Raw genomic sequence first — 122537 nt, 5'->3', positions numbered from 1 at the left:
GAGCAAGTGAGTAATAGGACAAGAAACTAGAACTGCCGGTCCAGCGATGCCAACCCTAGCATAATGGTGCTAAACCTAGCATAATTTAACCGTCATTGGCACCTAGCACCCTGTGTTTGGCGTAACAGCCAAATCTAGCATAATCAACAACCGCTCTGAGTCTGAGCGTTGGAAGTTTAAATCAAAGGAAAGAACTCGGAAGAAGTAAAAAAAAAAAAAAAAAAAAAAAAAAAAAAAGTACCTCCACATCTCTTTTTCAGGAGTGGACGTGTTTCCAACAAAATAGAATAAACCTGTCCAGATCCCACCACTCACCAATGTCTTTCATCTCTTCCGCATCTTCCTGTTGTAAAATCGTAGAAGAGGGTCAAGGTGGAGGAGGCCCACCCTCTGGTTTGTCCTTTCTCAGCACCGACGGAAGGGGTCAGCCATTCGGTGCCTTATTTTCCAGAGGAATATTTATGAGAGGAAATCTTAGAAAGTTGGATTCACAAATAAAGCTAATGTTCCGCCTTCCCTTGTCGGCGAATTTTGTGACAATGTTTCAAGTCGAATGTATAAAATCAATTTGTCTTCTGCTGGTGTTCGGTTCGGTCCGCATCTTGCCATTTTGGAAACCGTTGTAGCTAATATTGTTTGTGTGTGTGTGATTTTAATTTTTCATGTGTATTTTTTTAGCATGAGTTTAAGTGTATCTGTGCTTCTTTTTTTTCTGATTATTTTTATTTGTGTTTGTAAATATATTTGGAAGAATTTCTAAACATGGGTACTAACACTCTTTGGTGCGCATCTCTGCCTGTAAACAAAACAATTTTGAACCAGTGTGAACAAGATTTCGTTTACAGTGAGAGTGGCAGTTTCTTATTTGTTCTTTAACATTATTAATAATAATAATAATAATAATAATAAATGTTCTAGCACCATTGAGTACCATTTTGGCATAATTTCACTGTTCAATCAGCACTTTTCGCAGCTGAGAGGTTGGCAACGCTGTGCCAGACCATGTGGCCGAGTGGACAGTTCCGCGGAAGTGCCCGTGCGAGCAACATCGCCGTGCCTCGGCTCGCGAACCGGTGAGTCATCAGGAATCTGGCGTGCTTGACGACGCGAAACGCGTAAATTTTCAAGTTACGTAAAGTTGTTAAATTGAAGGAAAAATGGAAATCCGTCGTGTAAATACGCTTAAGTTATGGTTTTCAAGTGTGAAGAAGTCCCCTTCGTCGTTGGATACGGGATAGTCTTGCATTGACTGAAGATGGAGACTTTCATGTACGAAGCAGGAGTATCCCATACACTGGAAGATCAACAAAGCAAGGTTCCGCTTAGTGAAACTACAACAAGAACTAAGTACAATGCCAAAAGAAAATCAAATGTGAAGAGACTCCTGGAACAGAAGCAGTTGAAGAAGTAAAAAGTACAAGAAAATGTGGCACCTAACCCCCACCACAACAAGAATGGGAAGCAGCAGGCAATATTCTCCTCCCCAGTGCGTATAACCAGATCCCAAAGTGTGACAAATTTGGCCCCGAGTGTTGATGTGATCGGATCCAAATGCAGTGTTTCCCCTAATGTGTCTAGTGAATGTGTGGGTGCAAGTAAATATGAAAGTCAGAAATAGAATGTGTAAAATGAGTAAAGGTATATGATGCTTTGCCATGTGATTGGTGTGAAATATTTCATACATAGCCAGAGTATAAAATGTAGCTATTTTTTTTTCTTTTAAGAATCCTTGTGTGTAAGGTAGACCAAAAAATAGTAAAACAATGTATATATTTAACAGTATTGTAAAAGTAAGTGTTTACATATCCATAGTGATGCTTACCACCATTAGGCTTGCTAGTATAAACATAAACAAACTACAAAACAAAACAAAACAAAGTGCATTGGGGGACTTTCTAATTCAGTCAGCTATAGATATTGCTCTCATTCAAGAAGTAGCAATATCTAATTATGAGTTACCCTCTAGTTATATTGTCTATAATAATTCCACATATTCAGCGCAAGGAACAGCTGTATTAGTTCGAGACAATATACCTGTATCAAATGCAGAATACCACCAGAGTGGTAGAATTACAACTGTACAAGTGGAAAACCTGTAAATATGTAATCTGTATGCGCCTTCTGGTAGTAATGAGAGGCAGCAACGTAATGAATTTTTCGCAACTGAAGTAGCGACGGAACTTCAAGGTAATAAGCAACATATTATTTGTTGAGGCGATTTTAATTGTGTTTTGTTGCCAAAAGACCAGCGTCCTGGATTTAATACACCCAATGCGCTGCAACAGTTGGTAAATGGGTTTCAATGGAAAGATATATGGGACACTTTGCACCCAACAAGTGCAGGCTTCACATACGTAAAGGATGGAGGTGCTTCACGGTTAGATCGATTGTATGTTTCACAATCAATTATCCCTAATATCACTAATGTTAATATGGTGCCAACTTGCTTCTCAGATCATAGTGTATTTATAATGGCGGTAAAAATGCAAATGACAAATATGCAATATGGGTATGGATATTGGAAAATGAATATATCTTTATTTGATGATCCACTTTTTGCTGACACATTACAAGAGAATTGGAAGTATTGGGAACGATTAAGGGTGAAACAAATAAACATAATTAAGTGGTGGGATGAATATCTAAAGCCAGCTACCACACGATTTTGTAGACAATATAGTAGGGAACGGAACCAGGATTGGAATAATAAATACAATTTTTACTATAAAGTGTTGCGAAATCTAACTGATGAAGGGGTAAGAGGGGGGAAAAAGTGCAACAGAACATTAAACAAGTACAGGCAATATGTTTCAATTACTCGCGCAAAAAAGATGTGGGTGCAAAATACGTAGTAAACTTCTACCTTTTGATTCTCTTGAAATGGCCAACATTAGTCATGTTCTACATGAACGTAATCGTGGAAAACGTCAAACGATTCAAAAGATAATAGACGAAGATAATTCTGAACATAGTAATGTGACTGAAATAAAGGAAATCTTTTACCGCCCTTATTATTCTAGATTTCAAGGAACAAGTTATGATCCAGCTCAGGAACAAATATTTTTACAAGAGCCGGAAATATTTTCTGATAATGATAACTTGCGTATTGAAAAAACCTTAACAGCTGCTGAGGTGTACGAAGCGATTCTAGGAATGAAGAATAACTCATCGCCAGGAATAGATGGTATTCCCAAAGAATTTTATAAAAGATTTTGGTCACTTGTAGGTAACATTGTGACAGACTTGATAAATGCAGTGTAATCAACACTGCTTTGGAAGGACAAGCAATACAGGTGTAATCGTCCTGGTTCCCAAAGCTCCTAACCCTACGGTAGTAAAATACTATAGACCTATATCTTTGTTGTGCACGGATTATAAAATTTTTGCACGATGTTTACTTAGTCGTCTTTTGCCTTATATGGAAAGAATGATAGGTGTCCATCAATACTGTTATGGTAATAATAGATCTATCTTTACTGTTTTTCAAACAATTCGTGATGTCATAACTAGTTATAGAAATACGACCATTCAAGGTCACCATGGTATAGTGACATTGGATTTTCAAAATGCTTTTGATACTATACAACACGAATGTTTATATGCTGTATTCTTACGGATGGGTTGTAGTCCAAAATTTGTAAATGCGATTAAGAGTTTATATACTGATGCCAAATCTTGTGTAAAAATCAATGGTTTTTTAAGTAAGACATTTCCTATACAAAGGGGTATGGGACAAGATGATCCCATGTCTATGATAAGTTTTTGTGTAGAGTTAATGCAATTTTTAAAGGTACTTGAAATGCAATTGCAGGGGTTAAATATTCACTCGACAACGATAAAATTATTAGGTTATGCTGATGATGTCATTGTGTTTGTGAAATTGCCGACAGATATGGAAATACTTGAAGACGTGACAGAAAAATACAGCGCTGTGGCTGGCCTAAAGCTTAACTATAATAAAACTCATTGGATGCACTTAGATGCTACAAACCACTCGTATCAAAACGATAAAGTTCAAAAAGTAAATGCACTGAAAATACTTGGAAAATTTTTTACCCACTCTTTACAAGAAATTATTGCTCAAAATTATTCAACATGTATTGCTGGCCTGAAAAGTGTGCTTAAACAAAACAAACTTCGTGCCCTTAGCTTGGTTGCCAGGGTAGCCTTTGTAAATATTTATGCGAGTTCAAAGCTCTGGTTTGTGGCACGAGTGCTTCCGATGAGGAAATTGGATTTTGTACAGATAAGGAGTGCGATAAACTGGTTTGTCTGGGCACACCAAATGCTGCGGGTGAGTCACGAGAATGTATGTCTACCGGTACGGTGCGGGGGACTTGACCTGACTCACGTGGAGTTAAAGAGCCAAGCTCTCCGCGTACAAGCAGATGTGTCAATGTTAGTAAACTTTCCAGACAATTTAACGGGTGTGATACTTAAGCAGATTTTGGACACCATAACATTGCACTATTCGATAGCAATAGCATTATAAATATTTATATAAGAATATAAGAATCAGTGCTAGAAATGTATTATATACTACTTTCAGCGAAAACTCTGGAAATACCGGAAGTATTATAAAAGTTTACAGGTCACGTTGTTTGGCAACACTGCCGAGCTGCAAGATAATGATTAAACAACCTACCCATCCCTGGCACAAGATATGGAACAATGTACAAGCAGCACATTTATCGCGCTTGGTAATATCTGCATGGTACTGTGTGGTACAGGATATAGTGGTGACGGAAGAGAAATTACATAAATTAAAACTTTTACAAGACCCACTATGTTGTAGGTGTAAACAAAATGGTTCGATTTCACACCGGATAAGTGAATGCATACGGACACGTGAAACATGGAAATATCTATGTGTGTTATTGGGAAAAATTTGTCGCACCCATCCCAATGCGTTTACTGTGCGTGTGCATAACATAATGTTACCTACGTTTTCGTATTTTCCATGTACCAAATTGCATAGTGTGCAATGGCTGGTTGGACATTATATATTGTTTGTCTGCATATATAAAGGTATAGATTTTCATGGACAATTTTTAATACATGTTAAACAGGAATATTATAAAGTGTCTCAAGATAAAAGAAAAATATTATTCACACATTTTTTAAAGGTGCTTATTGAATGTTAAAGTAGAGAGAACTATTGTTAACCAAAAACTGTAAAATACTGTATGAAAGAAAAATTGTAAAATGAAAGAAAATAATAATAATAAAAAAGTGGTCAGCACATCGCGCTGCGACGCCAAGGGTCCCAGGTTCGAATCTTACTCGGGCATGGTTTTTTGTGAATGTCTATTCATCAATTTCATCACTCATCCCCATCTTCGCAAATTATCAAAGAGGCACAAGACGCGAGGTAAAACAAAATAAATAAATAAATAAATAAATAAAACAGCCTAGAAGTGTGTTAGTGCTTTTATTTAATGAAAAGTAAAAGGAGAGATATGATTCTAGGAAATACCAAACTGATAAGCTTTGCGTCTGGCTCGCAAACCCCAGTGCAGTGGACGTTCATGAATTTATATATGAACAGTTTAACCTTAACGTCTACGAAATCTCGGCAATACAGATTCCGACAAATGGAAGATGTGTTTATTTGAAACTAGTGCAACTGCGAACGATGACGAAATTGCTTGAACAATACCACGGTGAAATAAAATTCAACTACGAATAATTGGACGGTAGTGAAAGTAACATTTAGCGACGCAGGTAGGGTAGGGAAATTCATTAACGTATTCTATTTACCAGTGGAAGTGCATAATATGCAAGTGCGTAAAAAATTCGGTGACTACGGCACTGTAGATGTTACCGATGGAACGTGGAGACCAAAATTAAGATATCTAGTGCACAGTGGCGTACGCTTGGCAAAAAAGTCCCTGAAGAAAACTATTCCATCCATTGTGACTGTCTGTAATTATAAACCTTACGTGATATATTCTGGTCAGAATTCTACGTGTGAGGTTTGTGGTTCGAATGAACATTTGAGATCTATCCGCCAACGGCGAAAACCGACTGTTCTGCATGTACCAACACGGCCAAATAGAACATATTGATGCCGTTTTGAACAAATTAACCAATGAAGGGAATGCAGAGGAAACAGTAGGCAACAGAACAACCAGAAAGGGCAGCTACCTATCTACCAGAGTCACAACGACATGGAACAAAAACAGCAAGAGAAGACACCAGAGATAGAAGCCAAAATCACGACAAACAAAATTCAAGAAGAGAACCAACAACAGGTTGTTAGCGAACATCCCCCACCTTCACGCCCTCCCGCAGTAAGCCGATCCACCCACCAATCCCCAAAATGAGAAAAGGGAATCTGAAGAAAACAGTGACTTGTTCTCAAACTACGAAAGCGACACCAGCAACAAAGTAAAGGTAAGTCAAAGTACGCTTAAAAGAAAACTGAAACACAAATTAGAGGAAAAGCAAATTCAGTAGCTAAATAACGTTCCACCAGAAAAATGAGAAACTACTATCAGAACAGTGCTTCAAAGTTCAGTCTAACTCCTCAGGAAGTCGTCAGAGTGTTAACCAACACCGGTGCTGGAAGTGAGGAAAGTGGTACAGTGTAACAAATAATTATGGGGAATATAAACAACATAAAGTGTATACTAGTTCGAATTTGATTAGTTGTAGTGTTAAATAGGATAATGGAAACGCAAGTAATACGGGTGGCAAACAAATATATATAAAAAAATGCAAAGTGAAACTAGGTTTCTTCAAAACTCAAGTAATGATGTATAACTATTGCAGGAAGTCGGTAGAAAGTGCTTAGATTGCCATCACATATATATCGAGTATAATAATTACACTCCCAGTAGCACAGGAAACACAGCAATTTTAGTACGTAAAGGATTAGTTAAAAATGATCTAACGTAAGAATTTTGTCCTTGTCTATAGTTAACGTCTATCCTCTGTCAGGATCATGATGCTGAAAAGAGAGGCGCAATTTTTATATGCAAGACGTACTGCAATGCACATTAGTCCATGAAATAAAGGTTAAGGATGTGTGCAACGAGAAACAACGAAATGCACCAGCGTATACGTACATACGTGATCGCAAGTAATGTTTCACGACAAGACAGGGCAGAGGTGCCCAAGTGGGGGAGGCGGAATATGGCGCAGGATGCACCATCAAGATTTTTGGGAGGATTTGTTCCCTTCAAATAATATAAAACTCAAGATTTATATATTTTTGCAAAATATATGTAAACATTTTACACCTTAAATGTACCAAATTTAATCCATTAGATGAAGAAAAGAAAGTGTTTAAGGGTATTATCGAAGAGGGCGGGAGAAATATCCAACTCTAACATATTAAGCCTTAATTGACACGTGTGTTCTGGGGGTATTCTGAATTAAACTTTGGGGATGACAGTATCCAACTCTAGGTCTTAGATTATGGCGGATATTTTAGTTAGAGGGAGATTGAGCACTAAATTGAGGGTGTATCCACTTCTTGTGTATTACTATTGTCTTAGACTATTGCGAGATTCTGGTGTGGAGACTGAGAATGAACTTTTTGGAGGAGGCAATATCCACTCTTCAATATCAACAGTAAGTCTAAAATTGGCATGGACATTTTTGTGGTAGGATTGAGTATTCAATGTAAAGGGCGAGATAGGAAGCACTTGATAAAGTGCTAAATATTAGGTTGTCAAGGGATTTCTGTAGTGGATAGAGTTCGAACTTGAAATTTTGGAGACTGTATTTAGCGATATGATATCCACACGCTTTCGACCCGAGCGTATTAAAAGAGAAGCTGGGAAAGATTAAATATCTCGGGATCCTAAGAAAGTATTGACATCCCATTAAAATAGTATTCTTGAAAGCCTGAAAAGAAATGAATGTAAACATTTTCTTGCTCTCATCGCTCGCAATATTCTCTTACGAGAATGCGTGTTTGGAGCTTTACTCAGGTAAATTTGAAATTTTATACTATAGCTGCAATACAAGACAAACGATATTCTCGATATTCATTAATAACATCACTTCTTAAAATATAGTGTTTAGTGTTGGTATATTGCTTAATTTAAACCAGGTGCATCGTATTATATTATCGCTCTGAGTGTAAGAATTTCTAGCTAGGGTTCTGTAATGTCTCGTGAAACAATAATTCAATCGTTCATACATCTGGAACATGTTATTTGGTTTGAATTTTCTATCTTTATTTTAAGTTTTGTAAAAAAAAAATTGTGTTAAATACTCAAATTATAAAATAAACCCTATTTAAATGCATATTTACATAATTGAATTTACTACATTGAACCAATCAATATGCTAGCTTTACGTTTTTCGAAAATCGATCAATTTATTTATTTATTTGAGAAGTCCTGAATACTGTAAAATCCACTTTACATCAGGATATCAACCGGAAAATAAATTAAATTAAATTTAAAAATATGGACAGTTTAACTTGGTATTTCAATCAAATAGACGTCAATTATTACGTATTCATCCGAACTATTTTCGGGGGATTACGATGAACTATTTTAGGGGCGGCCTTGAGTGATGGGCAACCCGGTTTAGGGAGGAGGAGCAGATCAAATATAGTGCTCAGTAAAGCTAAGGAAAAAGTTACTTTTGGTAGACACGCCGTCGTAATTAACTACTTTGTGAGGATTACAATATGATTCGGGGGGACGCATGACATGATTTTGGAAGGGATGGGCACCCCTGAGACAGGGGGTACATTTCCCACGCGTTGAATCAACAATTACATCAGTTAGACTATTACCTGCAGCCTTCAGTGATCATTAGGCTTTGATTACCACTATGAAATCACCAATACCGATAATAGGAATTAGGAGGGGCTACTGAAAGATGATTGATTGATTGATTGAGTTGGTGTTTTAAGTTCACTTTATGCACAGTAAGGCTAATCGGGACTGGACCTGCAGTTTAAAGTGGAATCCGAACCACTGTGCCATGTGCCTCCATCGGGTATCGAACCCGGGACCCCTTGATTACAAGGCGACGACGCAGCCACTGCGGGTAGGCCTATTGGAAGATGAACTCATCGCAATTAACAGATGAAGCAGTTCGAATAGCATTGGGCAAAATAGATCAAACTGCCGTTATATGAGGGAAACATCCACCGGTGGTGGCACGAAATTTTCAAAACAATTATCAAACGTTTTGTCAACAATATTCTTGGGACAAACTACGAGATTGGTATAACAAGTGCAATTTCTACTATGCAGTATTACATGAAATGTATGACTAACAGCAATGAGATCGTGAAACGCAAGAAATTAAAAAGTAAAAGCACAACCACTTCGGATATAGGCAACCAAAGTGGACGAAATACTATCCCAAACCTAGATACAGAACATATTAATTTAACTCACGTCACCAATATCTATGAGGAGCGGCAAAAACAAAATTATATAATGGAAATAATAAAGAGAAGAATATTCAACAGATAGCATACAACTATTTAGAAACTAAATACTTCCACGAGTATGTATCAAGACACATAATGCATACACATAGACGACCACACCGGCCTTACGACAGACGAAAGACCCGACTTCGAAAAACCACATACCAAAGAGGAACTGGATAAAGCGGTAATGCAGGGAGCACACGTATCATCAGCCGGAGAAGATGGCATCGCAACAAGTGCATACAAAATATTATGGGGCGACACACTAACTACATGGGTTAACACAGGATAAAAAGAATGGGAAAGAACCTTACAGAACAAAAGACACAGTTATTTTAATGCCAAGGAGTCACCATTACCGACACATGGAAGATTACAGACCGATAACGTTATTTAATACAGATCATAGCATACTAACCAAATATATTATAACTACTTCTGAACAAGCTAGCAACGCCCTACCAATATGGGGTAGTAGAAACTAAACAAATACATAATTGACTGAATTTATTGCAAGAAACAGTAATAACAAACCAGAACGAGCAACTCGGCAAATTCTTCATTTCAGTAAACTGTTCCCAGGCATTCGACAGAGTGAGATACGACTATTTACTAAAACTCTTAAAACATATAGGGTCCCATTGAAACAGTACGAAAACATCATAAATTTAGTAACAGGTATAGATTTAAAAGTAAAAATCAATCGTTTCGTGTCACCCAAATGACCAATAAAAAGAGAACTTCCTTAAGGCATCCCCTTAAGACTACCATTTTTCGTAATGGCATTGGACACATTTCTACAGCAGTGTCACAAGGACGTTAACTGTTATAACCCAGAGGGACAGTTTACGGTCAGTTCATACATAGACGATGTTACAGTACAATGCCAGAACAAAACAGGAGTAAAAACTTTAGCATTCATCAATGTGAAATCGAATATGGTACTTTATAAATACCACTAAGACATGCTGCTTACCTCTAGGAAAACGCCTAGAACCAACCATGAATGTGCAATTTACAATAGTAGATCAAATTAAAATACTAGGAGTGTATTTTACAAACGAAAGAAGGTATACGACTTAGTTGAGACACATTATGCCAAAATATAAACTATGCCATAAATAAATTTATACTACGACCCTTCACCCTGTGCACGAGAGTTAAAATCGCAAACGTTTTTATATCTTTTCCAAATTATGGTATGCCGCTCAAATACGCTCATGCGATGCCCGCAACATAGCACGAATAACTAAAAGTTAAACCGTTTCTTATGGACAGGAGAAGTTTTCAGAGTGAACCAAAAGACAGTCTACATCCCCTGCAAAGGGGGATGGAAGTAGTCGATATACGAATAAAAACTATAACACTGTTTAACCACCTCATATTTACCTGATTTAAACAACAGAAAACGCAGCAAATCTGACATTTTACGAACATATCAGACACATTCTTTTGAGGCATCCGTGAAGCAAGTGAAATTGCCAACCTCTTCAAAAAGTGTATACAGAAGCTCTACTATAATACATACATGGACTCGTACGACAGACTGATTTTTCCCACCTAACAGTGTACAAATTATGCAACAAATACAGCAAACAAAATTTGCTGGAGTCGCGCATAGTACAGAAATATCCCCAATACAACTGGTAAAAAGTTTTGCGAGAACTTTTGGCAAGAAGTAGCCGATAGTGTTCGTCAGCTGTCGTGACTAAGATAGCATCAGCAACAGGAGAGCATGCAATTGACACTTCCTGTTTTCACCACGATACCTCTTTTGTCATTCTATTCCGATGCAATGGAGCACATGAAAAAAAAAAAAAATATTTTTAACAGAGGCAGGGGATATCAATATAAAAGCAATTGAAAGCACTATAACAATTCACGAACTTTTGTGTGGTTATTTCGCAATGAGACAATGATGAGACTGCAAGGGGTGTTATGTATGGTAGGAATAGTTAAAGATTGGTTTATAAAAAGGCCTCTGCTACGTAGTAATCCTGCAGTCTGGTTGATCTGGATCGGACTATCAACATTGATCTCAAAGAGGGACAGTCTAGGAAAGATACAGGTAAGTTGAACACGACTTTTCTTGATCAGATCTTAATTCTCAATGCTGAAACTTAGGTCGCAAATTTAAATAAATTTCCATTTTGCAATAAGCACTTAACTTGTGTGGATCCTTTTGCGTACGATTAATTTATGTTATATAATTATGTAAAGGCTATGTTCAACCAGCAGTCTGGCTCCTGACGTAAGGACTAACAAACACACATACAACTATTTATAACTAAATTATTTACAAGAACCGACAAAACTTGATAGATCCTCAATGAACATAAATAATAAATATATGTTAGCATTTATAGCATGGGAAACCATGTCGCATTACAGGTATTTCAATACAATAGAATGACTTTATAATTTAATTAGAAATAAAATGTCGTTATTTGGGAACCAACACACTGTAATTTCCTGCACATTCTCGCCATATTCGTGACTCGGAGTAATATACTTATTTTAACAAGCCACAAATTTGTTCCAGCTCGTACACCTGTGTACACTGACATAATGTACTTTTATTCAACCTGCTACGGTTTGGTGAATGCATAATTTATGAATATTTCTCACGGAATGCGTTTAGTTCGAGTTGAAATGTTTTATACCTTAAATCTGTCAACAACGTCATAAGGCACGTTTGAACACATCAGTATAATTTATGCCGCAACACGACAATATTTATTTTCTGTATTTCAAATTTCCGGTTTTGTAGTATGGCTCTTGCAAACAGACGAACTAATCGCTAAAATTCATTTTGTGATACGATCGTAATTTACGTATTTCAGTCATTAGTTTCTCTGATACAATGTTTGATTTTATTTGATTTTGCAATATTAAATATTTTATTTGTGAGTGTCCCTTCATCATGGTCATCATATTATAGGAATATAGGAAATATTCTGTAAGGGTTGCATTACAAAATATTAACAAAAAAGAACTGTGATTGAGAGGGTAGACACTAAACGTCATGTAAAAAAATCCATAAAATGTATATAACAATGTAAAAATTCAGTAAAAAGTAAAAAGGGTAAAAACAGGAAGGAGTGGGAGAGGAAAGATCCCCAAAGAACATAAAATTAATAAGGAATTGCAAACCATAAGGTGTGGCGAGACTGTAGGGTTTAGCCCCACTAGGCTGTATGGCTACGTCCTTGGTAGCGAGACGCGCTAAATACGTCGGGTGGCCTGAACGACGAAAAACTAACGAAAACGTGTGAGAAAAAGTTGGAGGGTGGAAAAACATTCAAATGAATGTAGCGGGAAGGGTCCAAAAGAACCGGCCATCAATTATATCCTAATCGGAGGAGGGGGTACGAGCTAACGGAGCCAAAAGACAAGAATAAAAGTGTTCATGTATTTTGCGGGGGAAAATGGATGAAAGAAAAGCAAAGCAAACTCCACCACGTACAAAATCTAAGGTAGGCAACGCCAAGGGTCCCGGGTTCGAATCCCGCTCGGGCTTGGTTGTTTGTGAATGTCCGTTCATCAATTTCATCATTTCATCACTCATCCCCATCTTTGCAAATTAGCCAAGAGGCACAAACCGCGAAGTAAAATAAACTAGATCGTAATTTACGTATTTCAGTCAATAGTTTTTCTGATACAACGTTTGATTTTATTCGATTTTGCAATATTAAATATTTTATTTGTGAATGTCCCTTCATCATGGTCATCATATTATCCCTCATCCTCATTTTCGAGAATAGAAGGTGGCAGAATAACAGATTAAAATTAACAAAATCTATCAATCAATTAATGAATTAAAGTGAAATTTGGAACAAGTTTTATTCCTTCAAACTCACTCATTTTATGTCTCATCGTTATGGCCAACGCAATTTTTCTAAATTTCGAAAATTGTGCACATTTTTCAAAATTTATTTATGTTCCCCAACTTCGATGTTTGGTGATATTTCTCAGGAGGTACAGAGAGGTTCCAGAGAATATATTAAAACAAAATTAGTTTTTCCAAAAATTTCTCCGTCTCGATTCGTATGAAGGCGTAACTCTAGTATAATGAAAGTCATTTGTTAACTCAGTCAGCTTTTCTACATAAACACATCTTAAAGGACCTTCTCATATTTGTGCATACAATGAGTAACGACGTTCTATTGTTCATTGACAATTTAGTGTATATTCACATTCCCTCACTTTAACTCTTATTTTGCTATCGTGAATAACAGCTTTTCACCCCTTAATAAACACTCAGGTTGTAGAAAGTGCAATCAGTTTTCATACAGGGAATGCCATAGCAACGATGAAAGTCGCTTCGGTATGTAAAAGGAGAACTTATGTGTTATATGACCGGATATAATTCATGTTGCCAAGGACATCTTCCATATTGCTTTTCTGAACAGTTCGCAAATGCATATTGTCATTATACTTCCTTTGCTTGACCGGAACTGTAGGCGATGATGACGCAATCGTTATGAAAGAAAGGAAGGTGACATGCATCACGGTGTGCATGTAAATATTCGATTTACTTGAAAATTGGATTCTTTTTTCAAAAAAAATCTGAAGGACACCTGGGTAAATTAGGCCAAAAAGTTTGATTTTCGTCCACTGTATGCTCAGCTGGGATAAACGAAATTGGACCAACAGTTTAAAGACCACAAGTCATACAGTCGTACAACGTTGCCGTGAACACCCCCTCTCCCCTTCCCAACGCACACACATTGTACACAAGATAAAACATATTCACACTATAGAATTTAGGGATACATTGAATTTATAGGCCAAAATCTAAGGTATTTATTTGTTTTAGTTTGTTTTCAAGTCCAATTTATACACAGAAAGGGTAATCGAGACTGGACCTAAGGTTTAAAGTGGATGCCTAACAACTTTGTGCCACCACCGTGTATGTTACACCGACGATGTTACCACTACGCCATCGGGGTGGCTATATAGCATAGAATTACCAACGTTGACTATGTGAACACTTTTCATCAGTTTTTAGTTGGAAGGGTCATTTGACATGGGGCAATCACATAAATTTTCACCTTAGCTAAATATTAGCACAATAAATATCTACCAACGATCGAAATGAACCAAAATGCACCTCATGGTTTCATAACAGATGTACTCTATGTATCCAAGGAAATGCGCACACACGTCACGAAAGCCACACAGGTGAACGAGAGAGTTGAGTGGCCGACTCACGTAATCGTCACAGAAGATCCTGTGTTTCAGTCTCGGCTTTAGCACGGGTAAATGTTGCTTCATCAGTGCCACTTATTCACCATTCATCCTCATCAACGTTGTTAGCCAATAGGAATCGGAATGCGACGCTAAATATGAAAAATTCAAATAAAAGAAATCGATATCTTATATTGTGTAACGTTGTCACCTTTTAATCAAAGGGATCAGGCAGTCACATCGTACAGAATTTCGGATACCCTTTAAACTAACCAACCTTGAATTGTTTGTGGTCTTGCAGATCATCAACCAACGCTTCACACCGAAGTCTTTTGCCAGTGAAAGAAGGTGAAGACTGGACACATGGCGTGGACCAGCAGGGCTTTGTTGCCATTATTGTTTCTTGCAATTGGATATTTTCAATAATCCCAGGAAACCATTGTTGAGGAGGCGGAACGTCTGCACAGAATGAGAAGAGTCAGCAACTATAGAATCGAGGACACTGATTGGAAAAAGTCTCTTCTGGATGGATCCACAGCTGACCAATGGATAGACGGCCTGACCACGGAGGAATGGTCGGATCATATCAAGCTCCACGAAAAATCAAGTAGTGTGCGCTCTGCTGCAATGCGGGAGGTAAGCAGATGTGGTCAATAAGTTTATTTATTGTCACAATAGTAATGTGCAGTGGCGAAAGGAGTATTACGTATACTGTTATAAGTAGTCAGTACTCGTTTTTGCTTCTATTCCTGCTTTTAAAGTTCGTTTCTTTTATAGTCCTGCCGTTGTATTTCCGGTGTCCAATCACAGCGCGGAACGGTTATTTTGACAAAATCCTGGTTCCCTGACGGCTGCTTTAGGGAGGAGAGTTTTAAAGTTGCCACTTCTTGCCCAAATAAGAATCGTTATTTTCACCAATTCAATACACATCGAAAATTTTTGCGAGCGTCTCTACAGCTGTCTTTTATCCATATTTGTTTTCATTTCGTGCAAGAACTTTTTACATCTTAGTCAATTATCCCCCTTACTGAACGTTCACGCACAGCGTTATTTTCTAGTTCAATCTTTAAAAATTATCCACACAGACAAATATAAGATTCATGTATCTCTCCCTCTTTTTGTACAAAAGTTACGTAAGTCAAAATGTAATTTGTTTTACCGTATGTGAGTTTCTGATTGTGCTTTCCCAATTGCATTGTTGTCTTGTAATCAATGAGTACCAGATTTGATCCTCAGGAGAGAGATATTGCATAAACATTCAGATTTCATTTTAAAACTGTATGTCCAATCCTGATTAAACTATCGGAGCATAAAATGAACTTAAAACAAACTTTCGAATGTGATGTCCCAAAGAATTACGCATATTTTAATATTAAACTATTATAATTTTCAGGACAATTAGAAACATTACTATTCATAATATGTGTGGAGATCTACTTGGGTATATACCCCATTTAATACTTAAGATCAGTATGCTACTTCAAGGGAGATTTAGATCCAAAAGTAGATTTTCTATTTTAGATATAGTTAGAAAATAAACAGTATTATAGAGGGTGCATTTGATAAGTGTGTTAAAAGATGTAACACTATTTTCCTTCTTTCTTTTTTTTTCTTTTGCTTCATTTGCATGTTAGTTAGTCAAATTCAAACAATGAATATCACATCATATACTATTAAATTTTATTCACAAAATACAAGAAGGTCAAGGCCGAAAAATCACGCATCAAGACGATGCTTTCACTTTCTCTGACAGTGGTGGCATGATCCACAAGGAATTTTTAACTACTAACTAACTAACTAACTAACTAACTCTCTAGCCTTCTTAAGACTGTTCATGACTGCAGCAACACAGGCCTTCCATCTTTCCCTATCTTGAGCAAGATCTATATACTCTTTTCCATCCCTACCGATTTCCCTTACGTCCATCTCAACGTTGTTCCTCCATCTTCGTCTTGGCCTTCCTACAGGTCTCTTACCATCAGGTTTCCCAACAAGAATCCTATAAACTCCTCTTTCGTCTCCCATTCGTGCCACATGGCCTGCCCACCTAAGTCTTCTTGATTTAATTATTCTAATAATATCTGGACATGAATACAAATTATGTAGTTCTAAATTATGTAACCTTCTCCACTCACCTGTCTCCTCATCCCTTTTAGGTCCAAATATTTTCCTAAGGATCTCATTTTCAAATACTCTCAATTTATGTTCCTCTTTCAATGTAAGGGACCAACTTTCACATCCATATAATACTACAGGCAAAATTACTGTTTTGTATATTTTAACTTTTAGTTTCTTAGATATATGAAACGAGAAAACAAAAGTTTATGAAGAGAGAGGTAACATGCATTTCCTGAATTAAGCCTACTTTTTATTTCCTCTTTAATATAATTTTCATTTGTTAATATTACTCCTAAGTATTTGAATTTTGGAAACTGGTTCAAACGAGTTGTTATCAATAATTAGATTTTGATTATTACCTAACACTTGGTTTCGGTGTAAGCATATATTTAGTTTTCTCTTTGTTAACTTCCAAACCTATCTCTTTAGCAGTTTTGAAAAATATTTTAGCATTATTCTTAATTGTATTTACATCATCCCCCAGTAAGTCTACATCATCTGCATATGCTAACAACTGAGTCACACCATTTAATTTTAGCCTTTCGTTAGTTTCTTTTACCTTCCTAACAGCATATTCTAAGGCAAAATTAAAGAACACTGGATATAATGCATCTCCTTGTTTTAACCCATCATGAATTGTAAATTTGTCAGACATATTAATACCCACACGAATTTTACTTTCTGTTTCACTGGTTCATATTTTTATCATACTAACAAGCTTCTTAGGTATTCCAAACTCTACTAATATATTATATAATTTCTCTCTTTTGACCGAATCATATGCTTTTTTGAAATCAATGAATAGCTGATGGACATTTTGATTATATTCCCACTTTTTTTCAAGTGTGTGTCTGATGTGAAAAAATTGATCTGTAGTTGATCTGTTACGTTTAAATCCACATTGATAATCACCTATAATTTCATTAGCATATGGGGTTAGTCTTGTTAAAAGAATGTTAGACAGTATTTTGTATGTTGTTGAGAGTAGAGAAATTCCACGGTAATTATTGCAGTTCATTTTATCACCTTTTTTAAACACAGGAACAATTATGGATTCTTTCCACTGTTGAGGGATTTCTTCTTTATTCCATATTAAACAAATTAATTTATGAATTTGACATATTAATGAATTTCCACCATATTTAATTAACTCAGCTTGTATTAAATCAATGCCAGGTGCTTTGTTATTCTTTAGCCTTTTAATAGCATCTTTAACTTCAGTCAAGTTAGGTTCTGGAACTAAAGGTTCTGCTGTGTGTACTTCATTTACTTCTGATTTATCTCCTACATGGACATTTAAAAGGTCATTAAGCAGTTCTTCCATCTATTTAGAATATCGCTTGGGTCAGCTAGAAAATCACCGTCTTTATCTTTTATCAAGTTTACTTTAGGTTGCCACCGCTTTCTAAACTCATTTACACCTTTATATAAATCTCTGATATTTTTATTTTTGCTGTTTGTTTCATTTCTAACAATATCATACTGAGAAAATTTATCAAGACCTGTTCTAACTGTGTATAAAAATCAACTTTAGTATTATCATCTTTATCTTCCGTTGGTGCATGTATGTTTTTTAAAATAATTTTACACCACCTACCCTGTAAAACTGCATATGGTATCCTATCATTAATACATTCTACTGTTTTAAGAGCCGAGATGAAGAAGCAGTGGAAGAACCGCAAGTGCCGTCAACTCCTGAACAGCAGTTCAGTGACAATGAATGGGAGGGGAAGGGTGATGAGGCAACTCCAATTGTACCATCAACGGCCCTGAATAGTGCACTGTCTTTGCTGGGAACTTATGATTCTGATAATAATTCAGGATCCGAAGGTAAATGAAAATTTTATTGAAAATAATCTTTCTAATTTCTTTACATTTTTCTGTTACCTGTGGTAACACCATGTTCCACTGTGCCTCTGTGTTCCAGTATTTGCTGATGAATAGGAAATTATATTTTGCATACTGGAAAATTAATACACAGAGCAATGAATTTGCATGTGCTTCATAACTGTTCAATTGACACATTTATTTTGACTCCAAGACAAAATTATCATTATTATTTATGATTTAAAAAGAATCGATGAATGGTGTTTAGAACATTTCTGCCTACACCATACTAAAATTTCATTACGTTGAAGGAATTTTTACGGAGGGAAAAACAATTTTTCGGCCTTGACCTTCTTCCGACGGGGTGATGCAGGAAAACGCCATTCCATGCTTTGGCGTTTCGTTTTAGGGTCGTACCTCACACACCAGCTCTCATCCTCTGTAACAATGCATTGCAAGAAATTTGGATCTGAATTCTCCAGATTTCTTTCTCCTCCCACGCCTCAAAATCGCTTTGAAAGTTCAGAGATTTGAGGATATTCCGGACATCCAACAGAACGTGACGAGGGTCTTGAACACCATCCCGAAAGAAGACTTTTCTGAAAGTTTCCAGGACATGTACAACCGTTCTCAACGGTGCATAGCCATGGGAGGAGACTATTTTGAAGGACAGTAAGGTAGGTTTCATTAAGAATTCGTCTACGTTCGATATTCAGGATCATTCATCGAACTTTATTGTCAGAGGTTGTATTTTGCTTAAATATAGTGGATAAATTAGCTACAACACTATTACAGATTTGTAATCCTTAGATTATCATAATTATTTCAAATGAGTAAAAAAGTTTAATACAAGAAGGTGAACAGGGAAATCTGCAAAAGTATTGCGTTTCATTTAAACGGTTTGATCCAGAATTCTCGACCTAGAGGGAATCTATTTGAGGTGGCTTAAGGGCAGGGTAACTCTGGTGACAGCCCTGGGCGCAACCTTCGGGGCACCAAAAGGGACGTCCCGCTTGAGTAGCGCCAAAACTTTATGTATGATTACGTAAGCGTAGCTATGTATTTTTTAAGAAATTGGATTTGTGTAGACAAGAATTAATTGAAGTTACTGCTGCATAACACAATAATTATACTGCAAAATCATGTAGCAATTTAAGCTAAGAGATTCCTCTCCTTTTGATGTCATTATGTACGAAATAAACAAGTAACTAAAATGAACCTCTTTTGAATGGTAACACGTGAGATATTATAAAAAAACGGTATTTTTACTCATTAAAACCATAAATTTATAAGTGGTCATTTTTATCCATTTTAGGAAATAGGGAGCCAGGATTGAAAGTTCGGGATGGAAGGGTGGAAAGGAAGGGGCGCGAAGAAAACCACCTCACACGGGTGAAAATTCAATCTTGAGCCACCCCTCAATCTAGATGTAAAGTTAATACCAAAATGGCCATAAACTTCGGGGTGGTTAAATAACTGAAAATCGTCTCTTCTTTTTCAGAACTTGTGATTATGTCAATGTTCAATGAAACAGTTTCTCCGGCTAACTACCAGAAGACTTTGAGTAAAGTGGTCAGTGAGGGGTAAGTATTCAGACAGTTTCTTATATATATATATATATATATATATATATATATATATATGTGAATGTGTGTGTGTGTGTGTGTGTGTGTGTGTGTGTGTGTGTGTGTGTGTGTGTGTCTAGTGACGCTGCCAGACAGAAAGAAGCTAGTAGAGATGCAAAGGTGGAAGTAGGAATATTTGCTTTTGAGGGAGAAGGAGTCACATTTAGTGTACAAATACACGAAAAAAGCACATTCTTACTGGTTTACTGTATTTTCGTCCCTCCTGCCCCCTCCTGGTGCTGTCTCTCTCTCTCTCTCTCTCTCTCTCTCTCTCTCTCTCTCATCGTTGTTGGATGACCCTCTTCCTAAATTCACATGTTCTCTCTTTCTTTTTTTCTTTATCTGCTTCCCTTTCTCACTTTCCTCTATTTCTCTTCCTCGCTCTCTTTCTATATGTCGCTATTTCTGTTTTTCCCTCATTCCTTCTACCATGGGCGTAACTTGGGACCTAACGGGGAACGAGGGAGCCACAACCTCTTGCTTACTGTGCGCTCTTCTGTAACCAGTTCATGAACCAACGCCAGGGATTCGTTCGAAGTGTGGCATGTGGCCCCATCTTGTTGGAAGTAGGAGTATAGTCTATCTTCTGGTGTCAGTTCGTCGTAAAACGTTTGCAAGAAGCCACGATAAACTGCACTATTCACTGTTGATTCAAAGAACACTGGACCCACTATACGTGTTGTTGGAAATGCACAACAAACACCAATTTTTAGTCATGGAGGGGTGTCATAATGCTCAGCGTGCAGAATATGTGGTACATCATACGCAACTAAGACTTTAATTATAGAAATAGAGATCACTGTGTACGACATTATACACATTTGTAGGCAGGAAGCATTATTTCGCAGGTGGTTTTGTTCCTGGGTACCGTCCGCAGATATTCTTCCACTATCACAATTTGCTGATGCACGGAAAACACCATCTTCTCAACGCGACTTGTTTACCAGAACTGCTAGGCATTTGACAGATCCATGAACAACTAACAATATTTATGAACAATTAAATTAAAGCATGAATGAGTATGTGTATTGCTCTTGCACAGATTTCTATGTCTACTTACATAGCAGAGATTTACACATACAATTAGTAGCTCGTCTGGTATTACCCGGCCGGGCTACTTTCATGTGGGCCACCTGGTATAATACATACATGAACTCCTACACTGTCCTCAACAAGTACTGCGGCAGTTTGTATCCTTATTTGCACAAGATACAATTCAGTCTACACGTGTATCAATATACGCTCTATAAAACGCACCTTATTACTAACTTCGTTGACCCTGTACAACAGACTGACTTTACCCACCTGACAGTGCGCAAATTATGCAACAAATACAGCAAACAAAAGTTGCATGAGTCGCACATAGTACAGAAATATCCCCAATACAACAGGAAAAGTTTTCGTAAACTACTTTTGACCCACTCACTAAGGTCTCTCCTAATGTTAAAGCCTTGTCTACCAATACAAAGTAAACTGTCCTAGCCCCATCTCCAATTTTGGCCTCTGATCACCAGCTATCGTGACTAAGATGACCAAGATAGCATCAGCAACAGAAAACATACATTGTAACTTAATGTTTGCTTGACGATACCTCCATGGTCATTCTAGTACGATGCAAAGGAGCACATTAAAAAATAATATCATTATCAACAGAGGCAGGGGATATGAATATAGAAGCTACGTCGTAAGAACATGATAGAAAGAAATTGACAGTCAACACTATATCAATTGACGACCTTTGTGTCGGTATTTCACAATGAAGCAATGATGAGACTGGAAAGCGAGGTGGGGGTGGGGGTGGGGGTGTTAAGTATGGTAGGAATAGTTAAAGATGGGTTTATAAAAGGGCCCCTCTTCTACTAAATAATCCTGCAATCTGATTGACTTGGTTCGGCCTATCAACATTGATTACATAGCAGGATAGTTGAGGGAAGATATAAGTAAGTTGGACACGATTTTTCTTGATCAGATCTAAATCCTCAATGCTGAAACTTAAGTCGCAATTGCAGATTTATAAAAATCTTTAATCTGAACGCGATGTTCAATATGCTGCAATACTTGCTATTTTGCTATAAGCACTTAACTTCTGTAGATCCTCTTTGTGTACGATTAATCTCTATTATATACCTAGGTAATTATGTAAAGGCTATGTTCGACCAGCATTCGGGCTCGTCAGGGTCTAACACACACAAACAATTATTTATAACTAAATTATTTTCAAGAGCCGAGGAAACTTGGTAGGCCTTCAATAAATATTGTAACATAATAAACATTTATAGCGTGGGAAATCCTTTCGCATTACAGGTATTTCAATGTAATAGAGGGGCTTTATAATTTGATTAGAGATAAGAGGACGGTATTTCGAAACCAACACAAAGCAATTTCCTGCTCATTCTCGTAACCTACTCCATATTCGTGACTCGGAGTCATAAACTTATTTTAGCAAGCCACAAATTTGTTCCGATGCAAACACTGACATAACGTACTTTTATTCATCCTACTACGGTTTCGTGAATGCATAATTTGTGGATATTTGTCACGAAATGCGTTTAGTTAGAATTGAAATGTTACAAAACTTAAATAAGTAAACCAACCAACAACGTCATAATGCAAGTTTGAACTGCATTTGCAGATGCGTTATTGGACTGCTGACTCACATTCGAAGTTCAGATGAAAAAATCAGAATAATTTACGCTGGAACAAGATAATATATATTTTTTCCTTTTTGGATTTCATCAGATTTGAGGCTTTGTGGTTTCTAACACTGCATAAAGACATTTTGTATTGATTGCTGGCTCCTCTAAACAGGTGAACTATTTGTTATGATTTATATTTCAGTTCAATAGTAATTTTGGTGTTTTTTCCATATTTTTTTCTGGAACATTACAAAATGTATCTTCAAGTAAAAGCACTTACAAGATGTACTGATAAAAGGAACGTTTTGTAAGACCACCTACAAAAAGATAAGGAAACTATATTCCGTGTCGCAGGCCTTTCCAGGGCCAGTGCAACGAGTTCATTGCCCTTGTAGAAACTGAGATTTCTGGTTTCGAGTCCCGGTATTATTATTATTATTATTTTGACAGTGTACTCCGCGTTCATGTAGCTCCTAAATTGTCCTCATGATGATAACACTAAAATTTACATTTCCACATGGATTCAAAAACACGTAACCACTCGTTCCTAAGGACAGAGCTACATAAATAGGAATTCTTCAAACAAAACGTATACTGTTAAGTCTTGTTTCCATGTTAATAAGACCTTAAAATGCTGACCAAGGCAAACTTTTATAGTATAAAATATATATATATAAAAACGTAACGTAAATTCTTATTGTGAATATTGTCTGAAGAAGACCCTGTTCGAGGGTGGAAACGTTACGTTCTTATGTATATTTTACATACAATTAAAGTTTGCCTTGGTCATCATTTTAAGGTTTTATTTACAAAACGTATAGTTTCTAATGTACAAAAAATAGTTTAAATAGGCAATAAACATATTATTGTTAACCAGGACTAATTTGAATTAGTAATCGTGATATTTGTTCATAGACACCAAAATAAGCAGGTCATATTTACTAGATTTAGCAAAAAGGCTACCAAATTCTAGTTTAGGATTACCAAGAAGTTTAATTCTTGAGAGAAAACGTTTGTTTGGAATAACCAAACAATAGTTTCCAATGATCAAATATTTGTTTAAATGTTCAACAATCACATTATTGTTCACCAGAACTAATTTATTTTCGTAATCGTGTATATTTGTTCACAGTTGATTAATAATATGGTCAAATCTACTAGATTTAGCAATAAGGCTGTTATTTTTTTGTTTGTTTATACTTATTAAGAAGCCTAACCGAACAGGAATAGGCAAATTAGGGCCGGAGACGGAAAAATACTGTTGGAGAGCTTATCTTTCTTTTAACGTATATTCCTTGGAACCAGTAGCGGCTTCTGCCTATTCGATCATTAGCACGTGCACACTCAAAAAATTCTGTAATAAAAAACATTATTATTATACTTATTTATTGAACTCTATGTCCTTTGAAACATCAAGTGTCCCCACGCCGCTTCACCAAGAGGGATGGTGAAGAAGCCTGCATTCAGTGATATCAACCCGCGTCGACCGAGTCGCGCTTGTTGCAAACCCATTATATTAGAGATTGTGCGACAGAGTCGAGACAACCCATACATCATTGCATTTTATTTTTTTTGTGAGTTAAATTTCGATGGTATATTGTCCCTCCGAATTGTGTCCCGTGCATGATAGGGGAAGAAAAAGGGGAAGGTGAGGAGGGCAACAGAAAGCGAGACGTGTGTTTTAAACATGCCTAATATTGCGTTTACTTAGTGCATCTTAGCCAAGATAAACTGTCTCTGTGGCGCAGTAGCCGAATTATCAACCCACGCGAAGGGAGCGTACATCAATCAGCCAGCTATTTTGCATTGTGTGTTTCTGTTACTGAGTTGCAAAATTCTTTAGCGCTGTCAAAAGCTCGTAACGGTTTCAGTGCAAACTTTTTGATTTGATGATGAATAGGGAAACTGTACATAGAGAGAGCAGAGACTTAATATTTAACGTTGTTGAATTTTTGGATGGAAGTTAGCTACAAAGTCTGTAGCAACTGCAGAAATATATTTATACGCGGATGGGAAGGAAACGTTCTGAAGTAAGAAGCAGGGCAGTGTGAACTGAGTGAGTTCTGTAATTTTCTTTAAGATTTATTATGCTCTTGATTTCCTTGATTTGCTTGGTTCGATCAGTCTGTCATTAGAAATAAACAACAGCTAGATAGATTACAATTGATTTGCTCCATGTGGTAGTTGGATCGTTTTCTTTGGTGAACGCCAATGTTATTATTCTCCTTGTTCATTAATATCAGCGGAGCGGAGGAGGAAATTTTTATGACATATATTTTGCAAATCGACAATAGTATGGATATTGTAGATCGGTATTTCTATGTATCGAGTGATTTTGCCAGCTTATCGAATGCTGAGTTACATACTATTGCACAATAACATCGCTCTTCTCGTGATTTCCTGGATAATTTTCGAAATATTTGAAATTTGTAAAAAATCTGTTTTAAAAAATCATGAAATATAACTCTATCATAGCCTCATTTCCAGTGAAAGTTGATCAAAACTTGGGTTGCCAATATATTAAGCATCAATATGTGCTCAAGAAGGGGTGCGACTTTTTGACAGGGGTAGTTACAACACTTCTGGACGCGTGACTAAAGTGCACACCAATAGAGGCAGGCCACGAGCCGCCATTGCCTGACACCAATTCAACGAAGTAGGTTGTAGGTGAGTCCACATTGCACCGTGAAACCAACTACACGCACGAGTGCAGAGAGAGTCACAAAGTGAAGCGAAATAGACGGAGTTACTGATCATCAGTTGTCGTGACTAAGATAACATCAGCAACAGGGGAAAACATGCCATTCTAACTTCCTGTTTGCTTCACGATACATCCTTGGTCATTCCACGGTGACGCACAAACACAAATAATAATAATAATAATAAAAAAATAATGTTCATTATCAACAGCGGCAGGGGATATGAATATTATAAAAGTTACGTGGTAAGAACATGATAGAAAAAATGTTGGCACTCAACACTATTGACGACCATTGTGAGGATCTCTCACAATGTGATGATGATGACATTGGAAAGGGGGAGGGGTGTTTACGAACGATAGGAAAAGCTAAGGATAGGATTATAAAAGGCCTTCTGCTACTAGGCAATCCTGCAGTCTGGTTGATCTGGTTCAGACCATTCAGGTAAATTCAACACGAGTTTTTCTTGATCATGTCTAAATCTTCATTGCTGAAACTTAGTATATAAATCCTGAATCTTGAATGCATGTTCAATATGCTGCAGTGCTTGCCATTTTACAATGAGCACTTAACGTCTGTAAGTCCTTTTTGACTACGATTAATCTTTAATTTATAGTTTTGTTTAGCTTCTGTTTGACCAGCGTTAAGGGCTTAATGTTGAAGGAATCAAGCTCAAGAGGGGCTAACACACGCACACATATTATTATTTACAACTAAATTATTTACCATCAATGAACAATTTAACTTAAATGATGCAACTACTTCTCTTGTAGTCTACGGTTGTTACAAGCATAAAAACATATGTGTTTTTTGTTGTGACGTTTAAATAACATCTTTATTCATCTTAAATAACAATAAAACAGACTGCTTGCTTGACAGTTAAGTTGCTACAATCCAACAATGTAACATTGACAAGATTCGTTGTATAACTGATCCTTTTTTAAAGACGTTCTTTTTATTTAATCAAATATGTAATGTTCTAGTATCTGACACGTCGCAAGAGACATTCGATGTTGATTACTGGCTCTTATGAACAGACGAGCAAATATCTATAATTTACATTGTAATAGATCGCAATTTAAGTATTTCTGTCCATAGTTTTTCTGATACATTACGAGAGTACATGAAATAGTACTTAGAAGATGTACCTAGAAAAGAAAAATGTGGCCTGAGACCACCTGCAAGAAGAGAAGAAAACTATATTCAGTTTCACAGGCCTTTTGAGAGCCGAGGGCCAGTTCACGTGCGGTCAGCGCATCGAGTTCATTGCCGTTTTAGCAACTGAGGTTTCTGATTTCGAGTTCCGTGATGTTGTTTTCATCAATGTCATCTCATCTTCGCATTAGCAAATTCAGACAGAGTAGCAACGCTAAATAACGAAAACTACACCAAAAATATCAATTTTTGCTCTTTTTCTGACATTTTCACAGTGTACTCCGTGCCACCATTGCATTCAAGTACCTTCTCAATTGTTCTCATGACGGTAACGCTGACATTCCACATGGAATCAAAAACGTAACCATTCCTTCCAAAGGGCAGAGCTACATAAATAGGAATTTTTCAAACAAAACGTATACTGTTAAGTCTTGTTTCCATGTTAATAAGACCTTAAAATGCTGATCAAGGCAAACTTTTATAGTATAAAATATATATATAAAAACGTAACGTAAATTCTTATTGTGAATATTTGTCTGAAGAAGACCCTGTTCGAGGGTGGAAACGTTACGTTCTTATGTATATTTTACATACAATTAAAGTTTGCCTTGGTCATCATTTTAAGGTTTTATTTACAAAACGTATAGTTTCTAATGTACAAAAAATAGTTTAAATAGGCAATAAACATATTATTGTTAACCAGGACTAATTTGAATTAGTAATCGTGATATTTGTTCATAGACACCAAAATAAGCAGGTCATATTAACTAGATTTAGCAAAAAGGCTACCAAATTCTAGTTTAGGATTACCAAGAAGTTTAACCGAACTTGTTTTGCAAACTCAGTCAGGTTTTCTGCGTAAGCCTACACTGTAAAGAAAAATACACTTTCTGCACACTTTTGGAATACTTCCTCAAAACTACTTTTGATCAATTCTTGTACACATTAAATGTGTACAAGAAGTGTTTGGAAGTGTTTCAAAAATGTATAGGAAGTGCTTCAAACGTGTACAGGACGTGCTTCAAAAGTGTACAGGAAGTGTACAAAAGTGCTGCAAAAGAAGTGTTGTAGAAGTGTGCAAGAAGTGCTTTTAATATAAAGGTGTCCCAAAAGTGTGTAAGAAGTGTACTCGAGATACTACATTTGATCACTTCTGGTACACTTCATACATTTGGAACACTTTTGAAAATACATGAGTGACACTTTCAGAACACATTAAAAACACTTCTTGCACAACATGAGATATATCGCAATTCAGTACTTATACTTAGTTTCTAGCATAAAAATACAGTTGACTCACATTTAACTTGACAATTGAAGGAAAAAAAGAGCAACAACTTTCAACTTTGAACCAAAATTTTGTGTGATGCTACAGAATTGAAAAGACACTGTCAAAGAGGAGGTAATAGAAACACATTCTTTAACTATATACACCAGCAGTGAAAAATTAGTGGAAGCTTTTGACAATGGACAAAGTATGAGTAATTATATGGAATTAATAGAGACAACGATACAAAAAGCTCTTTTACAAGACAAAGGTTATATTTTCCATTTATATGTGTATACACAACACACATACAAACACACCCTCCCCCCCCACACACACATATATACATACATTGCTACTAACTACACGTTCACTCTTTGCCAATCTGCAAACTTTTGGCAGAAAATTGTAGCCTTCGGAGACATTTTGTATTTATGTCCCAACAAAATAAACCCCAACACTGCCATGAAAGGGGTGCACGCTTTGGGGTAATCTACTTCAAGAACGTAGTATGCCCCAACAAGTGCAAGTAAAAATGTCAGCAGGCTGGAGTGATTTTCTTCGTCCCTCACTTTGAAGAAACCTGCAACGAGGACCACACCTTTCACTTCCTTTTCCTCCATGAGCAGCGCAAGGTAGGGCGCTTCCTTTTCGAAACCCTTTGTAACACCTTGAAAAGTTGATACATCCTGGAAATATATGTACATATAACATTCATAAATGCTAGGTTTCTTAAATAATAGAAAACATTACTTGAATATTAAGTTATATTTAAATCAACCAAAAAATGCATATAGTAGTCCAAAATATAAATAACATTACACTTAACTGTAATTCTTTTAAGAGCTTATGTGTGAATCAAATGGACAACAAATTAATTTTAAAGAAACTTCATTATAATGTTACAATAGTATAAACACAACACTGGGAGTAATAAACACTAACTCAATGAAAAGATAATGCTGTAGTATAATTGAAAAAGAACCAATAAGAATGTACAAATTGCAACTATAAATATATAAATATATACGTTCACAAAGTGTTTGCATATAATAAAATGACACCATGTTTAAAAAAGCAGTTCCTGTCCATGAAAACTTCTTCTAAGGTTCATTTCTTTCCAGATTCATACATTACTCTCTATATTTTTATGTGATCATGCTTATACAATATGGATGAAACAAAAAACCAGAAGCCCAATTAATGGTTAGTAATTTGATTCAATTAAGGACTCTTGGGGAAAAGACAGTGAATTAAACATCACGTGCTCAGCCACCAGGGAGGCATTTTTCTTAGTTCAATGGCAAATTTAGTAACGTTTTGGGCAGTGACGTGCGGTGACGTCGACACTTGGGGTAGCAGTCAGTGGCGTGCTCAAGGGGGGGTTGGTGTGGGTCACACCCCTCCCTCCCCCCTTTAGGGCCCAGTATTCCTAAAAAAAAGAATGTCAATAACAGGAAAAGATTACAAAATGATGAATGATTACTAAAAAAAATGTACACGTAAACCCCACCCACATTCGAAAATAAAAAACGATTTGATTTGACTACTAAGCCAGAGATCCTGGGTTAGAATCTCAGCTTGGCCATGGGTATTCTTTGTGTGTGTCCCTTCATCAATTTTATCGTATCATCTTCGTGATTAGCCAAAAGTGGCGGAAAAACGAAGTAAAATAAACCAAATCGAGCAATCAATCAATGATTTGATTTCATTTTTGTTACTTAGAGTCGCTTTTTTGTCACATTTGGTTAATTGCGAAGATGATACGATAAAATTAATGAAGGTACAAACACAAAGAACACCCATACCCAGACGGGGTTCGAACCCGGAACTCCTGGTGTCGTAGCGCGCTGTGAATAACCACTCCCGCACAGTTGGTTGATCTGGTGTTTTAAGTCCACTTAAACATAAAAATCTCAAATTTTGGGTCAACATACACAGTTATTACACAAGATAATGAATGTGCTGTTAGAATGGAAATTCTTATCTTCACCTTTGTGAAACGCACAATACATTACGTTTTTTCTGGTTTTAAAAAAACAAATAATGTTAAATAGAGCACCTCAAATAGCTTTCATGGCATCGAAGAAACGTTCTGGATTATTCTCAGAAAGTTCAGTGAAAAAGAAGATTTTCTTTTTTTTTTTACGATTCCTGCCAACATCCATACATGCATACTTGGATTTTTGTAGACTTTTTAATCACACATTTTGGTTCGAAATCTATTCTACATTGCTTTATAGAATACTTAGGAAAATGCAGGCTCCAGAAACTGTTGGGCCTGTAAATAAATTTAAAACTTCTCGTTTAGGAATTTATTCCAGTTTTTGCCCTTAATGTCATATCATTGCTTATCTCTCACTTTTCAAAAATCCAAAAATTAATAATGTATAATGTCAAATACTGTGTTCCCCAGTAGTGGGAAAGTACCTATAACCAGGACAAGAAAGGAAGAGCCCCCCTCAAGCAGAATTGTCTACACTTAAACCTAGCTCAACATGCCCATATGAGCTTTTTGCTCAACTGTGGAAGCCCCTCTAATCCAAGATTTTTGTAAAAAAGCCCTCATGGATTCCATGAGAAAGGAAGAGCCCCTCGGATTGATGAGGCTACACTTATAAAAGGCACTTCTGTGAGATTGTTGTCCATAAACTTGTCAAAAATATGCCTTTCTTGATATTTTTTTTGCCCACACTTAAAACTAAGCCAAGATGCTCATAAGAGCCACCTACACACCCACCCATAATTTTTATAATTTTCTCTGGGAAAGACCTCATTTCTGCCATTTTTAAGATATATGTTCTTGATGTTGCAGTTATCAAATTTACTTGAATTTTTTTCCTGATTGTTGTGTCTTCCAGTCTGAAACAGTACCACCACAAAATCAGGCATGTCATATTGAATACTGGAGAATGAATTTGTAGCATCAAACTCATAATATGTACCAGATGCGGGCTTCTGTACACATTGATATGTATAAAATTGTAGAGGAACCTGTGGATTTTTTATTATATCAGCTTTGTATTTAAGAGCATAACTGGCCTCATACTCAACAACAGGGATTCTTAACTCCATAGTCTGAATAATGCATTTGCCTGCATCTGGTAGGGTATTAGGCAGAGCTTCTCCTGTAGGGTTTATTGCACTGTACCTCATCAAGGCATTGTTATCATTGGCAGCACTTCTAAATGTAATTCTTAACCCACCCTTCCACATAATTTCTTTGTAATCTGAGAAGAATCCTGGCAACAGGCGCATAGGGAACAGCACTGTGTGGTTCTTAGATAATATCTTATCACCAGCCTCAAATCCACCTATTTTGTAGTATGAAGCCTCGGTTTTTTATAATTTTAATGTGGCCAAAGCTGTGGAGGTAATGCCGGGATAATCCACTCTGTTTATAACAACGCCATGCTTTCTGATCTCAATTTCAGAGAATAGATGCGGCACAAAATTATCTACCAATCTTATATTTGAATTTGCCGGATAATCGGTACCATCGAGCTTTACAACATCAAATTTGATGTATAGATCTGCTCTGTGAGGGTGTATAAATCCATCCCCTACATCACGATCAACCTCAATCTCTGTGTTGGGTTGATTTAAATTTGCAAATGTCCTCCTGTTTGGGGGGAATGATTGTAGCTCATAACTCTCAATATTTTCCATTTTTTTCTTGTATGTATTTTTATTTAAATGTTAATCTCTATGATTGCAGTTGTTGTGGCTCCAGCAAAATCAACTAATTCTTCTTTTTCATTAGTGACCATCAATTCAATATAATCTATTCTATTATGACACACAGGAAAATATAATGTTGGGGATGGATTGTAGATGATGGGCTCCATAAATTCAGAATTAGGTTTGAATGTTGCAATGATGCCTGTTTGTTTGTGAGTGCCTATGCCATTTGATTTGGTGATCATACCCTCAGCCACATTACAGTGAATATTCAGAGTTTCTATGGCTAAGAATTTAGGTATATTCATAGCAGTGTGTTTGATTGCTGCTTCAAGTTTTGTGTTGTTCTCAAAGCCTAACAGCTCTCCTATAGTACCCAGATCCACTGTTTCTGTAGCAGATACAATTTCTACTCTGTGAGTGACAGAATTTTGACTTAACACTATACCTCTGGGTAATTGAGCATTTAGAGTGGACAGATTATATTGCCCTGGAGTAATAACAATTTTTTGATCCCCTACTGCAATTGTGTTGTTGTGGTGTGTAATATTAGGGATCAAGTACATGCCATAAAATGCCCTGAGAGCTATTGTTTTGGGATACACAATATCATCATGTAATTTGAGTTTCAATATTGAATTTTGGCTGGTGAGGTGAAATACCCCCATGATGTTTCAGATACCACAAGGCTTTTTGAAAATCTTCAATTGATGGTTTATTTATTTGAGACATGTATCTAGGAACAGATAAACACAAATGTCCACAATTAACATCTTTGAAGTTTTGAACACGGGCATTATTGTAATAAAGATTAGCTGAATTTAGATATTTTATTAAATTTTCAGGTGGAACACCCCCAAATGAATCAAACACAAATGCCTCATTTTTTAAATATTTAAGATAACAGATCCAGTGAGTGCCCTGATTTTTGTACTTATCCAAATTAACAATGCCACACTCTTTGTTGAGTGGTTGTTCTGGTAAAGAATCAGACATGTACACACCTCTAAAATGTTTGATGCCCAGTGGCTTGATTAAAGCTTCAATATCTTGGTTTGTAAGCGGCTCTTGTTTTTTTTAAACTTATTCATGGCTCTCTTAACACCTTTGCCCTGTTTCTCCATTGCCAGGTTATGGCGCCTCTGCTCATCTAATTCTGCCCTATTCTTCTTGGCATCTATTACTGTCTTTCCTATTGCGGCTGATCCCCCGGCCAAGCTCCCCACAGCCCCGAGAGCAGCTAAGATGGCAGGGATGGTAAATATAAATCCCCCCACATGTGATTTTTTTCTTGATTGCTGTAATTTTTTTAATTGGGGGGTACTAAGCAACAATTTCATACCATGACCCTTGGCAATACAAGAATTTTTTTTCTTGCGCTGCTTTTTGGTCAAAAGACTGTCAATAGTTTTAAGAGATTTGAGACCTGCATAAGGTATTTGATACATAACACCCTTGGCCTTCATTGTAGGTTTATTATATACATATTCACAACCCCCACCCCAGTTTTTGTTTGGTGCTCATAGCTATGGTGGTTCCCAATGCTGCTATTTTTTCACTTAAAGAAGCATCTTTGCTTACAAATCTACCAAATGCAGCCTCTTCTAATTTCTTGTCTGCAACATGTCTCTTGTCAAGATCAGAATGTGTGTTGTATGCAATATCATGGTCTCTACAAGCAGCATCTAGGGGTTAACACCAGGATCACCTCTGTGTAATCTATGATCTAATTTTGTGCCTGGACCACAATACTGATAGCCTGGAATATGCAGTTCAAATGGCAGCTTGTTTATAATGTCATTAACAAGGCCCCGACCCTCAGAAATATTCCAAAATTTGGGGGGGTAGAGTATTAATAATTTTTATGAGATATCCAATGCCCTTAGTGTCATTCACTATAAAATTAGACAATTTGGTGCTTATCATGTCCATAATTCCAACCTTTTCATTGTAAAAATTGTTGTTGCCAGCATTTTCCTCCCCAGCTATCACCAATAGCCTATCTACAAGTTTCCTGACATCATCAACCCACACAAATTCTTTGGGCAGGGTGTTGTATTGTTTGATTCCACTGCCAGTCTTGATTTGTGACCATATGGGCTTGATTAAATTGTTGTATTTTGCCCCACTGCTCGACTTAACCCTTTTTTGTGTGGGATCATTGTTCTGGTATAGAGCATCTGATTTTATTAATATTTCTTTGTAATCCTCATAATCTTGATCTGTATAGCTGCCAGGCCTTTTCCTAGTCATCAATTCCCACAATCCAGGTGTGCCGGAGTACTTAACAAAAGCACCTTTTTCTCCAAGTCGAGATTCTGAATATACAATTATATCATCTCCCATAAATGTTACTCTGAAATTGCCAATTCTATGTATGATGCTGCCATCAAGCTCTGTGTCAGCATATAAGCCAAACACCTCATCTTTATTGTCTTTAGGTGTGGTTAAATATTTTTGAGCAAGAAGACCCAATTCAATAGGATCCTGACTAGCCTCAATTCTTCTAGGAGCAATAGGACTAGGTGTATGAATACTGGAACTCTGGCATTAAGAGGTGCTTCATGCTTTCTTTTCAGACCAGATGTAGATGCTTGTGGGGGCAATGTTGATGACTGTGCAGAACAAGTATCTTTATGTGTATATGCGAAGTATTGCATGTTATATTTTCTATGGCATTTGGGGCATATTTTTGTGGGAGTTTTGCATTTGTCTGGATTACAAATCTTTTGGTGTCTGGCCCAATTAGAGCTAAATATATTTTTATTGCATTGGTCACAATATTTTTGTTTTGGCATTTTTCTTGTTGTTTATTATATACAATTTCCTGGGCTTCAATTCAAAATTCTATGCTGGATCAGTTGGGTTCAGCACTGTGCTTTGTGTGTGTGTGTATGTGTGTATGTATATATGTGTGCTAATATTTTTGGCTTTGGTATTTATATACAATTTCTTGGGGTTCAAATCAAATCTCTATGCTGGATAAAAATATCAGTTGGGTTCAGCAGTGTGATTTGTAATTCAATTTATACAAATCTACAATTAAAAAATATAAGCAGCACTGGAACAATACAACCTTACTCTTCAACAGCTCTTACAATACTGGCTGATATGCAATGCAAAATCTCTTTATATACACTAAGCACGGACCGCATTGAAAATATCTGAAACAATAGGCCAATCAGAATATAACACATAATCACATTATGTCATAAGCACCCAATCAGAAAACAACACATCTGAAACAATAGGCCAATCAGAATATAACACATAATTACATTATGTCATAAGCACCCAATCAGAAAACAACACGTATCTAATAATTTATTGGATAATAATTTGTTGCACAGCATGATGCAATATAAATATATCAGAAATAGGCCACAACTTGACCACAAGTGGACCGGAAGTAGTCAAACCGGAAGTGGACCGGAAGTGGACCGGAAGTGGACCGGAAGTAAACCGGAAGTAAACCGGAAGTGGACCGGAAGTGGACCGGAAGTAAACCGGAAGTGGACCGGAAGTGGACCGGAAGTGGGCAGAAATAGGTAGAAATAGCCAAAAATAGACCGGAAATGGACCGGAAGTGGGCAGAAATAGGTAAAAATAGACCGGAAGTAAATATGGGTAGGTATGGGTGTGTGTGTAGGTGGCTCTTATGAGCATCTTGGCTTAGTTTTAAGTGTGGGCAAAAAAAATATCAAGAAAGGCATATTTTTGACAAGTTTATGGACAACAATCTCACAGAAGTGCCTTTTATAAGTGTAGCCTCATCAATCCGAGGGGCTCTTCCTTTCTCATGGAATCCATGAGGGCTTTTTTACAAAACTCTTCGATTAGAGGGGCTTCCACACTTGAGCAAAAAGCTCATATGGGCATGTTGAGCTAGGTTTAAGTGTAGACAATTCTGCTTGAGGGGGGCTCTTCCTTTCTTGTCCTGGTTATAGGTACTTTCCCACTACTTTCCCCCGCAAAAATAAGAAAAATAAAAATGAAATATGCATGGTCTTACGTGTAAATACATATATGTAGGTACTCACAGAATCATCACTGGTTTGTCCACAATTGACACAATGAATGATGCAAGTTCCTTCAGTTTTGTTTCATTTCATGCATCTTTTCGTTGCCAAACAAGAGTTTCATCTCTTACAGGAACTGAATTAGAATAGAAAATATCAACAGCATTGAAAGGAGATACACAATAAGCTTGAAATTGACGGGCCACAGAAATAATTTTAACAGGTGCAAAATATTTGTGGACTTGTTTGCTTTTCCACTCAGACGTCTTCCTGACAATGTATTGTCTTACAATTTGAAATATGATCTTCACCCATTGTAGTGTTTGAAATCATAACATAAAGCAAATATAATATTTCTCAATAAAATAAAATCATACTTTGTTCCAAATGTAATTTTCAATCGTAAAAAAAAATAAAGTGCTCCCCTGTGCTTAGCACCACGCCATGAAGGCGTATAGGGGGTGTGGGGGTAACGCCCCACACTTTCTTGATTCGGTCGTGAGTGGGGGTGATGTGATCAGCATCACGCCCCTGACTGCCTTTACCCCCCAGGTACCCAATGTCATTCGACGCTGGGTGGGCGCCTGGGCCGCTTCCAACGTTAGAAAGGTTCCCGGATTTGAACCGGCCGGGGATCGAACCCGGGATCTTTATCATGGTAGTCAGACGCGTTACCGACTGAGCCACCGCGGCTGAACTATTTTTTCTGACACATATTTAGGTAGCAGTCACCTTTGGTAGTATCAAATTTACTTCATGATAACAATTTTACTGTGAAAGGTTCATTACCTGAATTGCAAAAATCAAATTTTCATTGGTCATAATGCAGGTGATAGTATATAAATATACAAGCCAGGTGGTTATAACTATGACAATGAGGCGCTCTACACGCTGGCAAGGGAAGTGGGGAGCGGGGAATAAGCATGAGACCAACCAGACAACAACGGTGGCGCCGAGAGTTACGATGTGGCGGGAGGGAGTTCTATGCGCACTTCGTTCTACAAGGCGACGGCAACACCATCGGAGAGGCTCTTCTAAAGATTTATGTACACCACCACTTACAATAATGTACATAAACAATTTATCAGGAACTTTACTTTTCATCAAATGGACGTACCATCATTATTTTTGTTATTCAATAAATATTCAATTTTTTTTATTTCTTTGACAAGTTTCCTTGCCATTACTGTTGTTATTACACAAATATTAGCGGTCTTAACTACACGTAAGCCAGATGATGAATGTTTGCTGTTTTATCTCTGATTTTATAGCGTCTTTTTACTATTTGTGTAATTACAATATTTTTTTAGTCAAGATATAGAAAGAACAAAATAAGTATAAACGTTGTCTTTCCTCCGTTTCTTAGCCTGTCGTTAGATACAACAATACTCCCTACACATCGGAGAAATTAAGTACTAATTAATTAATTTTCATATTACAAATAATTATTAACGTATTAAGTAGAAACACTTCTATTATTATATTAGTGAGACACTTGGCTCGGACTGGCTCCCCAAATTATATATTTCTAGATACGTGCCTAGTGATGTGATGAGTTAGCATGACTCGGTAACCAGCCTTTGTTACTTTGTACTGGAATTATTCATGTATCGGGATCGGCATCGGCGACGGCAAATGGTGGTATCGGCTCAGCTCTAGTATATTCTAATGTATATGTGAGCATTTTCAAATCTGAATAACATGAATTACTTCATTTCGGTCGAGGCCCCATCATGCCACTATGAATTGAAAAGCCATTCTGACGTGACATGACAAGAGTTTTACTTAATGTTAGATGAGGTAAATAAACTCAAACTTACCTTGCAACTCGTTTCTGAAGAAAATATCTCCAAGTTTCTCTAACACACTAGACATCCGTAACAAATCAATGTGCAAAGAAGAATGCGTCTCTTTCTCTCCCTCAACAACGGCTCTCGTCAATGGTCTGAACCAGATGTGGAAGTGGTTGGGGGCAAGGTCCGTCGAAGCCCACTTTCCCCAAAGCGAGCGGCAAACACAGGCCAACAGACGTTGGTTGGGGGGTTGCGAGTGGGTTCAAGTTACAGGATGCCTTCAGTTTGACCCAAAATAACCTAGCATTCCAAACATTTGAAAGTTTCGCTACACATGGTCAACTTACGGACACCAAAGCTTGCTTTTCAGTAAAGGTTGAACTTTTCCCATTAGTTCGAAGCAACAAGCTTCGTCCATGTATAAATAGTTTCCGTAACTTTCTCCTTCATTCAATCTTAACTCATTCTTCTAATTCGTAATTGTTATCGCGAAAAACATTTCCTTGATTTTTCACATGGGGGGGGGGCAGAGCAGGGTCTCAGGGGCACAGTTGCCCTCCTGTCCCCCTCTAGCTACGGGCCTGGATGCCGTGATTTAACCCGGGTAAAATAATGTTTTTTTTGTTATCCCTGCCAGGGATGTTTTTATCTCCGCCAAAGGAAATGGAAACCAAATTGTTTGAATTTTGGCAATATAAATTTGGTAGTTTCATATTTTTGTATCCTTTACCATCTTCCATTTTATTTTTTCACCAGTACAAAGTAACATTATCTGCAACCAAAAATAAATTAAAATATCTGATTTATTCCTAAATTTTGCAATTTTGTAGCAAGAAACTCGCGTAGTAACTCTTGCGAAAATAGTTCCATGGCTGCTAAGATACTATACGTTCTGAAACTTTTCATAAAGATATTAGATTAGAATGCTTTATTGTTGTTAAGCAACCTCAAGTAGCAATAGACAGTGTCATTCATGTGCTTTTGTTAGATCACGATTTTATTTTGAAATTACACCAACATTTAGTTACTAATCAGTACATTAAAACAAACAAGTCATTACATTCCAGAGTAAAATAAAATGATACTCACTGCTTCTTTTCTTCTCTGGTTGGTTCTTCTTTTTAATACTGCAAATTTCTTTTCTACAGTCACACAAAAACATACAGACACAATAGTCGTTGAGCACGCACAGACTGTTTCACGGCCTAAATTGTCTGTTCCGGATACTTCCGCAATTTGAATTTATTCTTATTACCTCATCGTCCCGATTCCGTAAGGCGAAGTAAGTGGCGTTACACAATAATGATGATGACAAGTTTCCAGCAAAAACCAGCCCCCCGAAGTTAACGATCTGTTTTGGTGTGCTTTAAAGATGAATAGTTCGATTTAAGAAAATATATTAATTTCCTAGGAACATTCAACTTGCTCGTTCTTCCATTTTAATGAGATTTATCCAATTATCAAATTGGTACATTAAAAAAAAAAGTATTGATAGTTTCATGATGCAATGCGATTTCCATGCGTTCCAGGAAAAACATAGTTATATTTTGTTATTGTTTAATGTTCCTTGCTTTCAAGTGTGTTACTGCTTTATATAATGAAATTGATTTATGTTCATAAGATATTCAATTGTCAAAAAAGTATAAAATAACAATCGATATGACCAACAACACAAAAGGAAATCATGTGTTACAAAGTGTACAGACTTACTTTAAACAAGGGTGTACAGAAAGCGTTGAAGAAGTACACACAACTTTGAATGTGTCCCCAAAGTGTGAAACAAGTGTACAAAATTTCGTCATATCGGATCGCACACATCTAGAACACTTTAAGTACACTTTTGCAACACCTTCAGTACACATCTTGTGCATATTATATGCAAGAAAATCTACCAAAAGTGTACAAGAAGTGTATTTTTTTACAGTGTATCTGGAAGGTCCTTCTCAATCGGTTTCTTTGTCCATACAATAATTAACGACACTCTATTGTTCATTAACTATTTATATTTACGTTCCCTCCTTTTTAACTTTAATTCGCAATCAAGACTAATGTAATGTCTTTGTGATTACAATATCAACGCTCAGATTGAAGAAAGTGCAATCATTTTTCATTCAGAAAATGCCATTCCGACGCTTCGGTATGTACAAGGACAACTAATGTGTTATATAACCGGAAATATTTCATGTTGGCAAGGACATCTTCCATATTTCTTTTCTGAACCGTTCGCAAATGTAAATTGTCATTATTCTTCCTATTTGGCTGGCCGGAACTGTAGGCGATGATGACGCAATCATTCTGAAGGAGCACAACGGTGGCATGCATCACGCTGCTATATAAAAAAAATCTTTTTACTCGAAAATTGTTTTTTTTCTTTTAAAAAAATCTGAAAAACGTAAGAGTAACATAAGCAAAAAGGTTTGTTTTTCGTGCATTGTTTGCTTAGCTGGGATAAACAAAATTGGAAAAACAGTTTAAAGGGGCATCCAAAATTCTGTAAGATGTGCTTTCCTGATACCTTCGATTAACACTAAAGTTAAACAACTTAAAATCATGATTTTCATGTTTCCATAATTATGTATCAATTAGTAATACACATATTTGTTCAACCAAATAGCTATTTTATTTACAAAAGTTTTTGTTTATAATTTAATTGACTTTTTTTATTCCTGATAGGCACAACCCGTCCAGTCACGTAATAACAATTTCACCCGTGTACGGAAGGGTTGACAACGTTACACAATATAAGATAAAGATTTTTTTATTTGGATTTTTTTGCGTTTACTGTTGGCTAATCCCGTCGATGGGGATGAATGGTGAATAGGTGGCACTGATCAAGCAAAATTCACCCATGCTAAAGCAGAGACTGGAACACAGGATCTTCTGTGACGATTACGTGAGTCGACCACTGAACTCTCTCGTCCACCTGTGTGGCTTTCGTAACGTGTGTGCGCATTTCCTTGGATAATAATAATAATAATAATAATAAAAAAATTTTCTTTATTCAGCGGGCGAGGTTCAGCCAAGGGCTGCTCTGCCACCTAACCCTTGTCAATATAATACATATGTGATTATTATAAGCTTATGGAACAGTAAGCTAAACGTAAAAAAGAATAATAATAATACAAATAAAAAATAAAATAAAAATTAAGAAAGAAAAAATACATAGGATTTAGTTGCATACAAAAAAAAAGTGTAACTAGAAATACAAAAAGTCAATAATAATAATAATACAATAATACAATTCCTTATAGTGAGTGACTTGATACCTTTAGTATGTGCCCCGACTCTGCCATTGTTCCATTAACAGCAGATCTTTTATTTTTCCTTTGAAATATAATGGGTTGTTTACACTAGCGATATTTGCAGGCAATGCATTCCATGCTTTGGGAGCCGAAAAGGAGAAAGATGATTTGTAGGCTGTGGTAGAATGATGGGGTAAATCGAAGTTGTTCCGCTTACGGGTAACATACTGATGGATTTCCCTACGGGAATGCATCTTCTCAAACAGGTACTGCGGTTTACCTTCTGTCAGTATGCGGCGTATAAAACAGAGATAGTGCAACTTCCTTCTGTTTGCCATGGTAAGAACCTGATTATTATTTAAGAATGGAAGAATATGATCGGATCTTTTTGCTTGAAAAATGTATCGGAAGCAGGCATTTTGCACCATTTGTATTTTTTTACTGAGCTTTTGCGAGAGTTGAGGGCCGTAAACATTATCACAATAGTCGAACAAAGGGTAGATTAATGCTTGGATGAGTCTTAGCTTGCATTCCGCAGGGAGGAAGTCAGGGAAACGATTCAGATTCCTAAGTGTTCCATAAGCTTTCCTACATTGCGTCTTTACATGTTCTGTCCAATCAAAAATTTCGTCAAAAATCAGACCAAGATTTTTAGCAGTGTTATTCCTGACAATGGGCAAATTGTTCATTTTGAGCTCGATCTTAATATTTTTAATTAACGACCTTGAATAATTAGAACCAATGATCATGAAAGTGGATTTTTCTGGATTTATTTTAAGACCGTTAGATACACACCAGTTACTGACGATGTTCAAGTCAGAATTTAGTGACTGAAGCTTATGTTCCAACGAAGCGTAATGATCTGAGAAATATAACTGGGTATCGTCTGCGTAAAAATGTGGAGTGAAGAATTTTATGACTTGCTGCAAATCTGCAGTGTAAAGGGTGAAGAGGAGGGGGGGGGCCTAATATCGATCCTTGCGGCACGCCTGCTTTCAGCGTTATAGGTTGAGACACGTGAGATGGTGAATTATGTAATACGACCCTTTGGCGTCTGTTAAATAGATATGTTTGAAACCAGTTTAATGTTGAAGGAGAAAACTTGTAATATTTAAGTTTGGCTAATAATAAATCATGCTGCACAGTGTCAAAAGCCTTACTGAGATCCAGAAGTACTAAAATAGTGACTTGCTGTTTATCAATGGCATAGAGAATATCATCCACAACTTTAGCAAGAGCAGTGGCTGTGCTGTGTTTCTCACGAAATCCGGACTGCAGCGGCAGTAAATTATTCGTGTTAACGTAGTTTAACATCTGAGAATGCACTATTTTCTCGAGTACTTTAGATAGCACAGGCAAAAGACTGATAGGCCTAAAGTCATTGTAAGAAGTGGCGATCTGCTTTTTCTGAAGTGGCAGGATTCGTGCTTCTTTCCACATTTCAGGAAAGACGCCACTGGAAAGAGAGGAGTTAATGACGTGCGTTAGCGGAGATAAAACATAAGGCAAAGAAAGTTTGAGCATTTTAGTGCTGATACCATCTACTCCAAAACTATTTGAGCGTATACTATAAATAGTTCTATGTACATCTTTTTCAGTTACCTCAGTAAAGCTAAAATATTGTTCAGCGGTGGAACAGGTTTTGTTCTCGAAATGATTTATTTGCTGAGCCTTAAGTGGAGGAGGAATTTCAGATTCATTGCAAATTTTACCAAAATGGTCATTAACAGCATCTAAATCTTCAGTGGTACTTATGAGAGAGAATGTATTATCGTGAGGCTTTTTATTGTTAACAATACCCAATTGTTTCAACTCATTCCATGTTTCTCTCCGGTTTAAATTTTTCCCGCCAAATTTGAAGGTAAGATAACATTTCTTTTCTTGTCTTATGACAGTTGTTGTAAAATTCCGGAGTTCTTTATATTGTTGCCAGTCGCTTGGATTGTTCGAACGTTTGAACTTTCGTAGCGCGTTATCTCTGATTCTCATCAACAATTTAACATTACTGGTGATCCACGGTGCATTTTTCTTATTGTGCTTTACGATTTTTAGAGGTGCGTGCGTGTCAAAAACATTTTGTATATTTGAGGTCAAAAACTCCACTTTATTATTAACATCATCAAGTGAGTAAAGCTTTGACCAATCTACATCAGTTATATCTTTTGCAAAACTTTCTTCGTTGAAGGTATTAAAATTTCTACAATAAACGTAACTCGCTTGAGGTTCCGGCTTCTGCAACAAGAAATCAGCGTACGCAACGCAGTGGTCTGATTTACCGATTGGGACAGTGACGTCAGTTTTAAACAGTAATTCTGTATTGTCGACAGCTATGATGTCAAGCAGCGTTTTACTTTTTTCGGTGATACGGGTTGGTTTATTAACTATTTGCGTTAGACCAAATGAATCAAAAATCGATCTTAAAAGCCGTGTTTCTGGTTTATTCGGGGTGAGATAATCGCAGTTTACATCTCCTAAGAGGAAGAGATTATCAACTAGTGGATAGATTTCGGACATTAATTCTTCGAACAATGTAAGTTTTGTGTATGGGACATTTGGCGGTCTGTATATGGAACATACACCAAACTGTTTATTCATGTACTTCAGAATCAAAGTTAACGTTTCGATGCCTTCAGTATTTACTTTCGTCTCTATTGTTCGAACAATTAAGTTAGATTTATGAAAAACTACAATTCCGCCACAGTTTTTCTTGGTTCTATTTTTTGTTAGCGTTTCATAACCCTGTATACTAATTAGAGATAGTGGTGTTCCGTCCTTTATCCAGCTTTCTGTAATGACAATCAAATCGAAGTCTCCCTCTTTTACAACAAGCCGCAGTTCGTCCATTTTCGGAACTAGCGATCTGACATTCGCGAGAGCGACACGGAAAAATGAGTCATTGCTTGGCCCTCCCCTTCCCAGCAGCTGGTCATTACCTCGGGGGTTAACGGGAATCATCCTCACATTTGAGCCCTTGCAAGGAATGCAGTGAAAAACTTTATACATACATCTGTTATGAAACCATGAAGAGCATTTTGGTCCATTTAGATCGTTGGGCGACAGGTATTGTGCTAATTTCTAGCTAAGGAGGTGAAAATGTATGCAATTGACTCATATCGCATGATCCGACCCATCTTAAAACTGATCAAAGTGTTCACATAGTCAACGTTGGTAATTCTATGATTTGTAGTAACCCCGATTACGTAGTGCTAACATCGTCGCCTTGTTATCAAGGAGTTCCTGGTTCGATACCCGGCACAGTCAAATAGTGCTTCGGATACCACGTTAAACCGTAGATCCAGTCCCTTTAGCCTTTCTGTGAATAAAGAGAAATTAGAAACAAACTATAACAAACATATAATTTAGACTTTGGGCTAGAAAACCCAATGCATCCCTAAATTCTGAATGTTAAAATCTTTCATCTGTGTACAAGGTGTGTGCATTTTGGGGGAATGGATGTTATACAAGATAACTTTCTCGGAATGTCTGTGACTTGTGGTCTTTAAACTAACCAAGATTGTATTGTTCTTGTTCTTGCAGATCATCAGCCAACGCTAGTGAACATTTCCTCCAAGAGCGCTTTACAACAAATTCTTTCGCCGGTGAAACAAGATGAAGACTGGACACACAGCGTGGATAAACAAGGCTTTGTTGCCGTTATTGTTTCTTGCAATTTTCAATTTCAAACAATCCCAGGAAAGCCTTGTTGAGGAGGCGGAACCTCTGCACAGAATGAGAAGAGTCAGCAACTATAGAATCGTGGACACTGATTGGGAAAAGTTTCTTCTGGATGAATCCACAGCTGACCAATGGATAGACAGCCTGGCCACGGAGGAATGGTCGGATGATATCAATCTCCACGAAAAATCGATTAGTGTGCGCTCTGCTGCAATGCCGGAGGTGAGAAGATGTGGTCAATAACCTTATTTTTTTATGGTAGTAAGGTGCAGTAGTGTGTGCAAGATTTTCGAAGGAAGTATTACGTATACTATTTCAAGTAACCAGTACCTATTCTTTTTTGCATACTTTCCTGCTTTTGAAGTTAATTTTTTACATTCCTGCCGTTGTATCTCCCGGTGTCCAATTACAGCGCAGAACGGTTATTTTGACAAAATCCCGTTTCCCTGCTAGCTGCTTTGGGAGGTTGATTTTTTGATGTTGCCGCTTCTTGCCCAAGTAAGTATAATTATTTCCATCGAATCGATAGATAATCACAGAGATCATGAATACACATCAAAAATTTTTGCAAGCTATTCCACAACTGTCTTTTATCCATATTTGTTTTCACTTCGTGCTAAAATTATTAAACCTTAGTCAATTTCCCCTTATTGAACGTTCATGCACAGCATGATAATCTAATTTAATCTTTAAAAGAAATATCCAGACTGCAGAGTTAATTACCAATGTAAGATTCATGTCTCTCTCTCTCTCTCTTTGTACGAAATTACGTAACTTAAAATCATGTGTGCATAACTTTCTCTATACCCTGTAGTTGCTAATTTCTTTTTACCATATGTGATTTTGTGATTGTGCCTTCCCAATTGCATTGTTGTCTTGTATTAAAGGATACCAGATTGGATCCTCAGTGCAGACATATTACATAGCACCATTAAGCCTTGTTTCCATGATTATGAAAAAATATACATATGCTGATCAAGGCAGTAATTTATTTTATTAAAAACATAAACTAAAGGTAACGTTTCAACCTTCTAGCAAGGTCTTCTTCAGACTCTGTATCAAGTACAAAAGTAACAAGATACAAAAAACAGGGCATTATATATACACAAACATTACTCCCTCCAGACTATTAGAAAGTTGTTCTAGAACTTTCTAGCAGGTGGCTTTCCCTTGTCAACTGTACTTTCACCTAAAAGGCTAAACATATTTACTTCCATATAGAATGTGCTTGGGCTTTATATCTCACGCTCTTTTTCCTTAATTCTTCTTCCTTCTCCTCTCCTCTTTCTCTCTTGTCCTTTCCATTCTTTCTAACACCTTCTTCCATTTTTTGTTTAACTTCAGTCCCCCATTCCAATTCATTGTGCCCTCTTCACCTTTGTTCTCGATTTCCTTGTCTTCCTTCCATTTTCTCACTAGCATTCTCTTCTCCCTTCCTATCTGCTTAGCCTCATCCCACTCTATGTCATGTCCTGTTTCTCTCGTGTGTTTAAATATCGCATTTCTCTCTCTCTCTTGAGTCGTACATCATCCCTATGTTGTTTCAACCTGTCTTTCAGTATCTTTTTCGTTTCTCCTATGTACACACTCTGACATTCTTTACATTTTACTTCGTAGATAATCCCTTCCTCTTCCTCTTCTCTGTTTACCTTTTCCTTGTTTACATTCTTCGCTATTCCTAAGATGCTTCTCCCTCCCTTCCTGTAAGTTTTAATGCCCGCTTTCCTAAGGATTTTGCATATCTTCTCTGTGGTCTTCCCCATACTCCTTATTCCAAACCATTTTCTATTTTTCTTTCTCTTCCTCTTTTTCTTTCTCTTCCAATTCTCCCCTTCCTCTTTTCTTCCTTCTTCTGTTTATGTCCAGTCTATCCTGCTTCTCATAGCCATTCTTTTCCAGCTGTTTCCATAGGCTATTTATTTTGCCTTCTTTTTCACATTTCTTCGTGCATATTTTCTTTATTCTGTCCTCCATATTCTTTATAATTTTTTTTTTGTCACCTCACTTACATCACTTCTTTTGTGGCAGAATACCCCTGCTGCATACTTCTTCTGATGCCAAGCGGTTTAAATTTCTTCTCCTCACTTCCTCTTCATCAATATATCAAGATATCTTAATTTGTCTTCTTCTTCTATTTCAAGTTCCAAAAATACCCCTCTTTCTTCATCTTGTATTTCTTTGGCAAAAATGTCGAGTTGCCTCTTCGTTGGCTTCCATATGCCAAAACAATCGTCCACATATCTGCAAAACAGAATTATTTTGTCACTTCCTTTTTCTATCACTTTCTTTTCCCATTCATTCATAACAAATTCAGCCATTGCTGGGCTTAGGCTAGAACCTATATTCAGTCCTTCACTCATTAACATTATTTTATCTCCCACTATACTGTAACCGTTATTCCAAATGGTTTCCAGCGCCTTCACTACCCTTTCACTATCCCATTCTCCTATAATTTCTTGTCCCAATCTCTTTTTAATAATATCCAAAACGTGACCCCTCTTGATGCTCGGGAACATACTTTTCACGTCTAAGCTAAACATTGTCATATTCATCTTATTTAACTTAAGTCCTTTAATGAGGTCTACTACTTGTTCGCTGTTCTTAACTGCTCTGCTTTCTTGCTGTGTTACTAACACTTCAATAACTTCCTTTAATTTATTTTCCAAGGGTTCCAAAATATTGTTTCTGCAGTTCATTACTGGTCTTATCTTTATCTCCTCTTTGTGTATCTTTGGAAAGCCTTTCAAGCTTGGTAGTCTTCCTGTCTCCTTTATGCATTTCTTGAATCCACTCCTCCTACAGTCTTGTATGACCCTTTCTTTTATAGTTTGTTCTTCTTCTGTTCCACAAATCTCCTCATATCCGTTTTCTTTTAGGTCTTCAAACTTCCTTCCTTACCATTCTCTTTCCTTCAACACAATTGCTCCTCCTTTATCTGCCTGCTCTATCACCACATCATTTCTTTTCTTTATTTTCTTCATCCCTTCCCTTTCTTTTTGACTCAAATTATCTACTTTTCCTTGTTTTCCCATTTCTTTCTTCAGTATGGCTGTTGTTCTTCTTCTAATCTTGTCTCTTGCTGGTTCTTCTTTTATATGGAGCACTGCTTCTTCAATGTCATATATAACTTCCTCATAATCTACATTTCTTTCTTTAACTTTGAAACCTCTTCCTAGTTTTAAAAAAGCTTCCTCTTCTTTTGATAAGTCTACATTCCCTATTACCACAACTCTTCTTCGGGTATCCTCTTCTTAGTAGTATAAAATACTATAGGATGAGCACACAAATCATACAAATGAAGAGCTCATATGATTAAACAGACTGATTTGGCTATACTTAAAACAATGTCAAGATGTCTATACGAGTCAATTGCCCAAGTGTGCTACACAGTTAAATGCAAAGAATCTTGAGCCCTAGTTTACAAATGAAGAATTACAGTGTACAAATGAAGAAGCCTCAACAGACTGATTTGGTCATGTGTACAAAAGCTGAATCTGTCAGTCTGTTGTCTGTAAGCCTGCTAAAAATATAGTCTTCCTGATATTGTTATGGCTACACTTAAAACTAAGCCAAAAATGCTCATAAGAGCTTTTCGCTTACACAGTAGTATACTGTAATATATGCTTAAATACTTGTTCAAAATATTTTTGTACTATTATGTTAATATGTTGACGTGGAATGTCCTGAATATTTTAATTCAGGACCGGGCTCAACTCATATATCTAATACTAAGACAATGCATTGTGCATAGGTCTTCTAGAATTGCTCTCTGACTCTTTCATTTCTTACATCATAAACATATGATATTTCACCTATAAGAATAACATTACATATAGTGTCATCAGGGAAGGTATCATGAAATTCACAGATAATTTTAATGTTTGTCCTGTCATCAACCACAACCTGTTTCCTTTTTGAGGTGTTGATGACAAACATGGGTATCTGTGCTTTGAATTCATCTGGTGAGTAATACATGTCGGTATTCCCGGTTGTAACTCTTTTGTATGCTGTACATGCCTCGTATAATTTGAGGAAATCATCCTTGGACATGTCTAAATTATAATTTTCTCTAGGAAACACCTCATTTCTGCCATTTTTAAGATATATGTTCTTGATGTTGCAGCAATCAAACTTACTTGAATTTTTTCCTTGGTTCTTGTTTCTTCCGGTCTAAAAGAATACCACTACAAAATCTGGCATGTCATATTGTATACTGGAGAATGAGTTTGTAGCATCAAATTCATAATAGCTACCAGTAGCAGGTTTCTGGACACATTGATATGTATAAAATTGTAAAGGCACCTGTGGATTTTTTAGTATATCTGCTTTGTATTTAAGAGCATAGCTGGCTTCATATTCAACAACCGGGATTCTTAGCACCATAGTCTGAATAAGACATTTGCCCTCGGCAGGTAGGGTATTAGGCAGAGCTGCCCCAGTAGAGTTTAATGTACTGTACCTCATCAAAGCATTATTATCATTGGCAGCTCTTCGAAATGTGATTCTTAAACCACCCTTCCACATAATGTCTTTGTAATCTGAGAAGAATCCTGGAAACAGGTGCATAGGGAACAGTACAGTGTGGCTCTTGGTTAATATTTTATCACCAGCCTCAAATCCACCTATTTTGTAGTAAGAAGCCTCGGTCTTGGATAAATTCAGTGTGGCCAAAGCTGTAGAGATAATACGAGGATAGTCTACTCTGTTTATAACAACACTATGTTTTCTGATCTCGATTTCAGAGAACAGATGGGGTACAAAATTGACTACCAGTCTTATATTTGAGTTAACCGGATAATCTGTACCATCAAGCTTGACAACATCAAACTTGATATAGAGGTCTGCTCTGTGGGGGTGTATAAATCCATCCCCTACAACAAGGTCAACCTCAATCTATGTGTTGGGTTGATTTAAATTTGCAAAAGTCCTACGGTTCGGGGGGAATGACTGTAGCTCATAACTCTGAATACTTTCCAATTTTTTTGTATGTATTTTTATTTAAATATTAATTTCTATGATAGCAGTTGTTGTGGCTCCAGCAAAATCAACTAATTCTTATTTTTCATTAGTGACCATCAACTCAATGTAGTCTATTCTATCATGGCACATAGGAAAATATAATGTTGGTGATGGAGTGTAGATGATTGGCTCCATAAATTCAGAGTTAGGTTTGAATGTTGCGATGATCCCAGTTTGTTTGTGAGTGCCTATGCCATCTGATTTGGTGATCATACCCTCGGCCACATTACAGTGAATATTCAGAGTCTCTATGGCTAAGAATTTAGGTATATTAATAGCAGTGTGTTTGATGGCTGGTTCAAGTTTTGTGTTGTTCTGAAGACCTAATAGCTCTCCTATAGTACCCAGATCCACTGTCTCTGTAGCAGACACAATCTCTACTCTGTGAGTGACAGAATTTTGAGTTAACGCTATACCTCTGGGTAACTGAGCATTTAGAGTAGACAGATTATACTGCCCTGGAGTGATGACAATGTTTTGGTCACCAATTGCAATCTTGTTGTTGTGGTGTGTAATATTGGGGATCAATTACACGCCATAGAATGCTCTGAGAGCTATTGTTTTGGGATATACTATATCATCATGTAGTCTGAGCTTCAATATTGAATTTTGGCTGGTAAGATGGAATACTCCCATGATGTTTCAGATACCACAAGGTTTTTTGAAAATCTTCAATTGATGGTTTATTTATTTGAGACAGATATCTAAGCATAGATCAACACAGATGTCCACAATTAACATCTTTGAAGTTTTGAACACGGTCATTATTGTAATAAAGATTAGTTGATTTTAGATATTTTACTAAATTCTCAGGTGGAATACCTCCAAACGAATCAAACACAAATGCATCATTGTTTAAATTTTTAAGATAGCAGATCCAGTGAGTGCCCTGATTTTTGTACTTATCCAAATTGACTATGCCACACTCTTTTTTGAGTGGTTGTTCTGGTAAAGAATCAGACATGTACGCACCTCTAAAATGTTTGATGCCCAGTGGTTGGATTAAAGGTCCAATATCTTGGTTGGTAAGCGGCTCTTTTTTTTTTTTAAAAAAAAACCTATTCATGGCTGTCTTAAGACTTTTGCCTTGTTTCTCTATGGCCAGATTATAGCGCCTTTGTTCAGCTAATTCGGCCTTATTCTTCTTGGAATTTATTACTGTTTTTGCTATGGCAGCCGATCCCCCTGCTAAGCTGCCAACTGCACAGAGTGCTGCTAAGATGGCTGGGATACTAAATATAAAGTCTCCCACATGTGATTTTTTTCTGGATTGCTGAAATGGTGAGCCTGTGGTTGGAGCCAATATTTGATCTTGATTGGTCTGAGTGTGCCCCCAACAAAAAACTGGTAATAAAATTGTGCAGGGGACAGCATATATATTTTGCCACCTGGTGTAAATGGTGAATCATATTCTTTGTTAGGGATACTGTACAATTCAAGAATTACTGTATGTTTAGGATTCTCGATTATGCCAGTTATTTCTTTTTCTGCTGTAAGCAATGTACTTATTACAGATTCAAGATGCTCATTGATAGTCCTAACAATCTCGTCGTGGCCCGGTTTGATTCTTATGTCCACAGCAAGTTTCTTGTATTGTTGCACAATCTCTTGAAGCTGCGTGGCAAAACCAGAGAGAGCATTTGCTTGGTTGGATTCTATGGTCTCTAGCTGTTGCTTGATGTTGGCTACAATTTGCTGTAGATTTTCAACAACAGCCAATTTAGAACTTTGGGCTGTAAGATCATGGACTTGGGTTCTGATATCCTCAAACAGAGCATGCAGTTCATTAATATGCTGATTGGTAGGAAGAGTAGCCACTGTCAGAGTAAGCTGGTTGATCTCTGTCTGGATATTCTTGATGTCTTCAGATTTCAATATGCGATGTACGGCTCTCTTAATATTTTTCAGCTCCTGTAATGTAGGCAGATTGGCTACAGTATTCTGCAAAGACTCCAGGGCTGATTTCACAGCATCCAACTCAGTAGCATAACATCTTCGAGCAGGATTATGTCTGCCTGAGTAGGTGTTGATTGTTGTAAAATTTAAAGCTTTGTTTTGATATCATCGATCAAGTGATGAAAATGAGATAGCTCAGATTCAGTGTTGAGGTTTTCAAGTTTTGTGATCTGTTGCTGGACACTGACAAGGGTGTCTACAATACCAGGTAAGCGGGATTCTAGAGTTTCTTGTACCTTTGTCAGATCACTTTGTACTACTGCTATGGTACCCTCAAGATGGCTTATGGTATTCTGAATTTTTCCAAAAGCTTCATATGTCTCGAGTTGCAGCTTGATGTTGGCAACACTACAAGTGATAGCACTCAGAGCATCAGATGGTAAGTTGTCCATAAAATTCTCAAGTGTATCGATTTTTTCTTTAACCTTGGCTATGGCATTGTTTAAGGGGTCCAGATTAGGAATCTCCAGTGAGTGAATCTGTTCTTTTAGAGTAGAAATCACTAGATCAAAATCATCTTGGGATTTTATGCTTTTGACAATTGTTTGGAGCTGTGTCTGGACACTACCAATCTGCTCTTCTAGTTGCTGTTTCAATTGCTCAGAGTTGGTAGCCTGAGTCTTAAATTTGGCTTGAAGAGCTGCTATAGCCTCCTCTAAACATTGAAAATTATCTAATGTGACCAAGTCAGTATATTTTTGAAGCAACAATTTTAGTTCTGAGTCAATTTTAAGGAGAGGGTCCATGCATTGTGATTGTAAATTGGTAATCTCTAGTTGAAGACTGGCATTGAGTGTAGTTTGTAGAGCTTGTAAATCACTTCTTAATTTTTTGACTCTGACATCAAGCATCAGAATCTCATCACTGTGATCTTCGCGCCTTGTATGCCCAAAAATATCATTAGGCATTTTGCTTTAGTAGTTATTTATTATAGAGTATCTGATTCTTAGTTCTATAAAAAGAGGTATAAGCTTGTAATAGTGTTGAACAGGGTTGAATCTTTGGATGTTCACTGGTATCAAAATATTTAAGCAATGCAGGCTGTGATATATCTTGATAGACATCTTCTGTCTGAATATCAAGGATAAAGGTATCTGTGTCCATGTATATCAGTTTTACACGATCACCATAAAAAGGCTTCAGCACATCATAATAGCGCTTTAGCATGTGTAATTTGGACAATTCTAATATCACAGCTACTACATAAATAGGCTTATCACACTTAATCTTTGTTTTTCATATTAAAGAGTGCCAGATTATCATCATAAATTCTTCTGTAATTGAAGTTTGGCTTTGCTACCAATTTTTTGCTCCGGTTGGGGTCAATAACTAATTTAACATCAGTATGTTTTCTGACATTTTCTATGGTTTTACCATACACTGAATTGACCATCAATTTGAACAAGGTCTTATCAAATGGGGTTATAGCAAGTGTTCGAAGCTCGATGTTTGTATCGATGTATTGCTTCAACCATGTTGAGTGCTTAAACCTCAAGATGTTGCCAACCTTGGTCACTTGAACACCGTGATGCATCAGGAAGTGGAGGTTTTTGTAGTATATGACATAACCCTGTTTTGGTTTTAGAGTCATCATTAGTTTCTTCTTTATAGAGCCATTTGAACACTCGACCTCAGGAATTGGGGGCAGATCAGAAAACTGGCTGTGTAAATTATCAGGAATTTTCAGATCAACCTCTATGAATAGACCATAGTCACTGTCATCAAAATCCTGAAGATCTTCAATATTGAAATCTTGGACCCACTCAAGCCCTGCATATGGCAGTTTATCCATCATAGCATAACCATACCGACTGTTGGCATCCACATAAGGTATATAGTTTGATGGAAGTGCTGGATCATAATCAGGAATATATTTGTTGTTGGCTCTGCCATATCTCTGAGAGCATTGCACCATGCCTCCTCGTATAAATTGTTCCATAAAGAGATGCATGTCCTGATCCTGGATCAGATCCAATTGCATTTTAGTGTTCAAAAACATGGCAGACCATGCTATGCCCGGAGCACTGTAGAAATATATTGGATCCAACTTATAATTTTCCATCGACGATTTACTAAATCCCTGAAGTATATCAGCTAAGAGAGTCACATCAAGTTTCAAGTATGCCTTATGATAATCACGAAGTGTCTGGCATTTTAAGTTGGTCCACATCAACTGGGCATGGTGATAATCTTCATCAGTGATTCCAGATGCTCTGAGTTTGCTGTAGAACTCTTGTTGTGGTGGCAGAGCACACTCATGAAATTTAGAAAAATCTGTAACATAGTCATATGGGTATACACACTTCCGCCTAATTAATTTTAGGTCCTGATTTGGAAACATAGCACATGTGATTTTAAATTGGTCATCAGATAATTGATTGGCTAGAGTAGCGAGTAGCCAGGCTAGCCGACAGAATTCTGTATGAATCTAGAAATCTTAGGTAAATAAGCCTGCCATTAACACTAATTATTTTGCTAATAGCTATATATTTCTCATCATTTTCTGCTAAAATATTTAAATTCTGCTTGTCAAACCCCTCGTACCTGATCAGATGATGAAAATCATAATTAGATGCCCCGTGGCAAAATATCGGGACAAATTTTGGTCTCTGGATCTTAATATTACAGCTATTACACAGGGTCATTTTGAATTTACCATCTGTATGAGAATGGTGATGCTGCTTAATATTTGTGTCTGAAAATTCAGAATCACATACCGGGCATTTTTCTGCATTATTGAAATCCTCAATCTGGTCCTCTGTTAAAGGCAACATAGGTTTTGATTTTAATAATACATTAGATGCTATGCAGCGACACTCATTTTCTATTCTATGTGCAAATTCTTTGATGGCATCTGGTCCCATGTATAAATATTCTTTACTAACAACACCATTCTGTACAACCACATAATAAAAACTAGAAGGTTCATGTAGCTGGTATGATGTACTTGAAGATTCATCAGGATCTAAGCTGCATAATGCAAGGGGTTTGAGGTTTGATTCAAAAACACAAACTATATATGCTGGGTGTTCCAACAAGGCTTCATTTGGTTTAGTCATAACCATATGAACAGGTTTATGGTTGCCACAGTATTTCAGATGCTCAACTAACTTGTTTTTAGCAATTTCTGTATTCTGTTCACAAACACCATTTACTATTTTTTGACCATCAAATACAGTCAAATATCTTCGACACAACTTGTATATTGTATTAGATTTGTCTAGTTGTTTTCTGACTAAAGCTTCAAGACTGTGTATCAGAGTGTAATGGTATGTGCCATCCTCTTCAATTAAGAGCAGATCAATCGGGACAGCAGAATCATCATCAAGTGTACTGATTCTGAGAGGTTCTATCAAGCAATTGCCACGACCAGTAGAATTAATAAATACATTAATAGATAATGGCCTGACATTGATATCTCTGGCCTTTTTTCAAATTTATCAATATTCTGAACAGACATTGGATATTCTAAGCCCTCCATAGCATCATCAAAATCATGTTCATGCTGTTTATAATAAATTATTCGCTCTGGATTATTTAAAACTGGAAACAAAGCTGCCAATATACTCCACAAGAAGCTTTTTTGATCATCATTTTTTTTTTTAGGTTGACCACAGCTTTTTTGTGTCTGATATTGTCAGGTAATGGCTGATATGTAGAACCTTGTAGTGGGCTGAATTCAGAAATATTAATATAAAACTTGTGTAGAGATCCACATAGGCTCCAACCCTATTCCTTAGCAGCAAACTCAGAGTGTTTGATAAGCAATTGGTCTATCAACCTGCTTAGTATTTTGTCTAAGTTTATATTTGAGTATACAGCTACAGTTTCTGTTATGTGGGGCTGTGTAAATTTTGTGCCATTTGATTTCTTATATTTTTATACAATTTGAGGGACAGCTTATAAGAGCCATTTTGTTTATTTAGAATATCCTGCACGTCAGGATTTTTACTGTTCAAAAAATTCTTAACATCACATCTTGGCTCTGATACAAAACAGTAATCACTAAGTTGACCATTAAAACTGCTATGGATGGGTGCATTGCGCGGCTGCTTTGCTGGTCTATGATTATCGGGTGTTTGAAGTTTCCTTTTTAGACCAGATGTAGATGCCTGTGATGAAGTAGAAGGCTGTACATAACAAGTACACTTATGCCTATTGTAATATGCTTTGCTAAATATTTTATGGCATTTTGAGCACATTATAGTAGTAGGCTTTCTGCATTTCTTAGGATCACAATTATGCCGGTGCCTAGCCCAATTAGAACTAAATATATTTTTATTACACTGATTGCAATATTTCAAGTTTGGCATTTTTATTGTTTATTTAATATATAAAATTTCTTGGGCCAAAAAAACAGAACTATGGATAGTATGCTAAAACAATTATAACAGCAGTTAGTGGCTGGGTGGGTGCTCTTATAGCCAGACAACTGCTGTAACTAGGCTCTGGTGATCCCCAATGTAGAGTAGTTTTGCTCTATTATGCTGTTGTATAACAGACTTGAAATTAGTTGGGTACAATTATATTATACCAAATAGAATTAACACAATTGTTATCCAAAAAGCCAATCACTTTGGATTTGCCCACAGCAATAGACAATTTAAGTACTAGAAAATGCTTAACAGCATAGAGCTATTCATAAATATTCCACAGTCCAGCATTTGCTCATATGTTTTTTAAAGACACAATTCTAGAGTTGTTGTTGTTGAGTTGGTGTTTTAAGTCCACTTTATGCACAGTAAAGCTAATCGGGACTAGGCCCACACACTCTACCGAGTATCAAACTCGGGAGCCTCTTGATTACAAGGCAATACTTTGCCATCAGGGAGGCCCACACACTCCACCGAGTATCAAACCCGGGAGCCATCAGCTGGATACCAGCTAATACATTCAAAGTTGGACTTTGGATCTGCAGTGAATATTCTCAAAGTCTCACGTGTGGGGATATTATTCTGCCACATGTATTTCAATCTCACACACTCTACCGAGTATCAAACCAGGGAGCCTCTTAATTACAAGGCATATAAGCCATCGGGACTAAGACCACACACTCCACCGAGTATCAAACCCGGGAGCCATCAGCTGGATACCAGCTAATACAGTCAAAGTTGGACTTTGGATCTGCAGTGAATATTCTCAAAGTCTCACGTGTGGGGATATTATTTCAGATCATAGACTTCTGGAATTGGAGTCAGTAGCGCGTGTCAGGTCTGCATTGGTAATGCCCTTTTAGTAAGAATTTTCCCTAGAATTACCCAGAAATATCAATTAAAGTTTCATGCCCTTCCAGCTTATTTCTGTGTAGATTATCCCATGCGTGCCAGCAAAGTGGAATATGGAAGTCCCAAGCCTGCATAATTTATTTCCAGGCCAGGCAATGCATGATCTCCCCGATCGAAACTGTCTAGGCGACAGACTGAAGTATTTCTGAGCTAAGTAATTAGTGCCCCGGGCAATAAACTGATCAAAGGTTAGGAAGCAAGCAGGTAATAGTTCAATTTGCAGCCTGCCTTTGTCCAAGGTAATCCTGTATTGTATTAGATCTGTATGTTGTTAGAGGCACCTACATGAGCAGTTTTGGCTTAGTTTTAAGTGTAGCCATAACAATATCAAGAAGACTATATTTTTAGCAGGCTTACAGACAACAGACTGACAGATTCAGCTTTTGTACACATGGCCAAATCAGTCTGTTGAGGCTTCTTCATTTGTACACTGTAATTCTTCATTTGTACACTAGGGCTCAAGATTCTTTGGATTTAACTGTGTAGCACACTTGGGCAATAGACTCATATAGACATCTTGACATTGTTTTAAGTATAGCCAAATCAGTCTGTTTAATCATAAGAGCTCTTCATTTGTATGATTTTTGTGCTCATCCTATAGAATTTTATACTGCTCTTCTTCTTCCTCTTCTCCCCTTTTGTCTTTCCATCCTAATCCCTCTCCTTTCTTCTTCAACTTTATTTTTATTTTCTCTCTAAATTTCTCCTGCCAGCTTTTCATTTCGTAAAATGTATATTCTCTCGTAAGATTCTTACACTTTTGTACTTGATACAGAGTCTGAAGAAGGCCTTGCTAGAAGGTTGAAACGTTACGTTTAGTTTATGTTTTTAATAAAATAAATTACTGCCTTGGTCAGTATATTTATATTTTTTCATAATCATGGAAACAAGGCTTAATGGTGTTATAATTGGAATCTCCACCCTCAAAATAGTCTCGCTCGTCTCCTATCACCTACTCACTCCTATTGATAAGTTACTCCTTTCCAATCATCCTTGCGTTTAATCTAACTTTATACTTTATAAAGATGTGACGTTAGAGATAACTTTTCAAAACTGTCATGAATTTTCAAGAATATCACTTACTATTGTCAATTATAATCAACTTTATGTGCTATTTCGAGCAGGATACATAGGTCCGAAGCATTGAAATTGTCCCCTCTCCCTAGGAATCGAACCCTGTCCCTTTAATGATAAGACGACTGCATTAGCCACTACGCTATCATCGGTGAACAGCCAGTTTCTGTAATGTTAAGTTATTCTCGGAATCGTAACTAAATGATAGCAAAAAAAGTTAAAATATCATACAAGCCATTAAAAATATTCTTAATGCTCCTGAGAACAATTTTTGTTTTCAGAATTTAAAATTGCGAAATGATTCTTGGAAAGGCAGACAAAGAACATTTTACCCCCACCCACCCTGGCTGGCCCTAGGTCGGGCCCATACAATATACTCAGAGCCTGTGACCAAAATATTTTCAGAAATCTTAAAAAATGAAAATTTTTGTGCCTTAATCTGAAGTTCAGTGTTCTATACAATCGCAATTTTCTACTATTACGTAAGAGCAATAAGTAGGCAGAACAAACCAAGAAATATGTGAGGTTCTAATTGGTGTTTCTTTTCATGGTTAGACGTTCATTATATTGAATTTTGACGCGCTGTGGTGAATTTACATTCTTTCACGTAAATTAATATTACCACGTTCTCATTTTATAATATAATTAATAGTGCATATGAGCAATTTTTCATTGAAATGTTTGAACACGAATTTTATTTAGTACTTGTTTAAAATATAATTTGTATAATTTGGGATATTTTTAAGTGTGTCAAAAGAATCAATGTAGCTCTGCCACCGCGCCCCCATCCCCCCAAGAAAATGTGGTGCGATGTGTTACCGTGCGATCAATGCTCAGTTTTAAATGTATACGTTCAAACATGGGCAATTACCGTTGAGCATGTAACAGATTTTTCCATGAAGGAATCATGTATGTGCTTGATTGGAAATAGAACGAACACCTTGTTGTTAAGCTTTTAATTTTGACGGCTTTACATTCCACAATAGCTTCATCTTATGTAAATGATCAAGAATAATTTTATTCTACTGCTTACCTCCAAAAAGAAGTTTTCTCTCTTCCCCTGCATCCACATTTTCAGAAACACATTTGATATGTTTATGTTAACAATGACACGACGTGGTGGTCGACGGACTCATTGTTATTCACAAGTTTCCGATTCACCCGATAACTGACTACTGACTACTGACCCTGACCAACACCAAACTTCAACTGAAAATTTCAAGGCAAAGCTAGGACAGACGTAATCATATTTCGAAACGCCAATCTGGACAATGCTTCCCGGACAACGGTGTTGTGGACATGCAATAGTAGGAGGGAGGCCAGGAATTCTTCATAGGATATTTGGTTCCTCCACAACACCTGTTTCGCGGAAATATGTCGGCTTGGATCTATTTCGGAACTGCAGACCGTTCCTATCTGAGTGCACCGACCTCTTCCCTCCACTTTCCCTGGAGCATTGTTACGAGCGAGTGTATCTGTAGAAAACCTGCTGGAACTGGAAACAGGAAGAGGGAATTCCTAGGAGGGATAATTCACGTTTGCACTTGCTTTTTAAAGACGAAACTGCCATACCAAATCTGCTTAGCGATCTGTCAGTCAAGTACTTCTTTTCTTGTTCTTGCTGTTAGCGGAAACTTCAGCCCATGTTCATTTGACGAATATAAAAAAAAAAATATTTCTGAAATTTTATTCAGAACCACAAATGAGCAGAAAAAATAGTACATTTTTTATGGCTCGACTTGGGGGGGGGGGGCCCGACCCTGTGGCCGAGTGGTTAGCACATCGCGCTGCGACGCCAAGGGTCCCGGGTTCGAATCCCGGTCGGGCTTGGTTGTTTGTGAATGTCCATTCATCAATTTCATCATTTCATCACTCATCCCCATCTTCGCAAATTAGCCAAGAGGCACAAAACGCGAAGTAAAATAAACTAAATCAATCAATCAATCAATCAGACTTGGGGGGGGGATCAAAAGGACCATATTGGCCCCCTAGATGATGAGTGCGGGGGCATGATGTAGCACTATTTTCTTTCTTTCTTGTTTCTTTCCTTCATGTTCATTAGTCAAATTCAAACAATGAATATCACATCATATGCTATTAGATTCTATTTACAAAATACATACAAAACTACTCTAGTTATGCGAATGTTTATGTACTATTACATAGATGTATTTAACAAGCCTACTGAAATAGGAAGTTCACACTTACATTCGAAAAAGTCGGCATTTTTGCAACTACTGCTTGTGTCTGGTTATGAATTCCATGTTGAAAGTTGTATTTTGATTTATATTTTCTTTGATTTGAAACACTATATGGAAAGAAACCCAACCAAAGGAAAAACACTCCTGTTTCTTTAGAAAAGAGCCGTTTTCTTTTCACGATTTCCAAATCAATTTTTACACATGTTAACAATAAGAATCTTAAGGAGTGTAGTGCACGTTTACCCAATAGGGTCTATGTGTGATTTTATTGTATTGCAGTATTCTTGCATGTTGTTTGTGCGGAGTGTTTTTCTTTGTGGTATTGCATAATTTTGCATGAATCATAGTATATGTATACAATTTTCCAATATACTAACTCGATATTCTTTCAAAAGTTTAATCCCACATTCAGATTAGGAACGAGATTTCTGAACTTTTACCGTTTTGGTTACGGACGAGAGAACGGATTTTCCAATAGAAAGTCACAAGAACATGGTACAGTATTTTTAAATTAATTATTCATTCTTTCTATATATATATACACAACGGGTTGTACATATACGAGATGTGTAACTTAGGACCTAACTTTGGTGGGTCAGAAACGAACTTGGAGCTTAACTTTGGGAGGCAGAATCAAAGAGTTTTCAACCCCATAAAAATATCAACTAGGACTATTGTTGAAAGCCAGAATATCCTGTTACATTTGAGAAATCGTAAATATTACTGGATTCTTTGATACTAAGATTCCAGGATGTTAACAAAAGTACCATTAACATACAAATTTCTATTAGCCTGAAAATTTGTGGACAAGTGTCCTCTTGGCCCAACCAAATTACGCCTCTGTATAAACTTTCGAGATCTATGTTTGGATGTTCCTGTTTCAGCACATCACGATCAATTTTCTACTTGTATACCAAACTAGTAAAAACTGCCAAACTTGCGAACCAGCATTGGTTGGAATATTTATTTATTTGGGTTTATATAAAAAAACAACACAAGGATTATTCTCGTGTAATTTGTAAATATTTTTGCTTAAATATTGTGGATGAAATAGCTACACGATTTTAGATTTGGAATCCTTAGATTATCATAATTACTTCAAATGAGTAAGAGTTTAATACCATAAGGTTAACAATGGAATCTGCAAAAGTATTGCGTTTAATTCAAACGACTTGATGAAGAATTCACGACCTAGAAGGAATCTAATAGGGGTGGTTTAAGGGCCGGCAACTCGGGTAACAGCCCTGGGCGCCACCCTAGGGGGCACCAAAAAGGACGTCCCCCTTGAGTAGCGCCAAAACTTCATGTCTGATTACGTAAGCGTAGCTATGTTTTCTTAAGAATTTGGATTTGTGTAGACAAGAATTAATTGAAGTTACTGCTGCATAACACAATCTTTATACCGCAAAATCATGTAGGAATTTAAGCTAAGAGATTCCTCTCATTTTGATGTCATTATGTACAAATTAAACGCATACCTAAAATGAACTTCTTTTGAATGGTAACACGTGAGACATTAAAAAAATAACGGTATTTTTAATTATTAAAACCATAAATTTATTCCATATTTCCATTGGAGAAAATAGGAGACCAGAAAGGATGGAAGGGTGGAAAAGAAGGGGCGCCAAAAATCCACCTCACACGGGTGAAAATTTTATCTTTAGCCACCCCTCAATCTAGATGTAAAGTTAATACCAAAATGACCATTACATTTCTGGTTGGTTAAAGAACTGAGAATCGTCTATTCTTTTCCAGAACTTGTGATTAGGTCAATGTTCAACGAAACAGTTTCTCCAGCTAATTACCAGAAGACGTTGAGTAAAATGGACAGTGAGGGGTAAGTATTCAGAGAGATTGTTATGTGTGTGTGTGTATATAATGGAATGTGTGTGATTTTCTGTGTGTGTGTAATGACGCCGCCAGAAAAAAGGTAATGGGTGGAGTAGGAATATTTACTTGGGAGTGGGGTATTACATTTTGTGCACAGCTGAAGAACAACACACGTAAAAAGAACATTATTACTGGTTGACTGGAGGGTGATCATCCCTCCTGCCCTCTTGGTGCCGTCTCTCTCTTTTCTCTCACTCCCGCCATCTCCATGTGTGTGTTTTGAAACGTTTGTCAAAGTTTAAGAACATTTTATGCACAAATAAGATAATCGGGATTGAACCTACAGTTTCAGGTGGCCTCCACCGAGGTCGAATGTGGGATACCTTGATTTTGTGGTGTTCCAATACGTTTCATTTCGCTTGGGCATTTCTCACTCTCTCTGTGTTCTTACATTCACTAGATTCTCACTCTCACTCTCTCCCTATTCTCTTGTTTCATTGATTTCCTTGTTGCTTTCTGCTTCTCTCCCTTCATTTCTCTCTCTCTCTCTCTTTCTTTGTGAATGTTTTCTCTTTCTTACGCCGGACCATGTGGCCGAGTACGTCGACGTCCGTGGCGGAGTGGCGTACAGAGCGCGCTATAACACCAGAGGTTCCGGTTCGAGTCCCCGGTAAGGCATGGGTATTTGTGTTTGTCCAGATGATAAGAAACTGAGAAACTGTAACAATTGAAAAGTGTAAAAGTGAGAAAAAGTGTGACTGATAGGGGATACCTCTGTGTAGGGGGTATTTACTTTATATGAAGAAAAGTGGTTAGCACATCGCGCTACGACGCCAAGGGTCCCGGGTTCGAATCCCGCTCAGGCTTGGTTGTTTGTTAGTGTCCATTCTTGAATTTCATCATTTCATCACTCATCCCCATCTTCGCAAATGAGCCAAGAGGCATAAAACGCGAAGTAAAATAAACTAAATCAATCAATCAATCTCTTTCCTGTCCATGTCTCTGTTCTTCTGTTTGTCAATACATTTTATTTTATTTAAGTTTCACTCCTCTTTTCATGTTCTTATCTCTCTCCTTCTGTTCCTACTTTATTCATCCCTGCGTATGTCTCTGTGCTTCTTCTGAAACAAAATTGTGTATTAGCCTTTTCTCTTGTTGGAGGACACTCTGCAGCTGTCATCCACTAGTATCTCTGAAATAGTATCTTTAGTTTCAGATGTTGCTCCACAGTGTGATCATTGTTTACCTCATTATTGTTATATTTTAGAATAGTCTGGAGTGATTTCTTAGTTTCAATCTTCAAGAGAGGGACGATCCTCTCTTGCAATGGTGCTTGACAATAAATCTCTCCTTCTTTCTTTCTCTGCGCTTCCCTTTCTCACTTTCCTTCTCTTTCTTTTTTCGATCGCTTTCAATGTGTCCCTTTTTCTGTTTTTCCCCTCTTTCCTTCTACCTCTTTTCTCCCGCTCAGTATTTCTCTCTCTGTCTTTATTTTTCGTTTTCTTTCTCTTTTTCATGTCTCTCTCTCTCCTTTTCTCTTTTGTCTGTCTCCTTTTCTCCTTCTGTATCATCATCTCTCTCTTCCTTTTTATCTCTCTTCCTTCTATCTGTCTCCATCTCTGCCGGTATTTATTTATTTTTCTTCTCTCCCTCTTCCTATATTTTCTCTCCATTTTCTCCTTCTCTCACTTTCTCTCTCTCTCTCTTTTCTTTCTCTCTGTAAATATGTCTAAGCTGCTGCTATTCATCTACTTATATCTCTTCCTCTCATCCACTCTTTCTCTCTCATCATCTCATTCTTCAGTTTGTCTGTGTTACATTTTTCTCTTTGCATGCGTCTCTCGCTTGAGGGTTAGAATCAGGAGACCATTTGGGAAAGCGCTCTTGCAAGCAAACTATCCTTTGAGGGATATGTGTTATGTTTCTTAGTATGTGCAAGGGCTAATCCATTTCGTCCAATCATTGTCTACCCTCACATGTTTGCAAAGCGACTTAAAACAAAGCAAATGCGAATTCGCTCTAACACACTTTGTTACTCTGTAGATCTTGTTCGTGTCTGCTTACTGCCTTATCTTACTTTCTCTCTCTCTCTCTCTTTCTAATGTTTACCGTTCTGCCACATACACACACGCACACAAAAAGTGAGAGAAGAGATAGTGAGATGAATTTTCAGAGATCTCAAGTACATTTCATGTCAGAAGTAATAATCGTAATTCATTCTCCTCAGTAAATCTTCATACGACGACGACGACAAGAAATATTTCTGGCAAACTTTTGATGAGCTCTGCCACGAGGATGGATCATTGCCTGCCAGAATATCTCTCCCTGACGTTGCAGCTACATGGACCAATTACAGCAGAATTCCTCTTGTCACCATTCACAGAAACTACGAGAACAACACAGCAACTCTAAGCCAGGTAATATAAAATATATTTTTTAAGAAAACAATGCGTATATACAGGGTGATTGCTAATTCGATCTATTCCTGGAAAGGGGTAATACTAGAGCACATTTGCAACAGATTTGACCCTAAACACAGGGGGTCGGAAATCAATGGGTTTCGAGTTATTCCAGTGTGTAGATAGTCGTGACATATTCCGACTTGCGACCAAAAACTACTAATTGTGAAAACACTACTACACCCTTTGCACTTAATTGGCACGTTGCTAACAGCTGACGAATGAGTGACTACTGGGAAAAAATTCTTGTGCCCAAAATGTTCATACCCACAGAAAGAAACAGTAATTGGAGCACACGTCATTAAGAAATTTGGAAGTTATCGTTTAAATCGAAGAGGATTACTAAAAAAAATGGTAACACACTTAGCGTAAAAATTACGGAAAAAACTTCCTCGTTTCATAAGCTCTCTTTTTGGAGAGACATCTTTTCCACCATCTTCCCTAGTTACTATGATATTTCTTGGTTGTTGATAAATCTATCAGTTTCTTAAATGTTGCAAGGTCCTGGCACATCAAGATTAATTTATTTTCTATCTGACACTAGTTGTCGATGACATCATAAATATTTGCCAAATTGAACACGCACAAATACAATATTTTAACTAAATAAGAAAGAATTATTGCTTGCATACGTAACCGGAGGAGGCAATTTGAACAGGATTTGTAGTTTTTGTAACATTTAATTCTGACAACCTGGAATCATGAGAATGGTAAATAACAGTATTACTTCACTCATTTTCGTTCCCTTATTCCTCACAACGGACAATTTCTTTTCACTTTACAAAGAGGTCTACAACGCGCCTTTTTATTCAGATTTTTCCCCCAACCCGTGTGCCAGTTGACAACATTTGTATCTTTTTGGAGAGCTTATGAAGCGAGGAAGTTTTTTTCCGTACGTTTTACGCTGTGTTACCATTTTTTGAGTAATCCTCTTCGATTTAAACGATAACTTCCAAATTTCTTAATGACGTGTGCTCCAATGACTGTTTCTTTCTGTGGGTATGGGAATTTTGAGCATTAAAAAACGGGTGGGGAGAGAACTACTTAATTACTTTATTAGTTATCGATTTGCAACGGTGATGTTTTCTTTAGAAAAATGTTACCAAAGGTTTATGGGAATATTGACAAATTCATTCATTCATTTATTGTTTTCTGCCCAAGGGCAAGTCTTTCCTTCCTACCCCCATGCTGTTTGATCTTGAGCCTTTAGCTTTGTAGCATCGTATTAGTCACATATTTAGACGTCGTCAATCATTTGGTGTCTTCTTCTTCCCTGGATTTTCTTTCCATTGACCACCTCTTCACTGACATTCCTTACTGTACAATTTCTGTTCATCCAGTGACCCAACCAATTTCTCTTTCTCTTCATTATTATCTCCAGCATTGATCTATTTTCTCAAACTCTTTCTAGCATTGCTTCATTTCTTACATTTTCTTACATTTGCTGTCCATTTCACCCGTTCTATTCGTCTCCATAGCCACATTTCTAGAGCTTCCAATAGCTTTTTGTCACTTGTTCTCAGTGTCAATGTTTCTGCACCATATAGAGCTGCACTCCGTACAATGCATTTCATTAGTCCTTTCCTCGGATCTTTGTTCACAAATCCACAAAAAATATTTCCTTCGTATTAAAGGGTTCCTTCGTTTCTATTTCTTGACTGCATTTCATATCACCTCTTATGATGTATCCAAGATATTTAGAAGTATCTACTTGTTCGATTCTTTCACCTCTGACGCTCACTTTTGCCTTTCTCGGTTCTCTTCCGATCACTATTGTTTTCGTCTTCTTCACATTTATTCTCATGCTAATCCCAAACTGTTCACAGTGGGTATTCATTTCTGCAAACATGGCATTTATGGTCCTTTCATGTTCTGCCAACAGGGCCATGTCGTTTTCAAATCATATACAAGATATTGTCCTTCCTCCTACTGCTACTTCTCCCTTGCAATGCAAACAGTTCTTACTGTATCTTCTAAATAGTTGTTGAACAATGTATGGGAAAGACAGCATCTTTATCGTACCCCTCTTCCAATTTCACCTCCTTGGCTCATTTCTTCTCCTATTCTCACTTTTACACGTTCTTTCATATATAATTTGCAGATATGCCTCCTTTTCTTCCAATCTACCCTAATATTCTAAATGATCCCTGAAAACTTGGTCCAACTCACTCTATCAATGGTTTTCTCTAAATCGACAAAGGGTACAGATATTTATTTACCTTTTTCCAGTTATCGTTCTGCAAATTGTTCTCAGTATTTCTATGGCGTCTCTCGTACCTCTTCCCTTTCTAAAATCAAAATGTTCTTCCTCTATCTCTCTGTTTATTTTAGAGTGTAGGCATCTATTTAAAATTCTCAATAGAACTCTTGCTGATTGTGATATTAAACTGACTGTTCTATATTCAGCACATTTCTTGGCGTTACTTCTCTTATTTATAGTTACTTAAATTGCTTCCATTAAATCTTTTGGCCATACACCTTCATCATACATTTCTTTGCATAAATGTAGCATTTCATTCTATACTTCATCTAGATTACTTTATGAGTTCTACAGGAATTTGGTCACTTCCTGGTTTTTTTTCCGTTCTTCATTTCTTTGAGTGCGGGTTCCAACTCATCCATCATCATGAGTATCCCTTCTTGTCCTCCTTCTTTTTTCTATTCATCATGTATCTGGTCGGCTCTCTTTCCCATACAGATTCTTTACATACTCTTCCCATGTACTCAGCATTTCTTGTTTGTCCTTAATTTCGTTTACATTCTCATCTTCTATCATCCACATAGCTTCCCACGTCTTTTTGTAGAGAAAAGGAATTGAATTTCACGGTATATCAGGTCATAACATCTTCTCTTTCCTAATTCCTTTATTTCTTCGCACGTTAGTTTCATCCATTTCTCTTTTGCCTTATTTGCTTCCCTTCTTACCTGTTTATTGAGTTCTCTGTATCTTCATCTTTCTTCCTGTGCATTTTATTCCCTCTTCTCCTTTCTTCCATTTTCTCGAGCATACTTTCTGTGATCAATGTTTTTTTTTCATTTCCTTCTTTCCCTGCACCCTATGGTGTCTGCGACGGCTTTGCTAAGGCAAACATTTATTCCTTCCCAGATGGCGTCACTGATATTAAACATGCTTTTTCACTTCAAATACACTTTCTTTAAATTCTGTTTCAAATTTTTTTCTTTGTTTTTCTCCCTTTAGTATCTCTATATTACGTTTCTTTATTTTCTGTCCTGTTTTTATCTTCTTCATAGACAAGCATATCTCTCCCTCTACTAGTGCATGGTCTGAATTTATGTCAGTTCCTGGTAAGGTTTTTGAATCTTTGAAGCAGTTTCTAATTATCCAGGATGTAGTTTGTCTGATATCTTCTGCTGTCCTTTGGGCATGTCCATGTACATCTTCTTCTTGTATGCTATTGGAAGAGAGAGTTTCCAACAATGAGTGAGTTAATCTTGCAGAAGTTGACTAGCAATTTACCTCTCTCGATTCTATCCCCTAATGCATATCTTCCTACACCGATTTCCTCCTGGCCTTCTCCTACTACTGCAGTTCCAATCTCCCATTACGATAATGTATGCTGTCTTCCTTTATTTTTCCATTATGTCTTCTAGCTTGTCGTAGGTTTCTTCTACTTTCTCGTCTGGCAAACCACTATGACCATGTAGACATGTATAAGTACTAGGTATTTCTTCTTTCCCTTCAGTCGTACCATAATTATCCCCTCATGCAGTGGCGAAGCCTCATAAGAGGCCCCGAGGCCGTGCCTACCCTAACATACTTGGATATAACGGATTATCTTATTACTTATAATTTCATTAAACGACGCCTTAATTCAAGAAAACTGAAATTCTAGGCCTTACGATCATTTCCACAAATTTCCATCCCTGCCAGAGGCTCTATCGTCGCCGCATGTCAAGCCACTTCTCCTAGGGCCTCAGCTGGTCTCATAACATTCTATGTGATTCATGCGGGAAAGCATAATTTCAGGGGCGCGTTCGCCCAAAATGGAGACAGTGATTACAGCCTCACGCAGTGATGCTAACCCTAGCGTAATTGTGCTAAATGTAGTACAATTTGAACTTCGTTGGCACCTAGCACCCTGTGTTTGGGATAATGGTAAAATATAGCATAATCTATAAACTTGCGCCTCTGGGAGACAGATAAGTTGAATTCAGAGGAATATATTTTGAAAGAATAAATTTAAAAAATCTTATTTGATCTCTTGATCTGATTATTATCAGATCTTATTTGTTTCAAACAAAAGGTAGCATGCCACATCTGGTCCACCGTCTTCTTTCCATCTTTTCTTTATCTTCCCTTACTTAGCTCAAGAGAAACATTTTATTGAAGGAAATTGCTAGAAAGTTGGGGTCACAGATAAAAAGCCGCCGCCTTTTGTAGTCGTCGAATTTTCTCAAACTTTGTCAAGCGATTGAACCAATTATATTGGTCAAACCATTGTAATTAATTTAATGGGGGGAAATTACCAATATCGTTTAACTAAACAACAACGCATGTTCACATCACAACTGCCCCGAAAATAGATGCATAAAATGAACTTAAGACCTGAGTCATCCGAGCACAATTTAGTTGCATTTAGCAAAATTTAAGAGTTTAATCAGCACACTTTTCCTGATTGGGAGGTTAGCAACGCTGGACACACGGTACAAAGTGGGTTTCACATCTGTTTCTTGTCCAGCGCGGGGTGTCCAAGGAGTGGAAAGGGAAGGTGAGGGTAGAAAGGTAAAGAAAACTTGTTCAGAGGGCGAATAATGTTTCTATCACAGCGTTCTGCGTTTTCGTTATTTTCTCGATTTACTCCTTTTGCTTTGTTATTTTATTGTTATATTTTATCTTGTTTTTTCTTCTTTTCGTTCATTATTTTATAGTTCTTTCATTGATTTCCTTTATTTTACTTCGCTTTTTGTGCCACTTTTGGCAAATTTGCGAAGATGGGGAGGAGTGTTGATATGATGAAACTGACGAATGGAGACTCACAAATATCCATGATCACGCCGAGATTCGAACCCAGGACCTCTGGCGCCGTAGCACGATGTGCTAACCACTCCGCCACGGGGGTGGGGTTTCATTGTTGTGAGCGTAAAGTGAGCAAGGTGAATAAAACTTTTATTACTCTGGAATGCTAAAAAAACAAGCATAGAAGCCTATTACAGGGCATAGGAAGAAAGAAGGGGCATTGATGACTGTCACTCGAATGACATCTAAAGTATCAATTTATAATAAAATCAAGAAATACGATCTACGAGTTAGCACACATCAAGAGTTAAGAATATGTTGTTACATTTTCAAAAATAACTTTAAGGTTATATGTTTTATATTTTAAAAAAGTCGCACCATAATAACACGAACTCACAGCTTGTGCCTACCCTTCCAGTGACACCACGCTTCGCCACTGCTCTCATCCACATAACATAATGATATTACTAAATCTCATACACGTGTTTCAAGTACTATGCGAACGCCATGAATTCCTTGTAAGTCTCCTCCCGAGTGAAACATTGACATATTGTGGAATGTAAATATTAACTAACCCTCTGGAATCCCCAAACCGCGGAAGTTGATTACCGCAGCAACATACATATCTCTCTCTTTCTTACATCGACCTCCGTGGCAGAGTGGTTAGCACAGCGCGATACAACGCAGGGCTCCCGGATTCAAATACCAGGTTGAACATGGGTGTTATTCGAGTCTATTTTTCTTCATGAATTTCATCATGTCATCACTCATTCTCATCTTCGCGATTAGCGATAAGTGGTAGCAAAGCTAAGTATTATAAACCAAATCAAGCAATATCTCCCTCTTTCTTCAATGTACAACATTTTATGTTCTATATGCGACTATTATATTGTTTAGAGTGTACACTTAAGAATAGAAATGATTTTTTTTGGAATGTTATCATACGTCTATTACAGAAAGTCTACATTGTAAGGAAAAACAAAGAAACAGATGAGGACCTGCTGTGGACTATTCCCATCCCCTACACAACGCAAGACGAGCTTCAGTTCGTTGATATGAGAGCTAAGATCTTCCTACAAGAGAAGGAGGGAGTGCTGAACGGGCTTCCAGATAGAAACAAATTTATCCTTGCCAATCCAGAGTATGTAGGTGAGTTCTGTACCATGTAACAATTCGCTTCCATGTTTGACAAGTATCTTGTATTTAAGGAGGTTTCTTCCGTACATTTTCAGCGTGTCAATCAAACCCTTATGCTTTAAAGTGGGATTTTGCTAAGAAACCGATTGTCTTTTCAGAGCAGTAAATGAATCAAGTTATCATTTTTAGGACTACGTAGCAATTCCAACAATGACTCTAGAGGAAAACATTGACAATTCACGGGCCTAAATGGGTTTGGATGACTTACAGATGACTGTTGCCCCTGAATTATTTCAACATGCTGATTCCAAAAATGAAATCAATTTTTCTCCATCACGTGTAGTTTTTTCAGAAAATAGCAATATATTAACTTCCTTAATTTAACAATAAAATGTGTAGCTCCATGGTTTCCTCAATAGATGGCTCTGTTTACATAATGGGAAAATATTGGCTTTCTACAATACAAATCCTCCAATTTCGAACTATAAATGCACATAGAATAGTAAGCATTCAATCCACCTTCCATCTCCACAAGACACATTGATATGAAAATTATTTATTTTGATTACGTAAATTGAATTTTCGAAATACCGCATAAACGTTCCCTTCACAAAATGTCCAAAACTCAATGTTATAATGTAGTGTGTTGATTGAACTTAATGACGTTGAGAAAAATCATGATCTAGGGAAAAATCCTGACGTGATGGGAAGAAATATTGTCGTGCACGATCACAATTCAAAATACTTCCAGAATCACCTATTGGTTTGTAAACATCCTAAATTTCCTTTCTTTAAATTTATTTTTTTGCATTCTGTAATGGACTTAATGGAATGGCGAATATGATAATTTTCATTGTAAAATTGTGAAAAATCCTGACGTGATGGAGGAACATGGATGACATGTGCATGATCAGCAATGAAAATACTTACAGAATCACCTATTGGTTTGTAAACATCCAAAATTTCCTTTGTATAAATTTATTTTATTGCATTCTGTAATATACATAATGGAATGGCGAATATGATAATTTTCATTTTAAAATTGTGAAAAATCCTGGCGTGATGGGGGGAACATGGATGACATGTGCATGATCAGCAATGAAAATACTTCCAGAATCACCTATTGATTTCAAATCATCCGATTTCTTTTTTTAAAAAAATCAAGGTGGTGTGTGGATTATATAATTACTAACTACAAAGTAAATCATTCATCTTCTCACCTATTCCCGTAACGATGACTAGTCCAATGCATCATCTGAATTTTAATTTTTCGTCCATTGAAGAAATTAATAGTTATAAGTCGTGTTGCATAGACGACTTTAGCCGACCTCTGTGGAGGAGTGGTATTCACAGCGCACCACGACTTCAAGGTTCGAAGATTCGCCGGGTTCGAATCCCGTCTGGCCATGCGTGTTTCTTGTGAGTGTCCAATTTCATCATTACGTCACTCATCCTCGTCAAAATTACAACAATGTCCTTACAACTTAGACTTGACCTTTAAGCATATAATTTACTATTAGGTATCCCAACAAGGATGCTGTACAAGCGACTTTCATGTGACGTCAGTGTGCGCACAGACGGCATGTTTGCGTAAGCAAGAAAATGTGAAATAACATGAGCTTCTGTTTGAAACACCGAATACTTCATAATGTACCATCCTAAAAATGTTTCAAATCTCCCGCTTGAATTCCGTATGTTTACAAGAACTGGAATCCATCAAGGCTGCTCGAAGTCCCAATTCAGCAGATTCTGACGTAGGTGAATCACACCTACAAGTATTTCTTGAACTACAGGCATATTTAGTATGCCCTAACTATAGCTACAAGGGAGTTATTCTTGTAAGTGTGTACTGGTACTTTTTTCTCTTTACACCATTGTCTGAAATCTTCTAGGTCTCTACTACGTTAACTACGACACCGACAACTGGGACCTGATCACCCGGTATTTGAACAGCGACAACTTCAAGAACATCCCCGCCCTGACTCGTGCGCAGCTGATCCACTACAGTGCCCACCTATGTATGTCAGGCGACCTCTCCTGCGCCCACCACATTCGCCTGCAGCTCTTCCTTCGGAGAGACCTGGATACCGGAGAGCCATGGTTCACGAAAATGATTACCGCCTCTTTTGACTCATCCCTTGACGGTACAGATGCATGGGAGTATTACAAGGTATTATTATGATTATTCTTATAGAACTGGTGAACGTCAAGTGTAAATTACAGTGTGATTATTGTCTGTGGACCATTATAAATTTACTACGGATAAAAAATGGAACTGACAATAGTAATTCTGATGCGAATTGAATGATAAACTCTCCCAAGGTTTTTTGTACACACCTCACAAATGCTCTGTGTGTCAACCTTTGTTGATGTGGCAGCTAACCGAAACTGCTTCTCGTCGCACATGCTTCGTTATTCTGATAATTTTTCGTAATTTCTATATTTATATCAAAAGTCTTTAATTCGGAGGAAATATGGCGCTGAAATAATTATCAATAACCATTAGTTAGACGTGCATTTTTTTCGTTGTCGTCGTCGGTACAGCAATGTTCAATATGCGTCAATGACCCTTTGGAAATGTAAGACTGTATGATCAATGATTAAGCAGAAGGATGTTGTTGCACCAGGTTTCAGCGTCATATTTGCACCTGGTGATGAAATTTTAACAATTTCTTTTTCTTGAGAATTACACGGTTTGGCCGCACTATCACTAACTCAGAGGTTTTATCAAGGAACAATGGAAATTTCCGACATGAAATGAACTGCAATGATATTAGTTTAAATCAGGAATGTTGTACAGAAACGAATGTTACTAGTGGAAGCTCTGCGAGAACATTAAACAATGAAAGCGGGGAAATGCGTTTCAAATCGCCCTGCCTACCAAAGGATGACCATATAAGGCATTCTTGTAATTAAGACCCGTACCTTTTGCATGTTAAGTCTTGTCTGGGTGACTTTAGTTAATTTAAATATTTAGACGTTGATAAAGATGAAGTTTTACCTGTTAAATTTTTGATGGAGTGGATTGACTCAGAGCCTGAGTGGACTGTAACAGATAAATGAACTCCTGCACCATTACTTGAAGCACCAGAAATACAGCGAAGAATTTGTGGCAATATAAATAATGACGTCTCGTTCCCAGTTTCTTACACCAATTGTATAATAAATAAAAGTCATTGGGTACAACTCCGAACGGTGACAATATCAGTTTAGTAGTGTATACTTACACTTAACTGGTCACAATAATCATAACATATTCATGTGCACTTTTAGTCGATGTTCTTACCATCCATATAACCAAATCTTTTCGTCATGGTAACCAACGCAGAATATGGTTTCGGTTACCTTTGCATTATATACTGAATCTATCATTGACTTGTTTCTTAAATGTTTAATTGACACAGGTAATAAATGTAATTTGTTGGATAATAAGGTCTGGATTACTTTATGTTCTTTACTACCAAATATAAAGATGAAACAAATCAGTTGGCTTGTATCGCGGGTGAACAGCATGTAAAAGTGGTAGGATTTAAATATGCCATTATGAAATTAGGTAACGAATTTGTTCACTTGGATTTATTTGTAGTTAAACAATTACATGCCTATTTGATTTTGAGAGCACAGGTGCAAGTGCAATAATTAATAATCGTATGTCTACTGTTGAACTCAGTAATTGAGGTGGTAAGGTAGTATCATGTCCTTTTGTTTCGAGCACTGTTCTACATAAAGAAACTTTTCTCTTTTTTCTGGAGGAAAAAGTTCTGATTCCTATTGTAAATTTTGTGCTGATTTCAAATTACAAATTGTTTCGTAAGGCCTAGCTTGGTGTGAAGAGAGGGAAGAGGAACATCACACGCTGTATAATTTTTCTTCCACTTGTCAATTTCGTTGAGATCAATTCTTTTTTGTGTAGGGGTTCTTCTGTCACGGGTATACCACTTGCAGAGGAAGCAGGGATACGTTGTGTAGTCATGTTGCATTCCCAATATCATTGAAACTATCTTGAAGTCGCCCATTATATTCCATTTATGCTCATTATATTCGATGGATTTCTTCTAATATTTCTGGACCTAAACGAAATCGGTAAGAATGAAAAATGTTGGATAGATTTTGACTAGGATGGGGACAGATGGAAGGCTTGTGTTGCTACAGCCATAATCCTTTGGGTTTAAGAAGCTGGAGAGTTCGTTAGTTAGCTTCTAATATCTCACAGGTTTCTTTGTGACATCAGAAGAACGTATGAACGTTCATTAAATCACTAACGTCGTTGCGATCAGTCAGTAGGTGCTCAGTTTCAAAATTTAGTAACGTTTGTGGTGGGGTGGAGATTATATTGGTCGATTCCAAGGTATTGTTTGTAGTAATTCTTCATGATAGATCGAATCCCCTTCTTCTGAATTGCAAATGCCAACTCTCCACAGATGTAGCAGAGGCTATTTGGTTGACTTCGACAGACAAAATATATCAACTTAAACAAAAGCTGCAATCACAATGCTTAGTATTTTGACAATATATTGCAGGTACATCATGTAGCTTAGTAACAGAACTGCCAACATCTGAAACAGAAACTAAGAAGCAGATGCTGCCAACTGCTCACCTGACAATTCCCTGCATTTATCACGAACGGTGAATCTAAGTAAAATGAGACTCTTTATTTCCTTATATAACTAAAAAACTGTCCCTGATAACGAAATTCTAATTACGGATTTGAATTTCCCATACCAAATTCCTTCAGAAGAAATAAAATCTTTGCAGAACAGTGTAATTCTTGGATTTTGTAAAATTTTGTCGTTTGAATCTTCTCAGTGGATGATTCTGTTTATGCAGCTTCTGAAGGAGACATTCATAAGAAGGGTTACGGCAACAAATATTGTGAAATATTAGTAGCTGATAACTTATTTAATTTATTGCTCAAACATCGAAATGTGTCATTAATTGCAAATATTATTTTGCTTCGACGAATGTATAATATTGGACATTTAAATTGAATTTTAACAATCATGTGCAAGAGTAAAAATGTAGTTCAAAATTGATATTTACTCTTTGAAAGATTTGTTATAATATTAAAATTTGTTTTGAATGTTAAAATTTTGAATGTTATGTCATTCTTTGATGTGTATAATTAAGAACTTGTATCTTTGAGGTATCTACAGTATGATGGCTATATTCCATTCAGCTCCGCAGGGGAGGTTATTGTGACCGTCAAATTTTTATAACATTCACAATTTAAATGCATTAACGATAAAATCTTTGAAAAGAAGAAAGACATTTCATCATCACTGTTAGTTCCAAAATGTATTATGGGACATGGTGTAATACACAAAACTCGTAATTTGATTTCTGTGTTTTATTTATAACAAGAATTTATATATTTATGCTTGATGCTAATTTGAAACCTAGCATCAAAATGCTGCATTGTCTAAAATAATGTTTGGGTGTCTCTTGCAGAACTATCTCATTTACCTGACAAACCCAGCATACCAGGAACTGGGAGAAGAGAACCAGGAAGGGGATTCCCCATCAAGAAAGCAGGCGAGGGGATTTGTACGAAGAATAAGGGTATTATTCGGAGCCAGCGAGCAGGTTGCAAAGTACAGGCAGGAAGTCCAGAAGTGGATGGAGTCGGAGAACCCGGACAAGGAGGTGCCGGTGGGGTGAGTACTTTTGCTTCTCTCCCCCCTATACAGATTGTGGGAATAGAAAGTTTGGCTAATTCTTTATGAAGCGAGGCCAGATATGAACAACTAGGTGAATATTCTGTGACCTTGTAGTAGCCGAGATAATGGACCTGAAGAAGTGAACAGTGGTTCCCGAAACGTTGTCGGTGAACAGATACTCATTTTACGTAAGTAATAAATAACTTTGTATTTTTAATTTAGAAATACGAAAGAATATATATAAAAGTGAGTAAGTATGTTTTTTTGTTTAATAGAGCTACCATAAATTTAAATTGATTTAGAGAGATTAAAATATTTTCTTTCATTTTTAGATTTAGAGTATAAGCTGGTTTCTAACACATAAAACAGCAAATATGAAAGAAACTACGTATTTTACGTCCAAAAATTACCAAATAAAATTCATTGCTTATGAATTCCTCTACAGATTGCTTTTTGTTTCGTGCCTTTAGTGTCAGGGGTTGAGGAGATATGTAGTTTAAAGCAGAGTCATGCGATTTCCTATATCTTACGTGTTCTATTTCTTATGATATTGCTGAGAACGTAATACATTGTTTCTGCAGTGTTTCGTTCATTTGCGTTACGTGTTGTTTTTGCTGTTTAAAAATGTATGTACACAGTAACAGCGATCAGGTGTCTGAACTGAGGGAGGGGGGACGGGGGTGGTGGGTGGGAGAAGGACATGGATAGTTTGCTTTCAACTGCAATTAGAAAGAATCGTATTGAAAATGGAATTCGGGCAGATGATTTTGGGTCAAATCTACTGGTAGGCAAGGTTTAGCATTAAGAGACCATAGTGACTTTCGCTCACAGAAATTTTCCGTCCTTGCTAAGAAAATGTTCTGTATTTTTCGTAAGTATATCAGTCTCCTAAATGATATTATATATAGTTTTATACAATGTGTGTGTATATATTGAAAAATCGGATGTTGTCAAATGACGTCACTGTGAGTCAAGGGAACTCATGGTTTTGTACTCCTTCTACATATGAATACCATTAATATATACTTGTGTTGCAATATTATCTGTTTCCAATTCTGTTCTGTTTCCTAATATTTATCATTCCTCATAATTAGAGCTTCGGAAATGTCTCGTCTGAAGTTCAACAGATCATTTATTTCTTTTCAAGATTTTCTCCCACGTAGCATATCTCTCTGTCTCATATTCCAGCTATTTTTTTATATGTATAATTTAAGTTCTTTTCTTCCAACTGCAAATCACTAAGTCAATGAAATGATATATTACTTCCAAGTTCCACTTTCATGACTTGAAAAATATTCTTTACCAAGAATAAAATGAAGTCCATTTTGTCAACACCTGCAATCAAAGCGATCTACTCCTTTGTCATCCATGTTGTGTGGATAAATCACTGACTGTCATTCAGTTCTAGTGGCAATTACATCACGTCCCTGCAATAGAGGAGAAAATATATGTAATTCCTTACCTTCATAAATGGTAAAATATAACAGCTAATGAAAATTAGAAACAGATATGAATAGTATTCACAAACGCCACGTCCCTCTCCCCCTCACACACACGCCAAGGCTTCCCCCCTAACATACACACGCCTACGTCAGCACGCAAACAGTGACTTGCCCAAGAGTTTCATAGTTCTTCTTACGTTTTAGTTCCTTTTAATTTTTTTTTAAAAGAAAATTTTTAATCAAAAAAATTTTAACCCCTAGCAGCAATCCCTGGGTACATCGCTACATACATTTGGATAAAAAATAACTTAAAATACACAAAAAACCCACTGAAAACCTTAAGTTGTGTACATTTAATTGTACCAAATATCTTGTAACAATATTGGCTCACGAACTCGTTGCTTTATAATCTTAACACAAAACTCACAATGTTGGCAAATTACGACAACAGATTTTTTAAAAATCTAGCTGCCCCAAAAGACATGAATTTCACAATATAATATGTGGACACATAAAATTGTACATTAACAAATATTAGACCCATCCTCTGTCTGTAAAAAAATATTTGTTACTCATAATAACAAATAAACGTTTACTCAATTGCGTGGAACAATGACCTGTTCGTGTCACACACCTCACGAATGACGTCATCAAGTCTCCAATTTTGTTCGTCTTACAAAGCCAAAAACAGAAATATTGGCCGATTCGTGATTGAAAGGAGTCGACTCAACAGAAAAACTTCTGAGCACGGTCTAACATTCACTTGGCAAATGACGACGCGGTGTGCGAAAGGAGTATGGAGAGGGAAGGAACTACCCCTATGCCCCCACGTCTAATCACCGCCACTGTCAATACATTGAACTATTATGAAACGGTAAAATACAGTTCTAAATCCGTCACTTCGCTTTCGAGTCCATTGCAAATACCTGGTGCTAACATGTTACACCCTCACCACCTGACTGCCCGGCATTGCAGTATAGTCGGGATTGGCAGACCCCCAGACCACAAACAAGATCGATTTCTCCAAAAATTTGTTTAATATTTTGGATTTGTGCAATGTAAATAAATCGAACATTAAGTTGACTAAAGAACATGATATAACATTTTTATACTCTTTACTCTTTCACTTCTTTTAACGTCGCATGCTATCACCAGTGTCATTCTCACTGTTCATAGATTGGATAGCACATGACATTAAAATGGACCAGGATTCAAGCCCATGTTTAGGAGTGCAAAGTATACCAGTCCTTATGTATGCAGACGACAGTCATCTTGTCCGAGACAATAGAGGGTTTACAAAGGGCCATAGATAGCATATATGAGGGGTGCAACAAATATAAAATAAATGTAAACATTAAAAATAAAAAAAATCTTTGCTTTAAAAAATGGCTACATATTTAGCAGACAGGAGACATGGACATACGGGGGGATTTAATAGAGTAGGTTAAAAACTTCACATACCTGAGATCAACACTCTCCCTGACAGTGAAACAAGTCATAAGGACAATAAATAAGCCACCTGGGTGCGTTTCCCGGTCATTCAAAACATCTATTCATCAATAATATTAGGAACATTAAAATGTGGAGTATAACTGTGGGGGTTAAGAGGGGACAACACCACAACCAGCACAAACCGAATTTTATAAGAGGGTAATGGGCGCAAGCAGAGGTACAACCAACTGTGGGATCCTCAAGGAATTGGGATTGAACAGAGACACGGTACAAGCACGGATGAGAGTTGTTAAATATTGGGTGCGATTATCACAAGAGGGCCAAACTACGCTGAGGGGACAATGTTTGGGAATACAGACAAGGGAGGAAAACGTTCACACTTGGGGTTGGGACTTGAAAATTATTGTATTCAATAGCGGAATGGTTTGGGTATGGGAAGAGGGAGGAGGGGGGGCATTTCAACAGAAAGCCAAATCAGAGCAGACTGCCAAACGAAGACCTCTATCAGGGAACAGCTAAGAGTAAGGGAAAGGTGGTAATCAAAATATGTCAATGTTGTGAGGGGAAAAGGAAAAAGGCGCGCTGGCATGGTTCAGACTAGGTGGATGGAAGCAATTAAGGAAGAGAAACGAAGCAGGGGAAACTATATGTTCTTTGTGCGATAGAGAGGAGCCGGACGAGAGGAGTATTGATGTACGCCAACGTCGGTCGCTATTTAATATTCGCAATTAATTTGCACGTATTTATAACTAATTTGCACGGGTTTTAATTATTTTGCACGTACTTAGAACTAATTTGCACGTACTTAGAATACTTTACATTTATGTATTTGCTTATTTATAACTTTTATGAATATATAATTATTTATTTTATGAAAAATATGTATATAGAAGGTAATTAGAGGTACTAAACGCTATGCATATGATTTCATATTCATTACTGCAAAGTATGTGATGTATAAAGCGATAATATTAATGTTTATAATATTGAAAATAAGAGTTTATGGTTTATGAACCGCTATGAACGGTGGAAATGGTACGAAAGAAGACGGTCCCGGTACTCGAACCCGCGATATGCAACGGTAATAAATGGTTTTAGTGTACAACGTATGTAATGTATGTAATAATGTATGTTATTATATGAAAGACGATGGTTTGAAACAGGAGACAGAATACTGTCTCCGAATATCAACTCCGCTCTGAGAGTAGACGAGAAAGGAATTTGGGAGATGTGCGGTCAAGGTCAAATGACGTCATAACGCTAGAACAAAGAAAGAACCCGATTGACCAATCAGAGAAGGCGTCGGTAGGTTTTCAGAACCAGTTTTTTCCAAGGTTAACTAGAACGCAAGAACATAGGGAAGGTATGCAATACTGTAGGGCAGGGGAGGGATTGAACCAGACAACAAAGGATGTCTGCGAATGCGCAGCAAGGGTCAATTTTTTTGAAACTGTGCGTCGCTTGCATGCTAGAACATGTTTCTCTCTATGTAGGCCAAGGTTTTCTAGAACACCAGAACAAAGGATGATGGGAAGTAGTTCAAGGTGAACTAGAACGCAAGAACAAAGAAAGCGTCGGTTTTATTTCAACCAATCAGAAAACGCGTCGGTTTTATTTCAACCAACCAGAGAAGGCGTCAGTTTTGTTTATGAAGTATAAAAAAGCGCGTAAAAGCGAGAAGATGTTAGTTTGAGAAGTATTTCTGAAGCATTGTGTCAGAAAAGATATCAACTTGTGATTATTGTCTGAGATTTGAAGACAAATAACTCAAAAGAAGCTATAATTAAGGTAAGTGAATTGTTACATATATGTATGCTGCTTTTAAATAATATGTAAACCAAATAATGAAGCGAAGCAAGAAACAAATATGTGTAATATGAACAAGTACTACAATTATTTTTCTATTTTTTTTACAGGTGATTCTATTTTCTGTGTACGTGTGACTGGAAGGAACTGTTAGTGAAAGATGGCATCTACAAGCTCAACTAACGAAGCTAACCACACTGCGGTGAGTACTTCGGACGAAATTATACATAATTTTACCTCTGGAATGTATACTTCCCCACTAGAACTCGTTAATGCATATTATGATATGTGTGACAGAGTTGTTTTTCCACGACGATATCCCTACATGTGATCCGACTTTTTTCTGCGAGCCAGTGCAAACAGCAATGTGTCAATTAGGGGTGGGGGCAAATCAGTTTTCCATTGTGGATGAAAGAGAAAGATATTTTAGACGATTCGGAATGCTAGGACGGGAGGTATCTATTGAAATACCTAATCAGGTTGTGGGGGACCCTGAATATTTGGTTGGGTCTATGTTTCAATTTCTAATGAAAAATATTTTTTTGATGTGTCTCCGGACAGTCAGATTGGTTTGATTATTTTAGGCAATGAAACCAATAAGTATATTTATATCCCTTGGCGCCGTCTTTCGGCATTAAATCCCAAGATTATTCAACACTATGTAACCAAAGTGCTGAACAGCAATGAATCCTTCTTTGTAGATAACTCTTTGAAATGCATGGCCCATATTGTCGAACCCAAGCGCGGTAGGGGGAAGAAAAAGTACCCTCTGTACAGAAAGTACGCTCCCCTACTATCAATAAACAATCCTAACCAAAGACAGACTGCTTTTACTATTATGACTAACGATGACAATTTATGCTTGCCACGTGCTATTGCATTTGCCCAAGCAAAAGTTGACAAGAACACAAACAAAATCCAATGCGGTTATGCCATGAAGCACGCGTTGATCCAACCAATGGATGCACTGTAGAGGACATTGTTAAATTTCAAAACCAATTGGGACCAGAGTACCAAATTGTTGTGTTTTGAATGAAAGAGGGCGAAAGGGAGTATGAAGTTATTCGAAGCACACCATTCGCCCCTAAACAGATTAATTTACTCTATCACGATCAACATTTTGATATAGTTAATTCTGTCCCCAAACTTTTTGTGAAACATTTCTACTGTCCATAATGTCAAGTCGGGTTCAATTTCAAATATCAACATACTGAATGCACGAGATATTGTTCATTGTGTGAATACAGTCACGGTGATGAATCCACTAACACTATCCCCAGAAAATGCACTGCATGTAACAGGAAATTTCTGTCCCCGAAATGTTATGAAAATCATTTGCGCACAGAAGGGCGGAAATCAAGTGTTTGCCAATCTATTCACCAATGTAACGTACGTTACAAAGTAGTGAACAAGAAAAAGCGCAAAACTACACACAAATGCCATGAATTCTTTTGTAAAAGCTGTAATGCTTTTGTTGAACCAACACACAAATGCTATATTCAGCCTGTTAAGCCCGAACCAAGTGCAAAGTTTCTTTATATTTTTTTTATGATTTTGAGTGTATGCTGGTAGAGGGCGAGAATGAGCAGAAACACGAAGTCAATCTGGCTGTTGCTAAGCAAGCTTGTCATGTCTGTAAAGACACTGATGCAGATTTCTGCAAGACGTGTGGTCCCCGTGTCCATATTTTCCCCAATATTCAAGAATTTATGCAATATATACAAACTCCGAGAGAAGGGTTTGATAAAATTGTGTGTATTGCACATAATGCAGGGCGATACGATTCTCATTTTGTTTTAAATTACCTGATTACTAAAGAGAATATTACCCCCTCCGTAATTATGCAGGGTAGGAAAATAATAGAGATGTCAATTACAAAGAAAATAGTGTTCAGGGACTCGTTGAATTTCATGCTCATGAAATTGAAGGACTTGCCTGCAAGTCTGGGACTAGCGGAAGATTTGCAGAAAGGCGATTTTAAATATTTGTTTTCCACCCCTGCAAATCAGAATTATGTAGGTCCATTCCCTGATATTCAATATTATGATATAGATTCCAAGTCCCCCAAAGAAAGAGAAGAGATGCTAAAATGGCATGAGGAAACTGTCCAAGAAGGGAAAATTTTTGATTTTCAAAAAGAGTTGCGCGAATACTGTATTAAAGATGTAGAAATTCTTGCTGCTGCATGTATTAAATTCTCTAATCTGATCGAAGATCTGACTGGAATACAGTGCTTTGTTTGCTGCGCGACTCTTGCGTCGTTAGCGTCTTTGATATTTAGAAGTAAATATCTGAAAGAAAACACTCTTATTAAAGTTCCGCCATTTGGATTTTGGGAACAAAACCAACAGTTTCTAATTGCCTTAAAATGGTTAAAGTGGGTAGAAAATAGTGAAAAAATCACTCTAAGACACGCAGGTAATCTCGGGGAGGCTAAAATAGGACGTTATAAATTGGACGGGCTCCATGAAGAAAGCAAAACTGTTTATAGTTTCCAAGGTTGCTACTACCATGCTTGCCCGATTTGTCTTCCTGAAAACAGAGATAAGCCTCTTAACGAGACTGGCGAGACCCTAGACCATAGGTACGAACGTACTGTTACCCGTAAAGAGATATTAGAGCAAATGGGGTACATGGTTGTTGAAAAATGGGAATGTGAATTCAATGAGGAAATTAAAAATGATCCAGAATTACGCAAATTTATTGCTGAGAATTGTTATTCCCTGAATAACCCACTTATCCCAAAACAAGCTTTTAATGGGGGACGCACTGAACTTTTCAGGGCAGTTTATGAAAAACAAAAAAATGAAAATACGAGCATGAAACTGCTAGATGTAGTTTCCCTTTACCCTGCAATGATGAAGCAAACAAAAATGCCTACAGGGAAACCAGTGATTTACACGTCAGAGTTTCCTACCTTGGATAATGTGTTTGGGGTTGTAAAATGTGATATTCTCCTCCCTAAAATTTATATTTACCAGTACTGGGCATGTCATGCAATAACAAATTAATGTTTGCTTTATGCAGAACTTGTGCACAAAGCGAGAATCAAGAACAATGTACACACACAGATAAAGAAAGATACTTACATGGCACCTGGGTATCGGAAGAACTGAAACTGGCTGTTAAAAAAGGGTACAAAATACTCAAAATATATGAAATTTGAGATTTTCCTTCGGCTCACCAGAATGATAATGTGTTCAAAGACTATGTAGACACATTTCTTAGACTGAAACAACAGTCTTCAGGATATCCTTCCGGCTGCAGTTCAGAAAATGACAAAGACAAGTATATTCAAGATTATTTCGATCATGAGGGAATTCAACTTGTAAAAGATGAAATTGCACCTAACCCGGGACTTCGTTTAATTTCCAAAATTCTGCTAAATTCTTTGTACGGGAAATTTTCTGAAACTACTTTAAAAACTAAGTCTATTTTTGTAAATACAGAACAGAAATTCCATGATATAGTGTTTAATCCGCAGTATGAAATCAGTAATGTTGTCCCTATTTCCGAATCTTGTTTATTAGTGAATTATATTGATCTTGAAAGCAAAAATGAACCGTTAGTACTCTCAAATGTACTTGTCTCTGCGTTTATTACTGCTTATGGAAGAATGCACTTATATTCTTTTATGGACAAAGTCAAGAAAAGTATTCACTACGTGGATACGGACTCTGTGTTCTATGTAGAAAGAGAACATGAAAAACTTATTCCTACAGGCTCATTTCTTGGTGAAATGACGGATGAGATTAAAGAGCCCTACCAAATTACATGTTTTTTGGGTGGTGGTCCCAAAAACTATGCATATAAGATGGTGAACAAACATGATCCTCAGGATGAGAAACATGTTATTAAAGTAAGGGGCATTACTATGAATTACAGAACACGACTCCAGATTAATTTTGATTATTTTAAGCAACTGGTCAAAGGGGAAATTGAAAAGCGAGTTGTTGAGAACCCCCGTAAAATTAAACGAAAAGCCAATTTTGAAATTGTTTCTGAATCTGAGCAGAAAACACACCAAGCAGTCCACACAAAACGTAGAAAAATTGAAAATTTTGAGACGGTTCCATATGGTATCTAAATAAAAAACGAGTGTTTTGTTTTATTTTTTTATTGTTTTTTAAAGGCCTAAGACCCTTCTTAGTGCCTCAATTTGCATTGATATCCATGGGCACTCCCCGTTGACGCGCCGCCTGGTACAATAGCCACATTTTTCTTCTTTTCGGCGCCTCCGGCGCGACAGGGGAGGGTCCACCGGCCGAAGGCGGTGTTCCGTCCTCAAATGATACATGAGGGCCTTTTTGCCTCTGAATCCCGTTCTCCAGCATATTTCACATTCTCTTTTGATTTCATCCTGAAAAGAAAAGATGAAATTAATTTGTGGTTTATATTTAGGTTTAAAAATTATGATAATATATAAATGTCCCATTGTGTGTCTGCGCTTCAAGCAGAGAACGTGTGTTGTTCAACATGGAACTGCGTTTTACACACCCTTTTACAATGATGGTTTGTGGACCCTCACAAAGTGGAAAAACCACTTTTGTGGATAAGCTTCTATTTTTGAACATAAAATGTTTACACAAGTTCCAAAAACAGTAATATGGGCTTATGGTGCGGTTCCTCCCAGATTAAAATTAAGCCAAAATACAAATATTCAGTTTATTGAAGGAATCCCTAATGTAGCAAATATGGATATTGAAACTCCTGGATTAATTGTCATTGATGATCTAATGAATGAAAGCAGCAAAGATTCCGCTGTCGCAGATACATTTACGAAATATTCTCATCACAAAAATATAAGTGTTATTTTTATAGTACAAAACTTATTTCACAAAGGTGCTAAAATGAGAGACATAAGCCTCAACTCACACTATCTTGTGATGTTCAAAAATCCACGTGACAAACACCAAATATACCATTTAGCACGACAATTCAAACCTGACAATAGTAAAAGTGTTTTGGAAGCTTTTCAAGATGCAACTGAAACACCACACAGTTATTTAATGTTCGATTTAACACAAAATACACCTGAAATTTTACGTATGAGGGCGCATATTTTCCCCGATGAACAACTGACTATTTATGCCACTGGAAAGCATGTAAACAAACCATTTCTTGTGCGAACGTCAGAATGACATCACAACTAAAAGAACTTGCTCCGGCACTTAAATTATTGTGTAAATTAAAACCTATTCAACGGAAACGCCTTTTGCAACGAGCAACACCAGGACTAGTTCGTGTAATAGGACAATGTGCAGCCAATACAGTACGCGGTAATATTCTGCTTTCAGAGGTACAAAAAACCAAGCTTCAAAAGTATAAGGCCAGTTTGCGTAAACTAGCGGCGAAGGGCACTTCTCTCAAAAATAAAAAGAAAATATTAATTCAAAAAGGCGCCGGCTTTTTACCATTTTTAATCGGGCCGATTATATTAGCGTTAGGTAGTGCATTGTTTTCACAATGAGCGTGAGAAAAATGATTCTTGTTCCTGAGGACTTTGCCACTAATATGCATGCCTCCGTTGAGAAAGCTCAGAGACACGAATCAAGATTAGATTCTAATATTCGTACAATATTAGCACGTGAAGATATAGGGGAAAGTGAAAAATGGAAACTTTACCAACAGGCACTTCGACTATTTGTTAATTTTACTAAGCCTATTCCCACACACCTACCAGTGATCGAAGAAGAAAATAAGCTGCCACAAATAAGTGAACCAATCCAACAAGACGACCCCCCTCCTAGTGTTACTCTCAGGGAAGAAATTCTTGCTTCAGTACCGAAAACTGTTCAGAAAAAAAGAGAAATTTTACTTAAAAGACTATTCTCTTCTCAATATATAAATTGGGACGCACATGGAACAGTGTACATAAATGGAAAAAGAATTCAGGGTTCAAATATCATCGATCTGATTAATGATTCTGTTCGCCCCCGTAAAAAAAGTCGAGATCCTGTCGGGAGAGATCAGTTCTAATCTATCCTTCATTCTCTAAACATACCCAAAGAATATATAGTTACACGCACGCCACTACCCCCTTCAAGAAATAGGAAAGCTGAGTTTATATGGGAAGATATATTAAGTATGGACCTTAAAACATTGTATTATACACATGAACTACCGGCTTCATTTTCCAATACTGAAAAATTATCCAAACATTCTACGCAATCACGAAAGAATATTTCTCAGTGGCTATCAAAACAAGATGCATATACTTTACATGTTCCAGTTAGAAAAAAATTCCCACGTAAACGCTACGAAACCACTTTTCCCCTGGAACTTATGCAAATGGATTTGGCAGATATGCAGAATATCGCCAAGTACAATGACGGTCTACGCTATATACTTTGTGCAATTGACGTGTTTTCAAGGCAAGCGTTCTGTATACCAGTCGGGTGAAATTATGGCAAAAGCAATCACTAAAATTATAAACATGTTAGAATATCCCCCTGTTTACTGCCAGACAGATCAAGGAAAAGAGTTTTATAACGCTCAAGTGAAAAAAGTGTTTGACAAGTACAATATTATTCATTATAGCGTTTATTCAGAAATGAAAGCAGCAGTAGTGGAACGATTTATTCGTACTTTAAAATCAAAATTGTATAAACACTTCTCAGCCAATAATACGTATTGTTATGTAGATATTCTTCCCCTTGTAGTAAAATCATATAATCACTCGTATCACCGTTCTATAAAAATTTATCCTGTTGAGGTGAGCGAAAATAATGCGCTGCAGGTCTGGTCTCAGTCTAGAAACAATACAAGTAAAAAAACCAATAATATCAAATTTAAATTTAATATTGGTAATTACGTAAGGATAAGTAAAGCCAAAATGAAATTCGAAAAAGGATATCTACCTAGTTGGACAGAGGAAATTTTTATAATTAGCGATCGTATGAGTACTGATCCCCCTACATATCGTATAAAAGACTGGAGTAACGATCCTGTCAAGGGCATTTTCTATGAACCAGAATTACAAAAAATTACACTTGATCCAGATAAGCCATTTACTATCGAGAAATTTCTAAAACGAAAGGGAGACTTTGTTCTAGTAAAATGGAAAAACTACCCCCTCGCATGTGCAAGTTATGTACATAAATCAGATATTACGCGTGTTTAGGTTAGTTGCCATTATGCCGCTGGACGAATTCTATGTTACATTACCTCCCAATGTAAACTTGAACTTGTTTCCTGATAATAAAATAGCACATTACCGTACTAAGCTGAGTGAACCAATAGAATTAAATGAACAGTGGGTGGTGGCGGCCACAGAGCTTCATTTAACTTGGAGTTTTTATAATATTATTTCCGATACAAATAGCATTTCATATGAATTTAAACCGAAAAAGAAGGACCAGATTTTTTATAGTGAAAGTATAGTTCCTAAAGGTTACTACTCCAATATTCCATTATTATTAAACAATATTCCCCCTTCAAAAAGAAAACTGCTTGCTCAACATGTCCGATTTGGCTATACTTTGTCCACGCATAGTATGTATACACAAACAACACTACAGGAAGATGAATTTATGAAAGTGTATATATCTCCACAATTAGCTCCAGTGTTTGGTTTTTCGTTGGATACTCCTCAGTCAGAACTATCTATACATTCGGTTATTGGTCCAGGCACGGCAAGATCAAGTTCTATTTATGCTTGTAATTTAGATTATCATATCCCCCGTGAAATCAACATATGCACAGATATTTTCAAATATCAAGCAAATATAGGTCCTGTAATACGAACGGTTAGTGTGGCTGATTATGAATATGGAGCAATAAAAAGTTATATATTTGAGCCCAGGCAGTATCTAAAAGTCGAGAAGCGTTACTTTGAAACAATTGAAATTATATTAAAAACAGAGCATGGAACTTTGCTTCCATTTGAGTTTGGAGCGTCAAGCGTTACATTACATTTTAAAAAAGTGGAATAATGATTTCTGAAGGCAGTGATAATGATTACTATGTAACTTTGGTTTCAAAGGCATCCAAAAATATTTTTCCGACTAATACACCTGCTCATTTTTTAACTAAACTTTCTAATGCTGTTAAGCTCGAGTCTGGAGGCTGGTTAGTGGGTCTGTCTGAAATTCATTTCACAAACAGTGTGTTTAATATTCAAAAAGGACAAAATGAAATTATGTGGACTTTTTATAACCAAGAGTCGGATCAGTCAAGTAAAGAGAGCGGTAAAACAATTGTTCCCCCTGGATATTATTCAAGTGTGGACTCTGTTTTACAAGTTTTAAATCAAGATCATATTGGAGAAGGGCTTTTTCGATTCGGTTATAACCCGTCCAGCAATATTGTTGAGGGAAAATACAATGCACAGTTATCTACACTGAACTTCTCTGATATTTTGGCTCTGCAGTTAGGATTCGAACCAAATAGAAATCTTGTTAAATAACAACATAGTTCGAAACAAACCAACCTAAATATTGGTTATCCCCAGCAGGTTTTAGTATACACTAATGTACTCAGTTACCAGTTTGTAGGAGATACAAAGGCACCTCTTTTAAGAATGTTTACATTTTCTTCGGTCCCTTATGGCCGGTCACGATCTATAATATTTAACCCCGTTCATTATATGCCTGTATCGAAGTATTTATTTGATACAATAGAAATAGTTTTAAGAGACAACACAGGTCGTAAACTCTCATTTGCCTTCGGAGATCTGAGTGTTAAACTACATTTCAAGCGACAATGAGATACGATAGACGTCAGTTGTATCGAGATTATTATCTGAACCAGGCGGGAACAGGTTTACCTTATTTTTCCGGTCCTCCGTATCAGAAAGGCCACGGAGCCCTCGGTTCAATATTTAAAAAATTGTTTCGTTTTGCGGCCCCTTTATTAAAACAGGGAGCTAGAGCAATTGGCCAGCAAGCTTTACATTCGGGAATGGAGTTTGTTGGGGATGTTCTACAAAACAGGCCACTCAAACAATCTTTCAGAGATCGTGTAAATCAGGCGGGACAAGCTCTTCGTGAAAAGGGGGAGAGAAAAATTTCTCAGATTCTTTCAGGTAAAGGGAGACAGAAACGAAAGGCTAAAACTATAAAATTCGAACCACCATTTATTACCTGCCAGTCACGCAAAAAGAGGCGAAGAGTACACAGAGATATATTCGCTAATTAACTACCATGTCGTTAGTAAACTGTAACTCATCGGAATGCACAAATACAGAATTGGATTTGTTTTCTCTGCCATTAACTCAAACTAGCATTGAAAATTCTTGTTTAGTGGAGTATCGTCCCATTTCATCTTTAACTAGTAACAGTCCAGTCGAGTTTGCCATTACTGGAGACAGTGGAGAATACATTGATCCAGCACACATTTATCTGTACCTAAAATGTAAAATAACTAAACCAGATGGTACAGTCTTAGCTGCCGATAATCTGGTTGCCCCCGGAAACAATTTTCTACATACTGCATTCAGTCAGGTCGACGTTTCGTTAAATGACAAATTGATTTCGTCTCGTCTCATCTCATCTCATCTCACTGCTTCTCTTTGGTATCGCAATACGCCTGGAAAATTAGAAAATCTAACTGAAAATAAAGGAATTGAAAAACGAATGAGTCTTGCTGCGCAAAGTCGGTCATTCGACATGTATGGTCGACTGTATTCTGATTTTATGTGCCAACCTCGTCTTCTCTTGAGCAATGTGTCCATGAGAATTAAATTACATAGATCAAACGATGCATTTTCATTGATGGCCGCCGAAAATACTTCGTATCGTGTAGAAATACAGGACATTTCTCTTTATGTAAAAAGAGTTACTGTATCTCCTGATATAGGTCTTGCTCATGCAAACGCTCTTGAAACTACTACAGCTAAATACCCAATTACACGCGTGGAAATAAAATCAATAACTATCCCTCAAAATATTACTTCTTATAATCTAGATAATATATTTTAGGCACTGTTCCTAAACGTGTAATATTAGGTTTTGTTGAAAATTCAGCTTTCAATGGTCAAATACATAAAAACCCCTTTAATTTCCATCATTTCGGATTGAATAAAATTCAACTCCAAATTGGAACTAGAACCATTCCAAACCAACCTCTCTGCCCAAGCTTCACAGACAAAAATATCCAAGCATATTACAATTTATTCTCTGGAACGGGAATACATTACCAGGATACAGGAAATAGTCTCTCCCGAGAAGATTTTGATAATGGATTTGCTTTGTATCCCTTTATCCTTTCACCCACAATGGAAATTGACTCTGCTTGGGACATATTACGCGATGGGAGTGTAAGTGCTAAACTGTCATTCTCTGCTCCGTTGCCTACGGCGGTCACGTGCATTATTTATGGAGAATTCGACTCTTTACTAAAAATAGATAAGCACAGAAGTATCTTCCCAGATAATACAAAATAATAATCAGTTGAGTACCAGCCTGGAGGGAGTACGGATCACAATATGAAGGCTGTCGTTGATTGTCAAGGATTCCGAGACAATTCTGGCAACTTTATTCCTAAAGAACTAGCTATTGTCGATGCAGACTCAGATAGTATGCAATCATCGATATTTCTACCACCTTACGAATGGGATACTTTAGATATTGGAGCAAAAAACGAAAATATGTGGCAAACACAAAATAAACATTCTCTCGAATGGCCTATCGGTGAACTTTGCTATTCAAAATTGTTTTCTGTACTTTCCCAGTACACCGAAAACGCCTCAGTTATTTATTCTTTTGGAGCTGACAAATGCAAGTTTCTGATTAAAATACTTCACCGCACTGTGGTTAACCTCGCGGACCTAAGATGCCCTAAAGCGTCGCTGTTAGCCTTCCCTGCACAAAATTGCTGTCGCAATTATCACAGATTAAGAACAATCAAATGTGCTCTTAGAGACGCACATGTATACGCATCTTATCTCCGTAGCTTCATACTTCAATAGCATATTATAAGAGAATCCACAAGGACTTCACCTAAACAGAACACCTCAACGTCAGACAGTGGATATTCATCCTTAGCTTCGTTTTACAACGACGCTTCTTCTGTGTATTACTTATCCGAGCAAAGTTGCTGTTCAAAGGATAGTGCATTTTCGGATAGTGAAAAATGAATAACATTGAAATTGAAAAAACTGTTCAATCAGACAAAAGTCTGTCTTTTATTTTTCGAGGTGTTTTTGCTAATAATACATTGCCAAAAAGTGTGCAATTGCCTGCTGCATTGATTATTAACACCGACAATGAATCTGGACCAGGGATACACTGGACAAGTTTGTTTATAAACAGTGATAAGGAGGCCCTGTACTTTGATAGTTTTGGTCAGCCTCCTAGTGCAAATGTACTAAAATTTATAAAAAAGAACTGTATTTCATGGTGCATCAGTGAAACGGCGGTTCAAAACCCAAACTCATCAATGTGTGGGATTTATTGTATTATGTTTTTACATTATATGTGCCGTGAGTTACCCCTAACCTATTTTCTGTCATTGTTTGGAACAGACTTAAAAAGAAATGACAGAATTGTATGGACAAAATTCTCAAGTGCCTTTCCTTAATTTACAGTGAATGTGTGGAGCAGGCAATACTGAAAAATATCCTGATCCTACATGTTCAAAACATAAACTTGGTGTGAGAAAAATGAAAAACTTCTGGCGTGTCAAGCTTCACAGTCCAGAGAAAGAACTTTCTATAAACCTAACACTGTCATTTGAATATGGTTTCCTAGTGTCTAAATATAACAGCGTAGTGTTAAAGCTGTTATCTATGTACAATCTTGCTTGAGAAAATCAAAAGCGTTGTGTTGACGCTATGTATTACAACATGTGTACAACCTGACTTATAAAACTGTAAAGCGTTGTATTAACGCTATGTATAACCTTTTGTAAAATTACTTTGACTCTGTATTCATTTTGTAGTAGATTAGTTTTAGAACAATAAACTTGTATGTAGTAGACTTGTGCGTTTTATTTCTTTTTAAAAATAAAAGGTTTATAGTTATATAAAAAGTAAAAAAAGCTAATATTGTTGGTGCAAGCGGTCCTAGGTTCGATCCTTGTTAGGGATCTTGCACAAATCTCAAATACATTAATCGCGACTGTTACTACAATTCACTTTTATTTCGTCTCGCCACGCTAAACACTTTGCAGCTAAAACAAAAAACACAACCGAGATAGAACTTGACTAGGTAGTTTGTATTTAAGATAAAACACTAAGTCAAATTCCATTCTCGTATAACACTTGTACTTAGATAAAAAAATGCAATACTTACAATATGCATCTTTATAATTCTTCTTTTCTTTCTCAGTCGATCACACGCACCAGCAAACACAGTAGAAAAATAACAAAAATGTGCGGACAAATTCGGATTCCTAAGTTTAAATAGCCCAAAAAATCGGGCCGAAAGTTCAAGGCCTTCTCCAGCCACCCCTATTTTCCACAGTGGAAAATAACAATCCCTTTAAATTCACGCTGCCTTGTTAACTCTACGGGTCCAAATTTAAAACCCTCATCCTCTCTTTACATTAGATAAATTCCTTACGTCCACCCGCCTTGAATTATATCACCTTCGACTTATGTCCTTTTAACTTAAAATCCTTTTTTCGTCCAAATTCTCTACCTGGTTTGGCGATTACTATTTTACTGTCCGTATGATCCCACACACAGACGGACTTTTCCGCTTATCGGGAGACTTTTAAAATTATCATTTTACAATCTCTTGTCTTTTTTCAAGGGACACAATCACCCCGTGATACATTTTCTTTTTCTACCTAAAATAGAAGCGATTTTTATCTCTAACCAATTTATTTTCCTCAAATGATTTGTCGTATATTTCTTCCGACACAACAACAACCCGTCTCGCCCACAACCCTTTCGCCTTGACCTACATTAACAGAGGCTTCATTCTTGATACCTGTGCGGAATATTAATTCAATCTCTCTGTCTACCCTCACCGCCGAGTCGAGATTCGGAGAGCGTATTCTGTCTAGCGTCTGAGACCACAGTCTTTCATAACATAATGAAATTATTACATACATTGTACACTGACCATTTATTACCGTTGCATATCGCGGGTTCGAGTACCGGGACCGTCTTCTTTCGTACCATTACCACCGTTCATAGCGGTTCATAAACCATAAACTCTTATTTTCAATATTATAAACATTAATATTATCGCTTTATACATCACATACTTTGCAGTAATGAATTTGAAATCATATGCATAGCGTTTAGTACCTCTAATTACCTTATATATACATATTTTTCATAAAATAAATAATTATATATTCATAAAAGTTATAAATAAGCAAATACATAAATGTAAAGTATTCTAAGTACGTGCAAATTAGTTCTAAGTACGTGCAAATTAATTAAAACCCGTGCAAATTAGTTATAAATACGTGCAAATTAATTGCGAATATTAAATAGCGACCGACGTTGGCGTACATCAATACTACTGACGAGCGTATCCTACTGAACTGCCCTTCTACACGTGACCTAAGGGACAAATATATGAAAAACTTAACAGGGAGGGAGGTGATAGAAGTGGTAGACGACAGAATAAAGATACAAGAAGTGGGACAGTAAATGGAGATATACCTGGGAGAAGTAAGGAGGGGTATATTACTAACGTAAAGAGGGGAATATTAATGCACGACTTTAAGGGAACAGAAAGTGTTTGTAGAATAAAATTTATGTAGATCGTACAGCTCGCACCAGAAAGAAAATAAATAAATAATAAAGTAGAAAGTCGCGTTTCTAACTTTTCGGTTAATCGCAACGATGAATGAAGATATTATGGATGAAATGGGACGTGAATGTCATTTTATATATTCCAACTTCGCCTCCCTCTCTTCATGACGTTTCACACTGACCACTCCTGCATGGAGGTTCGCCTGCGAGTTAACCGTGTTCTCGATCATTCTCGCTAATTTACAATGTTCATTTGTCACATTAAGTAAACGATTTTTACATCTGCACCACTCAAAATGGCTTCTGTGTGGCTACCTTTCTTCAACATTATTGTTCTCCACAATATTTCGGAAGCCTCAATACACCGTCTTATACATTAGCATCTACTTCTGAATTGAGTTGGCCAACGCATATTGAACGTATCTCAGAAATATGTTCATTTGCAATGCACTTTGCTTCATCAAGTAGATTAAAGAGTGCTGCATAAACTATGAAATTACTCCGTGTGTCTCTGGCTATGGCCTTTTCGTTTTGATTTGATATGCTTTGGTTCATATTACGTCGTTTTTCTGTCAATTTTGGCTAAACGCGAACACGAAGACTGATGATGATATGGTGAGATGGATGAAGGGAGAATATGGACGACAACACGAGTCCCATAGAGGATTATGTTGACTGTGAGTCCAGATGTCAGAGCCTCGGTAGTCTTCAAAATGCAGTCCAAGGTGCACTACTTGGAAGTGAGGGCCTCTTCCGGTGATCATTGGTTATCATAGGTATAACAGTATTAACTCCGTAAATGATCTCAAGGATTTGTTGAAGGCCTGAACTGCCATTAGATAAGCAACACATGACAGGAAACTGATCTTGATATGAAGACCACCCAGCCTTAATATGGGCTGCTTCAGAGGGCTATCTGAGTTCTCATTGCCTACCATACACTGTGCGTTCAGATATATTGGTTGATCAAATGTGATGATATTTGTGTGATTTACCTCTTTGAGCGCCCACAAATATAGTGCAATGTGTATTGAATGCATATCTGGAAGTGAAGAAATCGCTGTTTTCCCTGGATGATCACCTTTTTCGATTATTTGCCGCAGGACCTGCTACAGATAGACTTGTGTTGTGTGGTCCATATATGTTTGTGATTATCCATTCATCCATCCTTATCTTCGTGATGAATCAAAAGTTGCAGAAAAACGACGTAATATAAACTAAAGCAGATCAAATAAATTCGGAATAGCCTTAGCCAGAGGCACAAGGGATCATTTCATATAATATGAATGAAGCACTCTTCAAGCTACTTGAAGAAGCAAAGTGCATGTTGCAAATGAAGATATTTCTGAGATACGTACAATAATCGTTGGCCATTTCAATTCAGAAGTAGACGCTAATGCAATACATTAGGATGATCGATATTCTTCTGAATTTTATTAAAGCCGAGAGTATTGGGATGTGGAGTTTACATCTTCAACTAGTGATGCATATGTTCTCCTTTTGCTGCATAAGGGGGAACTACCTGAGCTACAAGTGCACGTCCGTATGTACAGGAAACGATGAAATTTAACATGTTAGCACCAGGTATCTGCATGAAATTCTGCAATGGACTTTCTGGCAAAGTGACTGATTAAAAACTGTATCATAATAGTTCAATGTATTGATAGTGGCGGTAATTAGACGTGGGGCATGGGGAGCAATGCCCCTCCCACCCATACACATTTTTTTTTGTCCCAGCACTATGGTCTCCTAATGCTAAGCCTTGCCTACCAGTGGATGTGACCCAAAATCATCTGCCTGAATTCCATTTTCAATACGATTCTTTCTAATTGCAGTAGGCTATAAAGAAAGTAAACTGTCCATGCCCTTTCCCCTCCATTGCTTAATTCAGATACATAATCGCTGTTACTATGTGTATACATTTTTAAACATCAAAAACAACACGTAACAAACGGAAGTTCACGAAACACTGAAGAAAACAATGTACTATGTTCTCAGCAATATCATAAGAAATGGAACACGTAAAATATCGGGAAACACATGACTGTGCATTAGACTACATATCTCCTCAACCCTTGACATAAAAAGCGCGAAACAAAAAGCAATCTCTAGAGGAATTCATAAGCTATAAATTTTGTTCAGTAATTTTTGGACGTACATTACATAGTTTCTTGCATATTTGCTGTTTTTTTGTGTCAGAAAACAACTTTTACGCTAATTCTAAAAATGAAAGAAAATATTTGAATCTTTCTAATTCAATTAAGATTTATGGCAGCTCTATCAAACAAAAACATAATTTAGCAAGTTTTTTGCTCTTTCAGTTTGGTTATTTTTACATTTTGTGTACATACAATGTACCGTTTTCGATATATTACATGTTCTTAGTTTTCAAGGTAAATCTTTGCCGCCATTTTGGAAGATGGTGAATTTTTCCCAAACATTTGGATGGTGGATACTTAATGTATTATTCACTACACCATTCCGCACAATCTGGCACAAAAGAGAACATTTGTGTTGCAATTATGCCCGGGTGAAATCGTTTATTTTCTCTATTATTAATAATGTATGTAGAGGTAGTATATGTGTAATTACCATTTTAGTACTTCGTTTTAAGAGTTGTTGAAAGACGAAGATGGTATTCGGCGTCATTTTGTGGGAGATTGCATTTACAACGTTTGTTTTTCTCGATCTCCTTTGCTTTCATTTGTTTTTTTATTACCTCAGGGAGAGGCCTTCGTCCCATCGCCCCCCTTGCGTGTAGAAATTATCATTAATGAAATAATTAGCATCAATTGCCATCACCCTTGTTTCTTAATTCAACTTAATTTTCGATATGCTTTGTTCATAGTGAGGGTGAAAATAAGTAATATACTAAAGTGGTATGTGGTTCACAAACAATAAGCATGATATTATTCAATACATTTAAATATTAATCGCACCGTCTATAGCATAGTAGTTTCACTTTTCTTCCAATGTCGATTACGGATTCTGCTTTCTTCCCCTAGCATCTCTAGAATTACCTTTTGCCGCATTTCAAATTTTGCATCAAGAGAAGAGTGGAACTTCCTGTTCGAGAGGTATCTCAACCTGCCCAGCTCTTACGACTCTGAGAGCAGAGACCGCTTCCTTCGGTCGCTGGCTACCTGTGTTAATGACGATTATAAGGTTCAAAGGTGAGTGATGGATTTAACTCTGCATAACTCGTTGAAGATTTTAATTTAAATCCGATTTAGACGGAAGCCTTTCTTTAGCATATTTGCTAGCATAAATGCTTTCAAAAATCTTATAGCATTTTTTATGATAGACAGTGCTTTACACGGTAGCATTTCATGTAACATTTCCGTTTGCAAATGCGATGCGAAGCGTGCAGAAAACATTGGATACTCTTCAGTACGAAAGGCATACGAGTTACGCGGTATTCACTTAATAACTAATAAATGTAAAGACGAAGAGATGTATTTTATAAGAGGAATGATTATTTAATTTACAAGAAACCGTGTAAACAAAGTGAAACCCTTCATATTTTCTTTTGGCGTTAAGTAACCATAAATTTCACCTATATATTGAGATATTTCTGCCAGTGGCCGGCGTTTACAATTGAAAAAAATATTTATTCTTCTGTACGTGTACTGCTAAAAAGTACATATTTAAGAAACGCCATTGATTTGTAAATAAAATAGTTACGTTTTAAATGTTTTTCCATTCTGTTGCATAGTTATTGGCTTTCAAAAATGTGAAGTGATGCATTGTCTTCGGCATATCTTTCGGCCGCCATTACATCTAAACTCGTGACCTAGAGCTCGCATTCTGATTGGTTATGGTATTCCAAATGCTAAGAAAATTAGAACCGATTCTATCTATGAAAATGTCTTGGAATATGCTATGGCAACAAAATAATATCAGATTTCAATTTACACGGTAGAATTAAGAAAATGTTAAGGAAAAAGCCAAGGAAAATGCCTTCGTCTAGAGCGGGACTTGGGTTATCACAGATCAAAACGTTACGAGGTAATTCATGATCTCCATTGGTTATTTAGCAAGAGAAGCACGAGTAAATGTTATTGAAAGTAATGATATAGTTATATCCCAACAAACAGAATAAAGTATTTGTTCATCATAAGATAGAATCCTCCTTACTGTCGGATTAAAAATGATTGATACTCGAGTTTGGACTAAAATTAAAAATTAACCAGTAGACATACATAAAAACGAGTTAGGCTAAAATTTAGCTTATTTAATTATGCGTTAATCTATGATAACCAAATTTATTTCGGATGCCTTTTATTTGTAATTGTCGTGAGAACAAAAAAGTGTTTTTTTAAGTGTTGCAATTGATCGCTCTTTTTGAAATTCTATAAATAAAAAACGCGTGGTCCAATCGGTGTGGAATTCTAGTACGGTGCAGGCAGAAATGATCTTGACATAATTCTTAATTTTCAGACTTTCAAAATTTGTCTTCTTCTTATCAATCTTTCAAACACCTATTCTTCAGTATTGGATAGTCCTACAAGTACAATATTGGTCTTGTTTTAAAGCTCATTGTTTCTGTTTTTAAAATCCATTATCATTGTCAATTCATACTTGCGAAACCAATTTTTAACAAATGTTTATTCAATCAAGTAAAGATGTACGTAGAACGTGGAAACACAGCACAGAGCAATGACCTTTTAACCGTGGAAACTGTGAGCTATCACTGCTAGAAAGTGCGTGCGGTGTTATGGTTAATCTCATTCAAGTCCAAACACGAGTCTTAGCATTTGATTATCAAAAGCTTTGTTCCTTTTTTAATACAAGGCATTCTCTGTGTTAAAATACTCGGGCAATATTGTAGTAATATATGAATTTGCTTATTCTTGTGGAGTTTAATCTTAAATATTTCATATTAGACGAGAGGCGAACATTATGAATGGAAAATTGACTTGCATTACCTGAATAAAGTGAACTTCAGAAAATCAAAGTAATTGAAACAAGGCAATATCAATAAATAAGTTTGAGGCAAAAGTTAAATTGTTGGTTCAAGAAACTTAGTTACTTTTACAATCTTCGAAGCAAACATACCTCAATCCTTAGGAAGAAACCTATAACTTGATGACATATTGATGCTTGTTTTTGCATATAATTTGGTTGTTTACTGTAATTAATGCAAGTAATTTAATTGAAATGATCTGATATGACTTCATAGCTAAGCTATCTAAAATTAGTTTTAATTTTTGCAGAGTGCTGGATCATATATTGGCCAAGAAAGAAGGAATTTCCATCCGTCAAGCTAGATGGGTGTCTTATTATTTGAATATTAATTCTTGCGGTAGGAACAACTTGCTGAATCATCTCATTTCCAATCTTAACGGATGGAAATCACTGTAAGTAAGAGTTCAATATAATTATAGATTTTCTTGATGCATTAAGGTACTTGTAGATGAATATTTCTCTCAGGTGAAGCAACTGCTGAAACATGATTACTACTTGTGAATCACCCTGTATCTTTTCTATTTCTAAATATCTCCTTTATGCAAATATTTGTTTTAAAAACCTTTTCAAATCCATTTTCGTAACAGAAACCCCTTCCCGTTCCCTGTACTTTATGGCTCTCTGTGTTCCCACGCATCTAGTTGATTACACGTTACAAGGGGCAACACCAACTCGTCTATTTCGTGGATTTCGTATCAAGTAGGGCATCATGTGTCTACACCATTTGCACTACGTTCTAAAGCGGTGTGGTGTACAGTCAGGTGGTGTGTGCTAACTAATAAAATGAACATTTAAGGCAGCAGACAAGCATTTGTTGAATCTTGTGAACTTGAACACCTCCATTCGTCTACTTGGTTGAATGTCGTTTCCTTGCACTAGCGTGACACCTGGATACACCAGCACTACACCTACAGTCAAAAGGTGCAGCGAACTAGACATGTACAGACGAAGCTCTGGCTTTCATTCAAATGTTTTTCACTCATTTTAAACAGGTTTTACTTCCTTATCAAGTTTTCAGAAAAAGAGTGCAAATTTAGTAAGTAACTATCTTACAAAACCTAAGGTAGATTTAGGGGATCTTTATCTATGGCTATGACAGCCGGAAGCGACTCGTTCGCTTTGCAAGAGGGCTAAGGTGATATCCCAGATAAATGATGGAACACTAACACAAGCAAAGGGGCTCGCACCTGTGGAATAAGAACAACACTTAAACATTCGATATTAACACTTCGGTGATGACTGGTCTGGCAGGGTTTTAAGATTGATTGTTAATTCATTTGCTTTTATTTACTTCGCTTTTTGTGCCACTTTCGGCTAATTTGCGAAGATTGGGATGATTGATGACATAATGAAATTGATGAATAGACACTCACAAACATTCATGCCCATGCCTGGATTCAAACCCAGTTCCCCTGGCTTCGTAGCGCTATGAGATAACCACTCCGCTACGAGGGCCGGCCGCAGGGTTGTAAGAAGAATAGAAAGGGGAATAAAGGAATGTTCGTTTACCTGTAGATCTAGATATGACGACACGGTCCTTGAAATGATACATCAATAGCGCACCACTCCCCGCGGTAATGCTTTACATATCAATCGATAATCAGCCAATAACGTGGAGGCAGGAACAGTTCACACGATAAATTCTGAGTACAACTGGGGCTGAGAAATAATCTCTCGAGCTATTTATGGTGGATTTGAATTTCGATCGTTAAAACCGTTGGCGAGTCCGTGTCTGTCGCAAACGGTGCTTTAGCATAAAGCTGCGTGTACTTATTCTTGTTTCATACGATTTCGTGTCAGCGGATTTTTCATCCGCTGAAGATTGCCTATTGCCGGTATGTGCTTGTAGGAAGCTCTTTCCAGTTTTTTCGACCGGGCCTCTTTATGAAGTGATTAGACTATCGAGTTATGACTCCAGGGGTCCTGAGTTCGAGTCACGCTTTGGCATGATACGCTATTACTAAAATTGAGTAGTTATAATAGATTCACGATACTTTGAATTCTTTTGCATAAGGAGATAACGTAGATAAGATAACCTTTTTGTTTGTGTGTTTAGCTACAAAAAACGAGATTCTCTGAACGACAGTATCTTCTGCTCATCAAAATGTTTGGAAGCGTTGCAATAGGTACAATTCGGATTGAAGGATTTAGGGGGATACAGTAACCCCATCCAAAAGTTGGAGGAGGTACTATGCGTCCCTATTTCTCCAGTCTTTGGTATTTTAAATAGCCGTTTTCCTTTACACTGCATTCATTTTTTATTGCTTAACATTTATGCTGTAGTGACAAATAGGCTTCAGTCTTTTTTCCGAGAAGAATTACTATCATGTGTCAAAAATAGATTAATATTTATACAAGATAAAAGTTACATTATGTTTGAGTGCGTGATCAAAAACAATTTTTAAAAGAAATCATTGATACCGAATTGAGTGTTACGCACAAAAATACACAGGTGCAAAACAAACAAACATTCAAATCGTGTAAACAGTCCGTGTCGAGTTCGCTGCACTTTTTGACACTAGGTGTAGTGCAGGTGTATCCAGGTGTCACACCCAGTCATTGTTTAAGTTCTTTATATAATTGATTTCAATCTGTGTTACTGGTGAAATAAGACAATATAATCTACCGAACACGGAAGAACTACAATAAAAGAAACGCTGAGCAAAGTCAATAGGAGAGCGTACACGGATAATGGTAACATTTGACCAAAGTACGGGGGAAACGGATTATATTCTCGCCCCGAACACAGAAATCTATAACTAGCTTGGTACATTGGTACAGCGTGTTGCGAAAGTCACGCGGCTCTCATTAATCGCTTATTACATAAAACTGTGATACATATTGACACCTTTTTGTATTATTAAGTTTCGTGCTTTGACATACTTTTAAAATATGATTAGTTTCCAGTTCAATCGTTGGTTTTGGGCCGAGATAACACATGACTGCAGACAGCGTGGCATGGCGTGGATGCCGGCATTTTTGATGCGTGACGTCCCACATATTTTTAAGCACACATATTTAGCACGCATATTTATCTTACATAACGAGTACTAACCTGTGTTATAAGAGTTGTTCAAAGTGGTGGCCAATTGCATTCACCCATTTCAGGCATCCTTTCATGAAATTTTGATTGACGTATGTCTTCTGTTTCAAGTTGTTTTCTTGCCATTGTTAATCCCTGCAGGACGCGTGCTGGATAAAAAATATTCAGAAGAGAATTGCTTCTAAGTCCCAATTTTACTTGTTTCGAAGGATGTAAATAATAATATCTTCAAGGAACTTAATTTTATTAAGTTTGAACATTTTTATTTGAATACGCAAACATAAAGTTGAAAAAAAATGAGACAGAAAAGTCGGTAAGAAAAGCGTTTTCTGCCATACCGTAAGAACGCGCCCTGGGTAAAAAAAAAGATAAATAAATACTTCTCAAGTACGAATTGTAATTGTTTTAAGACATGCAATTAGTAATACCTTCATTGATTAATATCATTTTATTAATTTTTAACATTTGAATTGAATGACACATTTGATAAGACGAGGAAAAGAATAACATGTTGGAATATCAAACTGAAACATATGACCGCGAGTTGGGTGAAATTTAACCAGGCAGTGTTTCTACAGTACTGAGAGCGGAACTAAGTGACTATTCTTTGTGGGGAACCCTAAAAAGTAGAGTCTATAGAAACAATCTCCACATTATACCGGGTGGTCCACTTATAATGATAGTATGGAATATCGCATGCAGAATACATCCAATCGAAAAATTGCACAGAATAAAAGTTTGATACTATTGAAGGGGTAAGTCAATGCCGCAAAAATTTCGTCGCCGCCACCCACCCCCCAAAAATTATAAAATTCATTTTCATATACAATCCACTAATAAACTAAATTATATAGTACACAAAAACACACAACACACAACATACAACAAACAATTTTCTTTTGCCGAATTCTTTGCACACATTTTTTTTAATAAAATTCGTTTATTCAATGTTCTCAACGGAAACAAAAACCATTATTACATAAAGGGAACAAAATTAATCTGAAACTACCAAATGTTTATAAATGTTCGAAGTTTGCAATTTTTTTACAAAATGTTTCAAACAAAAAATGTTTCTTTTTCAACACGGAATCCAAATATGTAAAACGAATGGGGGTGTTCCATTCGAAATTTCAAATTTACCACCCCCTCTAAGGGGTGGGTGGCGGCGACGAAATTTTTGCGGCATTGACTTACCCCTTCAATAGTATCAAACTTTTATTCTGTGCAATTTTTCGATTGGATGCATTCTGCATGCGATATTCCATACTATCATTATAAATGGACCACCCGGTATATAAACTGAAAGACAATGTACGTACGAACAGAACTTGCAAGAATTACAAAAGAGGAACTTTTGCATGTCACAAAATGTCATCAAAAAGTGCCGAGAATGCAGTTGGCCACCACTTTGAACAATTCTTATAAGACAGATTAGTACTCGTTATGCATATATATATATATATATATATATATATATATATATATATATATATATATATATATATATATGCATGCTAAAGATTTGTTCTTAAAAATAAGCAGGATGTCAGGAGTCGAAAATGGCGGCATCCGCGACATGCCGCGCAGCCTGCAGTCAAAATGAACTCACAGATGCGTGTTATTCTTTGCCAGGGATGCTGACCACCCTACATTGTGGATAGATTTGTTCACATCTTCCATTGGGCGTATCAATACAGAGGAATATCTGCAGAAGGTATGATTTTTTTCTGTTTCTTTTTCTTTTAGATTAATGATACATTCTCTCAATTTGTTGATTGTCATTGAACTATTCCCTACCCAGATAGCATAGTAAGCTTTCTTCAAGCTTCAGACAAGCTTTTCATGTAAAGTGAACAACCTTGCTGTAAGCTTACAACAGGCTTGAATCAAGCCAACTAGTTACCACGTGTCAAGCACGCTTGTCACCGAAAGCTGCACGCTTGAAACAGTTTGAATCATGTTAATATTGTATCATGCCGAAGGCATGACACGAATCCGGGACCTCGGGCGCCATAGTCCGATAGCCTAATCATTTCATAAAAAGGGCCCGAGTATGAAAGAAGCTGGAAAGAGCTTCTTTCATGCAAATGCCACATGCGATCTTCAGCGGATTTAATTCTTCCGGAATCGCAGGAAAGATACTGCAAACACAGCATTACGCTGAAAGCACCGTTATTGAGAGACGCGGTCTCTCAACGGCCGAAGCTCAAATTTCGTTTAAATAGCTTGAGAGAATATTTCTCCCCCCAGTCGGTATCTGAAATATATCGCGTGCACAGTCGATGTCTCGGAATTACAAGTTGTTGAACTAGGAAAGTTATGGCGTGAACCGTTGTTGCCTCCGACTTAAACTCGGATTACCGAACGTTACAAAAGGAGTTACAGCGAGTAGTGGTACGCTATCGGAAAAAAGGTAAAGTGCTCCCCTGTGCTTAGCACCACGCCATGAAGGCGTATAGGGGGTGTGGTGGTAACGCCCCACACTTTCTTGATCCGGTCGTGAGTGGGGATGATGTGATCAGCATCAACGAACCAGCGAGTCGATCGTCACTTCGAGATCTACAGGTAACGAACGTTCCTCTATCCTTGTCTATCTATCATTCTCTCACACCCCTGCCAGACCAGTCAATTGTAGTGTTTAACGTTCATCGGGAGTGTAGGTAGTTCTTATTTCACGGGGCTAGCTCCCTTGCTTGGTTCAAGGTTCAACGTTCCTCTCGCTTAGCAAGCGAGTGGCTAAAGGCTTTCATAGCCTATTTACGATCCCTTAATTCAAACAATCGGGTGTTTGTACGATATCAAGCTTGCCGCATTCAACTGGCTTTGACAAGCTACTTGTATAAGCAAGCAACACATCAAGGTTGCCAAAAGCTTTCTTGCTATCTGGGTATCTTCGTTGCTTTGCTTTCAAAGCATTAGGTGTACGGTAAGCGCCATAAATGATTCTAGATTACCTTATAGTTAAGAAGAAGCATGTTGTAAGCATGGTGGCATAACATTTCAGGATTATACGTATACTTCACCTTCAGAATGATCGCCAAAGTTGATGGTAAGGTTTTAGTATGAGTTTGTATTTAAGCCCCTTTTTGCACATATAGGCTAATCGAGACAGGACCTAGAGTTGAAAGTGGAAACAGAACCACTATGTGCCTTGACAAACCCTATATTACAAGGCGTAACCACTAGGCATTTGGAGAGACCCCATTGGTGGCAAGGAAGTCTCGACGTAATACGTTGATGACATATGCACAAATGGAGTAATAATATCCTTCCTTCCCATCCATCATTTAAAATTAACTGAACAGCAAAATCTACCATAGAGCATAGACTAGACTTTCAGTTATTCAGTCTGTGGAGCCATTGTTGATTCTGGTGTACAACATTATGGTTACAGTCAATGCCGGATCTACAAATCTTGCCCCCCCCCCTTCCCCGCAAAATATTATCAAAGGCCCCCGTCTACTTACCTACCTTTACACACCTACCTTTACTTGTCTGCGGGACCCCCTGCACTGTGGGGTTTTGCGGCTTGTAGATCCGGCAATAGTTATAGTCCTCATTCGAACGCCAGTTCGGTATCTTTGACACAGCTCGAGAGGAAACCGTCCGGTCTCTGGTTTCGAGCCAGCACCTATCTTTTTCTGGAAAGCGCTCTTGTCACTTTTACTTGCAGTGTTTAGACATCCATTAATTCTCTGCGAAGTTATACTCTCAAGGCCTCCACATTGTAAAAAAAAAGCACAACACAACCGAGCAAAGATAACGCAACTGCAACTTCGTGTTAAGGAACTTATAGAGAAACTGAATTGGCACCTTGACAGTGCCTTAAACGAACGCTATTGCTGGGAAAGGTTTGAGGGAAGGATATTTTGAGCTCGACATGGACTTGATATATGGTTGTCAGAGGGAAACGGATTTTCCTGAACTTTCTTTGAAGTAAAGGGGCGTTCAATGAGTACTGGGACTTTATTAGCTAGAGAAGTGAACATGCCCCCTCTTATATCCTAGAATAAATCTAAATGCAATTGGCATGCATCAACACTTTTAGGAACAATCTTGAGTAACTTAGTATGAGGAAATTTCAAATTCTGTTTTTACAATTATTTTTTTTCACTCAGAGGTAAAATTACATTTAATATTTCTTCCCGATCGAAACACTGTTGCCTTGTAATCAATGCGTGTAGTGTTCGATCCCCGATGGAGGCAGATTGCACAGTGACTCGGATCCCACTTCAGTTCTGATTAGCCTATCTAAGCATAAAATGACTTAGAAAAAATTGAATTAGATCAGAAAGAAAGAAATATCTCGTGGTTGCTTCGAAATTAATCGTTCCTGAATCAGTGATGCATTCACGAGGTGGACCGGGGGGAGGGGGATAAGTCCCCCACTTCCCAAAAAAAAATCAATAACGTGGCAGAGCATTCGGACAGTAGTTTAGAAATTTGGCAACCATGTTTACTTACCTTTTCTTTCATCCACTTTAATTTAACGTAGAACGTACTTTTTGTGACTTTTTCGCCATAAACGACTTATAATTAAAAGTCAAAAGAATGAATACATTTTAACATTGTTCGGTTTGCTAACTAGGAATATGTAATAAATGTTCTTTTTCACTGAAACTCAATCATATGCACGTGCAGGGATGGTGTAATGTGAATTTCAATTGTCGCAGCGAATGTCATCTTCTTGCAGATATTTCAACGGTTAGCCAATGAACAATTTGCTGTGGAATGGTTTGACGTGCTTGTGCAGTCTTATCTAAATTTAAACATAATTTAATTACATGTCAGAAGTAAGGGGAATTTTGAATTATTTGTGTTGATTACAATTCTCTGCCCCTGACATTCCCTCCCCGTGAAGTTTGGTATCCCCCTCCTGGGGGAACGTATCTGTATTCAAAACTGTGCTGAATCATGGTAAAGATAGGGACTTGAATTACTGTGAGGCTAGTGGCTCACAGTAGGAACGTTTTCATTCCCACCAAAATCCGAGAAAATCATATTATCATAATAAGTATCCTTGATATTTCTATTAATGGGGGCGCCCAGCCTAAAACAGGGCTATCTTGTGTATAATAGATATGTTCTAGTTCCTAATTAAACCTTATTTTGTCTGCAGGCGAAGAAACTTTACGACGATCACAAAGGAGAATTTGGTTCTGCAGAAGAAGAGATTGTCGAAAAGCTGTCAAGAGACAAGGTGAGGGTTCAATGGACAGAAGAGAACGCTGGTGTAATTAAGGATGCTTTGGAAGAAATTAACAAGCAATTTGAAGACGAAAGCCTATGATTTCCTTCTTACGAATTCTTCCACATTATTCTGGTCCATGTGACATAACAATCAAAGCTTGACAATATGTCACCAACATTGAAGACATATATCTATTGTTGACGTTTTTATATTGTTGTATAAACTTGGAGAGAGTGTTTACTACTGTGGAAAGTGTATCATTATATAAACTGGTACATAATATAATCAGTTTGCATGCAACAGTGTTTTTTATTGTATTCGTATGTACTTGACCATTTGGATTTCGATACATATTTTAGGATAAGTGTCTCTCCCTGTGGGCCACCTTGTTCTACACTGATCGCAGGCCCAACTGGCGGCTGAACTACTTTTTGCCACATAGCTTTATCTGTCCACCAATCGCTTCGGGGAGAGTAGTAGGAAAGTATATATGATAAACCCGAGAAATGATGAGCCCCTCTCAGGCAGATTTGCCTACACTTAAAACTAGCTCAACATGAGCATATGAGCTTTTTGCTCAAGTGTGGAACCCTGTCTAATCCAAGATTTTTGTAAAAATGCCCTCGAAAATTTCCTGAGAAATGATGAGCCCCCTCAGATTGATTTGCCCACACTTACAAAAGTTGCATCAGCCAGATTGTTGTCCATAAGCTTGTTAAAAATATGCTTTTTTTGATATTGTTTTTGATACACTTCAAATTAAGCCAAAAGCCTCATAAAACCCACACCCACCCACACCCACACACATATTTACTTCCGGTTTAAGTTCAATTGGATACCAGGTTCAATTTGTTTATCTAATATTAAAACAATGCAATATGCAGAGACCCTCTAGAATTGCTCTGTGACCCTCTCATTTCTTACATCATAAACATATGATTTTTCACCTATGAGAATAACACTACATATGGTGTCATCAGGTAATGCCTCATGGAATTCACAGATAATTTTAATATTTGTCCTGTCATTAACCACAACTTGTTTCCTTTTTGAAGTGTTGATTACAAACATGGGTCTCTGTGTTTTGAATTCATCTGGTGTGTAATACATGTCAGTATTGCCAGTAGTGACTCTTTTGAAGGATGTAAATGCTTCATATAATTTAAGGAAATCATCCTTGGACATGTCTAAATTATAATTTTCTCTAGGAAAGACCTCATTTCTGCCATTTTTAAGATATATGTTCTTGATGTTGCAGTTATCAAATTTACTTGAATTTTTTTCCTGATTGTTGTGTCTTCCAGTCTGAAACAATACCACCACAAAATCCGGCTTGTCATATTGTATGCTGGAGAATGAATTTGTAGCATCAAACTCATAATATGTACCAGTTGCAGGCTTCTGTACACATTGATATGTATAAAATTGAAAAAGAACATGTGGATTTTTTAGAATATCAGCTTTGTATTTAAGAGCATAACTGGCCTCATATTCAACAACAGGGATTCTTAGCTCCATAGTCTGAATAATACATTTGCCCTCATCAGGTAGGGTATTAGGCAGAGCTTCCCCTGTAGAGTTTATTGCACTGTACCTCATCAAAGCATTATTATCATTGGCAGCTCTTCTAAATGTGATTCTTAAACCACCCTTCCACATAATATCTTTGTAATCTGAGAAGAATCCTGGCAACAGGCGCATAGGGAACAGCACTGTGTGGTTCTTAGATAATATCTTATCACCAGCCTCAAATCCACCTATTTTGTAGTAAGAAGCCTCGGTTTTGGATAATTTTAATGTGGCCAAAGCTGTGGAGGTAATGCCGGGATAATCCACTCTGTTTATAACAACACCATGTTTTCTGACCTCAATTTCAGAGAATAGATGCGGCACAAAATTATCCACCAATCTTATATTTTAATTTGCCGGATAATCTGTACCATCGAGCTTTACAACATCAAATTTGATGTATAGATCTGCTCTGTGGGGGTGTATAAAGCCATCCCCTACATCAAGATCAACCTCAATCTCTGTGTTGGGTTGATTTAAATTTGCAAATGTCCTCCTGTTTGGGGGGAATGATTGTAGCTCATAACTCTCAATATTTTCCATTTTTTTCTTGTATGTATTTTTATTTAAATATTAATCTCTATGATTGCAGTTGTTGTGGCTCCAGCAAAATCAACTAATTCTTCTTTTTCATTAGTGACCATCAATTCAATATAATCTATTCTATTATGGCACACAGTAAAATATAATGTTGGGGATGGATTGTAGATGATGGGCTCCATAAATTCAGAATTAGGTTTGAATGTTGCAATGATCCCAGTTTGTTTGTGAGTGCCTATGCCATTTGATTTGGTGATCATACCCTCTGCCACATTACAGTGAATATTTAGTCTCTATGGCTAAGAATTTAGGTATATTAATAGCAGTGTGTTTGATTGCTGGTTCAAATTTTGTGTTGTTCTCAAATCCTAACAGCTCTCCTATAGTACCCAGATCCACTGTTTCTGTGGCAGATACAATCTCTACTCTGTGAGTGACAGAATTTTGAGTTAATACTATACCTCTGGGTAACTGAGCATTTAGAGTGGACAGATTATACTGCCCTGGAGTAATGACAATTTTTTCATCACCAACTGCAATTTTGTTGTTGTGGTGTGTAATATTGGGGATTAAGTACATGCCATAAAATGCTCTGAGAGCTATTGTTTTGGGATACACTATGTCATCATGCAATTTGAGTTTCAATATTGAATTTTGGCTGGTGAGATGAAATACCCCCATGATGTTTTAAATACCACAGGGCCTTTTGAAAATTTTCAATTGATGGTTTATTTATTTGAGACATATATCTAAGAACAAATAAACACAAATGTCCACAATTAACATCTTTGAAATTTTGAACACGGGCATTATTGTAATAAAGATTAGCTGATTTTAGATATTTTATTAAATTTTCAGGTGGAACACCTCCAAATGAATCAAACACAAATGCCTCATTGTTTAAATATTTAAGATAACAGATCCAGTGAGTGCCCTGATTTTTGTACTTATCCAAATTAACAATGCCACACTCTTTGTTGAGTGGTTGTTCTGGCAAAGAATCAGACATGTACACACCTCTAAAATTTTTGATGCCTAGTGGCTTGATTAAAGCTTCAATATCTTGGTTTGTAAGCGGCTCTTGTTTTTTTTAAACTTATTCATGGCTCTCTTAACACCTTTGCCTTGTTTCTCAATGGCCAGGTTATGGCGCCTCTGCTCATCTAATTCTGCCCTATTTTTCTTGGCATCTATTACTGTTTTTGCTATGGCGGCTGATCCCCCGGCCAAGCTCCCAACAGCCCCGAGAGCAGCTAAGATGGCAGGGATGGTAAATATAAATCCCCCCACATGTGATTTGTTTCTTGATTGCTGTAATTTTTTTAATTGGGGGGTGCTAAGTAACAATTTCATACCATGGCCCTTGGCAATACAAGAGCTTTTTTTCTTGCGCTGCTTTTTGGTCAAAAGGCTATCAATAGTTTTAAGAGATTTGAGACCTGCATAAGGTATTTGATACATAACACCCTTGGCCTTCATTGTAGGTTTATTATATATATATATATATATTCACAACCCCCACCCCAGTTTTTGTTTGGTGCTCATAGCTATGGTGGTCCCCAATGCTGCTATTTTTTCACTCAAAGAAGCATCTTTGCTTACAAATCTACCAAATGCAGCCTCTTCTAATTTCTTGTCTGCAACATGTCTCTTGTCAAGATCAGAATGTGTGTTGTATGCTATGTCATGGTCTCTACAAGCAGCATCTAGGGGATTAACACCAGGATCACCTCTGTTTAATCTATGGTCCAATTTTGTGCCTGGACCACAATACTGATAGCCTGGAATGTGTAGTTCAAATGGCAGCTTGTTTATAATGTCATTAACCAAGCCCCGACCCTCAGAAATATTCCAAAATTTAGGTGGTAGAGTATTAATAATTTTTATAAGATATCCAATCCCCTTAGTGTCATTCTCTATAAAATTAGACAATTTTGTGCTTATCATGTCCATAATTCCAACTTTTTCATTGTAAAAATTGTGGTTGCCAGCATTTTCCTCCCCAGCTATCACCAATAACCTATCTACAAGTTTCCTGACATCATCAACCCACACAAATTCTTTAGGCAGGGTGTTGTATTGTTTGATTCCACTGCCAGTCTTGATCTGAGACCATATGGGTTTGATTAAATTATTGTATTTTGCTCCACTGCTAGACTTGACTCTTTTTTGTGTGGGATCATTGTTCTGGTATAGAGCATCTGATTTTATTAATATTTCTTTGTAATCCTCATAATCTTGATCTGTATAGCTGCCAGGCCTTTTCCTAGTCATCAGTTCCCACAATCCAGGTGTTCCGAGATACTTAACAAAAACACCCTTTTCTCCAAGATGAGATTCTGAATATACAATTATATCATCTCCCATAAATGTTACTCTAAAATTGCCAATTCTATGTATGATGCTACCATCACGCTCTGTGTCAGCATATAAGCCAAAAACCTCATCTTTGTTGTCTTTAGATGTGCTTAAATATTTTTGAGCAAGAAGACCCAATTCAATAGGATCCTGAGTAGCTTCAATTCTTCTAGGAGCAATAGGACTAGGTGTATGAATACTGGAAAGTGGGGTGAATGGATAATCTAATATGTTCCTTGCAGCTACAGGTACAAGCTCTGTGATCAAATTTTGATTTTGCTCTGTAACAGTTTTGATATTTTTACCTAATTCACCAATAGCATCAATTATGGGCTGTTCTGTTTGTTTGTGTTTTTCATAAATTCCTCGGTTCTCTGATTTCCATCCCTTAAATCTTTTTACAAGATAATCTCTTAATTTAAGATCATCAATGATTGGCCTTTTCATGTTTATTTATATATGTTTCAATGTCTAGAAAATTGTTGATTTTATTTCTGTATTTGCCACTATTGGGTTTTCTTGTCATATCAATTGTGACAAACCCATAACTGTCCTGGTTCCAGCACCTGCTGCAAAACTTAGAAAAATCATTGTAGCTCAGGTCCCCACCTACATATTCATCATGTATGTGTTTGAGGTTGGTATGATCTTGATGAAACACACATAAAAAATTGCTGTTGTCTCGGATCAGTTGCTTCGGAATTTTTGAAAAAGTCTGTGCCAGGTAGAAGCAATCAATGTTTTTGTGTCGGCCCTGTGTAAAGAAATTTCTAACCTTGTTTTGATTATCCAGTATAATGTCATCAAACACAACAACAGAATTATCGAGACATTCATGAAGTGGCTTAACATCTGGTTCAAAAATGGCAATATCCAATCCATCATATAGCTTCATCAGCTGCTGATATTTTAATTGTTCCAAGCTCTTAGAAAAGACATACAAGTGCCTGTTTTTCCAGTCTAACCAGTTGGGTGCCAATAAAAAATTATCAACCATTAGTGTAGTTTTACCACAAGCAGATGGCCCAACAATAAGACATCTAATATTATCAGGTAACAACTTGCCATTTCTCTTAATCTGCTGTTCAGGTTCTGGCAGCCTTTTTATAACATCCCAGGTGATCATATTATTATTTTGTTTGCATCGATCCAGCTGTTTTCCGGATGACCTAGCCATTTGACAAGTAACTTGTTGCCTTTTCTGCGGATGATTTTTTCTATGAGATATCTGTCAGGCTGTTTAGTTTTGCTGAGCTCTTCTTCATAGAATCGGCCTTTGAGAATTTCTCCTCGGTGGTATTTTATTATATATGTGTTAAGGGTCCCAGGTTTAATTTGAACCACTGTAAATAATTCAGTGCTCCAGTTTCTTGTAAAGCCCCTTTTGAATAAGTGCCTATATTTACTGATTCTTACTTGATCACCCACCCTGTATTTGGCTTTTCTTGTTGTTGGCTGATATCTAGGATAATAAACAGTGCTGATCAATTTTTGCTCATCAGATGAAGTTCCTTCAGAGGGTTTCATGTTGATTGTGGAATGGACCGAGTTGTTATATTTATGTAGAAGTTCTGGAAGAATATTAATCCATTTATAATTACCTTGGAGGGTAAATTGTTTATACATAAGATTTTTTAGGGTTCTGTTGAATCTCTCTACAATTGAGGCCTTGAGATCACTGTAACTCGAATAATGTTGTATTGAGTGGCTTTTAATAAATTGTTGAAACAATGAATTATAAAATTCTTTGCCATTATCTGTTTGCAAATAGCGCGGTGATCTTCCACTCTGATTGATAATTGTTCTAAAAGCTTCTGTAACACATTTTCCAGTCTTGGATTTGAGTGGCACAGCCCAGGCAAATTTTGAAAATGTGTCTATTACAGTAAGAAGATACTTGTAGCCCTTGTTGATTTTGTCTAAGTTTTTCAGCTGTCCACTTGCCATCTCAATCAAGTCGCTCTGCCATAAATCATCTATGCTTTTTGTGACTACTGGCAGTCTCTTATAATTATGTCTGGCTTGTCTGTGTAATTCATCAACAATAATTTGTCTAGACATAATATGTAAACAAGAATATTGCAACTATAGGGTGTTCAGCAGCTGATACTACAGGATTTTCTAAATATAATTTGTCTCCTATATGTATTTTAAATTCCAGAGATCCATCATCTTCAACATAGGCTGTTTCTAATGTATTGGGGTCTGTAAAATCCTCTAATTCTACACGGGTGATTTTCACTTTGTTATCAGCATTTGTTATTGATAAGGTAGGGTAGTGGTGTGCCTGTGGTTGAAGCCAATATTTGATCTTGATTGGTCTCAATGTGCCCCCAACAAAAAATTGGTAATAAAATTGTGCAGGGGACAGCATATATATTTTGCCACCTGGTGTAAATGGAGAATCATATTCTTTGTTGGGGATGCTGTACAATTCAAGAATTACTGTATGTTTTGGATTCTCAATTATGCCTGTTATTTCTTTTTCTGCTGTGAGCAATCTACTTGTTACAGATTCAAGGTGCTCATTGATAGTCCTAACAACATCATCATGGCCTGGCTTGATTTTTATGTCCACAGCAAGTTTCTTGTATTGTTGCACAATTTCTTGTAGCTGCGTAGCAAAAACAGACAGAGCATTTGCTTGATTGGATTCCATGGTCCCTAGCTGTTGCTTGATATTAGCTACAATTTGCTGTAAATTTTCAACAACTGCCAATTTTGAATTTTGAGCTGTAAGATCATGGACCTGTCTTCTGATATCCTCAAACAGGGCATGCAGTTCATTAATATGTTGATTTGTTGGTAGAGTGGCCACTGTCTGAGTGAGTTGTTTGATCTCTGTTTGGATATTCTTGATATCTTCTGATTTCAATATGCGATTCACAGCTCTCTTAATATTTTTAAGTTCCTGTGATGTAGGCAAATTTGATACTGTATTTTGTAAAAATTCAAGTGCCAATTTCACATTGTTTAATTCAGAAGCATCAGGCACATTTTGCATAGCATTTTGGAGCAGGGCTATATCTGCCTGAGAGGGTGTTGATTGTTGTAAAATTTCAAGTTTTGTTTGGATATCATCAATCAAATGATGAAAATGAGATAGCTCAGATTCAGTGTTGATGTTTTCAAGCTTTGTGATTTGTTGCTGGACACTAACAAGGGTATCTACAATCCCAGGCAAGCGGGATTCTAGAGATTCTTGTACATTTGTCAAATCACTTTGCACTGCTGCTATGGTACCTTCAAGATGGGTTATGGTACTTTGAATTTTTCCAAAATCTTCATATGTTTCAAGTTGCAGCTTAATATTGGCAACACTCCGAGTTATTGCACTCAAAGCATCAGAAGATGGCAAGTTGTTCATAAAATTTTCAAGTGTCTCAATTTTTTCTTTAACCTCGGCTATGGCATTGTTCAGAGGGCCCAGATTAGGTATTTGGAGTGATTGAATCTGTTCCTTTAGAGTGGAAATCACGAGATCAAAATCTTCTTGTGATTTTATGCTTTTGACAATTGTTTGGAGCTGTGTCTGGACATTATTTATTTGCTCTTCCAATTGTTGTTTCAATTGCTCAGAGTTGGTGGCCTGGGTCTTAAATTTGGCTTGAAGAGCTGCTACAGCTTCTTCTAAACTTTGAAAATTATCCAATGTGGCCAAATCAGTATATTTCTGAAGCAGCAATTTGAGTTCAGAATCAATTTTAAGAAGAGGGTCCATGCATTGTGATTGTAAATTTGTAATTTCTAATTGAAGACTGGCATTGAGTGTGGTTTGTAAAGCTTGTAAATCACTTCTTAATTTCTTGACTCTGACATCAAGCATCAAAATCTCATCACTGTGATCTTCATGCCTTGTATGGCCAAATATATCATTAGGCATTTTGATTTAGTGGTTATTTATTATTGAATATCTGATTCTTAATTCTATAAAAAAAGGTATAAGCTTGTCATAGGATCCAAGGACCTCAATATATAAGCAGTCACCAGCAGAAACAGTATAAACAGTGCCAGAAATCATGTTTAAGTGCTTAATTCTATAAATATTTCTCCCTACTGAAATTTTAACATCACCCTCAGGAGTTGTAATAAATTGCAATTGCCCACCTACAGGTAATTGGTAATGATTTAAATTATTGTTAAATATGTACAATATTTTGCCTGTTTTATCATCAACTTCTGTAAGTATGCTGTTCAGATGAATAATTAACAAAGCACTCAGTTTAGATATTATATCAGAAGAGGGTTGTGGTGTCGGCAGGTCCATAATATCTTGTTTTTTAAACCCAAATAAGTTCATAGGCATGTTTATTTTTTCAAATCATGCTCTGTAATTGGGCATTGATTGCCATTTTTCAAATCACAATGACCCCATGGTAAAGTATGTATGCCACATGATAAAATACATCTCTTATCATCATGTGGGTCCAGAGCCACTTTTCTTACAATATTTGTAGTCAATAAGTGATCCACACTCTGAATTCTGGATTCTGATGTTCTGATGGTGCTACATGATTTGAGGCAATTTTTGTAATCCTCAAATTCAAGCTCTTTGTCAACAGTTACTCTGCCAATGCCCTTGGCATTTTTGGCAACAGCACCACTACATGTCTCAAAACTGTACATCTTGGCTCTTAACCCAGCAAATGCCACAATAACATCACCAAGTGTCTCATCTTTTAACTTGCCAGGCACCTTTTTGTTGTGGGGTTGAATCTTTGTATGTTCACTGGTATCAAAATATTCAAGCAATGCAGGCTGTGCTATATCTTGATAAACATCTTCTGTTTGAATATCAAGAACAAAACTATCTGTGTCCATGTACATCAATTTTACACAATCACCATAAAAAGGTTTCAACACATCATAATACAATTTTAACATATGTAATTTGGCCAATTCCAATATCACAGCCCCTACATAAATAGGTTTATCAAACTTAATCTTTGTTTTTTTCATGTTGAAAAGTGCCATATTTTCATCATAAATTCTTCTGTAATTGAAATTAGGCTTTGCAACCAATTTTTTGCTCAGGCTGGGGTCAGTAATTATTTTAACATCGGTATGTTTTCTGACATTTTCAATAGTTTTGCCATACACAGAATTGACCATCAATTTAAACAAGGCCTTATCAAATTGGCTTTTTGCAGATGTTCGAAGCTCTGTGTTTGTATTAATAAATGGCTTCAACCATTTTAAGTGCCTGAACCTCAAAACTTTTCCAATTTTGGTCACTTGAACACCATGATTCATCAGGAACTGGAGGTTCTTGTAATATATGACATAACCCTGTTTTGGCTCCAGTGTCATCATGAGCTTCTTCTGTTTAGAGCCAGGTGAGCACTGAACCTCAGGAATTGGGGGCAGATCAGAAAATATGTTGTGTAAATCATCAGGAATTGTCAGATCAACCTCTAAGAAGAGGCCATAGTCACTGTCATCAAAATCCTTAAGATCTTCAATATTGAAATCTTCAACCCATTCAAGCCCTGAATATGGCAATTTATCCATCATAGCATAACCATAGAGGCTATTGGCATCTACATACAGTATATAATTTGATGGCAGTGCTGGATCATAATCGGGAATATATTTATTATTTGCTCTGGCATATCTCTGAGAGCATTGCACCATGCCTCCTCTTATACATTGCTCCATAAACAGATACATGTCCTGATCTTGGATCAGATCCAATTTTATTTTAGTGTTTAAAAACATTGCAGCCCATGCTAGTCCTGGGGCACCGTAAAAATACACTGGGTCCAGCTCATAATTTTGCATGGAAGATTTTCTGAATGCCTGCAGTATATCAGCTAAGAGAGTGACATCAAGTTTTAAATATGCCATGTGATAATCACCAAATGTCTGGCATTTTAAATTGTTCCACATGAATTGGGCATGGTGATAATCATCATCAGTGAATCCAGATCCTCTGATTTTGCTGTAAAACTCATGTTGTGGTGGCAGAGAACACTCATCAAATTTAGAAAAATCTGTAACATAGTCATATGGATATACACCCTTCCGCCTAATTAATTTCAGGTCCTGATTTGGAAACAAGGCACATGTGATTTTGAATTGATCATCAGATAATTGAGTGGCCAGTGTAGCCAGGCTAGCAGATAAAATTCTGTAGGAATCAAGAAATCTTAAGTGAATAGGAACACCATTAACTTTAATTATTTTGCTAATAGCAATATATTTCTCATCATTTTCAGCTAAAATATTTAAATTCTGCTTGTCAAACCCCTCGTATCTGATTAGATGATGAAAATCATAATTGGATGCTCCATGGCAAAATATGGGGACAAATTTTGGTCTCTGGATCTTAATATTGCAGCTATTACACAGGGCCTGTTTATATCGACCATCTGTATGAGAATGGTGTTTCACCTTGATATTTGTATCTGAAAATTCAGAATCACATACCGGGCATTTTTCTGCATTGTTGAAATCTTCAATCTGTTTCTCTGTTAAAGGCAACATAGGTTTTGATTTTAATAAGATATTAGATGCTATGTCACGGCACTCATTTTCTATTCTATGTGCAAATTTTTTGATGGCATCTGGTCCCATGTGTGAATATTCTTTACTAACAACACCATCCTGTACAACAACATAACAAAAGCTGGAAGGTTCATGTAGCTGGTATGGTGTAATTGAAGATTCTTCAGGATCTGGATTGCAGAATGCAAGAGGTTTGAGATTTGATTCAAAATCACAGACTATATATGCTGGGTGTTCCAACCAGGCTTCAAACTTTTTGAATTTGCAATTTTCACTTGGCATTGGCATCACCATATGAACAGGTTTATAGTTGCCACAGTATTTTAAATGCTCAATTAACTTGTTTTTGGCAATTTCTGCATTCACTTTACAAACCCCTTTTATTATTTTTTTACCATCAAATACAGTTAAACATCTTCTGCACAACTTGAATATTGTATTGGATTTGTCTATTTGCTTTCTTACTAAAGCTTCAAGATTATGTATCAGAGTGTAATGATATGTGCCATCCCCTTCAATTAAGAGCAGATCAATCGGAATAGCAGAATCATCATCAATTGTACTGATTCTGAGAGGTGCTATCAAGCAATTATCACGGCCAGTAGAACAAATAAATACATTAATAGATAATTGTTTGCCATTGATATCCCGGGCCTTTTTTTCAAATGTATCAATATTCTGAACAGACATTGGATATTCTAAGCCCTTCATTGCTTCATTAAAAATATGTTCATGCTGTTTATAATAACTTATTCTTTCAGGATGCCTTAAAACTGGAAACAAAGCAGCTAAAATACACCACAAAAAGCATTTCTCATCATTATTTTCAATATTAACCACGGCTCTTTTGTTTTTAATATTGGCCGGTAATGGCAGATATGTAGATCCTTGTAATGGGCTGAATTCAGAAATATTAACATATAACTTGTGTGGAGAACCGCATAGGCTCCATCCAGACTCTTTTCCAGCAAATTCAGAGTGTTTAATATTTAATTGATCTATCAAACTGCTTATTATTTTGTCTAAATTTGCATTTGAATATACAGGTACAGTTTCTGTTATGTGGGGCTGTGTAAATTTTGTGCCATTTGGTTTCTTATATTGTGTAAACAATTTGAGGGACAGCTTATAAGAGCCATTTTGTGCATTTAGAATTGCCTGCACATCAGGATTTACACTGTTCAAAAAATTATTAATACCACATCTTGGCTCTGATACAAGCCGATAATCTTTTAATTGGCCATTAAAACTGCTATGGATAGGTGGTTCATAGCGGGGCTGCTTTGCAGGTCCAGCATTAACAGGTGCTTCATGCTTTCTTTTCAGACCAGATGTAGATGGTTGTGGGGGCAATGTTGATGACTGTGCAGAGCAAGTACCTTTATGTTTTTATGTGAAATATTCCATGCTATATTTTCTATTGCATTTAGGACATATTTTAATGGGAGTTCTGCATTTGTCTGGGCTACAATTCCTTTGGTGTCTGGCCCAATTGGGGCTGGATATATTCTTATTACACTGATTGCAATATTTTTGATTTGGCATTTTTGTTGTTGGTTTATTATATAAAATTTCTTGGGGTCCAAATCAAAACTTTATACTTAATAAAAATATCAGTTGGGTTCAGCTGTGTGCTTTGTATATTTCTTGTGTATATACTTAATATTAATATTATTAATTTTTATCCTCGGTTTATTATATAAATTTTTTTGGGTTTTAAATCAAAACTCTATGCTTAATATGACAGGTTGTAAAGCCAATGGCCTACAAGTGGAAAAAGAGAATAAATATTGATCTACCCTGACCCAGCACAAAAGCCTGTACAGACATGCATGTCCTAGAAAAGCAATGACCTTACACTGTGTTGTGTATTGATTTTTGTATAACAGGCTGGGACAGATATAAGCCTGACTCTAAATAAGAGTGGATTACAACAAACAAGCTGGATGTAACAAATATCAGATTTTTTATACAAAATATTGTTCAATATACCAGAAATATATTTAATATGAATAATTATATATTAAACCAAACAGGCCTGTAAGTATGAGAAGCACTGTAACAACACATCTGTTCTTCTCAGCCACTCTCACAATAATGGCTGATGCAATTTTGTTTGCACGCAAAGCTTCAATACTCGGAAATTTCTGTAAGCACTGACGCAGAGGAGAATCACTTGAAACATGCAAAGCAAAAGTTCAATACTACTGTGTCGGGAATTGTGCACATTAATCACTTTGATCTAAACAAACACTAACACAGAGGAGAATCACTTGAAACATGCAAAGCAAAAATTCAATACTACCGTGTCGGGAATTGTGCACATTAATCATTTTGATCTAAATAAGAAATGAGAGAGTCACGGAGCAATTCTAGAGGGTCTCTGCATATTGCATTGTTTTAATATTAGATAAACAAATTGAACCTGGTATCCAATTGAACTTAAACCGAAGTAAATATGTGTGGGTATGGGTTTTTGTCTTAATTTCAGGTGTATCAAAAACAATATCAAAAAAAGCATATTTTTAACAAGCTTATGGACAACAATCTGGCTGATGCAACTTTTGTAAGTGTGGGCAAATCAATCTGAGGGGGCTCATCATTTCTCAGGAAATTCTCGAGGGCATTTTTACAAAAATCTTGGATTAGACAGGGTTCCACACTTGAGCAAAAAGCTCATATGCTCATGTTGAGCTAGTTTTAAGTGTAGGCAAATCTGCCTGAGAGGGGCTCATCATTTCTCGGGTTTATCCTATATACTTTCCTACTACTGGGGAGTGTGTGCCTCGTTGAATGCCAACAACCTCACTTGCGAAATGAAAGCTCTAGAGGTAACATCGTTCTCCCGTTACGACGTTGTTTTTATTGCCTTGTTTGTGTATTATTGTAAACTTCTATCCAGCAACAGCGCTGATCAACTCCCCCCCCCCACCACATCGTTTTACAGTACCTTTGGCATAATGCTGTGTATCACACGTTCTTTTGTTTCGTCACGCCGGGCTCTTTAGGTGACTTCTGACTCGAAAATGCCAGATGTCAGTCGAAGAGAATTTAACTGATCACTGATTCGTTGTTTCCCAGCCGCCGGTTGGTGGGTCATAAACACTCTAAACCAGTCCGTGCGCGAGCACCAGCCAGGAAGGTTCGTTGTCGCTGTTTAGCTACGGAATACATGTACTGTGAGACGCCGGGAACGGGGCAAGTGAGTAATGGGACAAGAACCTAGAACTGCCGGACCATTTGGCCGAGCCACTCCGCGACGGGGCGAGGTAGAGAGCAGACGTGTCTAGCGAGGGCTCCCCGAACATTCGTCAAGTAGAGTAGAATCAACACGAGGAATTAGTTTCTACAGACAGGTGAATATTATACTAACAGCAGAGCGAGCAGCTCTATATTAGTGACATTCAGTGAACGTATGTGATTTCTCAGACATGCCGGTCAAAAGGTTAAACACTTTGCAATTTTCCTTCGCCAGAGTGCAACAAAGACCGTCCACGATCGCCATTCATGAATGGATGAGAGATGTACTGAAATTGCGCGTAGCGGACGTGTTGAGTATTGAAGGAGACTTCGTAAAACACCAAGTGTTTGTTAAAGTAAGCATCGATCAATTTTGCAAGGAAATAATAGAACGTAGTACGGGAAGTTTCGTTTTCTCAGACGAAACGGGTGAATATGATATACCAGTACACCGAGCGGACAAACCTGTCACAATCGTTCGTATTCATCTAGTGCCCATGGAATTACCAGGCAGTGCCATAACAACTGAAATGTCAAAATACGGAATAGTACAAACAGTACGAGATGAGGTTTATTCCACCTGCCTCCCCTATCCAGTCAGAACGGGCAGGAAGTTAGTACGCATCATCCTACAAAAACCGGTGCCATCTTACATCATGTTAAGTGAAGAGCGATATTGGACCACGTATGAAGGGCAACCCAAACTCTGTTTTCGCTGCAACGCGCAGGACCACTTACATCACGAGTGCCAGTATAGGGCGGCAAGGACTACACGTACTGCAGGATACGCTGCAGCGGTGGTTAATACACTCCCCAGTTCTTCTCACCCTCATAC

The 122537-nt window shown here is 37.0% G+C and overlaps 2 protein-coding genes across 2 annotated transcripts; both read left to right on the top strand.

Annotated features, from left to right (window-relative positions):
• The first annotated feature begins 11333 nt into the window (after positions 1 to 11333).
• Positions 11334 to 44283, top strand: LOC145986700 (uncharacterized). Its single transcript, XM_083121013.1, has 4 exons — positions 11334 to 11477; positions 18367 to 18547; positions 20046 to 20127; positions 44199 to 44283. Exons 1-4 carry the CDS (start codon positions 11352 to 11354, stop codon positions 44272 to 44274), a joined length of 465 nt encoding a protein of 154 aa, XP_082977139.1. The 5' UTR covers positions 11334 to 11351; the 3' UTR covers positions 44275 to 44283.
• Positions 44284 to 44294: 11 nt separating this feature from the next.
• Positions 44295 to 107759, top strand: LOC145986697 (aminopeptidase N-like). The gene is made up of 11 exons (XM_083121012.1): positions 44295 to 44558; positions 60267 to 60366; positions 61627 to 61708; positions 63929 to 64118; positions 70095 to 70287; positions 72168 to 72445; positions 75724 to 75929; positions 97292 to 97459; positions 99503 to 99646; positions 103930 to 104011; positions 107417 to 107759. The coding sequence occupies exons 1-11, from the start codon at positions 44391 to 44393 to the stop codon at positions 107585 to 107587; spliced, it is 1782 nt and encodes a 593-aa protein (XP_082977138.1). The 5' UTR covers positions 44295 to 44390; the 3' UTR covers positions 107588 to 107759.
• Positions 107760 to 122537: the final 14778 nt, after the last annotated feature.

This window comes from Lepisma saccharinum, chromosome 4 (assembly GCF_977018435.1).
Source record: "Lepisma saccharinum chromosome 4, izLepSacc3.1, whole genome shotgun sequence".
NCBI lineage: Eukaryota > Metazoa > Arthropoda > Insecta > Zygentoma > Lepismatidae > Lepisma > Lepisma saccharinum.
Note: the sequence above shows the minus strand (reverse complement) of the source record. Positions and strands in the feature narration are given on the sequence as shown.

Excerpts from the sequence above, each read along its gene's own strand:
- LOC145986700 (XM_083121013.1), top strand. The coding sequence starts at position 11,352 with ATGGTAGGAATAGTTAAAGATTGGTTTATAAAAAGGCCTCTGCTACGT. Across the intron at positions 18,548-20,045 it reads TAATAATTCAGGATCCGAAG|AACTTGTGATTATGTCAATG; the intron begins GTAAATGAAAAT and ends CTTCTTTTTCAG. Across the intron at positions 20,128-44,198 it reads AGTAAAGTGGTCAGTGAGGG|ATCATCAGCCAACGCTAGTG; the intron begins GTAAGTATTCAG and ends TTGTTCTTGCAG.
- LOC145986697 (XM_083121012.1), top strand. The coding sequence starts at position 44,391 with ATGAGAAGAGTCAGCAACTATAGAATCGTGGACACTGATTGGGAAAAG. Across the intron at positions 61,709-63,928 it reads AGTAAAATGGACAGTGAGGG|TAAATCTTCATACGACGACG; the intron begins GTAAGTATTCAG and ends CATTCTCCTCAG. Across the intron at positions 72,446-75,723 it reads ATGCATGGGAGTATTACAAG|AACTATCTCATTTACCTGAC; the intron begins GTATTATTATGA and ends TGTCTCTTGCAG.